This window comes from Orbicella faveolata, unplaced genomic scaffold (assembly GCF_042242905.1).
Source record: "Orbicella faveolata isolate gen_17 unplaced genomic scaffold, um_ofav_v1 contig_2, whole genome shotgun sequence".
NCBI classification, from domain to species: domain Eukaryota; kingdom Metazoa; phylum Cnidaria; class Anthozoa; order Scleractinia; family Merulinidae; genus Orbicella; species Orbicella faveolata.
Genome location: NW_028301547.1, coordinates 20,327,443 through 20,460,903, shown reverse-complemented (window position 1 = coordinate 20,460,903; position 133,461 = coordinate 20,327,443). Strand labels below are relative to the sequence as shown.

The 133,461-nt window shown below is 39.0% G+C and overlaps 9 protein-coding genes and 1 long non-coding RNA gene across 13 annotated transcripts in view; 5 read left to right on the top strand and 5 right to left on the bottom strand.

Annotated features, from left to right (window-relative positions):
- Positions 1–1,225: 1,225 nt before the first annotated feature.
- On the top strand, positions 1,226–17,549 carry LOC110043254 (uncharacterized). Of its 3 annotated transcripts, XR_016207392.1 has the most exons (7): positions 1,226–1,279; positions 3,981–4,056; positions 12,135–12,221; positions 13,779–13,853; positions 14,439–14,525; positions 16,135–16,217; positions 16,605–17,549. It is a non-coding gene; the product is annotated as an uncharacterized LOC110043254 (long non-coding RNA). The 3 variants fall into 3 exon arrangements; XR_016207391.1 differs by lacking the exon at positions 16,135–16,217 and having other exon boundaries at positions 3,981–4,052; XR_016207390.1 differs by lacking the exon at positions 16,135–16,217.
- A 5,280-nt stretch (positions 17,550–22,829) lies between these two features.
- On the bottom strand, positions 22,830–35,251 carry LOC110043432 (ubiquitin carboxyl-terminal hydrolase 22-like). Its single transcript, XM_020748883.2, has 16 exons — positions 35,018–35,251; positions 34,787–34,922; positions 34,579–34,692; positions 32,776–32,880; positions 31,965–32,131; positions 31,235–31,382; positions 29,906–30,020; positions 28,825–28,955; positions 28,334–28,415; positions 27,840–27,906; positions 27,284–27,343; positions 26,581–26,669; positions 25,774–25,824; positions 25,256–25,337; positions 24,742–24,806; positions 22,830–23,969 (listed from the first exon to the last, which is right to left on the bottom strand). Exons 1-16 carry the CDS (start codon positions 35,168–35,170, stop codon positions 23,927–23,929), a joined length of 1,608 nt encoding a protein of 535 aa, XP_020604542.1. The 5' UTR covers positions 35,171–35,251; the 3' UTR covers positions 22,830–23,926.
- A 15,579-nt stretch (positions 35,252–50,830) lies between these two features.
- LOC110043280 (TOM1-like protein 2) lies at positions 50,831–74,516 on the bottom strand. Of its 2 annotated transcripts, XM_089290190.1 has the most exons (19): positions 74,416–74,516; positions 74,145–74,229; positions 73,877–73,955; positions 66,464–66,562; positions 65,906–66,029; positions 65,189–65,247; positions 64,760–64,816; positions 64,131–64,331; positions 62,976–63,054; positions 62,048–62,244; positions 61,462–61,542; positions 60,611–60,687; positions 59,213–59,307; positions 57,922–58,009; positions 56,337–56,421; positions 55,820–55,833; positions 54,862–54,910; positions 53,904–53,964; positions 50,831–53,114 (listed from the first exon to the last, which is right to left on the bottom strand). In XM_089290190.1, the coding sequence occupies exons 1-19, from the start codon at positions 74,468–74,470 to the stop codon at positions 52,978–52,980; spliced, it is 1,722 nt and encodes a 573-aa protein (XP_089146316.1). In that variant the 5' UTR covers positions 74,471–74,516; the 3' UTR covers positions 50,831–52,977. The 2 variants fall into 2 exon arrangements, with proteins under 2 accessions (XP_089146316.1, XP_089146317.1); XM_089290191.1 differs by lacking the exon at positions 61,462–61,542.
- On the top strand, positions 74,489–77,175 carry LOC110043291 (transmembrane protein 11, mitochondrial-like). The gene is made up of 2 exons (XM_020748734.2): positions 74,489–74,634; positions 75,445–77,175. The coding sequence occupies exons 1-2, from the start codon at positions 74,489–74,491 to the stop codon at positions 75,959–75,961; spliced, it is 663 nt and encodes a 220-aa protein (XP_020604393.2). The 3' UTR covers positions 75,962–77,175.
- Positions 77,176–77,626: 451 nt separating this feature from the next.
- On the bottom strand, positions 77,627–84,087 carry LOC110046059 (uncharacterized). Its single transcript, XM_020751728.2, has 3 exons — positions 82,068–84,087; positions 80,262–81,430; positions 77,627–78,986 (listed from the first exon to the last, which is right to left on the bottom strand). Exons 1-3 carry the CDS (start codon positions 83,303–83,305, stop codon positions 78,679–78,681), a joined length of 2,715 nt encoding a protein of 904 aa, XP_020607387.2. The 5' UTR covers positions 83,306–84,087; the 3' UTR covers positions 77,627–78,678.
- Positions 84,088–85,147: 1,060 nt separating this feature from the next.
- On the bottom strand, positions 85,148–100,919 carry LOC110046048 (3-phosphoinositide-dependent protein kinase 1-like). The gene is made up of 17 exons (XM_089290188.1): positions 100,774–100,919; positions 98,713–98,841; positions 97,686–97,728; positions 97,355–97,492; positions 96,461–96,513; positions 95,703–95,794; positions 94,040–94,143; positions 93,784–93,856; positions 92,828–92,896; positions 92,213–92,309; positions 91,961–92,039; positions 89,482–89,582; positions 88,717–88,880; positions 87,988–88,045; positions 87,155–87,252; positions 86,622–86,676; positions 85,148–86,244 (listed from the first exon to the last, which is right to left on the bottom strand). Exons 1-17 carry the CDS (start codon positions 100,798–100,800, stop codon positions 86,137–86,139), a joined length of 1,488 nt encoding a protein of 495 aa, XP_089146314.1. The 5' UTR covers positions 100,801–100,919; the 3' UTR covers positions 85,148–86,136.
- Positions 100,920–100,954: 35 nt separating this feature from the next.
- On the top strand, positions 100,955–108,826 carry LOC110046078 (SUMO-conjugating enzyme UBC9-A). Its single transcript, XM_020751749.2, has 7 exons — positions 100,955–101,159; positions 101,270–101,333; positions 101,498–101,517; positions 101,828–101,900; positions 104,049–104,158; positions 105,098–105,177; positions 107,061–108,826. The coding sequence occupies exons 1-7, from the start codon at positions 101,094–101,096 to the stop codon at positions 107,122–107,124; spliced, it is 477 nt and encodes a 158-aa protein (XP_020607408.1). The 5' UTR covers positions 100,955–101,093; the 3' UTR covers positions 107,125–108,826.
- Positions 108,752–113,761, bottom strand: LOC110046079 (DBH-like monooxygenase protein 2 homolog). Its single transcript, XM_089290189.1, has 3 exons — positions 113,424–113,761; positions 111,143–111,289; positions 108,752–110,359 (listed from the first exon to the last, which is right to left on the bottom strand). Exons 1-3 carry the CDS (start codon positions 113,691–113,693, stop codon positions 110,102–110,104), a joined length of 675 nt encoding a protein of 224 aa, XP_089146315.1. The 5' UTR covers positions 113,694–113,761; the 3' UTR covers positions 108,752–110,101.
- Positions 113,762–116,531: 2,770 nt separating this feature from the next.
- Positions 116,532–125,807, top strand: LOC110046083 (uncharacterized). Its single transcript, XM_089290187.1, has 3 exons — positions 116,532–116,924; positions 121,637–122,568; positions 123,631–125,807. The coding sequence occupies exons 1-3, from the start codon at positions 116,774–116,776 to the stop codon at positions 124,852–124,854; spliced, it is 2,307 nt and encodes a 768-aa protein (XP_089146313.1). The 5' UTR covers positions 116,532–116,773; the 3' UTR covers positions 124,855–125,807.
- Positions 125,808–131,485: 5,678 nt separating this feature from the next.
- LOC110046058 (galanin receptor type 1-like) overlaps positions 131,486–133,461 on the top strand; it is a 2,245-nt gene continuing 269 nt past the window's right edge. The window contains exon 1 of the mRNA XM_020751727.2: positions 131,486–133,461. This exon is cut by the window's right edge and continues 269 nt beyond it. Coding sequence (XP_020607386.1) covers positions 131,699–133,156 — 1,458 coding nt within the window. The 5' untranslated portion in view covers positions 131,486–131,698 and the 3' untranslated portion in view covers positions 133,157–133,461.

The window sequence follows — 133,461 nt, the reverse complement described above, 5'->3', positions numbered from 1 at the left end:
CGGCCGCCATGTTGGTGCCCATACGGGTGGGCACCAACATGGCGTCTCCATACAAATCTCTATAAATTTGGGTAAAAAATTTCTCCGCATATCTCGCATAAGAAAAATTGCTGTGACCAGAATTTTGGCGAGAGTCTTTGCATATTTACCTTCTTTCATTTCCCAGATTCTGGACTTTATCTATTGACCGGTTTTGATTTTTATTTTGATCTATTTTGAATTGCGTGACACTGAAAACCAGCAATAGGGCCTGATTACCAAAATGTGTCCTTGATACGATTATCAAGTTCATCTAGCTAGAATTATAAGAACTACATGGAGACTGGTGAAGGGATTTGAAAGTTTCTGAGCCACCTTAAATTTTAGATAATTTAAATGGATACTAAATATGTCGCGAAGCGCGATTTATGACTGTCAATTCCAAACCTTCGAAGGTAAGTTATTGACACCTTTGTAATAAAAACATCGTATTTTCGTTTAAAGGGTTAAGTCTTCTCTCAATAAGTTTTCTCTGCAAACGTCGTCTTTGCGAGTTTGTCTGTCTTTTCGGAGACCCGTGGAGATTGGTGTGCATTATTTTTGAAAATGTTCAAATAAATTTCAATACGCTTCGTACAATACCATACCATAAAGTTGAATTCACGAATAACAGTCAAAATCAAACTTTAGCAAGCTACTTACCAAATAGAAGACGCTTTTTTCAGGTTATATTAGCGCTCACAACACGACAATATCGCTATAAAATATAATTTTTAAAATATAACGCTATCCCATGGGTGGGTCATTGACACTTTTCTCATGGTCCCACCAGGGGGAATTTTGCGCCAGCTGCCCCACGGTGGGGAATAATGTCAAATGTACCTCCCTTGGGAGGGGGTGGGGGGCGGACATGAGAGGGTTTTGGAATTGCAGAGCCATTATACACGGTCTGGCTCCAAAATTACTTCAACGCCATCAAAGTCAATGAAAGGGAAATGTCATAAGCTGTAATCAACGAATGTTCACATAATATTTTCAGCCTGCAATTGGCAGAAAAATAAGACTATTCAGCCTGGGCCGGAAAAACAATATCCTTATATTAAAAAGAGTGGACCCATTTTTAAAGACCCAATTCAGCCAGCTTTGATTTTATGACTATCATCGCATAAAAAAAATAAGCTGCCAATGTACGGTATGTCACATCCGGTTGAGTATCCCATCATACGCTAAAAGCCCAATCTAAGATCACGTGTCCAGAAACCTGATGTCTTCGAAATATGGCGGGTGTTTCACTGGCAAGGTAAGCAAGATATTCCGCATGGCGTTTTCTGTTTTCATTTGCCCTTCTGTGGCTTGTTCGTATATTATCATTTGTAAGATTTATTCCTTCAAATTGAAAATTAACTTGCAGAAGTTAATGCAAAGGGAAGGAAGCGTTTTTAGAAGGCGAATTTTGAGCACATGGCAATAACAACACTTCATTAGGGCTTCAATACCGCAGGCAGTAAATAAGCTATTTTATCATGATCACAGAGTTGGTCTTCATAACAAGTAGTGTTCAAAAACCAATAGCTCTGCATAATTTTGAACCTAGCTGGAAGCTAAATTGTAGGGCTTTCATTATAACGTTTTTATTAGGGCAACTTGTTTTCAGAGGTAGATGAAAACTTTTTGAACTGAACTTCTTCATAAGAAAAACTTTCCTCTTGATGGTCAAACCAGGTGGGCAAGATCATCCTCACAGCTGGTCAATTTTCCTGGTGCCTGGCCCTTATTGATACTCCCTGTTGATGTTATCCTTCTAATCAAATTAGTACTAAGGCCATCCCCCCCTTTTTTTTTGTTTATTGTCGAATGCGTTTCCTGATTTTGGGTCAGTCGGTCAGAAAAAGAAAAAAAAGCAACAATAAAATTGGAAAAGGAGTCTGTAGGTAGGTGGCCCGGTACCTCAGCATAACATCCGTGGAGCCTGGAAACAACAAGGTGTGGTCACAAAGTCAACCTCGCGGCAATTGAGGAAGGAAAAAGTCGACGTCGTCGTTAATATCAAACGAGAACAGGGAAAAACTAAAAATCTGTGAGGCAAAAAATTGCTTATGTTTCAGATTAAAGTGACAATTGTTTGAAATAATGTGTTATTGCCTTCATTGTCTTCTGTGTGACTTTTTTTTTTGAAAACGCGAAAATCTGGGTCGGTTGGACAACGCTAAACAGAGAGAAAATGGGGGATGGCCTAATCCCTGAATAAAGGTCTAGTTAGCCGTACATTACATTAGTATTATTATTATATGGCTAGCTCTCTGACCAGACAGGATTAGCCAAATCTTGGGCTGTGATTGGCTACCCCAGCAGGCAAGATGGTGCTATCTTGCCATGTAGGGTTTATGTGCTTTGGTATCCCTGGGCATCTACGCCAACTCTCCTGGATTATCTGGGAGTCTGCCAGATACGGACCAAATCTCCCGCTCTCCCATACGGGTCACCACATCTCCCAGATAATATGAATAAAAGCACATAAAATACACTTTTCAGACATATTTTGGCCAAATTTTGGCATTGTAGGGAAAACATTTTGGATATTTGATGCATTTTTTGAGATTTAATTGGCAGATCTCTACTTGGAGCAACTTTTTTAGGGTCAGAAAAAGGTACAATTGGTAATCTTCTGGATTTCAACTTTTTTGGGTTGACATCTCTGCCTGGGGTACTCCCAGAAAAATTTGGTGGGGGTGTGCAGCCTGCTTCCCAAAACCCCTACACTATTAGATTTATAACCAAAATCTGCGATTTCCCCTACCGTATTTATGACCAGACCAAAAATTGATACCCTACTGATGACCGTTATGGCTGGTACAGTTGCCCTAAACATAATTTTTGAAGGGCTTTTCTTTATGGTCTTATCGATAATGATGAAAAACTAGCTTCTTCTAAAAAAACATATCCAATTCAAGAATAGAGTACAAAAGCCATATCCTATTTGAGACCAAATTGGCCAAAATTAATACCCTTTCCGGCTGCACATACCTATATAGCCCATATAAGGGAGTATGTCCCACAAGAAAAATGGGTCTGTCCCACAAGAAAAATGTGTTCTCTATTTATAATGATTTCTTTATCGACTACCGGTAGGCTTGGTCGGTCAAGATGCTGAATATTGGCCTTGTTCGTTTTTGCATGTTTATAGACCTTGACTCTGTTTTGGCCCAAAAGAAAGAACTTGGCCATTACGGGGATTTCAAAAAGGGCCAGGAACCGGGCAAATTGAAAGTTTGTACAGTCAATATTCTCCGCCTGATTTGACCATCTAGAGGAATGGTTTTCTAAAAAGAAGTTCAGTTGAGAAAGGTTTGCCCACCTGTGAAAACCAGTTACCCTCCTGCTGAAGATGTTAATGAAAACACTGCTAATATCCAGCCATCTTGACCTTATGCTTGGTCAATAACTTGTTTGTTATTAGACTGAGTTGAGCACAATTCAGGGTCAGTAACTGGGTGAGTATAAATGTCAAATCTAAAAAGCACTTGGAATGAGGACGATTACTAATAATCCTATCAATAACCAGTTTCAAGATTGAAAAAAGTGTTAAGGGAACTTCTTTTGAGCACAAAACTCTGTAGTGTATCCATAAGATTTTAACACAGTGACTATAGAAAATGTTACTTAAGAGGAAATGCAAATAAGTGGCATGTGAATGGTGTGGGTATCCAATTACACATCCAATTGCAAAAACAAGCATTGCAACGGGATACCTGTTATTGCACTCCCAAGTGACTGATGAGTGATAAATTTGTTATAGCTAGGATTATCAAATAATTTGCGAGTTCTGATTAGTCAATGACACATGCACATTGAGGGTGCAGAGTGCAAAATGGAGTAATTGTAGAGAACAGCTTGAAGTTTGTATAGTCACTCAGACTTCAATTTTAAATAAAGAATGAATGTATGTAATACAGTTACTTTAAGCCGTCACCTCATAAATGTACTTTTGTTTGTTCCTACAGAATGAAACATCAAACTGAAAGGAGCCTAGATTTTCAAGACAAGACATGATATCAACATGGAAACTATGATTGGTAGGTAAGTGATAACAATAGCTATTAATAAAATAAGATAACCAATAATCAGAGTTAACTGGGAGATCTGCTATTGGTCAGCTGATGATTGCCTCTGGCATGTGTAGTTGAGTATTTGCTGTGAAGTTATCTGGCACAGCTATCTAGCACAGCTATCTGGCTTTTCGTTTTGGCGCACAAGCAAGTTTACAAATGAGGCGCGTTTCGAAGGAATGACGTTGGAAGCTTAGAAACTAGAGCCTGCATGAAAGCCATTGAGTTTTGAGGTTCCTCCGTTCGTCCACGAATGGAGCATTCTGATTGGTCAGAAGTGACAGGCACCATTGTTGCTACAAAAATAATAAATACCAAGACAGTTTAAAATTTGTCTACTGGCATTCTAACAACTACACGCCTGCTTGGATAAACAATGACGACCTTCACCCTAGTTGAGCCTAACCAAGTAGATCGTCATTGTTCGTGTTTTGAAGGAGCAAATCTTTGTTTGTTGATTCCGGTTCGATCGCACTCAAAGAGACTGGCAGGTTCTCTCGGTTTTGTTTTGGATACCTTCCTAATCACAGACAGGCCATAGCTGGAAATATGCCTGCATTCGCAGGCTATCAGACTTCAATCTGGTGTGGAAACAGAAGTCAGTAGTTGACGTGTGCTTCGAACAGCACTCTTCACCTTTGCATCATCACAGCTTGTAGCAACTTCAATTTCAGTGAAAAGCTGGTACAAGTTTCTTGTTTTGTGGCCACATGGATTACAATTGTTGTCTGGAAAACTCTCAGACTTCACAAATGTTAGACCAATGTTTTGACTGAACACTGCCAGCACATTGCCGCAGCTACTGTACCATCCCAACTGGAAACTTAAAACAAGTTTTCCGTTGCTTTCCAACCAGATACCCCTGCACTGTACTTGATGTTTAAGTAACACTTACATACACGGCAACAATCATTTGCTCTATTTTTGACAATTTTCTTTGGAGTTCCTGTGCCATCCATGAAAGATTCATGTTTCTAATAAACTCCCAGGTGTAACAAGTTGTCATGTTTGTTTACATTTTCCTTAGTTTCTAGTGGTTGATCATTTGATACTTGGCACATGAGGATTTGGCACCTAATTGTCAGTGCCTAAGGGGCAGAATTGAAAATTCAATTGCTTTTGTGCAGGGTCTCGACTCACAGGCGCACTTTGCACACCGGCTCATCTCACGTGTCTCTCTCATGGGTTCACTGCCAGGGTCCCTGGCCCAAAACGCTAAAGCTTGCTCACAGGCTATGCAGTGGATAAAGCTGGACTGCATGTTTCTTTGGGTATACTGACTTGGTCCATTTGCAATAAAAAATACATTATTATTAAAATAAATTTACTGGCATAAATGTTAAGGGCCCATTAACCGATCTTTGCAAGCCGTTGCTAAGGAAAATTTATTCTCATATAACCTCATCATTTTTGGTTAGTTCAGAGTCATTTCATGTGTTTTAACTTTTTCATGATCAGTAACACTATTGATGATGTCATCAGGCCACGCCTATGGTCATGTGACTAATACAGAAAAAATGCAAAGGCTCCCAGGCAAATTACTTTATCAGGATTTTTTCCATTGATTTAATACTTTAATTTAAATCCTCGTTACGCTATGCATCGATTTTGTTTCATTTTTAAAATGTCAGATTTTGAGAGGATTTCAAAATATTGAAAAGTTCGTAATTTTCTGAAAAAAGTTTGATTTTGAAAAAGGAATGCATAGCTATGTTTCCGACATTGGCTTTAATCGAAATTCGGCGAAAAAGGCTGGATTTAAGGAAAAACCATGTTTCCTGTATAGCATTTAAAGAAACCGGAAGTGCGCCAGATATCTATTGAAAGTTACCCTATCAACGCGTGCGCAGTTTACACTACCAGTGCACTTCGGTAAGATCAAACAAAGCCACACGGAGTTAGTTTTTCTCTTTCTATTGCTCTTGTTTTTCTGTCTTTCTCTTATTTTGTCTTTGTTTGTACTTTTTTTACTTTACATTTTGTGAAACACAAAGAAAAACATCTAAAATATATGCAAATTTGTAAGTTTTTGAGTTATTATTATTTTCCGCGGTCAGGCTGACGTAAGTAACCAGAAGTGAAATTTCACCTCCTTAGCAACACGCGCGAGCGCGCACATGAATTGGTTAATGGGCCCTTAAAGCACACATCACATCACACTGAAAGTTGTGAATATCTGTTTTGTTTGGGCTTCAACCCTTGCCTATGCAAACATTGGGCAAAAACCATGCCTGCCTGTGTTAGTGTCCTGTCAGTGATGCTTTGCACATTTTCTTTGCTAATGAACTTTGCAAAATGGCATTACAGAGGGTCTAATGACTATACTTCAAAAATTTACATCTAGCCAGTGCTGTCATTATAGTCTCTGTGACCTGCTTCCTGTATTTCTACACCTGTAACAAACTCAGGCCTTGTGGGGGAATTTTACAGCCAACAAGCAAGTTCACCTGCAACGTCAAGGTTGTGTCAATCATATTCAGCCACCTCAGCCATAATAGGTGTTATAGGTTATGACAACTCTAAGAACATGGTTTTACATGGACAACTTTTGCAGTAAATGCTTTCTGCCTTGACTAGCCAAGAAGTTATTTGGCATCTCAAAAACAACCAAATCACTGCATTAAAAGCAGTTTCCCACAAACCTTTGGACATCACTGAGTTACTGTGTGACAAAAACAATTTATACGTTAAGTATAAAGAATGAACTTTCCAATCTGATATCTTAATTTCAATATGCTTATATTGGCATCAACACAAATTAACATTAGTATAAGGTTATGCAGAGAAGGTCCTTCAAGAAGCTCTGAAGACAGATTCTGGTAAGGCAGAGAACATCTCCATCATGCCCAGGGTTTACCACCCTAAAACACCAGGAATATCAGTGTTGTTTTCGACTTCAATGCAGCAAGTTTGCTGGGACATCCCTTAACAACCAACTACTCCAACGGACTTGTGAAATACCTAATAACTGTTCACCCTTTTGGAGCTGTCTCTACCCCAAGCTGCTCCAGCTACGCCCTACAAATGACAGAAAGTGATACTGGAGAAAACTTTGGGAGTGCTGTTGCAAGGACGAATCACCTAAACTTCTAAGCAGATGACTGCCTCAGCACAGAAACCAAAGCCAAGGAACAAATCGAAAGTTTGCATCATGCATGCTCTGAAGGTGGATTTTGTCTTACCAAGTTCGTCTGCAACCAACAGAATGTCCTTGAGTCCATTTTTAAGAACAACAGTCCAAAGATGTTAAAATGTTGGATCTAAACTACGATGAGCTGCCTATTGACCAGACTCTTGGTGTGCAGTGGTGTGTCATTAGTCTGACACTTTCAGATTTCACATTACCATTTAGGACAAAACACTCACAAAAAGAAGAATACTTTGAATTGTATCCTCCATCTACGGCCCTTTAGAATTTTCTGCATCATTCACTCTTACTGCTAAGAAGTTGCTTCAACACCTTTGTGCAGAACAGAAGCTAGAATGGCATGATGACTTCCTGACTCCTACCTAAACTGCTTGGAAAAATGGTGAAATTTAAAGTTGCCCCTTGTTGTGTGAAGCCCATAGGCTTTGGAGAGGTGAAGTCCAGACAGGTCCTCATTTATCCAATGAAAGGTCTGTGGGCCATGGTTCAGTGGCATATTTACATCTTTGTGATGAAACCTATTGTGTACACTGCCCTTTCCTGATGGGAAGAGCGGGCCTCACACCATTCAAGAAGTGTCAATCACATGCCAGTGGCACTGTATCTGTCCATTTTGAACAGTACTCAGCAGCCAGGCCACATTTTTGTGACGTCAATTCCGTCCAAGAGATTTTGTCCAAATGGCTTCCAACAAACCTTTTAACTACCTCTCTGGGTTATGGCTGCTCTTGAGCCATATTATTTTGAGCCAAACATGCTCCAAACTCCAAAATGATAGCATTGAAGATAGTGAAGTGTAGTATTGCTTGGAAAAATAGATTTTGCTGACCTTGTTAAGGATGCCAAGTCAGTTTCTTCTTCCCACCAACTTCAAGTGGGACGGAATGACATCACATAAACACAGCCTGGCTGCTTAGACAATTTCAAAATCGCGGCCTCTAAAGTCGCTTCTTTCGAGAATTTCTTCAGGATATTGGGCACTTCAGAGGCTGAAACTTTGGTGAGTGGAAAAGCAGAGTGTTTACTTGCCATAGGTGAAGACAAGAAAAGTAGGCTTTTTGGAGTGACCTTCTCCTTTAAAGGTGATTATGTGGTATTTGGCAGGATGATGCAAACGATGTCAATGACTTGCTCAATATTTTGATTACATGAACCTGCAATGATTGATTAACACCTGTCATTTTGATTGACAGCTGTCAAAAACTGACTCAGAAAAAAAGCGTGCATTTTGACAAGTGCAATGCAATACTTTTATGTTGAGGGAAATGTGTTTTAGTCCTCTGATCATATGGAATTGGCAGCTATTGTTTCAACAACCTTTTAAGAAAGTCAGATTTTTTATAATAGCTTTTTACACGGCTTTTATATTGAAAGTATTCATTTGCTTAAGAAACACTTCAAAATATTATACATGATTCAGTATTCTATTTACCTTTTGGATTGTCAATGTTGTATGGAATATAAATCAGTTCTTTTTTCAATATATGGTATATATAATTATATTACTCTACGTACATACATACATACATACATATATTTTTGATGAGGCAGGTCTGCGTCTGGCAACCCAGAGGGCTGGTGTGGACCTGCCATAAAATATATACCTAAGAACTAAAATCTAAAATTATTAAAAATACATCCTTTGGATTCAAAAGCTACTAAAAGATAATTTAAAATGACTTAAAATTTACATTTCTATTAAAATTAAGTATAAAAAAGAGTGTTTTAAAAAAATAAAAATGCACTATTCTTAGATTTAATAAGGCACGCCTCTTTCTCGAACTGTATTTGGTCTAATGTTTTTGAGGCTAGTTTAAGTTTTTCTTTAAAAAGCTGAAGAGAAGTAACGTTTCTTATGAATGTTGGGATGGAATTCCACACTATAGGGCCTCTATACCTTATGCTATTTCTTCCGAGTTCACTATGATAACGTGCTAGCAAGAAGTCATTCGAGCGCCTTAATTTGTAACTAGTCTCATTTGTGCGAGTTCCAAGTAGGGCCGTAAGCTGCTCCGGTAGAATATCATTATGCACCTGATACATTATCGATGCGAGCCTCCGCTTGTAGATGTAACTCAATGGCTTCCATTTAGCCCTTTTAAGGGCATCACAATCAGGAGTTCCACTAGGGAGTTTATGGATTAGTTTTGCAGCTTTTATGTGTAAATGCTCTAGGTCATTAAATGAAGACAATGAACAGGATCCCCATATGGCAATGCAGTAGGTTATGCTTGGAACAATGCCTTTTTAATAGATTTCTTCAAGAACACAGGTAGGCAGTCCTTTCATAGACTTTAGGAATTTTAGTTTTCCTCCAAATTTGGAGTGGAGCATTTTAATTTGAGGTTTCCAGTTCAAGTTGTGGTCGATTACAACACCCAAGCAGGTAGATTTGGAGGTGAAATATATGTATGAGTTGCCAAATATCAGTGGTCTCATAGGGCCGACAAATGCGTGTTTGCAGATTAGTATTGCTTCCATCTTGCCAGTGTGAACAGTCAAGCGATTTTGGTCGCACCAGCTTTTAAAATCAATTAATATTCGGTTTAACGCATCCACTATTTCTTCAACGTCCTTCCCAATGTAATACACGGTGGTGTCATCGGCAAACATATGAATAAATCCAGTTGCGGACGAGTTGGGTAAATCATTTGCATAAATTGCAAAAAGTCTAGGACCTAGGAGGGAACCTTGAGGGACCCCAATATTGACTGGTCACAGCCCAGATCTTACTCCATTTACTGTGGCAAATTGGCATCTATTTGAGAGGTAACTTACGATCCACTCATGGAAACCACCTGATATTCCTGCAGCTGATAATTTGAGTTGAAGGATGTTGTGGTCAACGGTGTCAAAAGCTTTTTTGAAATCAATAAATAGTACTCCGACTTTGTGGCCAGTATCAATTGCCTTTTTCCATGTTTCAGTGAGATAGACGAGTAATGATTCAGTGGAGATTCCTTTCTTGAACCCCCATTGGTTTGAGTGAACAAGGCTATGCATCTCGAGATGATTGTCTAGAGAGTCGCAAACAATACTCTCTAAGATTTTGCTGTTTAAATTTAGCATCGTCAGAGGTCTATAGTTCGCACAATCTGACTTGGACCCCTTCTTGAAAACTGGGATTACTTCTCCAATTTTCCAGTCACTCGGGTGGAGGCCGCATTGAATACTGTTCTTAAATATACTGAAGAGACCTTCAAAGAGGGTGTCGCCTGCCTCCGCCATTTCACGTGACATTATTTTGTCAGGACCCCCTGTTTTTTGTTTTATCCAAGATAGTTTCAGCTTAATGTAACATCCCATGTTCAAGAAACCCTAGAAAAGTGTTGCATTCGTGACAAAACGTCCATTTTTGCTATAATTGTACAGCAGCCAATATTGCCACACTTTTATTACACATAGAGACATAGTTGAGATAGATAGGAGTCCCGGGGACGGGAAATTGTCTCTTTTTTTGTGGCCAGGAGTGAGGAATAGGCCGCTGAATAAGAAAAAAATGTCAAATCCCCTGGGGTATGCCCAGGGGAGGATAGTAACAGGTGGAATTGAACCATGCATTATCCTTTATTTTGCGAATAATGTGACTCTTAAGCCGGGATAATCCGGCGTTAGGGTTTCTGATGTGTTCCTTGTTTTAGTAGACTTGGCACAAGTCAACCTTTGCTTTTATCTCCCTCGAGCAATGTGAAAGTTCAACACAGGCGAGGAAAAAATTATATGAAAGGACTTTTAGAAAGTCTATGGTTTAAGTAATAATATTTTCTGTTTCCGGTTTTATTAATTCGGCATTTAGGATTTTTTATGCGTTCGGGTTTTATTAATTTTGTGTTCTGGGTTTAAGTATTCTGGCGTTCCTGCATTTTGCCGTTCCAGGTTTCAGTGCTGCCACTAATATATCGTTCATATCTATTCTTTGCTTATAAATAAGCTGAAATAGAAAAAGAACAATTTCAGTATTTGAAAATGGTAAAACTGAAGATCTGTCGTGGAAGAAAAAGCCAGTTCGTTGTTTCATGTCAAGTCGCAACTAATCTATGTTGCGTTTTGGCAGTTACCTTTTGTGGTTTCATCTTGCATCTGATTGGTCGCAAAACAATAAATATTCCAGAAATTTTCTCTGGTGTTCACAGTTTTACAGGAAAGGCTGTAAGACAACAAGGCATTTGGTGTTTTCGTGTCACAGTGTTCGTGGTTCACAGCAGACTAAATTATGTTGTGCAGGAAATGTTAAAATAAACAAAAAAATATGTCTCATAACTGGTGCTGTCCCAAGTTCATTTACATGACTGAACAACAGCATGTGCTGTGAACTGTCGAACAACATGAAATGGGGACCTACACTTCAGGTGCAGGAAAGAAGAGGTGGGGAAAGTTGTGCCCATGGGGTGCAATGGGCACTGGCCAGAACTCACTGTTCCCTGAGTACAACACTAGATTACGTTACATATATATTGCAGCCACTTCAAGAAACAAAACTGTTCATTACTTTCTTTAATTCAGCTTTAAATGTAACAGTAACATCGGATAAATTAATACACAAAGGATGCAAGGAAAGGTGCTTTACAATGTGTTCTTATGTGTTTATAGTTTTAGTAATTTTGTGTTCCCAGTTTTGTTAATGCAGAGTTTAGGATTTTTTATGCATTCAGGGTTTTAGTAATTTTGTGTTGTGGGTTTTAGTAGTTTAAGTACATGTATTCTGGCATTTCCCAGTTCCAGGTTACAGTCGAGCAAATCCTTTGAAGGTGGATTTTGACGTGATGCGAACTTAAATGGTTACTTTCAGCAGCGCAGACATCACGTTTCTTTTTTTTTTAAATAGATGTTTTGGTTTTCGAAAGAAGTGGAGAAATAGACCAAAAAAAATCAACCTGATTGCTTTTGCTGTCTCTTACCAGATAGAAAACAGAGAAGTAAGAAGAAAGTCTATGTACTGAGACTTACGAGGAAAGAAGCTCACTTTCAAACATCAGATCCCATACAACGTGAGTCATGATTTCTTTGTTTCGTCGGAGTAGTTGCTACTATTACTGTACTTCTCCCACCTGTACTAGGGACAGTAACACACAATGCTGGCAAAAATGAATGAATGCTGAAGTGGTTGTTTCAATGTTGTTCAGCTGTTTCAAGAATCTTTTGTTACGTTTATGTGATGAGATATTCTGGCTGTGCTTGGGGTACTGTTGTCGATGAATTTTCATTTATGGGAGGAAGGACCAATTTCTTTACAGTGTATGTATTGTTATTTTGGAAATTGAAGAGACATGGTGGTCTAGTGGTTAGTGCACTGGACTGCACATCGAGCAGTCTGGTTTGTCTTGGGCAAGATTCTTTGCTCTCTCAGTGCCTCTCACCACCCAGGTGATTGGGACCTGAAAACACTGACCCTCAGTCCCCAGACCCCTACTACGGAACCCCTCCACAGACCACCCCCAAAATAGAATAAAAATAATGAGTAAATAAAGATTTCACTAACGGGTTTTTTTATTAGATTACTTGTGTTGGGGAAATTTTGAATGTTGCATTGTGCAAATGTGACAGACTTGGGGTTAGGCTCGGGCGCAAGTTACATCATTGCACATTGCCATTTCCTTTGTTGTGGCTATATATGGAAGACCAGGAAGCCGCTGGGAAAGTTGGATGGTAGCCTTGAAATTTGTGCTCCTTCCCTTGCCATTTTGTTTAGTCCATTCTCCCATGGGTTCATGAACTCATTCCAGGTTTCACAATTTGCTCAGCAGAATTACAGACACAATCAAGCTTAAATGACCTAAAAACATCTTCCATGTCAGATCCATAGCCAGGAATGGAAGGTAAAAACTTTCCCTCTTTTTGCCAGCAGCTCTCCTTATGCCGAAACAGCTTTTAGACCTTATTTTTGGGATTTTAAAAACCGGCAAGTCTGTTAAATGTGCACAATGTAATGCTAGAAATTTCACCTACACAAATAATCTATTAGACAACTCATAAGTGAAACCTTTATTCATTATTTTTATTTTATTTTGGGGTGGTCCCTAGAGGGGGTCCTTAGGGGTAGTCCGTGGACCAGTTCGTAGGGTAGTCCGGTGTCCTGGTCTGTAGTGGGGGTACGGACCAGGACTAGGGGTCAGTGTTTTCGGCAGAGTTCCCACTGGTTTTGATAGTTAAGGGTCCTTGGGACCCCCAGTTCCAAAGAGTTGGGGGTTCTTTTTGCTTTTCAGGGGTCCTTTGCCTATTTATCAAAAATTTTCGGAACTTTTTTCCTGCATCCCAAGGACACACTTTGCCAAAAAAACTGTGCGTCCTCTTTATTTTTTGTGCAAATAAGATGCACACCTGTGGGTTAACGGGAGCTCTGTTTCAAGTTACCCCAGGTGTACAATTGGTACTTAGTGAATTCTGTTTTGGAGACTCACCCAGCAGACTAGTGTCCCATCTAGGGGGTGGGGGAGAGGAGAAATACTTTTTATCACTTTATGCCTTCAAAACCAGTACAAGCTGGTGGTGAGGTGTTTTAAATTACTTGCCGTGACACATTCTGTTTCTGACTTGATACAAAACAGAGAAGCAACCATAAAAGTATGTGTTGAGACTTGAGAGGAGAAAGAATCACAATGGAGCATTGGATTCCATATTAAGTGAGTCACATGTTCTTTGTGTTTAGTTTCATGTACATATACTAGGAATGACAGTGCACACTACTGGTGAGATGTTATAACTGTTTTGCTGTTCATCTTTGTCACCCTTCAGGGGAAGTTAGGGTGTGAAATTAATTGTTTTGTGGGAGCTGGAAGGACACAGTGGTCTCATGTTTAGTGTACTGAACTGCACATCAAGCAGTCTGGGTTTGAGCCAATGGTTAGGGTCTAGTGTGTTGTTTCCTTGGACAAGACACTTAACTCTCACACTACCTCTCTCCACCTAGGTGTACAAATGGGTACTGGGTGAATTTAATACTGGTTGCTAGCCCTGTGGCAGACTAGCATCCCATCCAGGTGGAATAAAAATATGCCTTATCAATAAATGCAACAGAGACCTGGATAAGCTGTGTTGGTTTGGACTACTTGGCCTGATGAAGACTTAACCTTACCTTCATTTTCTGAACTTGCCCTTGTATGGTTGAATGGCAAAAAATCTGATGGTGTATTTTTTAATGGTGTAAGTTTTGAAATTAAAAGATAAAGGATGTCCTAAAGGTAAGAACATTTCCTGTTCCTTACTAGATACAAAACGGAGAAGAAACAGTAAAAGCTATTTGCCGAGACTCGAGAAGAAAAAGAATCAAATTAAGACTTTGGATCCCTTATTAGGTGAGTCACAATATTATTTTTAATCACTTGCTACATGTACTAGGAATAATTGTAGACAATGCAGGCAAGAAAGGTAAACGAATAGAGATTTTATTGTTTCACTGTTCAGATATTTCAAGACACCCTTGAGTTGTTGCATGACTAACCGGACACAACTCTTCAGGGTTCGGTTATACAAACCTTGCTTAAGAATAGAATGCCTGAGGTACTGCTGTCGATGAATATTCAAATCGTGAGACAAGGGGCCTAATTTGATCAACGACCAATTGCTTTCCAGTTCATGTATCCGTGCTTCCTTAGCCATTAGGCCTCATGAGTGATCAGCTTAAAATTTCTCTTGACGGTCTCAAACATGATCATGAAGGAACTTTGAGGAGTATTTAAAGAGTTATCTCAAAAAGGAATTGTCTAAATAACTCAAAACCAGTAAGGAGAATTTGTTTCTTGACTAAGGACTCTGAGTAAGGACTAAGCAGTGAAAAGAAAGGTTATGAACGGTAGGATATTGTCTTGATATATATCACCAAATTCTCAGAACAAAAACTGAGAGAAATTTACAGCAAAGAACACCAGACAACCTAGAAATTTAGACGTGAAGTGCTAGTTGAAAAAGATCATGTACTTTGCCATTTTCAAGAGTGCCAAAGTAAGAAATGTACCTAATTTTACTTTGCTATAGGAAGTACATAAAAATACTGCAAAGGTTCAATTTAAATGTACAAACATAGGGACCCTATCCATAGATTTTAAAGCTACAACCAAATTATAAAGCATCATAACGGTAAGACATGGCAGTACTGCATATGTCCTGAAAGTGCACGTGAAATAACTTTCTTTGTTACAAACGTCAGTCTCATATTTGTATGATAGAACTTTAATAGTGGGAGAGAAATGCTTCATAACTGTGCAGTTCAAATCACGGAGTTATTTGTTTATTTATTTTTTGCCATGAAATTTTTAGTATTTTCACCGTTAATTTTCCTCTGGGATTTCAGACACCACTGGGAAATGTTCCTGAAATAGCTGTCAAAGTGAAAGTCGTTTTCAGTCTTAATTTCTTTAAAGCCGTCTTGTCAAAACTTGTCAGATCAAAGTTGAACAAGAGAAAATCTTAAATAACCTGTAGATTATTGTAAAACCTATTGTGATTCAGTAATCGTCTTCACGTACCTCTTCGAAAATGGTTTTTGCTTGTTTTCACAAGTATTGCATTTGAACAACAGTTTGAATTTTAAAGCAACTTTGTCTTGCTATTCGCTTGTGTAAATATTTCAATTTTTGCTTGTAGTTTTGCATAAGCTCCGACAAATTACATAATACTAACTGTAATAATGTGAAGCTACCCAAGAGCTTTTTATTGTCAAAAATTTCACGAGTTATTTAAAGATTGGTGACTTTTAACCGCGTATGAATTCATCCTGAAGGAGAAAATGCAAATATTGCTATTTTTTGGCGCGAAATTTTGAGGGTGCTATTATATCTTGCCCGTGAGCTTTTCGTCTGCAAACGTTACAAATGAAGGTTAATTTTAGAATCCTACATTTTAGCCGGTGCTATTTGTTTCGTGTTGCTATTTGTCCGCGTTTTACATGTAAGTTGTTCTTAACAGGGACCTTGCGCAAAATACGACGGCAACAGCAACGATAACGTCACCAAACAAAAGGTTTAATGAGCAAACCAGTGGTTGTGCACGTGAGTTATAATTCTTAGCATATTTCTTTACCGTCCTCTGCAAAACAGCAACGTGAAATGGCCAAATTCTGCGCTGTCTGGAGAACGTGAACCACAACGGCTAATTTTGCGTATTTCTATTTGGAACTGAACGTAGCATATTCAGCAGGAGCAAGTTTTTAATACTGACAAACACTGGATAGTTCCAAATAAATGCGTAAGGTCCCTATATCAGTATGTAAACTTCGGGTATTTCTATGATGATATAACTAAACGACAAGCGCATTCCCAATGAGAGAATTAACTTGTAAACTTTAGTCAAGTATGCACTGTATGTATATTTTTGTCTTTTGGTTTCAGTACATGTATACCCGTTGTTGATAGGCGTTATATTCATCTTTCTTTTAGGCTGCCGTCTCAAGTGAACGTTCAGCGACATTGACATGGACAAAGTAAAGGAAAGCAAAAAACTTCGTTTAGATGTTTCTTCAGTGGATCACGTTTTAAATGTAAGGTAGATTTACAAGACAAAGTTTGAGTTTCTTGCGACAAGATTGTTAGGGCGGAGCTCGTATTAGTGATTTCACAGCACAAAATTTAAGAGTCAAAAGAAGACATTGGAATTATTGTCAGATTAGTGTCTTGTATCTTGCCAGTTTTCGAGGAAGCAGTGAATTGTATTTCACGTTTGTAGATTTAAAATTAAGGTAGAATGTTAGCTTTACCTGGATTAGTTTTTCGCAGTCCGAATTTTCAGCCTTGAAGTCTCGTCATTAAACTCGTCGAAATTACTGTCTAATTGTCTGGTATCTATTTCACAAACTTACTCACATCTTTCTATTTTCCGAGGACGCATTAAATTGATGAAAAGGTTGCGCTTTTGAAAGGGCCAAGAAAAAATATCGAAAAAAAAACTAAGTCTTTTAGTGAAAAAAAAATTGTCCTTAGAAAAAAAAGTCTGCAATTTTACATGGCGTCTGGTTTTGAGTCAAAAATGTACCGAGTCTTTTGGCGTAAAAAATCTTGCAGTATGTAGGAGTTTTTTCCATCAAAAGTCAAAGTATACGCTTGATTTCTGGCTAGACTCTGTTCAAAAGCGCAGAATTTTTTTTCTTTTTGGCAATCCTACATAGTCAAAAAATAGTAAAAGAGATAGCCTACATTTTGACTAGTTACCAGGCCCTTTTAAAAGCGCAACTTTTTTTATTTACTTATTCAAATTGTTTGTAATGAATTTAAATTGACTTAAGTGTATAATTATTGACTTCTATTAGTTGTAGTATTTTTATTGTCTTTAATATTTTCTAACAATGCTTAAAATAATGTACACAATAAAAACCACCGCTTGCTGTTTTCATTTGATTTAATTTTATTGGTTTACAATAAGTGACTAATTAATCAATTGAAAATCAGTTACATTATTTTAAAACGTGTGAAGGAGAAAGTTCGCGTTTAAAAACTAAGACTTTTGGCGGGAAAATTTGAAAAAATTTGCACAGCGTTTCCCCTTACAACTTTTTTGAGAAAAATTCAAAGAGGTTACCCTTCAGAAAATTTTGATCGCAAAATTTCTCAAAGGCAACAATTGACTGAAAATCCCGTCGAAAACAAGTGCACCACCTCGCAAAGAAAAAGCAATTTTGATATTTCAAGATAGTTTGTTTCCGTATCAAATAAATTTTTGCCAATCGGTCTTCAAATTTCATTTTTCAACGAACTTCGCGATGGTTTTAGCGCGAGTTGATGCAAGTGTTCCTCGAGACATGAAAAAGATGAAATGGCAAATGGATCAAATAGGCGACAAAATAAAATTTAATCCCGAAATAGATTTTAAAAACTCGCAGAGATATTGTGAAATACCGTTTCACTTGACGGACTTTAATTTTATATCCAATTGAGTTTGATCTGAAACTGTTTGGAGCTTGCCATTTCATATCTTTCCCTGTCAGACGATAATCTAGATGGTACACTTTGGATCAGTTGCACGGGAGCAAGAACACTTATCAATCAAAATCCAGCCCCCTAAAATTGCCCAATTTCGATGGTTTATAACCCAGTTAAATTTCGAAAAAACTTAATTTTCTCTTCCGATGCCACCGTTCTCTTTTCCCGTGCAACAACCAAAGCGTAAACACCACAAAATAATCAATATCTGGTAGTACAAAGATGTTATTCCTAAAATAACGCAAAATTTCTTTGGTCGTCTTAGTATTTTACGAACTCGTTAAGTCAAAACAATGTTGGAATAATCTACCGTGGAAATTGAAATCTCACTGAAACGTTTGTAAAATATTTTTCTCTCTTTTGAACAAAGCTTATCAAAGAAAATGTTTACTTACTTTTTGTGGACGTCCAGAAATTTAAACGTTAGAAATGACAGGAAAACAAACATGTTTTGCAAAGACGCCACGAGAACTTTTTAATTCATATGCATATACTATCATACTTGTTGAAAAATTTGCTGCTGGTCTGTGTAGTTTTGGTTATGTTTGTTTCAAAATTGTTGGCGGCCTTTTAAATCTTGAAAAGAAATCAGTGCAATAGCTAATTCAAAATGTTTATAGTGCAGAAGTTGCATACGAAAGGTCTCTTTTTGGAGGTCATTCTAGACAATATTGTAATACAGAAAATGGTAGACTCCAATTTGATTTGCAAATATTAAAGCATTTACAGAAACGTGATTTATGTTATTTTCAGTTGTTATCCGCGATCCTGAACTCGTTCGTACTTTAAAGCAGAAATATCAATTCTCCTTAATGATCGCCTTACTTGGTCTTAACTGTATTTGTGAGAATTTGCTAGCGCATCAAGACAAGATCTCCTAGTCGATGATTTTGTTTATCGTTCTCGCTATATTTCTCTGATTTTTCCTTTTGACAACACCTTTTATAAACCAGGTATTGATCTATGAAGCCTAAACTTTCAATATCTAGAGGTTAAACAAACGTTGACCCGTCGGTGGCACTTTCTAAAATTGAGAGTTGAGTAGTATGTTCAGTAACCTGAAAGATATTTTCGATTTATTTCAACGTAGCTGTGGGACGGCGAAGGATAACAATCTCGGTGATCACATGATTCTGAATGTAGTTTGTAATCTGAGAAATCACCCTCTAGCCTTCGAATTTCTTGAAGTAGTCCCAAAACTTTCTTTACCGTTGGGAAATTCTCGAAAGTATTCGATTGATTTTCGGAATACCTCGGGCAGGCGGCTTTGATAATCTTTTACTTGAAAAAACACTGAATATAACTTTGAGGTTTTAGTCGATCTGAAGAGAGTAAAACATTACGTGACAATTTACTTCTAGCAAGACAATTTATTTATTGTAGAGTGAATTTCGTTGTCGTCAAATGTATTTTTTTTCCTAGTCGTACAGGCCATTTAAATCCCCTTTTGCCTAAAACAAACCAAATGTTACATTACTTCGTCGATTTCGAGAAAAAACTTACACATTTTGATCACAAAAATTTAGATGGTGTTGCCAAATACAGTGCCACCGTAAAAACTCAACGTTGTTGATCTACTTAAAATATTTCCGTAATCATTTCGACCAAAATGGTGGCTCCAGAATCGAGATCTCAGGTTAATTACGGCCGAACATTAACTATTGAAAAAATATACATCAGTCGTTCGAAACAAATAAATACCACGACTTTTTCTACTCGAAAGAAAACCTCGACAACTAATCCCCACGACGTAAGCTTCAAATATCTTGCCACCATTTTGATCCAAAGTTATGAAATTAAAATTCTTATCTCTTTGTCATCTCCAATGTTGAATAATCATTAACTCCTCGAAAATTTCAATCTCTTCTTTCGTTCGCCGGGTCATACCAATGACTTTCCTCTTCGCCTTCAGGCCATTTCCTCTCCTTGAAAAGAAGAAAATAAAGAAAAACATGAGCTTTCTCTCTAGACAAATGTATTTCCAAGATACACTATTACTACCAGGGCAAGCAGCGACCAAAGCTCGTGCTGACCCGGCTGCACGTGGTAACGGTTTTCAACTTTCCGAGAGCAACAGAAGAACAGGAAATATCAAACAAATTCAGTGCAAGTATCTTACAAACGTGCGCAAAATTATTTCTTAACCCTCACTGAAACGTTTCCTCTCGATGTTTGCACAACTACACATACGACTATCTGGTTTATGACCGAAGCTCTGTGCAGCGCGGCAACGAAAATTGCGATCGAAGGGTGTAACTAAACTTTAGGGAGATAGAAATTGTTCCGTTTCAGTGAAGAGCAAAGATTAATACATAAACTCACCATTAATATTTTAATATTTTGATGTCTTCCTGCTTTATCTTTTTCGAAAGAAGAACATGGCCAGATCCAACGTCTTCACATCATGACCAAGTGTTTTGTTTGACCCAAATTCCACAAGTAGTCATGAATATTGATTACAAACTAGAACCAATCGCTGACAAAAACGTCGCTGCATATTTTCACGACGAGGATTGTAATTCTCATTGAAAACAGATCATGATCTCTGGTGTAAACCTATTGTATCACTTTGAAAATATCAGTTTCACTTCAGATCTTTACATTTTTAGGCTTTATTAAGACGGTAATGCGTGAAAGTAAATACATTTGTGAAGACTGATTCACGCGGCCGTCATATTTCGTGAAATAAACCTTTTCTGATAATCTTATTAGCCTACGAATCAAAGCTTACAATTAATTAGAGATTGATTGCACGATTCGCAAAATGAATGCACGGAGGGAACCCACGCTAAAAGCACAAGGGAACGTAGGAGAGACTCCACCAGGAAACAGAAGGGGAACGCGTTGGTTGTGTATAGAGGAACGCACTGAACAACGTAAAGCGAAAAGCACGAGAAATAGAGTGGGCTTAATGGTGAATGCACGCGAGGCATGCATAGGGGAACCCCTTGCGCCCCCCTCGGTTTCCCGGCGAGATCTCTCTTACGTCCCCTGTGCATTCAGCGTGCAAGAGGAAACCCACAGTGCAACAAATAGGCAAAGGCATTGGGAAACCCACACCAAAAGTATGGGCGACATGGCAAGGAACTCGCCGGGAACTCGTGTCGGGTGACGCATGAGGCTGTGCCGTAGCTCAAAGCACAAGGAAACCCATAGCCGAACGCGGGAAAACCCACGGCAAGGCACGTGAAGCGCATTATTAACCCAGGGAGGTCACAACGAAAAGGACGGGCAAACACATAAGGAAACCCACTACGAGTTCACGGAAGGCGGTGAGGAAGACCCACAGATTAATGAGCCACTTTGCGTGTGGCGGAAAGTGCAGGGATTAGGAGAAACGAAAAGAGAAAGGTCAGAGAAAATGCACAAGGGAGTGCCCGGTAAAAAAGGATGATTAAGAGTCCGCGGGGTTACGGATGCAAAGGGAAATAGGTGGGAGCCCACATGGAGCCCATGATTTCCAACGGAAATATATCGATTTTGTTTTCATGCCCTTCATTAGATGACAACATTTAGAAGTAATAAAGTCATACAAATATCAAACTTTAAAACCGGTTTAATTAAACTAGGTCTTTCCTTTCTTAACTGTCTCTAGCTTGTTCTTCTTTTCCATTTAAACTGTGACCGAACAGTTTTCCTTATTAACCTACGACTTTGCGCAAAGAAGGCATTACGCAAAACAAGAATTGACTACGAACATTTAAAGAGCTTGTAAACTTAATAACTGCTTTTTATGGCTCTTTGGGTGTTATATTCGAGTAGAAATTGGCTATCAAAAACTGCAAGATTGCTGAGTGACAAAAGCGCTAAGGAGGCAATTCTTTGCCGCGTGGCACAAAAAGTATTCAACACATCGAGCTCAAATTCCTTGGGACAGTTTATCGTGCTGCGCCCTTTCACTATTCAGAAGCTCCATCGATTATGCTAATGAGGAAAATATTGTTAACAGAGATTATCCTAAACGTATAATTCTTCGTTCGCGCGTTGACATTCTCATTTTAATTTGTTACAAGCGAAAGCGTGTATCATCTTCGAATTTATACCGAGGAGCTAGGGTTTAAAAGCTAGGGACTTGTTACAGTGAAATGCCACAGTTTAAAGTCAGTATGGTGGGAGTGGCTCTAAAACACATTGTCCCTTCAAAGTAATTATTTCCTGTTGAAATTTCTGGATTGTGGTGTGGTGGCTCTTTGACAAAAAGGAGGATTTCGGAAAAGTTAAAGTTTATAACTTAGCAAAGACTTTTACAGAGAGACGCCAACTTACTAGTTACTTATTAATTATGTTATGATTTAATAGGGAAGTATATCACGAGTGAACACGCATATACATATCTCACTCTGCACGGAGCAGGAAGTCTGGGCGAGGGAGTTGCAATTTAGATCTGGTTCGAGCTCTGTCATAACTTCCCTAGAGACTTTATGAATACACTCAGTCTCCGTTTTGTGCTGTTCAAAGATAACTAAACTGTCCAGCGCTCGACCACCAGTTGAGCTTGCACTTCAAGTTACAAGCTAGTCTATAGATAGTTGATCTGTTTCTATAAAACCTCTCGTCTCCTTTGCTGGCGTAATTCAGGTATCATGTAACGCCGTTACGAGTTACAATCAAGACTGTAACACCCCATGATTTATAAAGTAAAGTTTTACAAACAAACAAACGAAAAGAAACGTCACAGAACAACAGACGTTACCGAGTGAACAGTTTATTTAATAATCGGAGAGTACCGAAAAATTTTGTTTAACAGCGAAAAACATTTCAAATAAATACATTCCCATATATTTATATAGCAAATAGTTTTATAAATCTGGGATTTATTATTAACAACAGCTTTGTATTTGTGTACGAAATTAAGTTACAAAACTAACTTGAAAAAAAATTAGCGCGGGGTTGAGAACTTGAAAACAACCAGAGAGTCCAAAAGGTACCATCTGACGGACCACTGTAAAAGATGCTAGTGAACTAAGCAAACAAAAGAACGTTTCTTTAGTAGTTAAGGTATAAAATTATTTTTCACTTTCAAAAACGAGTGACAAATTAAGCTTCTTCAACTGAAGAACGCATATCCTTCCTGTTAAATTATTATTGACTTGTATTTTGCGAGGTTTGCTTAGTACGTTTATTCAAAATTTATAGAAAAAGGAATTTTGTATGCCTACGGTCTTGACTGCAGCGAGGTAATAGAGAGCTTTATATTCCATCCCGAGGGCGAGATTAACCAATAGTAAAACAGAGCACACGTGAGAGCGTTTGTCATTTTGGCGGAAAAAATCACGTGACTGTCCTTATTTGGACCACGAGTATCTCGAAAATGTTCTTAATGGTAAAAGAAAATTAAAGGAAATTTGCGGTCAAATCTCATACATGTTCTCGTACTTGAAATTAAACGTCTCTATTCCTAAGGCAAGGAGACGGGCATAATTGACTTATTCTTATGGACTAGACAAGTAGAAAATGAGGGCTCACATATTTAACCCCCTCTTCTTATCGAGCAACATTTTACATTGCATACCAAATTGTACATCTCTTAGATCAACTTCATTTCCCTAGCCCTTCGAACGGCGCCTGACTTGCTTTTGACTCGCTTGTAAGATCCGGTAAGTGTACAACTCACCAAATATAGAGAAACGCGAATTCTAGAATTCGCTTGAGGGATGTGGGCTATTTAGACATTTTTTAAACATGAATTAAGTCATATTTATCTAATTATATTTGGTTGATCCCTCTTTAGAACAACTTATTAACCACACTGTTTTACTCGACCATGAAACAGGCTTTGCCCGAAGTTATTCGTATTCAAGGACTTTCTTGTGGTAGAAAAGTAGATATCTGAAATTAAAATAGGCAGAAGAAAATAAATATTTAAAAGTATGCAAATACGAGACAGGATTTCCCGTCTGGGCATCATTCCTAAGGTAATCCCTGAGTTATTTTTAGATCATCACACCGACTTCAGAAATCCCAGGGGTGTGTAGAGACGGCTAATCCTGTGACAAGGATTTCGCTCAAGTGGACAGCCCAAGACGCTTTACGCGCCTTTTCATCCTTCACGAGAACATTCACGCCACACGCGTGGTAACATTATCCGCGGAAGAACTGGGTACCATGTCTAAAAATAACTTGAGGAGGATTACCTTGGTACAGTAAGGTCTATATGGAGGATTAACTCGCTAACCCTTCATATTCTCCCTTACTATCATTTAAATATTTGCTGCGCAGGTATACGGCAATGGGCCATTTCCGAGATACCTTGTGCCTCTGTGCCAAAACGAATCCTCCCGCAAAATCATTCATATGAAAATGTGTTTCCCCTACTGGTTCTTTTTCATGCAAATCAAACTCATTTTCATATGAAAGGTTTTGCACGGAGACTCGTTTTGAAACAGAGGCACAAGGTAACTCGGAAATGGCCTGTTATGTACATGCATTGTAGTTCCCCTTTGCACCATGTATCCCGGCGGTCCCCTCCCTATGTGAACTTAACAACAAATTTATCGTTTTTTCGAAACAACCATGTTTGACGGCATTTCACACAGTATTCAGAGTCCTGTATGGTCCTCAAAACAAAACATAACAACAAAAATAGTAGAATTACAATTACCCTTCACTTTGAAGAACATCGTCCAGTGTTGCTTTAGTAATCCACGCGTCATCGCATTTAAACCACTGACAAACAGAACATGTGAAACAATATTATTAACAAAAAGAATTGGCAGAAATGGCGGGAATAATTCTGTATAATTCGAAACTCGCGTAGCCAGAAAGAATTACGCCACGCTCGCGCTCAGCTAGTGAGTAGCCAATCAGAAAGCCGTACAAAATCTACCCGAAGACTTTCCGATTCTAATAGACCTTTCCCGTATTCCACTTCAGTGCGTACGAACAATAGTACCACAGCGAGGTTGGGGTGGACATTTTCATACATTTGCTGTATTTTTGTCCATCCTGACCTTGACTCGGTGCCATTGTTTGTTGGAATGCGGAAAAGGTCTATTCTCAGTCAAAAACATGTTTTAGCACTATGCAGTACTTATTAGATGATAGTCTCGTCAATATCTCGCACTCAAATGGTAAAACAAAGATGAAATAAAACACTGCCCAGTTCAGTTACGCACCTGCTGCTGTTGACGAATGAAGGACGTGTAATGGCCGACTTCTAAAGTACCACTGTGATTCACAACGGCGAATAACGTATACCTGAACAACATGCACGAAACAAAACATGGTTAACGACGGAAATATTGAAAATTCTTCAACGATGAATTCACAGCCAAGTGCATTTGAACAAGTGTTTTGAAAGAAATTAAAAAGTAATAGACTTGGACACACTGTCACGCAAAACATTTCAGGTATAGCAATAGTTTCGGTATCTTGGGAGAAACGTTCTGGATTGACACGTACCATTAACAGCGTCCGTTTCTTGTCTAGCACTGTTATGTTCTTCGCCACTAGCTAGCGTGGCGTGTTGAACCAAAGAATAGTCACTAGCTTATTTATTTTTAACAAGTTTTGGATATCTTCCTTCAAGCAATCGCGCACGTAACTTATCGGCGAACAGTAATTTAACTTTTAAAAAGCCTTCCAGAGTGACTTGTATTTAACTGTGATAAATGTTAAATACAAAAACGCTTACTTTGAGTCACAAGACAGCGTGGACTGACCGTGATCACTATTACCATTCAATCTAAGAAGAATGAAAAATTATTTAATCAGACGTCCATAAATCCATCAGTCAGACTGTCTGTCTGACTGTCTCCGTGTCTGTCTGCCTGGTTGTCTATTTTTCTGTCTGTCTGCCTGGCTGTCTTTTGTCTCTCTGTCTGTCTGCCTACTTGTCTGTCTTTCTGTCTGTCTGTCTGTCTACCTATCTCTCTGTATGTCTGTCTGTCTGCCTGTCCCTCATAAATTAATATCAACCAATAGCATAACTGGTCTCAGATCTTTCAGTGTGCCTGAGACAAGCCTTCCTTCCCCTGAATGAAAAATTATTTAATCAGACGTTCATAAATCAAGCAATCAGACTGTCCGTCTGACCGTTTTCGTGTCTGTCTGCCTGTCTGCCTGCCTGGCTTTCGTTTTTTCTGTCTGTCTGTCTGTCTGTCTGTCTGTCTGTCTACCTGTCTTTCTGTCTGTCTGTCTGTCTTTCTGTCTGTCTGCCTGTCTGTCTGTCCCTCATAAATTAATATCAATCAACAACATAACTGGTCTGAGATCTTTCAGTGTGCCTGAGACAAACCTTTCCCACGATTTCAATTAGTAAAGTAAAGTTACATGTATCAATGAAAAGAGCTCTACATGTAAGCTCAAATCAGTGTCATAGGAAAAGTCTGCATCAATAACACTGAGAAACCTAATGAAGTTTTCCTCATTCATTTGCTTTCTTGAAAGGCAAAATAAATCTTCTCACAGCAACTTCACGTGAAAAGACCGAATTCAGTACCTTGAAGCCATAAATGGAGCCATGTCTAATTGCTGAGGAAAAGGAATGTACGTTGATATTTTCTTGGATTTCTTTGAATGTTCAAAACGCTGAAATACAACCAAACAAAATAAGAAATAAATTTCAAATTTAACAGCTAAGTAATAAACAAACCAGAACAATCTGGTTACCGCCCCCTATATACAGACATATGTGTATCTGTTGGTCGACACAAGATATTACTTTCATATTGTAGTTCTGGATGATTAGAAGAGCAAGGCAAACTAAAATTTAAAAAGCAGTCTACTTTTCCTCATTTTAAATAAAGATGTTTGCACTTACAAGTAGCCTAGACTGGCCAACACTATAAGAAGCATACCTTAATTGGTTCTCTGAAATGAAGTGGCTCAGAACTTTTCTACAGATCCCCTGAATGGAATGCGAGTCTCATGTCGGTTAACCCCACCCCACCCATCCTGGCATTCAAACGGGTTGCCTTAGCCATTTGGTGGTTCCCTCTTTTACAGCTGGGTAGAGAAAGGCACTGAGCAAGTAAAGAACAACCTTTGCCAACAATCAAGCCCACAACCTCCCAGGAGTCTTAATTCTAATGTGTGTATCAGTATGGTTAAAACAACTAATGACTACTGGTACTTTTCTATTATGGGGTAAAATGACTTTTCACATTGTAGAAGTTATCACATCCCAAATTGTCTACAATTACCTTGAAATGAAAACAAACTACTATAGGTAACTTCTTCATTGTTAACCGCTTGGTAGATTCCTGTGTGGAACAAAAAGTAGAATATAAAAGTATAACAACAAACCACAATCCCAAATTCGCAACACTCATTTGCTATAAAGATGTTGTGTTACTGTGGGAACCACAAAGCAATGAATAACACAGGCAAAGTAGTAGATCATTACAGTACTGCTCTCTCTACAGGTGAACAGTTAAGCATAAGCTACTTCAGTCGGGGGAGTTAGACAAGTGTCATTATATACCACATCCTATAAACACTTAACTGTCTAGCAAGAAGGAAATTCAGTATTAAAATTTTAAAAAATTGCCATGCCAGCTCGTTACCAGAGACATGTCATGGAACATGCTTATCAAATAATTTTCATTTACTCAATACACTTTCAAGTTTGTATTGTTTGTGCCATCTTGAAAAGAATCCACCAAGGATTAATGCACACAAAAAACCTTCCCAATCAGTCAACTGATGCTTCACTGTACACCACAGAGATGAGAACCTCCAGGAAACTCTGACACTAACCTGATATGTTTGACACTGACTACACTTTATCTTGGCTTCACTTCCAAGTCTTTCTGGCCTTGTAAATCTGAAAAGAGAGAAAAAAGCAAATTGCCAACCTTGATTGGAGGAATGGTCAAAGTGGATCATTGGGTTCACATTCTGCATCATGAGTACTCATTGTTAGTCTCTCTCAGCTGGATGTTAATCCATCACAGATTTCTGCAACTCCCCAGCAAATTGGACTGTCATTGTGTCACTTTTCCTAGGAGGACCGTATTTTATAATCCTGGGTGCAGAGAGGCACTGTGAGAGCAAAGCATCTCACTCAAGGGGAAAAGAAACACAATGACCTTAGTCAGGCCAGGATCAAACTTCAACATCCTAGTCCAGAGTCCCGTACAGTAACCATAAGGCCAAAGAGTATCCTAAGAGTTCTTAGCATAACAAAAACTGTAACTGAAATGATACATAACACGTGATCTACATCTTTTGATCTACATCCATAGCATTACCTTCTCAAGCACTCTACAAGTGATTTGGGAACAAAGCTTTCATCGTGATGGCTGCTTTCCGGTACTGGCTGACCATTTTCTTCTGCAAAGAGTTGAGAAACAAATCAGCTAAGTCAAGCCAACAGTCTGGAGTTCATGTGAAATCATCTCCCTGGATGACCTCTTGAAAAACTAAGTCTATTAAACATTTGTCCCTTATTTGTCTCTCTCAATCTTTAAACCTTAATAATCCTCATTTTTTGGTTTATTACTGATCAATGGTTCTTTGATATTTTTTCTCAAGGACCTGAAAATTATATGCAATCTATGTAATTAACATTGCTTCAGTTATCTAAATAGTGTGACCAAACCCATTTCAGACCAGCTTGAATGCAGTCTGACCTAAAATAGCTTGAAGATTAGGTAAGGGACTAAATAATACAAGATCATTAATTTTAAAGAAAAATGTTCCTCCTCCCCAATATTGTAATGACCAATGTTTAATGTGTTACCTGGTGGTGTGGGATCAGGAGTTGATGCAGCTGATGCTCCAGAACTACTTCTACCATTGCCATTGCTATGATCAACATTTCCCAGGTCCAAAGAGATGTCCCAGAAGGGATCAATGGTGGTAGAAACACATCTTTAGGAGGACAATGAACATTTATAAGGAAAATAGTAACTGATTAACACAATGTTACAAGAATATTGATTGTTCTAACTCTAAGATGTATGACAGTGGTATGATGTAAGGGTTATTGACCAAGAATGAAATCAGCCTCGTCGCTGAATGGGCCACCCAAGTTTACCTTTACCTTTACCTTTAAGACAGTCATTCCACAAATGTTAGGGCTGGGCAATTTGGATCTCATATTTGTGTCATACAGTGGTATGACGTAAGAGTTATTGACCAAGAATGAAATTTAGATGACTGGATATTGGCCTAGGTTTTTCTCTGTGTGTCTATGCACTGAGTATGATAATCGTATTTAGACTCTCATACTTGTACTTTAGAACTCCTTCCCACAGAAATAGGAGGAGGTATCAGTAAGTTATGAAGAAAGTATACAGCTAATATGCAGTGCATATTCATTACAGATCAATATCTTATATTGCATGAAATTTAGAGACGCTGTTTACGTGACCCAAGAAGCTTGCCTTTCAAAGAGCTTTCTTTATCAATGACAGTGCACTGGACACTGAATAAAGTGGTCTTGGTTCAAGCTCAGTGTCCTTTGCAGCAGCAATTGTCTGGAGTCAGAATGCAATGCTCCCTTCCCTCAACAACGGTTGCATTAAGTCTAAACCACATTCCTTTTTTTGCTTTTAGTTATTGCTAAAGCATACAAGTGCTGCAGGTGTATACAGCTGATGCTGGGGAGGGAGCGATGCGTGATGACCCCAGATGGCGGCTGCGAAGGAGACTACATATACCTTGGGGTAATGCATTATGTTGTCTTCCTGAGCAAAACACTTAACTTTCACAGTGCCCTTTTCCACCCCGGTGTATCTTAAATGGGTATCAGCAAATTTAATGCTGGGAGTAGCCCTACAATGCAGTTAGCATCCTATCCAGGAAATCACCCAACTTACTTGCATGCTTGGCACGTAACATCTGACTGAAGCCCACCAGTAAATATTCTATCTATTATACAGTTACATCTGTTGGGGTTATTAGGGGCCAACATGTCCTTGTTTGGTGCATCATCTGAAAGAAACCATATTTAGCTATTCATGCAACTTTGGGAAAATTCAAGATTGGAGTCCTAAATCCGAAGACAGATTTTGCGTTTCTTCACTAAACAGATAAATTCCAACCACTTGGATTATGGTGTATCAAAGGACCCAAAGAATCCTCGCCCAGAGTGGATTCTCCAGTTCCTTTGATGCTCCATTGGATTGATCTGTTAAGTAGAGAAATAGGAAATCCATTTTTGAACTTTAGAATCTCATCTTGGATTTTCCAAAAAGGAAATGCACCCTTAATTATCTGTTTAGCAGAAATCTTATTTTTACTAATTTTTCTTCGATTATATTTTTGAGAACATAACAGTGGCACCAGTATACTGAGCATTTGAAGTTAATAGGTTCTGCTTTTGTTTTTAGTTTTCATTTTCAGTTTTCAAACGTTTCAGTCTTGAACATTTCATTCTTCAACTAAAACATGTTAGCCCTAAGCCTTTGTTTTAAAAAATATGCCTTTAAGTTTCAAAAATGCACTAGACATTCTTTTGTCTAACCCCTTTCTTAGGAATTATTTGAAAGTATTATTATAAGGCTCCAGTAGAATATCTAAGCTGTCTTTGAAGGGAGTAGGAATTAAACAGATTAAAAGACAAATTATGGATAGGACTATGGTTTTAGGCTAATGCATTGGTAACTTGACTTTGCAATTAAATTTGAATTAAACCCCTAAAGGACACCAATCTGGACGTGGCTAGGGCTTTATTTGATCCCTAAAAGACACCACTTAAAATGGAATAGGCTTGATGACCAGGTGCTGTTCAGGAAAAGAGCCTGTACTAGTAGACTGGACTCAAGAGAAGAGGCTGGCAGAAATCGAGCTGTTTCGTCATGAACACTCTAAGCGAGACCAGGGGCCCGTTTCTCGAAGGTCCCAAAAAGTTTTTGCACTGGGAAAGCCAAAGCAAAATCTCAAACTTTACGATTTCAGAGCTGTTTTATTCACATATTCTTAATATGAACAGAAGTTCTCTTCATACAAGAAGTTTCAGACGTATATGTACACCTCTCTGTTTTTAGATACAGATTAACTAAAAATGGTTTTGCAGGCCTAAAAAGTTTCCAGGGCTTTCGAGAAATGGGCCCCAGAATCCCTAATTTATACCCCTAAGCGAGAGGACAAGCATCCCCAACTTTTTCATATGGGAGTACCCCCCATGACTGCATGTGATGACATACCTTTGCAATACCGATGAAGTACATCAAGAGCAGCAATAAAAAACTCATGTGCATCCTGTTGCTCATAACCTGCTAAATGGCGTGCGTGCGTCCACACAAGATGCAAGAGTTTGAAAGGAGTGTGTGGCACCTTTTGTCCTGAGTAGAACTGAAAATGTAGCAAAAAAAAAAATCAAAGGTTCATTTCATCATCAAAGTGCTCCTACAGGCTTTCACTTTCTTGTAGCACCTTTAAATGTTCTTCATCATAAGGTGTACATTAATGTTTTAGTCACATCTTTATCTGCACTATACGAATTAAGATAGAAACTACAGTAACTCGAGTTTCATGCTTGAAGCGATTATCAGACTGTGCCCTTAGCACTGGTTCAAACAAAATTTAAACTGACTCATAAAGGGCAGGTGGAGCAATTCTGTTTCTAATTGGCTGCATAGAACTTTTTCTCGTGTCTGCATTTTGTCTTTGTTGTCTTGTGAAACCACAGTATTCAGTTCTTTTATAATCTTAATTAATTTAACTTAATTTAACAAGTCAGGTAGGACAAAAATAAAATGTGCAAATTTATGTAAATTTGCATATAATGGCAATGGGAAATTTCATTTGGGGGCCACAATATCTGGATATTCTCCAGTATTGCTACATCAAGTGACATGCTTAGACCAGTTGCAAGTGAGAAAAAGTGTTTGTTGGATTATGTGCCTGCAGGATCATAATTATTACTTCATGTACCTCTTGGAAGACTGAACCAACTTCACAAACAATACATTGATCTTTGTCTCCAGAACAGACATGTTGATCAGACAAGAAATAGTCTCTAAGTAATGGAGTGTGGGTCAATGCCTGGATTATACAGTTCATAAAACAAGTATTTCCAAGGTTGGTCAGACCTCTAAGACCTGCAATAAAAGGCATATTGCTTGAGGTTACAAATATTGATCACCTGTAATACAAGATCCTGTAGTGAGGTGAACTCTGAAGTCTTAGTGAGGAGCCTGGGTTTGAGCTTGGCCAAGATCCTTTTGCTGAGAGTTAAGGCGAGTCCACAATAATCTTTCAAGTACTCAACAAAGTGATCACCCTTACCAATACTTGAACCCAGATTACCTTATCAAATTGAAGCTCAATGTGCCAACTATTAGCCACCACATATTTCATGATCAGCCTTGGACTCGTTTCTTTTTTCAGCACTGTCAGTCTATGGCTAAGGCTCACTAAAATACAGTTCATTGTGTGTTCCAGAAAATATTCAAACCCCCATCCACGGCTGTCGTTAGGTTTTGAGTCAGCTGTGGCCTCGATCTTCACACCTGTAACTAACTTGTTACCTTTTGAGTGAATTGTATCAACTATAGTCCTATTAATCCGTAACATCAAGGGCCCATCAAATATACTCACCCGTAATTGGTGTTACTGGTTACAGCCCTTAATGGCAGCCCTACCCTTGGAGGAGACTTAAGTTTGAAGTCTCAAAATTAACCTAGCCAGCCTCAAGAACAATATAAACCATATAAATTTCAAGGCTAGCACAATTTTTACAAACCTATAAAGGAATTTGTTTCTAACTTGATCCTTTTCTTATTTTCTCTAAGAAGTTGGAGTTCAGCTTTACTTGGTTCCCAGGGAACATACTTTATGCGGCCATTTCCTGTGTGTAAAATCCAAGCACATCATTGACAATAATTCTTAGGAACTTTCAAAGGGAAAAATACTCTCAAAATAGGTTAACAACAAGCAGCATGGCTTTTACTATATGGATTGTTCAGAGCGGAAAGATGTACTGTGCAGCTTTCCACACATCCCTATAGCTCAGGCAATAATGTGAACCATTATGGTGGAGAGAACGGCAGAATGCAATACAGAATGTTAAGGTGTTGCTTGGTCAATTTTTTTGCACTTAGGTGGGCATGAATTTTTTTTGACATTTCACTGATAAGCAAACAAGGCTCAACCTGTCTGTTGTGAGACTCTCTTGCTAATATATTAAGTGGTGTGTTTATTTGGATGCAATACGTAAAGAGGGTTTGCAGACAAAAATGTGTCTTCACGACAAAATTTCGTGTATAACACAGGGAAATGAAGGGTTCACATACCTTTCTTTATGTTAATTTTGTCCGAAAAAAAAAAAAGATTCCCCCTTGAAAAAACTTTACACCAGCTTCCATTAGTGACGAGAAATTGCTATTACTTACCAGGAAAATTGGGAAGGCATATAAGGTTCATAAATTTTTTTTTGTTTACATGATTGACAAAATTCCTGCCATTTTTTTCAACTTGGAGCGTTGTACGCAGCCAAAACTCACGCTTGCTTGTTACATTTTTCTGCTCCGAAAATGGGGTGACATATCAAGAGAAGGGGTCTGGACCTTGCTAAAAGTCACAAGCTCAGATATTTGATTTATCCAGAGCCTTTCTCGTTAAAAGTAGGAGAGAAGAAAGGTGTAAAAACATCAGTTATTCTTATTTGGAATTAAGGCAGGACAACATGACATTGTCATGGGCCATTGGCAACACCTTTGCATTGACACTGAGAAATAAGTGATGCATGCTAGACCTGTAGAAACAGATCTACGTGAAGTTCTTTTCATAGACAATACCAAGGTCAAGGTTGACTCAGTGTAAACAAAGTGCTCCAGTTTGGTTAAACAGGTTTATTTCTGTGGGACAAGAACAATTTCAAACGTGTTGAAACTTTTCGTGATCGCATAAAATGCATCTGAAGTGTAGCTCAAATGGCATCTAATTCATTAACATTTGTATATGAATAGTTTTCAAAATCAGCTCGGCGAATTCCAAAGGAATTCGCAGGTTCTGCCCAGTCGGTAAGGAAATTTGTTTTTACAGTGCGACTCAAAGTTGCACGTTCTGACCCTGTTTAAGATAATTGCTGTTTGATTATGATGTTTGGTCATAATTAAAACGTATTGAAAATATAGGACCTTGCATATTTCTTTGAATGATGGATAATTCGAGGTGAACAACAAGACAAAGCAACGATTCCATAACAAGTGGACGCATAAACTTTGCGAACTCCAATCATTTTTCTAGCTCGCTTGATTGTGATTGTTAGCAGGATAAATCGAAATGTTGAATCACTACTCAAGATAACCAAAACTAGCGCAAGTTACGACGCAACATGCAAAAAAAAGCAACTAAAAGACGGGATGTGTCGAAATGTACAATTATCTTGTCGTTGCATGTACATTATCCCTGACTCCACTAAATACAATAATCATTTCTTTGCACATCTTGAAGTATTTTAATCACCCGGCTTTTAAACTCTACAAGCCTTGCCACGTATACGATAAAAGGCATTTGTCCTGAGGCGATTGGCGTTTTTACTTACCTAAAGTCTTCCAAGCTCTAACGGCTTGCTCGACACCAACTTTCTCCAAATCGAAATCGTAAACATTGTCTTTGCACACGAAGCAGTAAACTACGCCATGCGTCAGGTCCAGAGCTAAAACAGCAGAGGAAAACAACAGAAATGTGAATGCAACAGCCGATGGCATACAGCACCGAAATATTTAAACAAGACTTTCCAAGTTTCGTACCTAGAGAGTGCCCAGTTGATTGTGCGTGATGGTGAATGTGCCGGTTTCCGGTATAGCAACCAAAATAGACGCACAAAAGGCACGAGTGAAGACGGCTGGAGTACGTTCCACATTCGTGACAATGGCACAAGCTGGCCTGAGTCGGGAAAAATTAAGAACATGAACATAAAATCAGAATGACGAATTTTCGGGCCGGTAAACCTCCATCGCTGAAATTTACAGCGTGTGTACCTTTCGCTTCCTTGCTTCACGCGAACCGCAGCAGACGAAATGTGCGTGAACTTTGCGAAAGACTTTCAAGCCATCGGCCTTTTTAAAGTCTTTCAGGTGCGGGCAGGAGCACATCCTGCGTTTTCGCGTCGAACGAATCCGGAGATCAATCATAGACACGAGGAAAATAGCCAAATTCTCAAATCAAATCCATTTCCCCTACAAAGGAACATGTGCGATATGCGCAGAAAACAAACCAACAGCGCATATGTAAGAAACCGGAATGGAAATCCACGAATGTCATTGGCCAAACGAGACAATTGGAAACCATATTTGGAAGTCATATTGCCCGCGAATTTTGAATTGACAGGCGGGAATTTTTCTGGGTTTGATAAGTTTCTTTTTCTATATAATTGTTGACAATTTTGAGGAATCCTTCAGCAATTTTTTCAGTTTCTGGTTAACAAACTAGAATGAAATTTTATACTTCATAGTGATGTCTTTAACTCAAAAAGGCCTCAGCCATTTTCTTAAATATTTGGGAACGATATGGTATATAAATACAATGAAAGCAATAACAGTTTGACAGTTAGTAGTTGTAGAAGGTACTTCTCAATCTATAGTAGGATATTAAAAGGAAACGAGAGCCCGAATGGCTTTCTGCATTCTTTTGCGAGGATATGAAGATCAAATCAACGAATTCTAAAACTTGTGATCAAGTCTTTCGCAACTGATTTTCCAAATGATTCATGTTTCAAAGTGGAATTTGTAACATTTTCAGCTGATTCCCTAACTGTGAGGACAAGAATATCTTAAGCCCAGGTCAGACGTCGAGCTTCACATGAGACGAGCTAAACTGCAATTTTATTATTATTATTATTATTATTATGATTATGATTATGATTATGATTATGATTATGATTATGATTATGATTATGACTATGACTATGACTATGACTATGACTATGACTATGACTATGAGTATGACTATGACTATGACTATTTCTATTGCTATTGCTATTGCTATTGCTATTGCTATTGCTATTGCTATTGCTATTACTATTACTATTACTATTACTATTACTATTACTATTATTATTATTAATACAACATGAACTACAATAGGACAATAAGAGGAGATACAAAACATAATACAGAAGGTAATGATGTGTGTTACAAAAATACAAACAAAAAAAGAATTGCAAACTATTACAAAGTGCAACATTTTGAGTAGGTACGTTGCAAAAAAGAAAAAAGCAATTACTAAATTAAGAATTAATTAAATTAATCAATAATTTAACTAAGTAAGTAAAATGAAAAAAACTCAAATAAAGTCTTTCCACTTTTTTTTGAAATCGTCAGAGGTTTTATTTTTAACTGTTATTTGTTATGAAATATTTAATTTGTTCTTAACTAAAGAAGGAAAGCCGTCAAAGGGTACATAATCGCATAGCTCCACACGGAAAAGGGAACACCTAGTTGGAAGTATGTTGTGGATAATTTTATATTGAAAAATTTGAAGCTTTGTTTCGAGCGTGGTAACAAAGGGGAAGATATAAACTTTCTTTAAGCATTCTTTCGAGAAACCATATTGTAGTAATTTTGGTTCAGCAGTTGGGGGTTGGAAGTAGTGGTCTATAACTCCAGACCTTTCGTTCGAATATTGACTGTCGCTCGCGTTCGCAAAAAATACGACTGTTCTGCAGTCTATACATGACGGGACGCACGGGGCTTCTACTGTAAGTACCGCAGAGAAATGGCAGGAAATTTTCCTAACATTCCTTACATACTCTCACTAGGGTTCTTCGTCTTGCGGCCAGGGAAGGCGTCATAATCTGTTTCAGTGACATGCCGATGATATTAAATAAAAAACAAATCAGAAAGGGCCGATGGAATATGAGACAAGCTTTAAAATGAAGTCACGATATTAATAGTGCTTTAAAAGTAAATAGTGCGTTCGAGTCATTCCCGATGCTTTCAAATGATGGCAGACTCCACCGACGCCAATAATCTGGAACAAAACAAGGTCATTATATATCGGATCACGTCTAAACACCTGTGAAGAAAGACTTGGGCAGGAAAAAAACGTGAGCGGACAAAACCGGGGAATGCCGATAAATCAAGTAATCCCGCAATGATGAACGAATTACACAACATGAACCTTCCTCTGCTTCTCCCCCTGAACCAAGTTCAGATCTACGAACTGAACTTAAAGATACCAAAGTGCCTACGAATGGATGTTGAGCACGGCGAGCAGACGTAAATGTCTTGTTTGCCCAATGAAAGCCATCACAATAAACTCTGAGCTTGCATCGAGATGCTTGTCCGGGCGTAAAGGAGCGTTTGATTAATCAATCTAAAACAGATCTTAAGGAATAAAAACCCAAATGATCTGGAATACTTGTCTGAGTATGTCGTTGGCAGTGGAAGCCACGTGCAGTATTATCATGCTATTGTGTAGAAAATATCGCACAATTACACAGCCGAGAGCAAAAAAAGACAAAAGCGCGAGGAGAAACTAAGTACATGGAGCTAAGATAGATTGTCAGTGTTTTAGGTGACCATGCACGGCTACCAATGGTTTGGTCAATGGCTTGGCCAATGGCTCGTACACGCAACGAATCGTAAAAGTCCGTAAGTAACGACCTCCGAAATAAGTGAGCCCACCCCCCATCCCCTGAAAATAGGGGAACTAAAGTTCAAAAGTATAATTATTTTTCCAATCAGTAACCTGAATAACGTACGATAAGCTGATGACGATTCAACTAGGGAAGGTATAGCTTATTTCAGGAGGCGTCATGAAGCACCCTGGTAAAACAAACCCCGCAAAATTTTCATCAAGTAACAAGAAGGTACTAACAACAAATTGAAATTACTAAAATTGAAAACTTTGCATCATTTTCAACAGGAACGCATAAAAAGAACGTTTAATCATATTGAAATTAAAAACTCGACCAGAGCAGTTAAATATTTATAAAGCAGATTAACACCGGCGAGAGATACAGTAAAAGTCATTTGCCTCCTCTCATGGGGTGAGAGATTCTCGCCCATATCAACTTTCTTTTGTCTCGTAAGTTCTCGCGCGTTCAGAAATGCGCCAGACTCGCGTTTTAGGTGCCGGGATCCCAAGCAATGCCTACCTAACTTTTTAAAGATGCTACTTTTAGCCCTCCCCCAAATCTACACACGTGTATTTCACTTGTGGAAGTCTTTCGATATGGACAGTGCTTGGGTGAGAGATTCTCGCCCATATCAACTTTCTTTTCTCTTGTAAGTACTCTCGCGTTTACAGATGCGCCACAACCGCGTTTTAGGTGCTGGGATCCCAACCAGTGGCTACCTAACTTTTTAAGGATGCTACTTTTAGCTCTCTTCCAAATCTGCAACGTTTATTTCACTTGTGCGGGTCTTTCGATTTGGACAGTGCTTGGGTGAGAGGTTCTCGCCCCTATCGACTTTCTTTTCTCTCGTAAGTTCTCGCGCGTTTAAAGATGCACCACACCCGCGTTTTAGGTGCGGGGATCTCAACCAATGCATACCTAACTTTTTAAAGATGCTTCTTTTAGCCCTCCCCCAAATCTACACACATGTATTTTACTTGTGGAAGTCTATCGATTTGGACAGTGCTTGGGTTAGAGCCCCTATCAACTTTCGTTTCTCTCGTATGTTCTCGCTCGTTTAGAGATGGGTCACACTCGCGTTTTAGGTGCCGGGATCCCAACCAATGCTTACCTAACTTTTTAAAGATGCTACTTTTAGCCCTCCCTCAAATCTAAATACGTGTATTTCACTCGTAAAAAACTGTCGATTTGCTCAGTGTTTGGGTTGGACATTCTCGCCCATACCCACTTTCTTTTCTCTCGTAAGTTCTCGAGCGTTTAAAGATGCGCCACACTCGCGTTCTAGGTGCAGGGATCCCAACCAATGCTTACCTAACTTTTTAAAGATGCTAGTTTTAGCCCTCCCCCAAATCTACACACGTGTATTTCACTTGTGGAAGTCTATCGATTTGGACAAGGCTTGGGTGAGAGATTCTCGCCCCTATAAACTTCTTTTCTCTTGTAAGTTTTCGCTCGTCTAGAGATGCGCCACACTCGCGTTTCAGGTGCCGGAATCCCAACCAATGGTTACCTAACTTTTAAAAGATGCGACTTTTAGCCCTCTCCCAAATCTACACACGTATATTTCACTTGTAAAAAACTATCGAATTGCAGAGTGCTTGGGTAGAGGTTCTCGCCCATATCAACTTTCTTTTCTCTCGTAAGTTCTTGCCTGTCTAGAGATGCGCCACACCTGCGTTTCAGGTACCGGAAGCCCGGGATCCCAACAAATGCTTACCTAACGTTTTAAAGATGCTACTCTTAGCCCTCCCCCAAATCTACACACGTGTTTTTCACTTGTACAAAACTATCGATTTGCACAGTGTTTGGGTTGGACATTCTCGCCCATATCAACTTTCTTTTCTCTCGTAAGTACTCTCGTGTTTAGAGATGCGCCACACCCGCGTTTTAACTGCCGCGATGCCAACTTTTTAAAGATGCTAGTTTTAGTCCTCTTTCAAATCTCCAAGGTTTATTTCACTTGTGGAAGTCTATAGATTTGGACAGTGCTTGGGTAAGACATTCTCGCCCATATTAACTTTCTTCTCTCTCGTAAGTTCTCGCGCGTTTAGAGATGCGCCACACCTGCGTTTCAGGTGCTGGGATCCCAACAAATGCTTACTTAATTTTTTAAAGATGCTTCTTTTAGTCCTCCCCCAAATCGAAACACGTGTATTTCACTTGTGGAAGTCTATCGATTTGGACAGTGCTTGGGTGAGAGAATCTCGACCATATCAAATTTCTTTACTCTCGTAAGTTCTCGCGCATTTAGAGATGCGCGACAGTCGCGTTTCAGGTGCCGGGATCCCAACCAATGCTTACCTAACTTTTTAAAGTTGCTACTTTTAGCCCTCCCCCAAATCTACACACGTGTATTTCACTTGTGGAAGTCTATCGATTTGGACAAGGCTTGGGTGAGAGATTCTCGCCCCTATAAACTTTCTTTTCTCTCGTAAGTTCTCGCGCGTCTAGAGATGCGCCACACTCGCGTTGCAGGTGCCGGAATCCCAACCAATGGTTACCTAACTTTTAAAAGATGCGACTTTTAGCCCTCTCCCAAATCTACACACGTATATTTCACTTGTAAAAAACTATCGATTTGCACAGTGTTTGGGTTGGACATTCTCGCCCATATAAACTTTTTTTTCTCTCTTGTAAGTTCTCGCGCGTTTAGAGATGCGCCATACTCGCGTTTCAGGTGCCGGGATCCCAACCAATGCGTACCTAACTTTTTAAAGATGTTAGTTTTAGCCCTCTCCTAAAGCTACACAGGTGTATTTTACATGTAAAGAACTATCGATTTGCACAGTGTTTGGGTTGGACATTCTCGTCCATATCAACTTTCTTTTCTCTTGTAAGTTCTTGTGCGTTTTGAGATGCCCCACACTCGCGTTTTAGGTGCAGGGATCTTGACCAATGCTTACCTAACTTTTTAAAGATGCTAGTTTTAGCCCTCTTCCAAATCTCCAACGTTTATTTCACTTGTGGAAGTCTATCGATTTGGACAGTGCTTGGGTGAGAGATTCTCGCCCCTATCATCTTTCTTTTATCTCGTTAGTTCTCCCGCGTCTAGAGATTCGCCACACCCGCGTGTTAGGTGCAGGCATCCCAACCAATGCTTACCTAACTTTTTAAAGATGCTAGTTTTAGCCCTCCTGAAAATCTACACACGTGTATTTCACTTGTGGAAAACTATCGATTTGCAGAGTGCTTGGGTAAGAGATTCTCGCCCGTATCAACTTTCTTTTCTCTCGTAAGTACTCTCGCGTTTAGAGATGCGCCACACGCGCGTTTCAGGAGCCGGGATTCTAACCACTGCTTACCTAACTTTTTAAAGATGCTACTTTTAGCCCTCCCTCAAATCTAGAAACGTGTTTTTCACTTGTAAAAAACTATCGATTTGCACAGTGTTTGGGTTGGACAGTCTCACCCATATCAACTTTCTTTTCTCTCGTAAGTACTCTCGCGTTTAGAGATGCGTCACACTCGCGTTTTGCGTGCCGGGATCTCAACCAATGGCTACCTAACTTTTTAAAGATCCTGGTTTTAGCCCTCTTCCAAATCTCCAAGGTTTATTTCACTTGTGGAAGTCTATCGATTTGGACATTGCTTGGGTGAGAGTTTCTCGCCCCTATCAACTTTCTTTTCTCTCGTAAGTTCTCGCGCGTTTCGAGATGCGCCATACTCGCGTTTTAGGTGCCGGGATCCCAACCAATGCTTACCAAACTTTTCAAAGATGCTTCCTTTAGCCCTCCCCCAAATCTACAAACGTGTATTTTACTTGTGGTAGTCTATCGATTTGGACAGTGCTTGGGTGAGAGATTCTCGTCCAACTTAACTTTCTTTTCTTTCGTAACTTCTCGCGCGTTTAGAGATGCGCCACACTCGCGTCTTAGGTGCGGGGATCCTAATCTTTGCTTAACTGTCTTTTTAAAGATGTTAGTTTTAGCCCTCTTCCAAATTTCCAACGTTTATTTTACTTGTGGAAGTCTATCGATTTAATCAGTGCTTAGGTGGATATTTTTAACCATGCAATTTACTTTTCCCCTGTCTTTTCTCGCGCGTTTAGCTATGCGCACACTCGAACTTTTGCTGTCGGGGTCTTAAACTATGCTTACTGGGCTTTATAAAGATGCTAGTTTTGGCCCTCTCTTAAATTTACACATGTGTAGTTTTTACTTGTGGGAGTCTTTCGATTTGGACAGAGCTTGGGTAAGAGATTCTCGCCCATATCAAATTTCTTTTCTCTCGTAAGTTCTCGGGCGTGTAAAGATGCGCCACAATCCCGTTTTTGGTGTGGGGATCGCAAAGTATGCTTACGAGGCTCCTTAAAAGTGCTAGATTTGGCCCTCCCTTAAATCTACACAGGTGTATTTCACTTGTAGAAGTCTGTCGCTTTGGAGAATGCTTGGGATGGAGATAGTCGCCCATTTATATTTTTTTTCTGTCGCGTGTTTTCGCGCGTTTAGAGATGCGCCACACTCGCGATGTTGGTGTCGTGATCTCAAACTATGCTTACTGGACTTTTTAAAGATGCTAGATTTGGCCCTTTTATCAAATCTACACACGTGTATTTCACTTGTGGAAGTCTGTCGCTTTAGACATGCATGGGTTAAAGATTCTTGCTCATTTATATCTTTTTTTCACTCGCGTGTTTTTTGCGAATTTAGCGATGCGGTACTCTCGCGTGTTTGGTGTGGGGATCCCAAACTATGCTTACCTCGCTTTTCAAAGATGTTAGTTTTAGCCCTCTTCCAAATCTTCAACCTGTCTTTCACTTGTGGAAGTCTATCGATTTGAACAGTGCTTGGGTGAATATTTTTAACCATGTCAATTTTTCCCTTGTCTTTCCTCGCGCGTTTAGCTATGCGGCACTTTCGAACTTTTGATGTTGGGATCTTAGACTATGCTCACTGGGCTAGATGCTAGTTTTGGCCCTCTCTTAAATTTAAACATGTGTATTTTTTTACTTGTGGGAGTTTTTCGATTTAGACAGTGCTTGGGTAAGAGATTCTCGCCCATATCAAATTTCTTTTCTCTCGTAAGTTCTCGCGTGTTTAGAGATGCGTCACATTTGCGTGTCTTGTGTGGGGATCCCAAAGTATGCTTACGGGGCTCTTTAAAAATGCTAGATTTGGCCCTCCCCCAAATCTACACACGTGTATTTCACTTGTGGAAGTCTGTCGATTAGGACAATGCTTAGGTTGGAGATTCTCGTCTATATCAACTTTCTTTTCTCTCGAAAGTTTTCGCGCGTTTAGAGATGCGCCACACTCGCGTTTTAGGTGCGGGGATCCCAACCAGTGCTTACCTAACTTTTTAAAGATACTACTTTTAGCCCTCCCCCAAATCTACACACGTGTATTTCACTTGTGGAAATCTATCGATTTGGACAGTGCTTAAAGTCGCCGAGACCGGGCTACGCGCAGCGTGATTTTGACCAACTTTGGGTCGATTTCCAGGATTTTGGGCGATATTTAAGAGTTCCAGGGACTCTAAACTAATTCGAGAAGACTTTGCTTCTCAGTGAAATTGAGAAAGGAAAAATGTTTGAACGCTTGGTTATGAGCAGTCTTGCCGAAATATAGCCACTTAGTGACTAGAAAGTCGCCGAGACCGAGCTACGCGCAGGGTGATTTTGACCAACTTTAAGTCGATTTCTATTAACTGGGGCGATATTTCCGAGTCCCAGGGACTCTAAACTAATTCGAGAACACTTTGGTTTTCAGTAAAAGGGACAGAGGAAAAATTTTTGAATACTTGGTTATGTACAGTCTGCCCGAAATATAGCCCTTCTTTAACTCACCTAGTGACAACAAGGTCGCCGAGAGGCCCGAGACCGAGCTATGCCCAGAGTGATTTTGAGCAACTTTGGGTCGATTTCCAGGAACTTGGGCGATATTTCCGAGTCCCAGGGACTCTAAACTAATTCGAGAAGACTTTCGGTTTCAGTGAAATGGACAGACGAAAAATTTTTGAACGCTTGGTTATGAGCAGTCTGACCGAAATATAGGCACTTAGTGACTAGAACGTCGCCCAGACCGGGCTACGCGCGCAGCGTAAGTTTGACCAACTTTGGGTCGATTTCCAGGAATTTGGGCGATATTGTCGAGTCCCAAGGACTCTAAACTAATTCGGGAAGACTTTGGTTTTCAGTGAAAGGGACAGAGGAAAACTTTTTGAACGCTTGGTTATCAGCAGTCTTGCCGAAATATAGCAACTTAGTGACTAGAAAGTCGCCGAGAGCGGGCTACGCGCAGCGTAATTTTGATCAACCTTAGGTGGATTTCCAGGAGCTTGGGCAATATTCCCGAGTCCCAGGGACTCTAAACCAAATCGAGAAGACTTTGGTTTTTAGTTAAATGGACAGAGGAAAAATTTTTGAACAGTTGGTTATGTCCAGTCTGGCCGAAATATAGCCCCTCTTTAACTCACTTAGTCACTAAAAAGTCTTCTCGAATTCGTTTAGAGTCCCTGGGACTCGGAAATATCGCCCAAGTTCCTGGAAATCGACCCAAAATTGGTAAAACTCACGCTGCGCGTAGCCCAGTCGCGGCGACTTTCTAGTCACTAAGTGACTATATTTCGGCCAGACTGCTCATAACCAAGCGTTCCAAAATTTTCCCTCTGTCCAATTCACTGAAAACCAAAGTCTTCTCGAATTAGTTTAGAGTCTCTGGGACTCGGAAATATCGGCCAAGTTCCTAAAAATCGACTTAAAGTTGGTCAAAATCACGCTGCGCGTAGCCCGCTCTCGGCGACTTTCTAGTCACTAAGTGGCTATATTTCGGCCAGACTGCTCATAACCAAGCGTTCAAAAACTTTTTCCTCTGTGCATTTCACTGAAAAATTTTTGAACAGTTGGTTATGTCCAGTCTGGCCGAAATATAGCCCCTCTTTAACTCACTTAGTCACTAAAAAGTCTTCTCGAATTCGTTTAGAGTCCCTGGGACTCGGAAATATCGCCCAAGTTCCTGGAAATCGACCCAAAATTGGTAAAACTCACGCTGCGCGTAGCCCAGTCGCGGCGACTTTCTAGTCACTAAGTGGCTATATTTCGGCCAGACTGCTCATAACCAAGCGTTCCAAAATTTTCCCTCTGTCCAATTCACTGAAAACCAAAGTCTTCTCGAATTAGTTTAGAGTCTCTGGGACTCGGAAATATCGGCCAAGTTCCTAAAAATCGACTTAAAGTTGGTCAAAATCACGCTGCGCGTAGCCCGCTCTCGGCGACTTTCTAGTCACTAAGTGGCTATATTTCGGCCAGACTGCTCATAACCAAGCGTTCAAAAACTTTTTCCTCTGTGCATTTCACTGAAAACCAAAGTCCTCTTGAATTAGTTTAGAGTGCCTGGGACTCGAGAATATCGGTCAAAATCCTGGAAATCGACTCAAGGTCAGTTAAAATCACGCTGCGCGTAGCCCAGTCTCGGCGACTTTCTAAACACTAAGTAGCTATATTTTGGTCAGACTGCTCATAACCAAGCGTTCCAAAATTTTTCCTCTGTCCATTTCACTGAAAACCAAAGTCTTCTCGAATTAGTTTAGAGTCTCTAGGACTCGGAAATATCGCCCAAGTTCCTGGAAATCGACTTAAAGTTGGTCAAAATAGCGCTGCGCGTAGCCCGGTCTCGGCGACTTTCTAGTCACTAAGTGGCGATATTTCGGCCAGACTGTTGATAACCAAGCGTTCAAAAATTTTTCCTCTGTTCATTTCACTGAAAAGCAAAGTCTTCTCGAATTAGTTTAGAGTCCCTGGGACTCGGAAATATCGCCCAAGTTCCAGGAAATCGACCCAAAGTTGGTCAAAATCACGCTGCGCGTAGCCCGGTCTCGGCGATTTTGAGCATTGTCCAAATCGATATACCTCCACAGGTGAAATACACGGGTGTAGATTTGGGAGAGGGCTAGAAGTAGCATCTTTAAAAAGTTAGGTAGGCATTGGTTGGGATCCCTACACCTAAAACGCGAATGTGGCGCATCTCTTAACGCGCGAGAACTTACGAGAGGAAAGGAAGTTGATATGGGCGAGAATCTCTCACCCCATGAGGCGACGCAAATGACTTCTACTGTAAGTATCTCCTCCCGGTGTTTTTCTTTTTTTAAAAAAAGAAAAAAAAAATCTGATAGAACAGGGCTGTATTCCTCTAAGGCTGTGGGTGTAATTCGTAAAAACACTGAGTTCTTATAAATCGTTTTGAAATTCTTCGTTCTAGTTCAAATTTATGTTGCTGGCACATGGGTGGGCCGTGATGTAAGATACCTTAAACTATTTTTACTGTTCATGATGCACTGCTACGTTAGTGTGCTTTATAAATATTTAACTGCTCTGGCCGAGTTTTTAATTTCAATATGGCGGGTTAAACGTTCTTTTTATGCGTTCCTGTTAAAAATGATGCAAAGTTGTCAATTTTAGTAATTTCAATTTAAAAAAACCCTGTTAGTACCTTCTTGTTACTCGATGAAAATTTTGCGGGGTTTGTTTTACCAGAGCGCTTCATGACGCCTCCTGAAATAAGCTATACCTTCCCTACTGTGAATCGTCATCAGTTTATCGCACGTTATTCAGGTTATTGATTGGAAAAATAATTATACTTTTGAACTTTAGTTCCCCTATTTTCAGGGAATGGGGGGTGGGTGGGCTCACTTATTTCGGAGGTCGTTACTTAGGGACTTTTACGATTCGTTGCGTGTACGAGCCATTGGCCAAGCCATTGACCAAACCATTGGTAGCCGTGCATGGTCACCTAAAACACTGACAATCTATCTTAGCTCCATGTACTTAGTTTCTCCTCGCGCTTTTTTTTTTTTTTTTTGCCCTCGGCTGTGTAATTGTGCGATATTTTCTACACAATAGCATGATAATACTGCACGTGGCTCCCACTGCCAACGACATACTCAGACAAGTATTCCAGATAATCTGGGTTTTTATTCCTTAAGATCTGTTTTAGATTCAAGCGCTCCATTACGCCCGGACAAGCATCTCGATGCAAGCTCAGAGTTTATTGTGATGGCTTTCACTGGGCAAACAAGACATTTACGTCTGCTCGCCGTGCTCAACATCCATTCGTAGGCACTTTGGTATCTTTAAGTTCAGTTCGTAGATCTGAACTTGGTTCAGGGGGAGAAGCAGAGGAAGGTTCATGTTGTGTAATTCGTTCATCATTGCGGGATTACTTGATTTATCGGCATTCCCCGGTTTTGTCCGCTCACGTTTTTTTCTGCCCAAGTCTTTCTTCACAGGTGTTTAGACGTGATCCGATATATAATGACCTTGTTTTGTTCCAGATTATTGGCGTCGGTGGAGTCTGCCATCATTTGAAAGCATCGGGAATGACTCGAACGCACTATTTACTTTTAAAGCACTATTAATATCGTGACTTCATTTTAAAGTTTGTGTCATATTCCATCGGCGCTTTCTGGTTTATTTTTTATTTAATATCATCGGCATGTCACTGAAACAGATTATGACGCCTTCCCTGGCCGCAAGACGAAGAACCCTAGTGAGAGTATGTAAGGAATGTTAGGAAAATTTCCTGCCATTTCTCTGCGGTACTTACAATAGAAGTCCCGTGCGTCCCGTCATGACAGCACGGGTGGCGAAATTCTTAGACAGAGGAGGTTCTTGTGACGCGTTGTCATTTTCAATTGCGATTTCTGTGTGTTTGATTGTGCGTCTCCAGCTTGGTGGAATGGCGCTTATTAAACCATAGTAGGCTGTAAACGGGACATGAAGCTGAAAGATTCGTTGAAATTTGTCATGTGATAAGAAGTTAAAATTTTCGTCAAGCAGGTCATTTATGTACATGATTCCAGTTCGGTGCCATTGTTTTAAATAGATCATCTGTTTATCTATTAAAATGTTTTTATTGTTCCAGATAATTTCGTTTTGCTTGTGTGTATTGTCTTCTAAGATAATGAGCTTGTTTTCTTCCCAGTACTTTAATATTGCGTGATAGAAGGGTGGTACATTGTTCAAATTCAGTAACTTAACATCATATCTACAGTTTAGTAAGAAAGAAAGACCGCCGTGTTCCCTGAAGAAGTGTTCGATAAGAGTTTTCCAGGAGGAGTCGGAGTTTTGGCAACTGCAATTTGAATCGATCCAAATGGGTAAAGCTTGACCGTTGGGTCAAAGGTAAACTGTCTCTAAAAAGTGATTTCAGTGAGTTAACTTACGTAGTTGTCGTAATAAGGTTTGGAATCATACTCTTTACTGAAAACTCTACTGTTTGAACCATTACCGATACTGAAGTGTTTCCTTCTAACCTCGATGATTTTGCTGTCTAATTATAAACTTACAAGAGAATATGATATTCTCATGCCTTATAAACGTTCTTCAACTAATGCTTTAACCCTTTTCATCCTAGTTACGCATATACGCGTACTAATAATGGTCGTGCTCTTTGTACGACTTGTGACCTCATCAATTTAATTGTCATCAGATATTCTTGATAGGCAGATAGTAGAGCTAGGATAGATTTATCCGCACAACAGTCGGTTTTGGATATCGACGGCATTCTGACGCAGCAAATTGAAAAACAACGTTATCAGTTTGGGTGCAAGAATGGTGGTAAAATGGCCCATTATACCTATAATTGATCAAGGTCCCATTTCCAGGCTTTGCCCATAATTAACAACAAAGTTTTTAAGAGCGAGATTAAAAAGGGCCGAGAAAAAGGAAAGGAGAGGGGCAAGAAAAACATTCGGCACGGGCAATCGCAAAAAAAAAAAAAAAAAAAAAAAAATTGGCTTATGCGCATGCACCAAATTAAAATATTGTACATTTTTGTAGCTTATCATCCGGAAATCTTTCTTTTTGGTTAAAAAATACGTTTTTCAGCAAAACTAAGGCCCATTTAGCGTCATGGTAGCCAAAAAAAAACTGATTTAAGGGTCTGAAAAACGGCCTTTGTTCGGTGAAATTTTAGGTTTTGAAGGGTTAATACATGTAACCTCCGACAAGTGTTGGTTTGAAGGGATGCGTATGCGAGAACACGCTGGGAACCGCGTGGGGCATACGGGAAACTCAAACAAAATAGACAAGGAATCGGAACGGAAAATGTTTTGAGGAACGCCAGAGAAAATACACGAGGGAAAGCATATGGATGTAAACGTGTAAGGTGCGAGAAAATGCGTGGGGAAAGGCTGGCGCATGGGGCTGGGTATAGAAGAGCGCACCGCGGGCTCGGAAAGAACGGCGGAACGTTAACTGAACGCAACGAAACACCCTGGGGATACACAGACAACGTGAAGGGCAACGCGCGAGGAATTAGTACGAAGGAACGAATATTGTGCTGACGGGGAAAGCACAGGGAAATTCAAAGCGAATGGACTTTATGATTAAGAATACACCAGGAGCACTAAAGCATTTAAATATCCGTAAGTTACGTTTGCTGGCGACACTAATATATTCAACCCACACCGACCAGGAACCTTGTAGGGGAGGCGATGTTTGAAAAGCGGATGGTAGAACGCATGTACGATTATGTGTGAAAGAAAGCACGCATTAATCGACCAGAAAATACACAGGGAAGATCAGAGCGTGTGCACGGGGAATGTGCGATGATACCCACAGGTTTCTACTGAGAAAAGCAGGAGGTTGTGATTAGTAGAGCGAAGGGGAAAATTTATGGTGGAACACACCACAAACTGTGAGGGAACGCACGGAATTACGTGGGAGATGCTCATAGGCAGACCTGTTCGGGAGGGAATTGAACGGATTGAGAATATGTACTTATTGACTGAGTGGGAGGGCCGGACGAGAAAATATTTGGCTCGAAGTCAGGACTTACTGACCGAGCAAAGGGAAATCCTTGGGTGCTGAGCTCAGAGCCAAACATTTTTCCGTCCTGCCCGAATTCACTCAGTCAATACGCATTTTATCGTATGACCATTTTGTTTTTTAATTATTTTTTTTGGTTGAACGAGGACGCACAAATGATATTTCTAGTAGGGCCGTGCGCATTTTTCTGGTCCTATCACTTCGACTCGTACGGCTCTTATACGGGATCTCTCTTCTTATCGTTTTCCAAGGAAATCGCACACGAGGCGGTACGGGTCACATGATAATGCAAGGTATGACAAAGCGTGAAACACATAAGGCAAAACACAGCGTAAGTAACGGGAACGCAGGAGGCAACCCACCAAGAACTCGTGATCGGAAGGTAAGGAGTAGAGTGTAGTGGAGGGAATGCATAGCGAATGCTCAGGGGTCATAGAAGAGAAGCAACCGTGGGAAAAGTTGCCTACAGAAGACTACTCGTAAAACGCACTGGAGCGATAAGGAAATGTATTAGGGAATACACGAGGAAGGGCAAGCAAGAGGGAATGTTCAGAGTAACGTTCGGAAAGATGCATGAGGAAGTTCACAGAGAAAGCATAGGGAATGCAAGGAAAGAGTGCAAGGAAATTCCATGTATTTTGTGATAATCGGTAGTAGAGAACTGGGTTCAAGCGTACTACGCGAAGGCCCTTGGTTACTACGTTTGTAAAAAGAGACAGTTGCGAAACTTGTGACATTTTACGGTCAGCCTTGCTACTAGCAACTTCGGATAAGGTTATTTTTGTTGTTGCTGTTCTAGTATTGTGTAAATAGTGTTATCCTATTTCTCTTCAGTAAACTCTTTCATTCTGAGCCTGACGGACCAGCGCGCCCATGCCTCATTGGCCTCTTCCAGGCGTTCAGTTAGTTGGAGTACAGCGGGAAAAGCGGCGAGCGAAAAAATGGGGGAGAAGCGCTGCGAGGGAAAGCGACAGGACGTTTTTTCACTTTCTGTCGCCGCGTTTCTCCCCTATTTTTTCGCTCGCCGTTTTTCGCACTGCGATCCAACTAACTGAACGACTGGAAGAGGATGATGCCTCATAACCTTTGAGTGTGTTCGGTTGCATGTGTAATGAAGGTAAAATAGGGAGAATTCTTGGTTGAGGACTCACCGGGAATAAACGCAAAACGAATGCTTGAAAGTGACGAAATTCATTAGGGAATACACAGAGAACCCAGCGCATAACAGAAAGCTCGCGCGTGAGGAAACCTACATAAAGTGTATGGGCGTTTCCAGGCTTCAACGCTAGCAAGCGAAATTACATACCTATGAGGTCATTCTTAGCAAATGGATGATTGGCAGTATTTCGACACCGTATCCAGGCACAGCAAAGACTACAGAGAAATATGCTGTAATGCCCTCTCCCCTCCCCCCGTCCAACAAATGCATAATCAAGCAAAGCCCACCAATGTGATTGTTGGAAATTTAATATTTCATTGAAAAAGAAAATTACACTGCTTTTCAAGCCTTGCTAGAGTTCTTAAATAATCTTTCAGTAAACAGATTTTGAATATAGAGCAACTCAAATTCATGCATTACAAAACTTGGTCAGATTTTACGTACTGAAGTATGTTCTACAGCCACGGAAGGAAGTGAGCACTGTCAAGCAAACGAGAACTGGGTCGTAACGGAATTCAACTTATGGTCAAAAAAATTCGCTTCAACTTGAAAGAATGCGCCTTAATTTTTGTCAAGTGTTTTCGTATTGTTACCTGTTTCTATCCTCACCACCAGTAATCATCTTCACTTCAAAACTTTGGCTCCTGTCAAGCTGATTTTCTGTTTAAAAAATAGATGACAGTGCCCCTTTCAAAATAATATGGCTGAAACTAGCGTACACCACACACGTAAACAACACGCACGCGCTGCACGCACGCAGCACCCAACGCCTCTTCAAACGGATAGAATAACCCTCTTCACTGTAACCTTCACAGAACTGTTATCTGTCTACATAGCAGACACCACAACACCATGAAAGAACAATCGTACCCGGTTTCCTTTGGCAAAAATGTGCAATGCGACCATTCACAAAAATTTACCGAAACTGCAAATTTAATTAGAACTATACTTATTTTACAATCGTCAGGTGAAATTAAACCGGGGTAGTTACAGGCGAAAAACACACCAGAAGAAAATATTGTCTCATTGCCGCCGCTTACCCAACTGTCACGTGATCGTCCATGAAAGATACTGCTCAAAGTTTGCCTTTTCTTTCATTAAATCCCTTTTTTGCTTTTCTATATATGATTCCTTTAGCAAAGAGCAGAAAATTTTTCAAATATCACATTTCGACTATCCCTGGTTTGTCCTCATTTAACGTTTGTTAAATTGAATAACATGCCAAATTTACATTTAGTCTTGCTATTTCAATGATTCTGGAAGAGGTAAAAATTAACTTTTTTAGTTTGCAACTGTCTGTTTGCACATTCGACCTCTAAAATCACCGATTTATAAACAATGAGTGTTAATAAATTCTCTTTCAACATTGATTCTAACTCATGCGTTGTCCAAAGAGAAAACGGAAACACTTTGTGGTTTTCAAACTATTCGATAAATTCTTCCCATATACGTTTCCTTTTCCAAGCTGTCAAACGTATTCTTGTTCGTTATTTGTCATTTCCACCAAAGATATTTTCAACCTAAAAAAAATACCATCGTTTCAGCCCGAAAAAAAAAAAAAAGAAAGAATTTTTCTTTGCCTTTTCGTGGACAATTACAGCTGTCCGGCTCTGTTCTAAAGAACTCTTAGGCTAACAAGAATTCAAAAGATAATTCTTACAAGAAATATATAGTTTCCTACCCTGTATGACTCTGGCTAATAGTTTTCATGCGATCTAGATTTTGATTGGCTGTTAGCCTACCAATAATATATTAAAATTCTAACATGGCGCGGAGGCTTATGAAAATACATAGAGTTTGAGGGATGAATCATGAATTCTCTTGTTCAAACTCCCTCAAACCTCGGCGTCATATTAGAAATTTAACATGCGCTATTCAAGATTGCCATGAGCAGTTTGCCTGAATAAACATTGCCACATCCCTATCGATACTTTTTTACATGTGTATGATAACTGAATTCGGTTTTTGCCTTATAATGTGGTTCAATACTCATCCAATAATTGATTACTTTCTATTGACAGCTAGAGTGATTTTGATCAAAATTTCAATAATGAATAACGTTATTACTTTAGAATACAATCGCAACTGATTCATGCACAAGCTACATTAAATGACTGGTGCGCCTCCGCCGTTCACTGGCCCTACATTTTAACAATTCTTGCAGTTCTCTTTCGCAGTCGTATCTGATGTCGTAACGAAACGAAACGCTGTGTGACGCAATGTTGAACCGTTGCGTGACGTCACTAAATGAAGTGCTGCATGACGTTCCTTAGACGGCTGCGAAAGAGCTGTTGCTGTAGAAACTCCATTACTGTCAATAACTAAAAAAACGTCACGCAACAGGCATCCACAATCTGATTGCGGGACCCGTTAAAAGGAGACATTTCCAAAACCAAGGTTTCAAAGTTTGAAAGAAAAAAGTGTTTGTACAGGTGAATCATAAACCAAACATTTCGTCATCAGCTTGGTTTTCCATCTGCATCTGTCTCTGTCTTGGCCGGCTGGCTCCTGACTTTACACTACCGGTCCGCTGACCGCCTGCTGCTGCACGATCCGCAAGGAACTGGTCGAACTCTGAAATGAAAGTAAAGGAAAGTTTCAAACTACAAATGTTCCTTTTAATGACAGCATGTACAGGCATGTGCAGAACGGGTTCGTGGCCCCAAGGTAAAGTAAACAGTACCTGGATAACTGTGTATATGATGTACTCAATAACACGGCGATGTGTGGCGAAAGATAAAAAGTGACAAGTCATGTTCTCGTGGTAAGCCCAAAAAACGTGGACTCGGCGAATTTAATAGCTAATTCCCACGGTAGTTGTACTCATCATCTTGGACTGGATACTTGTTTTGACCAATACAACAACTAGAATTTCTTGCAGGGGGGTCTAATAGAGGGAGTTGGCCACCGCTGCTATAGTCGGTAGACCGCCGCTTTATATTCGAAAGAAAGAAATCCTGGGAGCGAGAAGCGCTTCTCGCTTTCGCGCGGCCATTTTCATTCTCGCGGATTTCTTTCACGTCACTCACGACGGACTAAGTGAAAGAGGGACTACTCGTAGTCTACATTACCCTGTGAGAGCTCAAGAATTTCTGTCCACTTGTCTGCCGCAATCATCAACACTGAAATTAGTCTATGTATCATATCAACACAATAATTTTTTCATCGTTCTCGATAAGATTTGTAGTAATCAGGACAACAAAGAAAGTAATCAACCAGTGTCGTAACCCAACCAGAAGGCCGTATTTTCACACGCCATTCTAGCGCCATCTTACCGGTCCTTTTTGGTCACCAGTGCTCAAAGGTGCCTCTTTTGTCGGGTACTTTCTTTATAGTTCCTCTTTACTACTACGATTCACAAACCTGAAGAAGTTAGTGTGTCTCCATTTGCGGCCTGCTGGGCAGCAGCGGCTTCTGCATTGGCCTGTTAAATAAAAAGTGATATCAGCTCGTTGTTAACTCAGTGGGAGAGCTAGAAGGTTAATATCCTTGGTTTCTGTTTATCACATACCGATGGAGAGTGGCCAGGTAAACATAGCAACAGTATCAGCCAATATTCACCCCCTTTAGCCCTGCTTTACAGCCGATATCAACGCTCACTTTGCACAGGAGATTTTTCTTTCACGTCTTGAAATGTCAAGGCAATTAGGGAAAGAGCCAAGAGGTTATGTTTTGGGATTCCGAGCTTCTAGTTGTTTTAAACCCTGACTAAACGGACTCCAAGTAGACGCAAGTTGAGAACTTGGGTCTACTTGTGTTGAATTCCGATAACGTACGCTCACTTTGGTCGAGATCAAATTTACACGCAAGTCGACGCACGTTTTTCACAGTTTGGCCACCCAATCCAAGTCAACGCAAGTCGAGTGACGTCCATTCGTTGTTATAGCAACTTATTAGCCAATGAAGTACTAAGCCCGTAGCCTTGAAATGTTGCTTTTCGCGACTTCCGTGTACTTGCGAGGACTGAACTTGCGAATCCGTTTAGTCAGCCAATGCAAGTCTCCACCCAAGTTCAACTTGCGACTACTTGCGAGTCTGTTTGGCCAGGAAATTACACAATACAGTGGGACCCCCGTTAATCCGGTCACCAACGAGCCACAAAAATCTGGCCGTATTCAGAACGGGGTGGTCGTATTGAAGGGGTTCTTTAAATAAGAAAATGACTGACTGAGCTTTTTTTCAGGCAAGAATAAAGTAGTCGTAATAACAAGGTGACCGCATTAACGGTGTGGTCGCAAGGCGGGGTTCCACTGTAACGCGTCTAATCTTGTAAGACAACAGTAATCTACAAAATAACAGTTTGGCTATCAAGATGACTTACCACATCAGTTTCTGTGACGTTAAGCCATGACTCAATATCATCCATTGGGCTAACAGAGAAAAAGAGTCTTCAGTTAGACACAAGTTGACGTGATCATGTTGTTGCCATTTAAAGTCCACTGAATTTTGGAGTTGGTATGCATGACCAGCACGTATGACGTAACATGGTCAACTTTACAGCTTTGAGAGTGTTCGTAGCAGTTTGTCCAAGTGCCTCATTCTAAAGAAATTTGCCACATATGATCTTTCAACAGCCTTGCAAGGTTATTACTTAGTGGGATGTTCAAAATGTAGTTACGGTATAAACTTCTTATTACTGGTTGTATTGACCATAGTGTACCTCTGCTGTAAACATTTAATTTAATTTATTTAATCTAGCTTTAACTACGAGTAATCCCTCTTTCGCTTTGTCCGTCGTGCATGACGCGAAAGAAAACTGCAAGAAAAAAATGTCCGCGTGAAATCCTGGGGGCGAGACACGCCCCCAGGAGTTCGCGCGGCCATTTTTTTCTCGCAGTTTTCTTTCGCGTCACGCACGACAGACCAAGCGAAAGAGGGACTACTCGTAGTCTATAATCCGGCTCCCTGACGTATTTCACTTTTTAGTTATTTCAGGGTGCTGATATAGTTGATATCTGTATTATATTTGTAACTTATTTTTCTGATGGGTGCAATAATTTGTTGTTGCTGCTGTTGGTTTTTACACTTTCTTTCAGTCTGAAGGATGAATTGCTGTTAATTACTTAAAACCGCCAGTGTTTTTCAACTGAGTGTCGTAAAACCAAAACCAAAGAAGAAGAAGAAAAAAACAAAAAACAAAACCAAAATGATCACTCCGGCCAATAACAAAGAACACAGATCATTCAGTCAACCAATCAAAACTCCAAGTGCTAAAACACCAAAAAGCCAAGCTGGAAAAAGGTGTGCAAGCAAGTCACAAGACAACAATTTACTCTTACCTTCGTTCTTCTGTCTGTTTAAATAAAAAAACAAAAATCCGGAGTTAGAAGAAAATCTAGAGAAGCATTAAGAAGGCTGCAAACGGGATTTTGCGATTAACGAACTCGAAAATCAATATATATTCTTGAGCAACGACTGAACTAGCTTGGAATTCATGTCTACAAATGCATATTAAATGCGCTTATTTCAATTGAACGTGGCCAAAAAAGAAGATGCTTATCTTCTCTTGCCCAACTCTACAAAGATTAATTTACTGTCTCTGATACGTTATACGCTGCGTACCAGTTATATTTGTTACACATTTTGCATGATCCAGTTACATTGTCGGTGTAGGACACTGCCTCTCTGACACCCCTCATTTCATTTGCCCCTTGTAAACCCTACCTATATTGTTTTTAAGGGCTAGGAGCCCTGCAGTGATATGTCAACTATTGCCATATAAGCCAATGAATTAACGCGTTCCGGAGGTAGTGGGTGACCCTGTAATGCAGGGGAGTTTGCTGAGTTCATACACACCTTATTTGGCTCTGTCTTTTCAATGGACATAGTACTAGCGATTGTGCGATCAAATGGCTGAAGATTATCAGTGTACGAAGATCCACTGGAAAACACATGAAACGAAAATAAAATATCACGCAACAGTTCTAGATAACAAGTACCTTCTCACACATGAAAGTTTGCCTGTACAGTGAGATGGTTCGTAGTTTCTCCATTTTCTCTTAAAGTGGTACTACGATCAAATTGTTCCCCCTTGATTTTAGGTGTATCATATAGAATTCCATGAAAGAATAAAAACGCCGTTTACCGTTTGCAAATATCTGCATTAGTTCCAGAGATATTTAAGTTTGAAAAATGTGTAAAATATGCAAATGAGATGACTGATGACGTTATACAATCAACCCAATTTTGTATCAAGTATATAAATAGAGCTATCTTGGTCAATTTGCAGCGCAGACCATTGAAACTTGGTGGGCTAATAGATCTACAGGAAACACACCTACGGCTATAAAAAATTCTGTTCCCATAGCAACTCACTCTTTTCCAGTCCCCACCCACTTGATTTCAATATGTTAGTGATTTTCAGCTCGCAAAACATTAAACGAGGCCACAAACTTGAGCTAACATATTTATATGCTTGCTGGATCAAGTATATGAGGCACCATTTGCAAATGTCAAAATGGAACGCCAAAGGTGGCCAGAAATGCCTTTAATATTGGGGAGGTCTGGAACCCAGTATGTTGCCATGGTAACCAAACTGTTAAGCTCATATCGTGGAGCACATTTAGTATAATCTCACTGCAAAGAATCAAACATCTGACACAAATTGGCTGAGATATCTTTTTTCATCACGTTTGATCAAAATTTGGTTGAGTGTATGATGTCATCACTGGGCTAATTTGCATATTTAAAAACTTGAATATCTCTGGAACGAAAAGAGATGTTTGAATATAGTAAACAGCATTTTTCTTCTCACACAGGCTACTTGTTTATGTTTTAAAATGGATGCGATACAAAAGATGCAATTTTCGTCATAGTACCACTTTAAGATTATGGAGAATGCTACCAATGGAATTAAAAATTATTTTTAGAATTCCAAACTCCTTTTAATTTTTCAGATGATACATAGATGCTAAATTGCCCGGGAAAAGAAGGCAGGGGTAGGGGTAGGATAGATGCTAAATTGCCCGGGAAAGGAAGGTAGGGGTAGGGGTAGGGGTAGGATAGATGCTAAATTGCCCGGGAAAAGAAGGTAGGGGTAAGTTGGAGCCCTGAAGCTTAATTTGCAGGTTTGTCTTCTCTTTTTGCAGTCCAGACAAAAATGTGCATGGTCACTTAGTGGAGTCCATTGGTATTCCCTCTACCTTCGAGCCCTAATGCGAGTTCAAGATGGTAACATGATCTGTTTGACATAAAACACCTTTAAGACTTGACACTGTCAACAGTCTAAATTCAACAGTTTTGTCTACTAATGCTATTCTTTCTGTCTTGGAACACTAGGCACATACATTTTTTAGCCCAAAGTAGTCCTAGCTGGCTAAAGTACGTGTCAAAATAACTCCTTTGTCAAACAGAATAAGACTCTCTCATGTATTGAACTCACCCTTTTCTACTCTCATCAAATGTGCTTTTTCTTGACTGGGCAAACATGTCAAATTCATCATCTTGGTCAGTAGGGCTAGGTCCAACGTCTGGTTGTAAGGAATAAAACAATACATTGTGATTAATATCAATGAAAATGCTAACTTTTTGTCTCCCCGTGCACTAACAATATCCCGTTCAGCAGAGGTTGTTCTAATGTGACTACAGAATGGTAACTAATGCAAACAAACTGAAAGCCCCTAAAGGTCCATCAATAAACCTGCCACATTTGCATTTGTGGAACTTAACTTACATGTAGGATATTTCTATGCTCTAAACACTTTTTCAACTTTGTTGCTGGCATTGAAGAGACTTCCAATAAACCCCTTGAGCCCCTATGTCTAAATACACATTCCTTTTCTTGTCTCCATTCATTTTTTGTCCCATCAGTGGTTCTCAGTTGGGACCTTCAGTTGACTGTCCACAGTGGCTAATTCCCGCTACGAGACGCACCTGCGGGGAATCATGGTAGTTGTGTTCATCAAAACAAATATCCAGTCTCAGATGACGAATACAACTACCATGATTCCCTGTTGGTGCACATCTCATGGAGGGAACTGGCCATTATTTACAGTCTATCTGTCTTGGTTTTTGAACCAATCTGGAGCAAGATCTATCAGCTTCTGTGTACTTGACATGTGACATGATTTTACCATGTCTGTTCATTGCCACATTGATTATTTTGGTTCTGGTTTATTAAACCGTTAGAAACGGTTCAGTTATGCACACCAGAGCATTAAACGTACATTGATGAATACAGATAATTTATGCAACAGTTTCAAGTGGAATATTCCATGAGTCACTTGTATTTTTTCTGTATACAGACGAACCTTTACCGGTAAGTGAGTGTGTATAGCAAGAAAATACAAGTGGCAAGTGGGATATTCCATGCTAGTATATACCACACAAGTGAATAGTACTTTTCACGCACGCTGATTGGCTAGCTTGGAGGTGATTAGCCAAGTGCTATTCACCTTCAAGCATCGCACGGCATGCAAATTTTTTTGTCTGACCATTTTTTGGTATATTGTCACAAATAAAGTTACTCTTTGGTTTGGTAGTTATTCAGTTTGTGTGGTACAAACTAAAACAATTATTCCCCTCAGTGTTGGTGAAAGTGGTGGATATTTACCTCCACTTCAGTGAATAATTGTTAACTATACCTCTCAAAAGCATTGCATAACTATTTCATGACATGCCATTGAAAATACAGTGACCAACACAATCAGTGGGACATCTAGGGTATTACTTACTCATAGCTTGCATCTGAGAGGTCATGGCATTGACTGAGGGAGCCTGGGAAGGAGTAACCTGGTCATCGTCAAAACTGATTAATGAATCTCCAGTACTGAGGAACAAAACAAGGCAAGCATGAAGTGCATTGTCAATTATGTGTCAGTGGGTAGTCACATCACGGTCCCAACCATATACAAACACTAACTGAAATTTGTAACTTAAGTCAAATAAAATTACAAACTAACAAGAGCTGTTACCTGTCCACTCATAACAACACCCTTCTACTTAGTGGGTACTGATTCACGGTCCTTGCCTCAGTCAAACAATGCATTTGTAAGCTCCCATATCTGGCATCTTAACCTCACTGAACATTGCTGTTGCGACACACACACTGCACTAGCACACAGTTCTCCTAAGTGGAAACCCAAACACACAGCTATCTACTCTCTATATCTCTCATTGCCACAGACCTCTGGGTTGCCAGACGCAGACCTGTCTCATCAAAAATATATGTATGTATGTATGTATGTATGTATGTATGTATGTATGTATGTATGTATGTATGTATGTATGTATGTATGTATGTATGTATGTATGTATGTATGTATGTATGTATGTATGTATGTATGTATGTATGTATGTATGTATGTATGTATGTATGTATGTATGTATGTATGTATGTATGTATGTATGTATGTATGTATGTATGTATGTATGTATGTATGTATGTATGTATGTATGTATGTATGTATGTATGTATGTATGTATGTATGTATGTATGTATGTATGTATGTATGTATGTATGTATGTATGTATGTATGTATGTATGTATGTATGTATGTATGTATGTATGTATGTATGTATGTATGTATGTATGTATGTATGTATGTATGTATGTATGTATGTATGTATGTATGTATGTATGTATGTATGTATGTATGTATGTATGTATGTATGTATGTATGTATGTATGTATGTATGTATGTATGTATGTATGTATGTATGTATGTATGTATGTATGTATGTATGTATGTATGTATGTATGTATGTATGTATGTATGTATGTATGTATGTATGTATGTATGTATGTATGTATGTATGTATGTATGTATGTATGTATGTATGTATGTATGTATGTATGTATGTATGTATGTATGTATGTATGTATGTATGTATGTATGTATGTATGTATGTATGTATGGCGCATAAGGCTTTGATCATTCTCCTTCTATACACTTTGATTTGTTGCTATGTACAGCTCTGACAGTCACTCATGACTGCCACCCAGCTGCTTGCCTTCTGTCCTCAAACATTCACCTCAACACTTCATAGCTGATAAATTAACAGTGCCAAGGCTTTAAGGGAGTCTGATTCTAATGGGTTTGACTTTATAAAATGTTGTAACAAGGACGTACCCGGCGGGTGGTGCTGGAGCTGGAGCTGGTGCTGGTGCTGGTGGCACTGGCTGAGCTATGTCCACTGTACCTGGAGTCTAAATAAACAGATACACTGAAATTGTTACAAATGTGTCTCAGCTGTAATACCTCTTTGCAACATAACGATACCTGTGAGATCGGCCACTGTACTCAATTCTGCCGATCAACTGCACCCTTAACTTCATATTAATATCTTAGCCGACATTGAGCAAAGACTCAGAAGAGAGTCATGACTGAAAGCCTGGAACTAGTGGATTTTGGGAATGGGTTAGTGGAATCTGTCCTAATTGCTTGCCTGATGGCCAATTAACTTTTTGTGGGAAACTGAAATTACCTTTGGACCAAATTCAAAATACAGAGATGCTGTTTAGTAGGACATTAAATTAAATTATTATTACAAACATTAATTTGCTTTTAAATCAATTAATCACACATTCAACTATGTAACTTTTGAAGGGTTGATGAGAATTACGTTTGTGCTAGTACGTCCAAATTACAGTTTGCTGTGATGGCAAGATTCACTCACTATCTGATCGGCACATTGAAATTGTGATCCATTATCAAGTACTGCGTGGGAGATTGCATCACGAAAGACACTTTACTCTCAGAGTGCCTCTCTTCAAAAATGAGTTCTGATGGATGTTAGGACAACCCACCAAAATGCTGGGGATAGCCTTCCCCCCCCAGGAGGAGAAAATATACTCAAGATAAGATCGTATGAAGACTTTAATCATTTGGGCTAAATTAAGGGTGCTGGCAGTTCAGCCACAACTGAAATTCCAGTTCACTTCTGTACATGTAACTGTTGCACTACAAAACAATTCTGTCACCTGAGAGGTAACCTGATCTGCTGCTGCATGAGGGGATGGCAGATCACTGTCACTCAGCAGATGATACTGTTTTGGTGTTACCTAGTGACACAATAAAGTGTCACACAACAACTGGATGCAATGATGTTGCATAAAACTAAGATTTACGTATCAACATGTCACAGAACTTAATGAAGGTGTGGTGATCAAATAGAGTTAACAAATTTGGATTTATGAGACTTCAAGCCCAAAAATTACATTATCATTTGTATCTTGTGTCCATAATTCATTATTATTTTCTTTGTTTTACAGTTGAACCCTCGCTTTTTTGAACTCTCAGGGGAAACAAAAAGAAGTTTGAAATAGCTGATACTGTAGTAAATTACTATGGCTGAAGAGCAAATCCAAGGGAAATGGTTTTGAGTACAAAATAACAGGGAATTTGAAATAACTGATTTTGAACTAGCCAGGTCAAACTATGTTTTGAATAAATAAATGAACTCCAACTTATTAAATCACTCGAATAGCCTAGGTGGAGTGAATAATGAACTGAAATACAGAGAGCTCTTTATTACTGGGAGTCATAATCTTAACATGAATTTCTCACCCTTGCTGCATTTTCTGGCCAGGCTGTTGTCATCCTTCCAGTTTCTGTTGGTAATGGCTCCACAGCAGCAGGTCGTGGGGGTTCTGGTGGAGCTTCTGATGGTTCACTTTGCTGAGTTGTCACTTGCCTGAATCTCTCATAGCGGTCATAACGAATGAACACATTATTAAGATCATCATTAACACTTAAAAGCAAACCTGAAGAAAAAAGAAGAGAAATGTTACATGTTTGAATGAGCTGTTTTCCATTAAAAGTGCTGTTAATGTCAAGATTCTGTTGAATGCCACATACACCTGTACTTGTGTTTGAAGTATACTCATGTTGTCTGGCACATCAATTGACAAAGTGCACAATAATTGTTTTCTGTAGTTTGTATGTCTGCTCATGGAATACAAAGTTGGACAAAGGCTGAAGGTTAATTTTTTCATAATAAGCCAGACTGTTGGTCTTAGACCATAGTTCTGTTACTGGTTTCTTCTCTCCTCAATCATTCAATCCTATCAAGTTTAAAACAAAGGGAATAATACCTACAGGTGACAGTGTTTGGATATCTAATCTTAATTAGCATATCAGATCAGTACCATTTTATTTCTCTGTTTTCTCCTTTAGCTCTTATTATTAAACACTTGAGACAGTGTTTTATCATGTTTCTTTACAATTCAAAATTAGTTTAAAATACAGCACTATGCATGATAATTCCAACTTTCTCGTTCTTGGCATTTGGAAATGTGGTAAGACACAGTCCAAAGTGTTTGACAAACTATACTGATTTACTAAACAACATTTTCATTATGAACTGAATCACTTTTCTCAATCATTTAGTGAAAACCAAACCTGGTAGGGTATTAGAAGGTTTCAAACTTTTGACTCTGGTGGCTATGGATTGCTATCAGTGTCCTGAAGATTAAATCACACACATGTAACTAACCTACAACTTCTTCGTTTGCTACCCTTTCAATCAGCTCTAAAACCCGCTGCTGCATGGCACGACATGTTCTGTTCAATTCCTACAAAAAGAAGTGGTTATATGTAGTGGTTAGTTTGTAGGCAATCTTTGAATAAGACATGATCAGACAACTGTCATTAAAAGTTTTGAGTTACCTGTTGCCTTGATCTCCACACCCTTAACAAACTTGTTACTTTGTGGGTGAATTGTATCAACGAAAGACAATTTCACCTGTAACATTAAAGGCCCATCAAGCATGCTCAGCCATTTACAGGTGTTACAGATTATGGCCCTTAAAGAAAGGCCTGGATCATATGTGTAAATAAGAGGTGATTCCCTTAGAGAAGCTCAAACAAGCTTGTAGAGATCTCAGGTGACTAAGATACTGAGAGCAAGTGACTGACCGACTGACTGCCTGGCTGACTGACTGGCTGACTGACTGGCTGACTGGCTGACTGACTGGCTGACTGACTGACTGACTGACTGACTGGCTGGCTGACTGACTTACTGGCTGGATGAATGAGTGATTGATTGGCTGTCTGTTTGACTGACTGACTGCCTGTTTTACTGAATGACTACCTGTCTACCTGCCTACCTACCTGCCTGTCTGTCCGACTAACTGCCAAACGGACTGACTACCTGATTGAAAACCTGACTGACTGACTTTCTGCCTATCTGTTGGACTAGCTGATTGACTGAGTGAGTGATTGCTTGCTTGATTGAAATGATTCTGAATGAATTCAACACAACTAATCACTCCTCGCTTTATTCTACAATGTTCTAAATATGTGACGTTGCTCTGTTCTACAATAAAGTGACCTAAAGCCTCTCACTGTGTATAATCTGAGAAAATGGCAAGCTGAGCAGGCTCAAAGTAATTCTGTTTCACTCCTTAGAGACAACAAAACAATCAGAATGTGTGTGTACATAAATCTTCCATAGGGAGGTTTTTTAATTTGAGCCTACCCCCTACCCCTCCAAATCCACGAAATTTCAGTTATGAGCATCACACTTCCCTTACAAAACTCTACCTTCTGCAACCCCCTGACCCACTGGAATTTCCATTGACAATCTTGACGTTGGTGCTAAATGTTCATTGGAACGGTACATTAAAGAAAAAGGACACTCCAATTTTACCTGTAATAGCTGCAAATCTCCTGCTTCCTCTTGACCAGGTGTCATTTCTGTCAACATTTCAGACATGACAGTGATGTTTCCATGTACAATGTCAAGCTCAGATCGTATTTTTCCAAGCTGTTCAGGTGTAGGTACCACAGGGCCACTGGGTGCCTGCACTGCAGGGACAGGTTGGACGCCCTGTGGATGAACCACTGGAGTCTGCAAAGAAAGAACTGATTGTTATCATACAGGCAGATTTCTGGCAATGGTTTAAGTAGAGGGTGTTCTGAGAGCATGCCTGTGCTTTTCACAAAGGTAAAGGTACATGTGAAGTCTACATACAAGCCAAGTGTTCCATCAGGCTGGGACTTATCACGGTTTCTGTAGCATAAAGAGACTGGGAATATTTCCACTCCTCACTGGATGAGATGTTAGTCCATAACAGGGTTACCCCCAGCATTAAATTTCACGGTACCTTTTTATACACCTGGGTGAAGAGAGGCACTGTGAGAGTAAAGTGTCTTGCCTAAGAATACGACACAATGTCACTGGCCAGGGCTCGAACCTGGGCCACTCAATCCAGAGTCGAGTGCACTAATCATGAGGACATCATTCCTTCTATTAAAGGAACATTAAATTCACCTCACCTGAGATGGAGGTGGCCTGGATGGTGTTGTGGCTGTTGGTGGTCTCTCTGGTTGTGTCTGATGCAAGATAAAAACAATTCTTAGAATTAAAAGTAAGTTAAGAAAGACAACCAACCACACCTGTCTTGAAATGAAATGATCTCCAAAATATTCATAATAATTATTATAAAATAAGTGACTTGTGATACGTTTTACATGTAAGTTATAGACTACGGATTGCAAAATGGTTTAAAACAGATCAATCCCTATTATTTTAATTAGTTCTAATGCAAAATAAACATGTGACAATTGACCAATTGTTTACAGCTGACCTAACCATGTGAAAAGACATTTGAAAAGGACTTGACACTCGAGCTAATAAAGTTGCCTCAGGATAAAATTAAAAAAGCTAAAATTTTCTATCTTTATTTGTGAAATTACCCTTCTTACCCTTTGTGGTGTGTAGATTGGAGACAGTGTATCTAAGTTTTTGGCAGGAAATTCCACACCTAGAGTCCAACAAAAAGTATTGCAATAATTAATATTTTAATATATGATAAACAATTAATAAGTACCTCAGAAAACTACCTAAGTTCTTGCTTTATGATTTATTTCATCTCTTCCTTATGGTGTGCTCAAGACATTATTATAATTAAGCAATAGACCACAAGTTTTTATGGTTTATAAGCTGATAAACCACTGGGGATGCTGGAAGACCACGAGAAGAATTCATACATCACAAGCTGCAGGTGAGTGATTTATGAATTCTTCGCGTGTTCTTCCAACATCCCAAGTGGTTTATCATGCCACTAAAACATAGAAACTTGTGGTCTATTGCTTTTATATAATAATTCAGAAGACACGCAAAATTTCCATGAGTTTACTGGCACAATAAACCATAACTGATTGACCAATCAGAGCGTGCGCTTTCATTTGATTATTATATAATTACCTTCTCAATAATCTATAAATAATTGCATCGTTACCGAGGAGTAACATTGGTTCAAAATCTTGCCTTAGCTAGTGTGCTCATCAAATTCAAAGCAGTATACCAAAGGGATACTATTGGTAGTAGCTTGGCCTTGGAATGGCCATGGTCTTCATGCTACAGCTGTAAGACATAAGTCTTTCTAAGAACTACACCGAATAGAGCAAAAACTTTCAAACCTTGTGCTCTGAGAGATTCATAAGTCTCCAGCACATAAGATAGTTCAGGTGACCCACGGAACGCATCAGCCCAGTCTTGAATCAGAGATAGAATTTTATCCTGAACAACTTGTGGAGGGTTACTCTGAAGACAAATGAAAAGACATAAAACACACAGCACGTAACTGACCACAAAGAAAGTAAAACTACAATATCAAACCACCATAAGCAGACACCCTTGTGGTCATGACCAACTGCCAAGGGAACAAGTTCAGCAACATGAAATGCCCTTTTAAGATGTACAATTACCTGTAACATCATATAAATAAAACAAAAGTATTTCCTTGCAACAATGAAATACTGTACATGTACCACAAAGGGGTCCCTAAAAGGTTCCATGAAATTCTAAAAATCTAGATAACCTCAAAAATTTTTATACATCTGTTATGGCAACAATTCAGCACTAGAACAATAACTGTTCAAGTGTTGCATAGTTAGATGAATGAAGACATGTGTTCACTGCCCCCAAGTGTTTATTGCTACCGATGACATTAAACATTTTGTCACAAAACAACCTACCTTTGGATTTAACACTTTCACAAGTTCATCTAGCAATTCCTTCTTGGCAAGAAGTAAGTGGAATCTATGGCCACAATTTTTCACACAAGTCTCAAGCACCTACCAAAATAGGATTAAAATATGGTTACAGTTTTGGGCACTTTCTCTGCAAATGCTTAATCTCCTTCTTGTACCTTGACATTAAATAATCTCCCAGCAGTTTCCAGGAGACAAGGAACATTGCCTTGTCTATGCAACACCATGTAGACTCTACTTAACAAATTGAGGTCAGTTTTTTATGCGTGTCCTCTTATTGATGATAAATTCCATCATAACATTGTCAAAGTGGCTGTGGAACCACGAGCTGCAGGCAAGTGGTTCCACAGTAAACTTTGACAATGTTATAAAGAAATTTATCATCAATAAGAGGACAGACGCATCAACAACTGACCTCAATTTGTTTTTTACAATAACAAGACCCCAAAATGGTCAAATGCTGGGTATAAATGAGGGGAAAAGACGCCGTAAACTTGCCATAAACAAAGATAAGGGAATTTTATTCAAAATGACGCGAACATTGTCAATAGCTTTTCTCGCTTTTTGATTGGCTGCTTAAAAAAAGTCCATAAAATCTCATTGGTTAAAACTTGACAGTTTGACAGCTGAAAGTTGAACTTGAAAGCTTGCATAAATTAAAATTTTATCCGTCTGTTCTCTTATTGATGATAAAAATAAGCCAATCAGCGTGCGAGAAATTAGATAGTTATTGTACAAATGTAAATGACATTCCTAACAACATACTTAGAGAGGGAGCCAAATCAACCCTAGCTGGTTTTGAACTGGAACTTTGAAATTTTGAAATTATATTGTTTTTCCAGAGGGGAGGATGATATAAACCTTTGCAACAAAGCCATTTGCCATCAGCAAACCCAACCCCCCTCATGGTACCAGGCCCGTATTGAACATGGATCATGTTGGTGGAAGGCGTGTTCTCAATACTGCACCCGTCAAGCTCCCCAGGATACCAGCCCAATGAAATCTGTAGAACAATGTAGAACACAGTTCCATAACCTTCGGTAAAAGGGCAATTGCATAATTGTCAATGTAGAGGACAAAAAGATGGATCAGGTTCCAGGCTCAAGCCTAAACAGCATTGAAGGTTGGGTTCACTTCTCTATATATGGTACATTGTCACCCCTTTCCACCCAGGTCCTGGCTGTTCAATGGTTATATAAATACTAAAACATGGAAATATTGAAATTTTACACTGACTGTGGGAAGATTGAATCACTTTTCTCTGTATGCTACAGAAATGCTTTTCTTTTCAAATGAAGGACAAGTAAATCAAGTGACAGTCTCAATAATGAGCCATGACGATTTGTGCCAGGTTTAGATTTTCATTCTCCGTCAGGGAAGTAATAATTTAAGAGACTTACGTGATTCCACTTAAAAAGAAAGAGTATTAAAAAATTTCTCAAACGTTATCCAGTTGGTAATCATTTTATGTATATTAGAAAAATGCAAATAAAAAATAGGGGTCACCATGCTCATTTTTGACAACATGGATAGCCTTTTTAGCAACTTTGTAACTGACGAGGTCGTCATTTCTTGACCTTACCAGTAGTTAGCAGAAAGGGGCAATAGAAATTCTAAAAAAAAAAACACTTATTGGATCGATTTATTAGAGAATTTAAACAAAATGGACCCTAAACTTACATTTTAACCCATGTTAGTTAACCAGGAGTTAATATTATATTACAAACTTAAGAATTATCTGCATGCGCACATACCCAGCACTACGTGAAGATGTGTTCTTTACAGCATTAAAATCCAAATATTTTTAAGCAGAATTTTAAACTTTTCTTCAAATCGAGATATATTGTAGATAACCTTGTGCAATTTAAATCCGTGCATTAAAAAATAGGGGTCACCAAGCTCATTCAAGGGAAAACGAGCATTTATTTTACTGTCGAGCTTACATTCTGAGAAATCTCTTATGTTGTGTATGCACACGTACTCATGTGAGCGGGCTAATGATGCGAAGATCACGCACAGTAGGGATGCACAATGCAATACTGAGGAATCACCTTAAGGATACACTTCAAGTACAATCAGAGATAAGTCTTGGTGTTTTACCCTTCTCTCCCCTACACTCTGCCATCTTTTCCAAAGGGATTGCAAGTTTAGTATTCCATATGGGCTAACTTGTTGTTACTGTCAGAATTTTTTTAAAAAACATTATGAAAGTGAAAGATTCTTTAATATAGTAAATGAATTCAATTACAGTGACTTTGTCCATTCTGAAGCTTCTTTGTCATTTACAAATCCGTCTAAAATGTGAAAATCACTTAATTAACTTTTGCCATGAAAATCAAGTTATTTCCATTAGCCTTCATACATCTTCAATGGAAACATCAACTCCCAGACATTCCATCAGCGATTTAGTGGATGGTAACATGGAGATATTGTTTTAATAATAATAATAATAATAATAATAATAATAATAATAATAATAATAATAATAGACTTGTATAGCGCTAGAACTATACAAATATACTCAAAAGCGCTTTACATTAAGTTAAAATAAATGAATAAATGGAAATCACTAAACTTTAAAACTATTACAACAACTATGCTAAACTTTAAAACTATTTCCACAAATCAAAAGCTTTCTTAAAAAGAAATGTTTTCAGTTGCTTTTTGAAAATGGCGAGGCTGCTACTTGTTCTTATAGTTAATGGCAGCGAGTTCCATAAAACAGGTGCAGCATGAGCAAAGGCCTGATCCCCAAGTGTAGAGCAGTTGACTTTTGGAACAACCAGAAGAGATTTTGCAGACGAACGAAGAGCGTAATTAGTAGCTGGTTTCAGGGATTAGAGATCATTTATGTAGGAAGGACTTTGGTTGTGTAGTGCCTTGTAAACAAGAAGAAGCAATTTAAACTGAACTCTAAACGATACTGGGAGCCAATGTAAGTCGATAAGAGCGGGTGTGATATGATCAAATTTCGCAATCCCAAAAAACACTCTAGCCGCGGCATTCTGAACTTTCTGTAAACAATCAATCTGGTATTTAGGTAGACCAAATAGAAGTGCATTGCAGTAATCAAGGTGCGAAGATACAAAGGCGTGGATCAGTGTCTTTGTGGATTGCGCGGTAAGGAATTTTCTGATCTGTCTTATGTTGTATAGTCCGCGAAAAGCCTTGCTACAAATCTTGCCAATGTGAACATTCATTCGCATATGAGCATCGAACCAGGCCCCAAGGTTCCGGACGCTTTCTAACGGTTTAATGACAGTGTCGCCAATGATAATAGAATCAATAGATGTTTTTTCAAGTTGTTGACGGGAGCCAATAATTAGAAATTCAGTTTTCGCGTCATTGATCATTAGACGATTACCAATAAACCAAGAGCGGACATCAGCAATGCACTTTTCAATGACAGAGACAGCGTTAAATTCCGAATGGATAGAACAAGGTTGGAAGGAAAGGTAAATCTGGGTGTCGTCAGCATAACCATGGACGGAAGGGAGGTGCTGTGAAATAATGTTAAAGAGACAGGAGACGTAGAGAGTAAATAAAATAGGGCCCATACAACTGCCCTGGGGGACTCCACAGTTCAGATTGAAGTCGTCAGAAGTCTTATCACCGACAAGTATATGTTGTTTGCGACCAGACAGAAATGAGTCAAACCAATTTAAAGCAGTTCCGACGACTCCAAAATCCTGTTGCAAAATATTAAGAAGAATGCAATGTTCAATGGTATCAAAAGCAGCACTTAGGTCCAGAAGTACGAAAAGTGTCACTTGCTTATTATCCATACTCATTAAGATGTCGTTTTGAACCTTCAATAGAGCAGTCTCTGTCGAGTGACACTTACGGAAGCCGGACTGGAATTTAGGAAGAGGGGCATTTTTCTCACAGTGGGCTAGAAGTTGTTGAAGTGCAGCCTTTTCCACTACCTTGGAAATGAATGGTAGATTACTGACTGGACGGAAATTCTTGTAGACCAAATCAAGTCCAGGTTTTTTCAATAGAGGGATGACAACAGCGGTTCTCCAATTTTCTGGAACGGAACCACTGAGAAGAGAGAGATTAACCATCTCAGTGATAGAGGGTGCTAATACATCAAGACAGGACTTCACAAGCCATGTAGGAAGAGGATCCAATCGACAAGAGGCATTAGAGGATTCTCGAACAATCTTACACACTTCTCCTATGGATAACGAAGAAAAATTCTCCAGATTCTCCTTCGGAGTGACAGGAACAAGTCGAGGCACTTGAACTTGAAACTTGTCAAGATTTTCCTTTATGGTTTCAATTTTTTTGAGGAAAAAGGTGCCAAATTCGTTTGCAAGCTTAGTGGGATCATCGTGCTCTGGAAGAGCCATCTCAAGTGGCTCCCTGGACAAAGAATTAACCACACAAAATAGCTTGCGAGAGTCACCCGCACACTGATCAATTAGGTTTGAGTAATAATTCACACGTGCAGATTTAAGAGATGCAGAGTACTGATTACGAACTCTATGGTAATTATTCCAGTCTCCAGCGAGGTCAGTTTTCAAGGCTTTCTTTTCAAGGCGACGACGTTTACGCTTGAGTTGTTTAATGTCATCATTAAACCATGGGATCTTTGGACGATTTTTTATAATCCTTGTCTTAAGTGGGGCATGCTTGTCCAAAATGTCATTAAGGGTCGTGTTAAAGCAGTCAGAGAGGGCATCAATGTTGTCCCAGTGTACGCTTGCACAAAGCATAGAAGAGGCAATATCAGCTGAGAATTCAGCAATATCAATATTTTTGAGTTTACGAAAAGTCAGTTCTTTGCAAGATAAAGCTGGTCATGGGAAACCAATAGGGCACTGAATAATAAAATGATCAGAGATGGGAAAAGTGGCTTTAGGAGAAGCAAGAACAACATCATCCGACGAACGAGTAATAATTAGATCCAAGGTATGACCCGATAGATGGGTTGGGCCGGATACGTGTTGCAAAAGACTGAACGTTTCCAGTAAATCCATAAAGTTCTTGGTATCATTGTCACGGAGGTCATCTAAATGAAGGTTGAAGTCTCCAGAGATAACAAGAACCTCGGGGCACATAACAACACTCTCTAAAAACTGAGAGAATTCATCAAAGAAAACAGAGGCAGAAACCGGATGTAACGAAGAATATGGAGGTCGATACACTATTATATGTCTCATTGAGTGATTATGCACTTTAACAATCCACTCAGAATATTCGAAAGACTTGTTTTCCTTCCCATCGACTAATGCAACGTTGACAGAGTCTCGGAACAGAATCCCAGTTCCACCACCACGGTTTTGCGATTGTCGAGAAAAATTCTTGAAGAAATAACCAGCCACAGATAACAGAGCAATGCTGACAGAATCAGCGTCATTTAACCAGGTCTCGGTAACGGTGCAAAGGCCAATGTCATTTTCTACGACGTAGTCAATAATGCTCTCGATCTTGTTTCTAACGGATCTAGAATTGAAGACCGCAAAGTTTAGGAAAGTTGAACGTGGATTGACGAACAAATTTGTATGAAGAGAGGAGTTAGTCGAAGTAACGTTAGAATATAAGTCATTGTTTATATTCGCAGGTGTAACGACGCAGAGGTTATTTGAAATAGATCCTTTATGCAAATTATTGCTTCCTCGGCTAACGCGTGGACAAGAAAGCAGGGATTCAATTCTGTGAATGTTTCTAGCTCTCCTTTCTTTAACTCGACGGCCAGCGCGGCATCTCCTGTAGGTCGATGATAACGGCAATGAACAAGGCCGATAAGAAAGTCGATGGTAGACATCCGAGTAGTAACAAAATCCAACATGGCGGGTGTCAGCATAATTCGTGGACAACAGTTTATCACTTGTATGCGAGACCATGCCAGATATCACAGAAATCATAGGTAGACAGGTCAACAAATAAGTTGGTTTCTTCCGTAAGGGACCAGGATTAAGCTCAACATCCATGTGGACAGTTAAATCTGTTGGTAAAACCAAACAGGTCGGACCATGCTTGTACCAGATCGAAATTGGCCGCCTCGGAAACTTTAGTTCGTGGTTGTTTTTGATAAAAGATACCTTTGCGTTAAACTTAGTCATAATCGGATAGCAGAGGCCTTCAGGTTGCCATACCGTATAAAATTGTAGGATATAAAGCAAGTTCAACAACGAAATGAGAAGATAAATACGGACACAAATGGCTGCCATCTTGATCGGCGCTTACATGCAAATGACCCCAGGATAAGTGATAAGTGCAGGATAAGTGTCTTTTTGTAATGTTGAAATTGATTTAATTAAGGTGTTAATTTATTTGGGAAAACATGATGAATACTTTAAACCAAATGACAGAAAAAATGCATAAATTGAAAGAAGTTAAATTTGAATGACTAGAATATTAAAAATAAAACTATGTAATTTAATTAACTCATACTCCATATAAAGTACAAAAATTATGCATCAGTCAATTCCAGCAGTGCCCATCCGCACCTCCCCCCCCCCCCCCCCCCCCCAGGCAACCACAGGGCATTTGCTCACGTTGTCAGTCCCGGGGGTGGAGCATTCACAATTTTATCGCAGCGCGGGGACTGGGCATTTGCGCAACCCCAAGGCGACCCCCGGGCACTTGACACATGTTTTTGAAAGTGCTATGGATGAGTTCATCGGGAAAGACGAGGTGTTTGACAAACAATGGCTTGTCCGTCAGGGACTAGAGAAACTTGTACATGCTTTTAAAGGTATGTTTTCTCAATTTTAGGTATTTCTTCAACAAACTGTTTATAATCAAGAACTGAAATAAAATATCAAAGTTGTGAGATTTCTAAAACAATGATAATTGTTTCATTGTAAACATTGTTAACGGGATTGTCGTTATTCTAGTTGAAATATTCAAAACAAATGGTTTTTATACAACAAAATATTTAATGTCACGCTAATCCTCTAGCAAACTGTTAAAACCAAAATATAAAGAAATAAATATAATCAGAATCAACTAGCACGTACTGTTGTCCTAGAAGTCTTCCCGTTGCATTAAAATACTGAAATGCTGAACACTTTATTCACTGATTAATAAAAAAACTGCAGAGGTGTTGGAAGGCGACAATCTCAGGGGCGGGGCATTTACCCTCTTTCTTCGTCCCCACCCCAGGGTATTTAGACAGCTTGTGTGTCCCCACCCCGGGGAATTTGCCCATTGTTTTTAAAAAAATGCTAATGCATGGGGGTTAGCCCGGGAGGGGGGGAATGGGCACTGCTGGAATTGACTGATGCATTATGTCACTAAATTCGTATGAAAAAGATACATGTGGTATGAAAAAAGACTAAGAACTCTCAAGGGCAAAGACAAAACTAATAAATTAAGTTATTTCTAGGACAGTAAATTTTAAAGCCCGTATGAACAACTGTGCAGTATATTTCGGGAAGGACCTACCGTCAAAGTCAACAGAACACTCTTGAAGTTCTTATTTCCTGATAATCTCTTCCTTATAGCTTTGGCAGCATCTTTTGGCCTGTAGAAGAATTAAACTGTTACATACCAAGATGCAAAAAAGTGATACTTGTCATACATTATTAATGATTTCGCGTGTCTGCATGGAGCCAACTTCTGGAACATTGCAGTAAGCTTATGAAAATATGTAGCAAATTTAAGCAGGGAAATCGTAGACGGCAGAAATGAGTTTTCTTTACAATGAACTCACCCTTCTTCCGTTTCATTGATAACGTCGCAAATTTCAATATTCGCCGCCCAATCTTCAGATGGAAGGTTCCCATCGGTGGCTTTCTCTGAAATTACGACAGATAGAGATTTACCTATCTATCGCACACTGAATTGAAATAAAGCATGATCCAAGCGTTCTCTACAACTTCACTATATTCAGTTTGTAAGGATGCAAATTTCCCCTACTAATACAGAAAGGGTAGGAACTTTCAAAAGTACACAGAAATAGCAAATTCTAGCCTTAAAAATACCTATTCTCTGCCCTACTGGTGTTGAGAAAGCGTTCGCTCCGAACAGGGAAGCCATCTTGGAATCTCTTTGACAATGACGTCATTTCCTTTAAATAGAAAGCCTCGTTTGGCTTTAAGACGAGTAGCACTGGGGACGAGAATGTACGTTCCCAGGATCTCGCGTCGAAATTTGGCGCCTCTCGCTTGTCCCAGTAGCACCAAAATGGCGGATGAAATGAGGTAATATTTAGCCTTAGCTGTAATTTCTCTTACGCAAGTACTGTGGATTTCCTTTAATACTGCGCCCTTTGTTATTTGGATCTGAGGTTTCTCCTTGTGTTGTTGGTGTACGTTTAAATCATCATGTTTGACATTTTATTAGTGGTAGAACTCTATTAACGCCGATAACAACTGGACTGGCCGGGCCCGCAGCTGTCATGTCAACTTCAAAAATTCAATCTTGGTGTTAGTCAAGATATTATGATTATGCGATAATTACATCAAACGTTCAGTATTATCTGCATCCTACATACAGCTTTCGTCCTTTTTCCTAAATAATCGTAACTGTACAATTCGATCTGTACTTTGAACTGTACGTGGCAATTTGATATTTTAAGAATCGCTAAACAATATCAATCATAACGTAACGAAGATTAGTTATGTAAACATGCAAACAAATAACAAACACAGACCTAATCGCGAACAAAGTTGATTACCAGCCGAAAATTTATGTCGCTGTTGATTTCACCGTTTAAACGGATCAAAGCAAGGCGTAAGATTTTGATTATAGCTGGGGTAATATTAATTGTATTTCTTTACTTCAAAATATATTGTTATGTTGCATTGCTGTCATAAAAGTGATAACGTTAAACAGCTAGTTTCTCTGTACAGAATCAATTATTTTCCTAGTGAACACTAAAAGAAAATGCATCTTTGGGGAGATAACTGTCTTGATTTTAGTGCAAGGTCATGTAGTAATTGGTTGGTTAAGTAGCTTAAGAACCTGTTTTACCAGTAAAGTGTAAATCTAAATTCTTATATCTTTTCTAGTGAGGACGTCCCAGAAGGAGATTGCGTCATCATCCATGAAATTTATGATTCTGAAGATGCACGTGAACAGTTTGAAGCAGATTTGGAACGAGCACTGGAATCTCAGTGCAGCATGATCGTTATTGAACCAACTATGATTGGAGAGGAGACTGCACGCTGGATTCAAGTAGGAAATTGTTTGCACAAGACTGCTGTTATTGCTGGACTTAGTTGTTTTGGGAGTTCTTGGATGCTGCCCAAATCCTTCCACGGGCCTGTCAGCTTGGTGTGTGGTGGAGTAAGCATTTTCTGTGCAGCACTGTATGGCGTATCATGGCAGTTTGATCCTTGCTGCCAGTATCAAGTTGAATATGACACTAGAAAGTTAGCAAAGTTACCTCTCGGTAGCCTGACATCGTCATCTCCAATTGTCCTTGTGAGGAAAGATGACAAATACCGCAAGAGACTTCATAACTTAGTGGCTGGTTCTGCTTTGATTTACTGCAGCTGGAAGGCTTATAACTGGTATTTTGGTTGATATTGTGTGGCATTTTGGTTGATATGGTGTTCATTTGGTATGTTCTTTTCATGACCTGGTACATGATGTTACAGGGATCAAGTCAATTTAAGTCATCAAATATTGGTGGCATTATCAATTTAGGACAATCTACAGCTTATTTATCATTTAATCTGGTGCAGAAATTGGAAATATTTTTTGGCATTTCAACCCTGATTAATGAGTGTTGAATCATTTAATTCCCTAGAGTGATGATTATGTTATGCATCCTGAGAATACTGTATACATTTGGTTTTACAAGCAGACAAGAATTGTTGCATTCTGGATATAGTCACGTTATTCACCACAAAAATAACAGAACTATCATTCACAGAAATGTATCACACTGGTAAAGACAGTAGACTACTTTCAAGTTGCGGCCTTGTATGTGTAGCTCTGTATCAAGAAAACTCTCAGTGCAAAACAATGCATATGAAAATGTGTTCCACATGCAAATTCAGGGGTTTTATTAAGTTAAACATTTTTGGCAGGAGGGCAACTGGATTTCACAGGTGGGCAAAATGTTTTGAACTGAAGGACTATATAAGAACAACTTTCTTGTAGATGGTCAAACCAGGCAGATAAAATCATCCTCACAGCCGGTCGATTTGCCTGGTGCCCAGCCCTTAATGAAACCCTTATGCAAATCAAACTCATTTTCACATGATAAGTTTTGCATGGGGGATCCTTTGAACACACAGGTAAAAGGTAACTCGGAAATGGGCTATCACTAGTTTGAATTTGATTCTGACAAGGTCTATTGACAAGGCCAAAACCACCGAACATCTGTATATTGAGGTCTACAGTGGAGCTTTGATGTCAGCAGAGCTATTTTCCATGCACAAACAGTTGAAGTATGGGTTCCTGTCAAAATTACAGTAAGTTACAGTCACTCGGATTTCTTCAGAGGTTTACAGTCTGTATGATAAGCTATCGAGTATATGGGCCTCAGTAGTGCCAATTGGTTAATACAATAATAAGTATTAAAATAGAGTCACCCTGAATGAAGTTTCCTTTCTTACAACATTCTTCTTTCAGTGCTACTTGAGAATAACTTGATTGTACCATATTTCACAGCTGTGCTGTATGTGGTGTTGAAATCTATTTTCATTGATTGTGTCTTACCATGTGTGAATGGGTTTTGCAATGATTATTTTTAATGGACAGGTGTAAATAAAAGTGAATTTGTGCTTTTCCTTCTAGTATATGCACTTGCTCTTAACAATTCTAAGCATTACTAGACGAAACTTAAACACATAAGCAGACTCAAATTGGGAAAAATTTGAACTGAACCTTTCGTTATCTGCACTTGATAATGACAACAAGATGACACCGAGACATCATGTTTCTGCGTTTATTTTTCCTATATCTTCTTTAATTAGATTACTAGACCGTCACATAAGTAAATATTTTCAGAGAAACATGCCTCCCTTTTGATTTTTATCTGAATTTTTGGTGTGTGTGTTGTTTGTTTGTTTGTTTGTTTGTTTGTTTTTTTGTGCCACTGACAGTCTTGAAATGGATCATGCCCATGATATTCCCCAATATTTCTGTGCCAAATATTCATATAACTCAAAGTAACTTAAGATAGTTCTGAGGTTGTTCGGTCAGATTAGCAACTGAATGACAATGCCTTTTAACACCAAGTTTCTTACATGAAACTCTAATTTTATTGATTGAAATTAATTCACGTAAATACTTCTGCAGACTTCCACAATGTTATTGAAATCCAATGTACAATGCATCATTGTGAGTTGCAACTAATAGCCCTTTTCACAGTTACCTTTGCTCATTTGCATTACAATAAAATCTAGCATGTATGTGACGCAATTACGGGCTATTTTGTAGTTTTAGCCCGAAATTGCCTCGCATCCATGTTAGATTACATTGCAATGCAAATGAGAAAAATTTACCGTGAAAAGGGCTATTCATAACAAAATATAAATAATAAAAGTAAATTTATAAGGTCAATTTTCTATGGAACATTCAAATGTGCCTGAGATTTTGAATGACTTAAAACTTGATTAATAATTTATTGTAGTAATTATCATCATTGAAGTACTTATTAATTCTTTTGTGTATCAGTATCACATTGATCTCATAATTTGAATTCAAAAAAAACAATACAGACTATTAGCACAAAAAGTAAAAAAATAAAAAAGTATTATAGTTAGTTCTTATTAACTGAGCAGGAGGTCTGTATGGGAGAATCTTGACTGAGGTTGTGAGCACAGACTGCACTCAGTTGTGTGTACAGACCTCACTGCATTTGGTCTGTACACGACTGAGGTCAAGATTCTCCCATACAGATCGACTAAGCTTGGTTAATAAGATGTTACTTTATTATATGGCAAACAATAACAATTTAATTGATTAATGTAACTGACATTTTGCTTGCGAACGGTGATTTGCTGAACTTAATTCGGCCAGAGTTTGCTTGTCCTCTTTACTGTTTTTTCTCATCAGGCTTTTTGGCAATCCAATAAATAAATATTGTTAGAAGAAAATAGTCATTATTTTTGCATCTTGGTTTGCAACTTTTTCACCACACAACGTTAACGGTCTAGATGGGAAAATCTAGTCTGATTTCAGCCAATCAAATTTGTGAATTCGGTAGTTCCTAGTCCTTGTGAGACAGCCATATAACAATAACAATTATTACCTAAAGCTTAATTTCAAAGTAAAGCTTAATTCAGTGGTTATTTTAAAACTCTTGGAAAACTGAATGAATGATCATTTTCCCTTTTAGATTTATGGCTTCTGGTATTCAGTGTAACAATTTTGCCCTCTAGACCTCCAAAGACATCAGTCATGGACATTTTTCTAATTTTCCCAACATGCACTGACTGATCTTCAGAAACAAAGCTGACAGTATACACTAGATCCAGGTCTTCATCTGAATCTCTAAGCACAGGCTCTGATATGAGACTGGGCACCAATCGTAAACATGATTTGGGTTTGGTATCACCTTCCTTGACGTTGAACAAATTTTCATATTCCTCAGGACCTGTAATAAAATAATTAAATTTAATTATCTATGAAATGATTGAGATTCATCAAAAGCTCACCATGTGACTTGCCATCACATCAAACTGTCTAATATATAGATTTAGGCCAGCTTAAAAGCGTAGCTCCTGGGCCGGGTTGTTCAGAGCCCGACTAAGCTAACCCAGGAAAAGGTAGAATTAATTTTGATTTGAGTTTATTAACTTTGCGGTGAGGTTTTCTGTATATTGTTTGGCCTTCTGTTTTGAGTTTTAATAATCACCATATACACGAAACAAAGCAGCAAAAAATATTTGTACAGAAGAAAAAGTTATAATTCGGTTAATCCTGGGTTAACGTTAACTGGCTTCCGAACAATCCTGGCCTGTTTTCAACAAGTTAACCTGACATGAGCCCGCAATCCAAACCAAAACCAGCACTTGGTCAGCGGTCAGCTTAAAAAAAAGACACGCGACCTCTATGAGCTATAAACTTGAGCCCGCAATATGGTCACGTGATACTGGTCAGCGGATACCTTGTTTTGACAGGTGTCAGTTGATCATAACATAGATGTCCACTATCAAAGAAGTGCACGGTAAACCAAGGCTGCATGTCTCAGTCAACCTATTATTTGGAGTATGGCCGCCACGTTGCACGACTCCGTCGTCATCGTCGTCGCCGTCGTGCGTACGCACCCACAAGCCATTCCGCTAGCCATGATAACCATGAGAAAATCAACTCATGGGTTTCCTTTTCTTTCCTATATGAGTATGGGGCTCTGCTTGGCGGCCCTTTGGGCCGCCGGAGCTCCGCTATAAGGAATGGGAACACATTGGTGTTGAAGTTACTAAATAAACCTAAATTGTTTACTTGAGAAACATTAATTTCTGTTTGCCATGTAATGTTCAACGCTCTCTCCCTTCCATAATTTGAAATCTAAGAATACAGACTGGGATACCTGTCTCCTCCTTCATCCCCCTTCTCCCCATCTTCACCTTTTGGACAATCTCTGTCTAAAACATTGCTATTAGTGAATAGTAGCCCCAAGGTGACCTACATGTACACTGTTGTCTGTCCATGGACCTTAACTTTGCTGAGGTCTCCAAAGTAAGAGGGTGTGGGTGGGTGAAGAAAACCTTTTGTGGGCTGCCCTGTGGATGCTCTTGCACTCCACACTTGCGCTTTGTGCCTCTGCTTCACCTATTCACTTATTCAGGCTGTGGACAGACCAAGAGGTGACCTGTCCAACAGAACATTTACCTGACTGTGCAGAATCAGTCTTCATGTAAGCACTTACCTAGGTAAAGGGGACCTTCTTCTGTTATTTCAGTAATCAGCTGCCTCCCATTAGCATCTTTTATCAACAGAACAGCCATGAAGGAATCTGTGTTGTCACTTGAACTCTGGACACACTGTGATCTTGACTGTGAGGACTGCACTGATCTCTTGTGGTAAGATGGCTCTTTAGCTGCCACTAACTTTGACACATCTTTGAGATTAGCTTGAAGGGCATCTTCTGTTGGAAATTGCTGGTTGTGAATGTTGCTCTTTGATGTCATTTGAAGGTCATTTTCCTCATCTACTCTTCTAGTTGGCTCAGGAGGGAATTCTTTGAGTACTTTTGGATTGGACGGATGGACAGAATGGTCTCTTGACATGGGGGCCTGTGATTCTTCTGCATTGTGATTGGTCTCGTCTTTCTTGTGGTTGGGCAGATCACTGAGTTCCTCTTCCAAATTGGTGGTGTGCATGTCTAGATCAGCTGTAACATCAGAATTCTCATCACTGATTGGAATCAGTTCCTCATTGTAACCTCTCCTATGCAATGGGAGACCAACTAGCCACTTGTTGTCAGCTTTATGATGTTCTTCATAAGTGTTGAAAAGCTTTTGAGAGGCAAAAGAAGGATCATCAGAATACTTCTTCAAAATTTCTGATAAAAAGGCAACTTGAAATTCCTTTGAGGCTACATCGCCATTGCCGTCATCATCATCATCATCCTCATCCTCATCCTCATCTTCACTGCTGTCAGAATTAAAGCGGTCAAAAAAATTGTCATCATAGTTGACATTGTCAAACTCCTGATTATAAAGCCGATGTAAAGAAGAAATATCCGATACAGAAGATATCTTGTGCTCTTCTTGATGGCGTCTTTGCCTTGATATCGGTTTTTCAGCAGAGTTACCATCACTGCCTTGTTGCTGAATTTGTCTGGACTTTCTGGGTTTAACAATCAAAGTCAGGGCCTCCAACTTTGGAAGCCACATCACAAATGCCTGTTGTGTACTTAAGTCTCCTGGTACAGGGATTGGTGCCACAGGCAGGCCAGCCATACTGTGAAACAACCAGCTCAACTCCCCTGTGCGCCCATCAATGACCAAGATTCCAGAGGAATGATTAGCATAAGAAACAAAGACACCAACATCTGTGGAGTTTTCTTTAACAGTGTGCTGAGTCGGGAACAACCTAGCAAGCAAGAAAAGAAAAAAGTTAGCAGATGGATTGTAAGAATGCAGCTTTAAATAGACTACTATCCTGGTCAAAAGTCTACAAACGATCTGTCAACCTCCCCCTCCCCACCCTTAACAAAATAACGATGTTGATCCATCCAAGCTAAGCTCAATGTTCCAGCATGCATTGGAGGACAGTGAAGCAGGGGGGAGGGAGGTGGTCACTTTATGAAATTGAATAATGAATTCACTCTTCAAAAGGAATTCCAAGGACTTTTGACCAAAATAATGTGGAAAATATTTCTTCAGAATTGTTAAGCCTGTATGTCAAAAGCAAAAGCATTTGGCTTAAAAATGACTTTCAAAACTGACAATCCACAAGTGTTCAATCTGAAAACCATAACCTCCAATGGATAGCAAATCCTCTTATTCATACACGTAATGGGACTGTCACATAATTTACATACTACACGTACTAACATAACATAGCCAATAATATCATGCAAAGTCAATACGTTGACAATGGTCATTACAAGAAAGTGAAATTTGTACCTCAACCTAGATTACATACCAACTTCTATGCACAAATTGAAAAAAATCAGGCTACATAATTTGTCTGATGGTATAAGGTGTTAAAACTGTTTAAAGCTTACTTGTGGATGGAAGCATCTGATGGTACAACCTTCCTCCACATAACCACCAGATCCTTTCCATTCATGGCCAAAAGAGAAAGGCTATTTTCTTTGATTACAAAAACAACATCTTTCACCCCGTCACCATCAAGGTCTGTCAGGAGGGGTTCAAGCAGGATGACAGTATCTTTAAAAACGCTGATGAAACCAGTGAGCGAGTCTGGTGTATGGTCTCCCCATGGTTGACCTGGAATCTTCTTTGTCGGCTTTCTAACTTTCTCTAGTAAATCAGAAACTGATATAGCCCATAGTGACGAACTGTTCCCCTTGTATGATGTTGATCCGACAATCACAAATTGTTGTTTGCTTGATGGAGCATGGACGGCAAGGACATTGCTGCCACCATGACTGCCTGGTAATGGTAGGGAGTTGCCAAGAATTTTTCCTGTTGCTCCAGATACCAGACTGATGCTGCCTTCTGAGTACACCTTTTCGTAAACCTTGAGATGTTCCTGGACAAATACAATGTCTCTTTCCCCATCACCATCAATATCATTGACAAATTTAAATGAATCAACTTTACTGTTAGAATGTGTCTGCCATTTTGTGGTGCCATTTTCCGAGTTGAAAAGCACAAGATTTGTTTTCTCTTCAACAAGCAAGCAGTGACCATTGCTCTTCACGCCTGACATGTCTGTAACTCTTTCACAAGCAAGAAAACCAAGGGAAGAATTCCAACTAACATCCCACAGACTATAACCACATGAACCGTGTATAGCCATAAGACCAGCACCAAGGCAATTTGTGCTCTTACAAAGCTGTCTCAAGAAGGATGAATTCCCAGACTCCTTCTCCTCAATTTTAAATTCAACTAAAATATCTCCTCTACCATCTCCTGTCACATCAACCAGTGATATCATCACCGGAGTGATACCGCCCAACTTGTCAGTCCAGTTAACAAATGCCTGGTCTCCCTTTCCAGGACAGCCTGGATCTTTCTGACACTTTGGTTTATGACAGGGCAGCAAAAAGGCAAACGCAAATATTGTAAACACACAGAGCAGCAGAGCGCCTACCAAAGCAATCCGTCGTTTCATCGACAGCGGTTGTTTATCGGCAGATGTCGGCTGCTCGCCTTCAAGGAGAGAGTTTTCGTTATCTGACGATCCGCTTCCCTCTGTATCTGCATCTGCCTCTGGATCGTCGGCCGTCGCTGCGTTCATTTCCATTAGAGGCCTTGAACCGGTCGATGTAGCCATTTGACTGAATTCTTTAATTTGAAAACTCTCTCTCTGAAATCAAGTGTACTTTCAATTTAAGCTATCTACAACAAATCGCTTGGCTCAGATCCTCAGCTGGGTAATTATCCTTTGAATAGTCCAAGATCGCTAATTTTCACTCAAAGTTTCATCATCTCGATGACGAAACGAGATACATGTGTCCCAGTTTATCAGAAATCTTGACTCAGCATAAATCTCAAACCACCCTTGTGAGCCAGACGCGAACGACGCTTCACACATTAACTTTGCGATTACATAAAACAAACTCCTTTTAACAGCTGTTTCGTTCCCTCAACACTGAGTTAATTGCCTTGGTAAACAGCGCGCAAAGTAATTGTACTCGTTCAGAGTCAATTTGAATATGCCTTTCGAAAGGGCAGTTCTCTCCTCTCCCCAGTTGCAGTGTGTTTGTTTCTTAGCTTCAAAGAAAACCGCCTCCATTTGACGTCACTTGAAGAAAATTGGCCTTTAGAACCACCGCGTTTTCAGAATTTGTGGGTTTTTGAATTGTTATCTCCTTTATCAGGCTTTTGTGGGCCCGTTACGATCAGCTGTTTCACCAGCTGCTGCTCCACTTCAGCTCCGCCATGTTCATTTCCAGCCAAATGAACACGAAGTGGGGTATAGTGAGTAGAACAATGGATTTATTTACCGGGGAAGAGTGCAAGGCATACCGGCCAAAGGTTCTTTTCTTCTGTCACTATGAAGAGTACCTACGGACATTGATAGAATTTGAAACATTTCACAAACGAGACCACGAGTGGAGTAAGGGAAAAAATTACATTAAATTTGTTCCAAACGTTTTCATCTGGGGGTAAAATCGTAACGTACGACCCTTAACTTCAAACGAAAGCCATCACCTATTTCACGTGGTACTGTCAGGATCATCTCACATGGTACTGTTTATTGTGTCTCGTGCTCCACAGCTTTTGCGATATTAGAGGAAACACTTTTATGCCTGCTTTTCCAAATGAAAGCTTCTGAGCGGTAGAAGTAATGTGATCCTTCTAATTTCATGAAATGAAATTAAGGATTTGTTTGCCTTCGCCGGAATGCGCTGTAACCGTTACGTTGCGTGACGTTACTGTTGTGAAAAATTCATGGCATAAGGTCAAATTGGCCTTTCTACGGGACGGACAATTATTGCTATTCCCCTCTAAAAAAAAGTGGTTGCAAAGAGTTGTAGATCTAAATCTAATTTATCTCAAGGCCAATTTGACCTTATGCCATGAATTTTTCGCAAAAGTAACGTGTGACTATATTGCCATGACGCCATACAAAAAAGTGTAACGAAAATAAAGAGAATGAACCCGAGGTTACTCCCTTATATGGGCTATACAGGCATGTACGGCCCAAAAGGAGATGGTTTTTCAGCCGTTTTGGTCATAAATAGGGTATCGATTTTGGACATTTTGGTCATAAATAGGGTGTCGATTTTGGCCATTTTGATCATAACTGGGGTAAGGTTTTTGCACCATAGCCTTCAGTTGGGTGTGCGTTAGTTACGTTGTCATCATTATCGATAAGACCATCAACAAAAACCCTTCACAAATTATGTTTACGGCAATTTAACATTGTTCTCAACTAGGTCATTGATTGTAAGGCAGGTCTGTAACAGAGTATAGATTTAACGGGGCACGTCATAAATAGGGTCTCGAATTTCTGGTCAGGTCAAAACTAGGGAAGGGAAAATCGCAGATTTTGGTCATCAAAGGGTAGGGGTTTTGGGAAGCGGGTCGCACACCCCTACTCAATCTTTCATTCTGGGAGTACCCCTCCTCGGGAGAATGAACCACTCTCGCTTTAGCGAAAATAATAGTCTCATGGTTTCAGAGGCTTTATTTCTTCTCCATTATCAATTATATTATAAGCGTTGTTCTATATCTGAAGGCATTTACATGTACAGCCCCTATTAAGGCCGTCACGTAGTTAACGTAACGTGTCGCTTCTTTTGTTTGGGTTGTCACGCAAGAAGCTGTTTACCGTGGTATGCATAGTCACGCAGGACTTCTCCGGTAAGGAAACCATTGCGTGTTTATCCAAATGACAACTGCAAAGGAGACTAGGCGAACGATGTGGAACTCAATGAAATGATTGCGTCGTCCATTCGGTTTTGGATTCAAGTCTGATATAAACGTTCACAATGTCAAGGATGGTAAGAAAGAATTAACGAAAATGGTTGTCGACGATTGAAAAGGACCATAAGACTCACCCGAAGAAAATAACTTTAAAACATTGTGTTCTTACGTGTAACATTCGCACGGAGTTAAAGGAGCTCGGTCACAGCATTGTTAGTTACTTTGGCCATGTACAAAATTACCTTTAACTTGAAGGAAACCTGAAAATAACAGTTTACTAAGATAGAAAAACATCAAAGAGATAATAATAAACCATAAAGGAACAAGGATGGTTAAGAATGGAGAAGATTAACACGGATTACAAACGATGACCTTGAAAAATTTAAGCTAAACTTCTCAAGATGCACAAACCATGACGTAGCTCCTTTAATGCCGGTTTGATAAAACAGTTTTCCAATTACTGTCGACACCTTAGTCTGTGTAGCGCCGTGAACCAATCAGGACTGGGAGCAGACACCAGTGAACAACAGAAGGAAAGCGCGGGAAAACATGTTTGGTCAAAATGACAACATCTTCGCACGCTCTGATTGGTTACGGCGCGTTACTTACGTCAGACTTTTTAACCAGTCACAGTTCTCAAAAAAGTGGAAGACAAGAACCGGAAATTCATCTTGACAGTCATTGGAAAAGCGTATTTTAAAATGAAGGCGCAGGTTGCTGATCAGCACTTGTTTAGAGTTGCGTTGTATCTCCGAAGTAAGCGCGGTGGACTTCTTCGATCTTTTTGACCCACTCCATGGCATATCCCGTGTGATCTTCCAAGTAATAAATACGTTTCGGCTGAAAAAGAAAAGAAAATACCAAGTGTTTATCGATTGGAGATCGCGACTAGTCCAGTCAAACCCCCGTATAACGACCTTCCTGCTTATAATGTCATTTTTAATGGCTGATCATCGGCTTATACCAGCATTCCTTTTGATTCGCTGGTCAGTTTTTCTGCTGAAATAAAGCTTTCATTATTTATTACTTATCATTACCACAAACCTCACAAGACAACGACCTCCCTGATATAATGAGCCTCCCTATACAACAAGCAACCCCTGACAGACCATCTTTCAAATAAAGAGAAAATACCTGTTCAGTGTTAACACCGAGCAAATAAATTTTATTACCTCAAGGTTACAATGTTACACCAGTCACAACTCTCCCTTACTTACCGTGTGAATGAAGAAAACTTCAAAGTTCTTGGCTTCGGGTCTGAGGTCCTTTGTCCTGAAACAAAAGAAAACTTCATTCAATTTCAAAACAGATTTCCGAGACCAAAGAAACGACGCGCTACCGGTACCCAGCCACTCCGTCCTCGCGAACCGAACGCTGTTAGTCAGTTAGAGTTGATCTCAAGCCCTGTCCAGAATAGGACGGAGAAATTTGAAAACGCCTGTTTTGCGTTTTCAAATTCCCCTAGTTTGAAGAGTGTTTTCGTAAAGCTTCGTTTTTGTTACGGATTAGTGTGGACGGTAGGCTTAACCATAAAATAAAGCTGAGTTTTCAATTTTCTCAGGCGTAGTCCGGACGGAGCCTCAGCTATCGCCTCGATTAATTCTCACGCTTCTTTCGTGTTCTCCAAACTTACCGCATGCATTTTATCTCGATAGTGCACGTAAAAGCATGAATCAATTGTTTAATAAATCACGGACTGTAGAGTTTGAGCTACTATTTCTAATCTTCCGAAATCAGACAAAAACTTTACCAAGGAATCTGTCCTTTGAGTTCCATTGCCGCTGCATCAACGTAATACAGGCGCGGACCTTCTGTAAGAATCAGAGTTCTTTTGCGGGGAAATAGTCCCTGTTAGAAGAAAAGTTCCAATTAGAGGATAACCCAGGCTTGAAGATAACCTATAAGAAAACACCCAATTTTAAGAGAACGGGAGATCATTCCAAACTGCAAATAACAGTCCCTAATTTTTTTGAAAGCTTTCGCAGCAACTCCGCCCGGTTCATCGTTCATCGTTAACGGTCAATAGGGCCCTACAGATCGAAATACGAGTTCAAGAGCGCGAACCAGTACGACTTTACAAACTTTGTACCAATGCTTTTGATTATCACGTTTGATTATCACCAATCTGATAGTACTGGTAGTCTCATATTTAACTGGTCAACAACAGGTAGGAGCGAGGAATCTCGGAACATAATTAAAACTAAGTAAATTAAATTAAACTAAACTAAATTAACTTTGTTTTTTTTTTTCTAGACTATCGCCTCATGTACCTTTTTTTTTTGTTCTTACCACAATTTGACGTCTTCTAACCATTAACTGATCAGACGCATGGCAGCATGGAATTTATTTGCTACATAGAGCAGAGAACGCCATCTTCTATTTGGTAAAAATGGTACTCAAGAACCTACGAGAGGAGACTGAACGGCGATCCAGGCTCAACGTTTACGTTAGAGGGAGCATTTTTTTGTTCTTGTTTTTTGGATTGAATCTTACTAGTTTGACGATCAGCAAAATAGAAACAAACTTTTCACTAGACCGTAGTTCAATAAAGTTTCTTTGAAAACAAGATATCGCCGAACTCACCTTTCTCTTGTCGACTACACCAGTCTTAATGATAAGATTATTATCAACAAATTGATGCCTGTGTGAAGAAACAATAGCAACGATTAATATTTCAGTAGGGGGTTATAGCCTGGGAGCACGCTCTCGCGTTTGGGTACGAAAAGACGGAAAGCAGCCCTTGAGGGCGAAACCAGCGCCTGGTCGCAGGCTATAGGGATTACCATCAGGATGCAGGCAAAACTGGTTCTCCTCCAGCGGTAGGTTATGAACTTGTCCTCTGGACTATTGTACTTAACTTCAGACTTCCTAAATGTCACTACGCCAAAATTTCTTTTTATGTTTACCTTCCTTCAAGGTTACGTTGGTTTACGGTCAGGTCTTGACCTCATATATTCGCCAGCAGCATTTCATACATCCAAAAAGAAGACTCAAAGGAGCAAGCAGGACATAGTTACATCTGCTCAGCAAAAGCCATATGCATGTGCGAACTAATAATTACATTTTACCACAGGTCCGCATTGCGTACAAAAGACTACATCCGCATAGATCTCTGCTCACGTTACCTGCAACGCTTAGCTAGGCAATAATTTTGATAGATAAAAGGAACTTTGTACATAAAAATGGTGTAACACTGCTATGAAAAGATTGGTATTAGACGGGCTGTTTAGACCTGATTTGAATAATGGAGTAAAGGGGGGAGGGTGTTACAGCGACTCGTCTGAACACATTAGTGAAAAGTAAAATTCTTACCACGGTGATTCTTTCTGCTGCTTCGCTAATTCCTCCTCTCTCTCGCTTTGCGTGAGATTAAGAACGTTCCTAGGTTCATTTGAATCCGGGACTTCATCGGACAGGCCAAATCTTGCTAACAGTTGATCATCAAACTCATCACTGTCGCTGTCGTGAAGACTGACCTAAAATTGAAAGAAAACAGAAAATCATCACCAGGCTAAAGACGACTATAAACTACTCAAGCCAACAAGCGCGTCAATAGTTATGCGAGATGAAGGCGTCACGTGAGTCACGCAAAAGACCGGACACAGACACCAGGGTTTAACATCTTCACTTGTCCACGTTGGGCTTAGTAGTAAGTCATGTCGTGTGACTTGTACATACTAACATTGCGTGACTCGTTATGAGAAATAGAGGCGTGCGTCACAAGCGTCTAGCGTGTCACGCAGCCGAGTAAATTGATCATAAATTTCAAATGGCTTTCTTTGACTTTCTTTTACTTTTTACTGTGCGGTAAGTGAGACAGACACTGTCTAGAAGATGAAAAAAAAAAAAAAAAAAAAAAAAAAAAAAAAAGCCTATTGCTTCAGGTTAATAGACACTAATGCTCGTGCTATTCCTTGATTGTGATAAAAAAGTAAATCTTCAACGAAAATTCACCTAAGATGAACCTTGTTCCTCCTACTGGACTGGCAAATGACAATATAAACCTCTATGGCCAAGTCATTGCTGTTACGTGACATAATTCTCCTAAATTACAAATACAATGTACAGCCTGTTGACCTTGTATTTGCTGCGCAGTCCTTCCTGATCGGTGCACGTTGACGGTAGATATGGCAACAAATCAGGAGGTTTCTGATTTGGTAAATCTTCCCAGTTAACTCCTGGAAGAAGAAAAAGAAGCTCATCGAGATAATTTTATCACTTATTAATTCGCTTAACGCTTCAACGAAATTAAAATAATCTGAGAGCTAATCTCCATCGCTGAGAAAGTGTGAACCCAACCTCGTCCCCAGGGCGCTAGCTTTTCCCCTCAACTGTGGGAAGGGCGGGAAAAGAGACTTGGTGTTTTGTGGTCACGTGTCCGGCCGACGCCAGAGTCTTTTTCCGCTCAACCCCCATGTGAAGAGAAGTGTGTGGATATCGAGTTTTACGTGCACGTGTAGATGTCAAGTTTCGTGTGGACATCGACGTCGCCAAGTTTCGTTTAAGGTTACCGGATACCTTTACAAGCATCTTAAAAGGCGTCTCGCGTCCAAGCGATGTAGCACGTCCGGTTTAAACTGTAGATACCTAAACCACATATCAAATTAAAGCTTATAGAGCTGGCTATCACACTATGACAAGAATTGTCAAATTTTCACGACCTCTATAAACTTGCGCATCCGAATCATGTTTTGGGTCCCTTTTGAAAGCTACAAGTCAAGGGGAATTTGTTCGTTTGCCCTCAAATTTGGACAGAAGCTAGTTTGGCATATAAACAACAAAAACCTGTCTGCGAATTTTTTAAATCCAAATATTTTTACTCCGAGAGTGAAAGATGTTCTGCAACTTTTCACTGAAATTAAATATGGCAAATCGCAGACACGTTTTTTAGCGCTTTTGCTCCGGAAAGTGAGGGACAAATTAAAAAAGCGAAAAAAAAAAAATTCGCATTGACTTCTAACTTTCAAAAGGTGATTCGGACGCTCACATTTAGAAGTCGTAAAAAAATTCGACAGTTCATTTTATTTCAATATTCTTGGTATAGTTTGATAGCCAGATCTATCAGCTTTAATTTGATATGAGGTTTAGGTATCTGTAGTTTAAACCGGATGCGCTACATCGCTTGGATGTGAGACACTTCTTAAAGTATACGGTAACCTTAACCGATGACTTGAGCACTGAGTTTTTGAGAAGACGTCGAGTTTTCTGTGTCCTGCGGAACTTTTGCGTGGAGTTTTGAGAAGGCTAGAAAACAGGGCCTGTTGCTCTCAATTTAATTCGGCCTTTGGCCTCATCAACTAACACCTAGTAGTAGTTAAATCTTCTAGTGCTCTATAACGAATGCCGTTCTCTGATTGTCTACGTTATTCACTTTCTATTCTGTTGTAGATAGTGAGTAGCACGGCGGCCCAAAGGGGACATGCTGCAATTTTAAAATTTGCTGCAATTTTAAAATTTGCTGCAATTTTTTAATAATTTCTGCTGCAAATCTAAAAGTTGCTGCAATTTTAAATAATTTCCTACAAACAAATAAAACTTGCTGCATAATAAAGATACTTGCTGCAATTACTTTTAACGTGCTGCAAATTGAAGAAAATGTTGCAGCACATATAAGAAGTTTGTGCTTCAAAATTAAAAGTTGCTGCAGAAATAAAGGTTGCTGTAAAAATAAAAGCTGCTGCAAAAATAAAATGTTGCTGCAAATAAAAAGAAGTTGCTGCAAAAATAAAGTAAAAATATAATGCGCACGCATCATGGCTGGGGAGGTCTGGACCGATCCACGTTTTCGCGGAAGCCATGTTGTTTCCCTTCGATTTTGAAAATGTTCTGCTCTTCTTGTGGGGAAAACTGTCCACTTGAGGCCATAGGAAACATAGGCCCTCCTCCTAAGCCGCCGTGACCTTCTTTCTTGTACCGTCTTTCTTACACTTGCTGCAAAATGTTTTTCAATTTGCAGCACATTAAAGGCAATTGCAGCAAGTATCTTTATTATGCAGCAAGTTTTATCTGTTTGTAGAAAATTGCAGCAACTTTTAAATTTGCAGCAGAAATTATTAAAAATTGCAGCAACTTTTAAAATTGCAGCATGTCCCCTGTGGGCCGCAGTAGGGATTTAGATAAAGTTTTGAACAACTAACTAGATTTATACTAAAACAATAAGACTATTCGCTTTAGCTTTCTTTGCGTGATAGAAATCTCAAGCTCACAATCTAATTGTTATTTAGATAGAGTGGTTTTCATTTGAGTGGTCTATGGAAAAGTAATTAGTTTTGCATGAACTACGCTACATGGTTGGCTTAAAAAACTGGCGTCATTTTTTCATCCAATCAGATATAAAACTACAACCAATCCTGAATCGCGACTCACTCGCACGCGTTTTCCCGCGCTTTGCGTCAGCTACATCTAATTACTTCGAGTTTTGATTGGTTCTCTGTATTGTCTGTGTTTTTGTGATTGGCTAGAGTGATTAATTTGGTTTTGGTTTTACGACAATCGATTGGAAACCGCTCTATCTCAGCTAAATAACTGTTAAATAGTACATCCATTCAGCCTATACCTTCATAAAACTCGTGACTTTTCAGAGATGGAAACCCTCCGCACTCATCACAGCCAAGTCTCTTTGTTGGATCCAGCACCTGTGTTCAATCGAGACTGTGGATTATTTTTAGTAAAACACAATAAAACCGTTAACTTACTTCTCTGGCAGAGGTTTTGGAATAAGTCTATCTTCGCAACGTTATAATTCCGATAAAAGATCCTATTAGATTTTGAAACAGCGGCAAAGTAGCCATAAAAGATCTTCACTTACCAGTAAACTTTGGACAAGATCCTTTGGAACTTCTGGAAAACCATTAGGAAATTCGTACTCTAGGGCGATTATCTTTTTAAATATCTGATATTCGTTACTGTTGAATTGAGAAAGAACGACATCAAAACAACAGAGCTGCAGTTACGTGAATGCTACTTGCTCTAATCCTATGTACGCCGGCACACAAGTTTTATATGCGAGCGCGAGACATCCAGATTCTAAGAGGTTCAGTCGACATTACTTGTAAAAAAAAAAACAAACAAACAAACAATAAGGACATTGAGACTTTCTCAGCCTCACAAAAAATCTGTTGAGACTCTGAGACAGCTTTGTGAAAAAATTGAGAATGCGAGGCGCACATAACCGCTACAAAACGAGACTGCGAGACCCGTAAAATTCGACGAAAAATTAGCGAGACCCAGAATTTTTGAAGGACCATTAACCTTAACAAGCCTTACACACCATAAGTCAATGTAAGTGCAGACAAGTCCTGACTAAGCAAGTCAGAAAAGAACTCTGTTAGGCCTGCACATTATACAAATCACTTGCAACCTGTTGCTTATTCGTCTTGTATCAATTATGTTAAGCAAAATTTAAAAAAAAAAAAAAAAGTACCTGGCTCTAAATGGTGGCAATCCAGAAAGAAGCTGATAAATAATACAACCTAAAGCCCAGAGGTCAGAGCTACAAAGAAAAGGAGAGATGAAGTATAAACATTAGTTTTTTTCAAATGTACGTCGTTTACGTCCCAAAGTCGATTAGCCCCTAGCTGGCTAGCCTCCAACCAGGAATGGAGGAACCCCCATTCAAGGTCAAAAAGCAAGAACTAGCCTGACAGTGTTTTTGACTTCTGATTGAGGACTAAATGGTTAAGCCACTGTAATCAACTTTGGGGCTAAATGACCGAACACTGTTTTCTACTACAGCAGTGGCAAACTGTCTCAACCGGGAGCTACTATGCTTGAGTTTAGTGACATTCAAAGCAGTGTTTTGCATTTACTGAAACTGTAAGAAGCTATATGAAATGCCCTTCTTATAAGCCTAGCCTGCAGACCAGACGTTTTCTTTCCATTTTCTAGGCAGGAAGATTTAGCAAGCGAGTGACCCAACAAGCTCACCTGGGGTGAGCAAAACATGGGGTGAAGTGGGGAGGGGGTGAGCACAATAAGAAAGAAAAGCAAAGGGGGAAGGGGGTGAGGAGGAAAGGAATCTTTGCCCCACCCCCTGCTCGTTATTTTTCACACTCAGTTTCATTTTCCTCACAGACTTTTGGGAAAAAAAACGCCTGCTACACAGGCTATGATAAGCTCAAATAAGAAGGATATTAAGTCCATCAACTACCAATTAGATCCGAAAAAAAAAAGTCACAAAATTGTGATTCAGGTCAAATGATCTTTGCCTTTCCTGGCACCAGTTGTACGTTTTGCTAAACAGTATTGACACTTAATTACTCATCACATTTTGTTAGCAACTTATTACTTAAAAAACTTACTTTTTCACCACCAAAGGAATTTTCTTCCCTTTCTTTTGTTTTGCATCATTACGTTTGCATCACATATAACTGGACTTACCTTTTATTAGCTCTCTTGTCTGTTAATAGTTCTGGTGAAACATATTGAGCTGTTCCTACAAATGAATTTCTCCCTAAAAGGACAATGTTTACAAAAATCAATTGACCTTAAAGTTCGACCAATAAATTTAAACACTGTTAGTAGCATTACATGTATCTCACCAAAGTTTATTAAGTTATCCTACTATTTAATCTGGGATATAACTGTACGCTGTAGAAGACTCCTCTGGCCCAAAATGAGCAAACCTATTTCTCACCTTTGTCATGAACTTCATTGCCACTGAAGATCTTTGCTGTACCAAAGTCAGTAATCTTAATGTGCATATCTGCATCCAGAAGAATATTTTCGGGTTTCAGGTCCCTACAAACAACATACAGCCTTAGAGCTTTTCACAATAGTCACTTCAACAAACTCACACACTACAGAGTGCAAAAAAAAAAAAAAACCTAATAGCTTTTGCCCAAACATGACACTGTTGCCAGTACTTTCCCTTGAAAATCAGAGAATTGGGGAAAGTGTATTATAATCATTTCTTTTCTTTCATTGGTTCCAGTTTATATATTTTTTTGAAACTGTGTCAGCTACATGTATTAATAGTACCTCAAGCTTCTCGTCTAGGCATGAGAAATGATTCATAATAAAAGATAGCAACTGGCACATTTATCTTACATGAGGGGAACTCCCATATGAAAAGGTCGGGGATGCTTGTTGTCTCGCTTAGGGGTATAAATTAAGGATTCTGGTCTCAGTTACAGTGTTCATGACGAAATGCCACTATTTTTAGCTGCCAAAGTATCTTTTGGGGGCGAACTCAAAGAATTAATAATTAACAATACTTTAAAAAACACTCTTATGACCATTTTTGGCTCAATTTACTAGCGCAGGATCCCATCCTGAACAGCAGCTGGTTATAAGCCTATTCCGTTAAGTGGTATCTTTTAGGTAAGGTAAGGTAAAGTCTGCATGCGAGCCAAGTGGCCCATCAGGCCGGAGCTTATCCCAGTTTCTGTAGCATGAAGCGACTAGGAGTATTTCTACTCCCCCCTGGATGGGATGCTAGTCCATCGCAGGGTTACCCCCAGCATTAAGTTCGCCGGTACCCATTTATACACCTGGGTGGAGAGAGGCACTGTGAGAGTAAAGTGTCTTGCCCAAGAACACAACACAATGTCCCTGGCCAGGGCTCGAACCTGGACCGCTCGATCCGGAGACGAGCGCACTAACCATGAGGCCACCGCGCCTCCCAAGTGGTATCTTTTAGGGGTCTAATAAAGCTCAACACATGCCAAGATTGGTCTCCTTTAGGGTTTTAATTCAAATTTTCGAATGAGCATACCCGACCTTTTCCCCTGAGGTTTATCCACCATTCTCAGCACACAAAAACCTTAGCAACACTCATAAAAATGTCCAGAAAGGTTCTAAAATCTTCAAACCTAGCATACATAATGTTGCTAACTAGTACATGGGAAAATGTTGCAAAAATATGGCTGTCTTTGTGAGTTATAAGTGGTACAATGTACAGCTGCCATCTTTTTCCTACACAGCAGATGAATTATCGGATGAACTATTGTTCTTTGCCCAAGTTCATCCCAGATGGATGATCCATCTCTAGTATAAATCCGGCCAATAATGAGTCATGCTGAAAGTTCTCAACTGGGTTTCTGGTACTCTTTCCACCTGGGAGACTTCAAATTGTAACCTCATTTGGCAGATCAGGGGATTAAGGCCGTATCTGAGGAAACTCCTCGATAATCCAGGAGAGATGACATACTTAAATATGGCTTAGGTGTAAATAATGGCAATGCTTATTGACTGAGCTATTATGGCTGGAATGACCTCAACATATATTATTATCTACTTTCTAGTCCTATAAGGCTCAACCACTAAACATTGTCTTTATTTAAGCCAGTAAATGGTACCTGTGAATTATTCCTAATCCATGAAGATGTTCTAAGGCTGACACAACCTCAGCAGAATAAAATCTTGTACAACTGAGATCAAAAGAGCCAAGCTGGAGAGAAAACAAAATGATATTCTTTAATTACAGGAATCCTCTTATATATAGATGCAAGACTGATTCATATTAGCTAAAGGTTATGAAAGTAGAATTACATTGTTGTCAAGGGCTGGGAACTTTTAAAACATCTTGAGTTGATTTTAAGGTACAATGTTTGGTCTATCTGTTGTTGGATGTTATAATTACTTTCTCCAGGATATTTAAGATCAAATGGAAATAAATGTCAAGGACCAATAGACTGAGGAGCTATAGATCCATAACAAGTTATAATGATACAAATTTATGGTCTTTTCCTACAGTTGAAACACCCTATTTTGAATTCTCAAGACATGTAAGATTGCAAGGGCCTTGAAATAGCCAATAGAAATTACCAAAAAACATATCCAATAGAAAATAACCTCAGTTCAAAATAGCCATAAAATTGCAATAGTGAGAAGTGTTCTGTGACATGATAACTATGCATAGTTTAAAGAGCACATCTAGAATAAGTAAATATCATTATATTTCTGTAATATTTGTAGCAGTTTAGGGTTTATGTTTTTGAGGTTTAATGAAAGACTATCAACTGCAAAGGACTGCAGTATCAATAAAGACATGGGGAATTAGGTATAAGGTAATAAAAACAAAACAAAACAAATTGTAGTTAAAAATTAAACGTACCTTAATTATATATGGTAATAACTCTCCTTTCTTGGCATAGCTTAACCCAAAATCTGTTGAACACAAAAGCTAAGGACAATAATCTTTAAAAGTGTTATACACAAACTAGTTAACAATATCTAAGTCTTTTAAAATATGCATGTACTTGTACTGAACTGAACAACAGATTTTTTGGCTTAAACGTTTTGGCCTCTGTGTCACAACTATTTGTGTGCAGGCGTGTACCATGAATATGAAAATGTCCTTTGCACAGTTGTTTCCATGCAATTAAAACCTATTTTCATATGAAAAATCACACAAAAGGACTCATTTCCATACGTGTACATGCAAAAAAGCAAATTTGAAATGGCCTATTATAACAATCTCTGGCAGAGATAGAAATAGACTTTTACAAAGATATGTGTCATATAGAAGAATAATTTTATTAACAATTAGTAATTTAAGATAAGGTAATTTAAGACAAGAAAAAGAATGATCTATTTTACGAGGGTTAAAACTGACTACCTTTGGCCTGGTAGTTAACATAATGGCTCTTCAAATTTACCAAAAAAAATTTAGAAGAGTGGAAACAGAATTATTAAAAAAGTATATTGAATGATAAAATAGTCCCTTGATTTATTCTCCAACAACATCTTTCGAACTTTAGCTTGATGGGATACTTGAAAGAGATAAATATTTGTTATCCAAAAGGATCAGTTGCTGCAAGGTACAGTAAACAGTTCAAAAGTTGTAAACAGTAATAATGTGAGTCCCAAATAAAAAAAATGTTTCAATAGCAGACGTTTCAGACCCAGCCCTTCCTCAGTGCTAAGTTGTCTCTTGAGTTTTGATTGGGACACGTCATTGAATAAAAAAAGGAGATACCAGCATATAATGTCTTTGTGGTAAGGATACATAGCTTTTCTTTATCTTGGAACGTAAAATACAGTCTAACAAAGAATGGATGATTGAGTCTGCTTAGTACTTCCTTTTCTCTTGAAACATACTGAGCCTTTTTTTCTCGTATTATGTGCCTCTTCTCCAAAACTTTCACTGTGAAAGAGAAGGATAAATAATATCATACCTCAAAATAACAGTTTGAACAGAAATTGCAAAAAAATAATATATAAATAATATATCAGGGGAATTAAACACATTACTTTATAACATGTTACAGTACCTCTAACAAGGTTATCGAGGAAAGGTGAATTTAATAACAAAGCTAACAACAACAGCAACAACTTACTGGCATATTCTTTCCCAGTACTTATTTCACGGACAACATAAACCTAAAAAGTTACAAAAAGACTCAGTCAGTTGTAACAGCAGTTGGGTGAGGGAATGAAAACTCAGCCACTAAAAGCAGTTCAATGCGACACAGCAAAACAGGAAATCAATTTAAATGTACTGCATGTGACCACATCAACAGTTAAATTCATATAACACACTGAACTGGCCAGAACTCAAAGTAAATAAATGTAGATCCAGCAATTTAATAGGATGTATGCAGTGGTGGTCCTAGAAGTTCTCAAAAAAGGCGTGGCAAAAAAAAGCTCTTATAATAATAACCTTGCTCCTATATTTTTAACTTAGTAATAAAGGGAAGTCCACTCTGAATATTATTTGACCCTGCAGCTATAAAGAAGAGAAACAGTGAAAATGTGAACACTGACCATCATCATAATATTTATCCAAGTATTAGCCAAGGAGCACCTGTTAAATTCTAATGTGGTAAATACAAGTAAAATTTCAGTTTAAAATCAGGTCTCACATGGTAAACTTGAACATTGAACACTTCATCTGAAGAGTGGACATTTGAAAAATTCCCAGAATAGCTTTGATCTTGATAGTAATGCACTTGTAACCAGGTTTAACACTTTATTGAAATTGTCAATGTGAAATTGATGCAAGTAAATAGTATATATCTGTTGTTAATATTTACTGATCATTGCAGTTAATTTTTTATTTTAAATTAACTATAATTATGCGGTTTATTTTCTTTGAGTAACTTTTTTTTTTTCAATCATTGATCGTTTTCTAACCTGAAGAAAACAAATCACTTATAGTTGAAATCAAAAATTAACTACAACACATCTATCCTGGCAAGTCTGAAAAAGCTGTTTATAGTATTAATTTAGTCCTTTTTATGCCAACCAAAGGCTAATGCTCAAAACATCAGCTTTTTCAAAAAGTGACCACTCAATATCATGTCATTTAAATCTCAGTGAAATAGGAAAGGTTCCACAATGTAACTAATAAATAGAAGAACTTACAGTTGAAAATGCACCCTCTCCTAGCACCTTCCCAAACTTGAAATCTTCAGGTCTTTTTTTCTTTACCGGTTGTGGAGTTGGCGACGTGGGTGAAGGAGCAGGAGAAGACGTGGAACTTGAATTTTGCTCCTAGAATTTTAAAGCAAGGAAAATGTATATAAACCTTCCTTGCTTGCCTCTTAATGACAATGGGTCCACAAGTCTTTTGCCATATATATGTGTTTTTCAGTGCATGTTATGTACTCAGTCCTAGGTATGCAAGCCCTCCAAGTCCCTTGGTTCCACCAAGAGACTTTCGTGATTTCGAGCCAAATTTCTTTAATAAACTGTGAAATTCTGATAAGAAGCCCTGACCACACATAATTTTATTCAAAGGCCTTTTTTTGGTAAGCTTTCTTGGTGGGTAAGGGGGGGTAGTTGGCTTATAACTAGAAAGCCTAAAGTCTGCATTTCAAAATTCCTTGGGTCTCTATTTGGAACAGATATCATATCTGACAAATTTTAGATGTGAATATCAATAATGGTAAAACTCTCTAAATGAAGTAAGTTCTGAAATCATTATATAAATATCCAAAAACTCTGAGCCATAATAATACTAATTACTGCCAAGGTTACAAGGCAGCCATTATAAACGTAATAGGCCACGTTCGATACATCAATATTCTAACACGGCTCCGAGACTTTCAGGACAAACTTCTATATTTGGTGTTGTTTTCTTTGTGTCCAAGTCTCTTTTGGGAAGTGAGAGACAAAAGAAACTTAAACAATTTACAATTTTGAGACAAAGGCCTCGGAGCCATGTTACATTATTGATACATCAAACATGGCCCATTGTCGTTAAGGTACACAAATGTCTGGATTTCTGGGTGTCTACATTGTGTCCACAGTGTCATGATCAAGGGCAATGTTATTGTACATTGTTTATTGTTCATTTCTTACTGCCATCCATGTGCTCAAACTCTTGGCAGGGTGTTGGTGGGTCGTGGCAAACAAACAATCGATAAATTATATCTATTTTTCTACTTCATTTGCCATGTCGAAAATAAGTTCATTCCCTTACGGAAGTAATTCATCAGGGTCACAAAATAATGTTTTAGTGACATGTCAAGAGGAAGACAATGTGCTTTTATGCACTTATCGGTACTGTTATCCAACCAAGTGTTCTCTTGGCAGCATTCCACTTACTCTCAGTTATTATTCGTGTACAAAAAAAAACTGGTTTAAATTTACAACAAATATAAAACCAGATCTCTGATTGGAGGCTTGTAATGGGAAGAAGTGCTAAGAAGAAGTCAAGGAATATTGAGGATTATATTTGCAGAGAGGGCATATAATTATATCCATTTTTTTTTTTGATGGGGGGAAGTTATCAGAATTTTTATGGTGAAAATAGTTGTCCAGAACATTCTCACAGCAAGATAGCACAATATATGGCATCAAATTTCTCTGACATGTCATATTTTTACAATTTTTCGCCAGTTTCTATATGACAATAGTTCTAACTAAAACTTTTTTTTTTAAATTGGCCATCATTTGAATGAATCCCGGGTGCCTAAAAAAATAAACGATCATATTATTTTATTTGACCATTTTTCTGGATTAAGAGAGGAATTCAAAAATGGACCAGAACATGCTACGAGAAGATGACAAGAAGGCAAGATAAAAAGCAGAAGTACGTGACCACCGGAAGAATCTCTTTGTTCAAAAGGATGCCAAATATTCACATGTGTCTGCTTTGCTCACAAAATAATCCCTCAATTAATTTTTAACCTGTCATCATTGTCTAGTACAAATATTACTTATTAGCTGAAAAATGAACATACCAAAGATTAGCTCACGATAGAAAACAGATTCTAAATTGAAAATGAAACTGGTTGGTTCGACCGAATCAACTGTACCCAAACGGATGTAAGAATATTTCTCACCTTTTCAGCAAATTTAAGTTATAATATAAGGTTAAAAAGGTAGACACGGATCGCTTGTCAAATAAAGAAAAATATTCTATGAATCAGAGGAATAACTTTACAATGTCTATCATTTTCAAGAAAAGGATGAACTTACCTCTTTTTTCTCCCCATTTTCCGCCATCTTCGTGTTTTTAAAAAAGGTTAAAAGTGGAGATGAAACATTCTGAAAATACCGAAAACTATTTTACGGGAGGTCTTCTACAAACAGAAACCGCTGACCTGAGATGTGACCTGGGTTCGAATATTCGATGCGCGTGCGCTCTGTAACGCGGGAAGTGTGTCACGTGGTACCCCGAAAGAGAAAAAGTCGTCGTTGACAGGATTGCATGACTTTTGTGGAATCGTTCGTAAAGTTCCAGGATTACCTTCCTTTGTGCTGAAAACTTGATTCTGAGGAGTTGAATTTATTAAGTTATGTCTGGTATTGCTTTGGGCCGACTAGCAGAAGAAAGAAAAGCTTGGCGCAAAGAACATCCGTTTGTAAGTTGTTCTACCCCATTTCCCCTCAGTTAAAATGTTTGAATTGATCGATTTTAACTACAAATGAGTTTGAATGGCTGTTCTTAAATGAAAACAATTTACATTTGCAGGGATTTGTGGCCAAACCATTGAAAAATCCTGATGGTACTCTAAACCTTATGATTTGGGAATGCGGTAAGAGAAACGAGAATCTTCTTGTTCAAACCATTAGAGTTAGTTAAGGTATCTCAAGATATCTTAACATACCAAGCTTAGCTTTCGATTGATAATCACACGACGTATTTAAACTTTTTGCCATCTCGAAATAATGATTGTTATTTTTTTTTTTTTGCCTGTAGCGATCCCTGGAAAGAAAGCGGTACGTAGATGTAAATAATAACAATGATAAATTTTGGATAGTTTCCTTTCATACCGGCCCTTTATCATCTGTTGTCATTGTCACTTTCTCTCAAGAACTCGTGAAAAATCAGTGGGAATATTTTCAAACATTTTATAATATGAGCATGCTTTTACTTTGATCTCACAATTCTGACGTTAGATATTATATCAATGATCACATGGTGTTTTCAAGTTAAGGCAAGAACTCTGAAACTTTTATTCAACATAGATTGCGGAAAAAGTCGGTCTACAGATCGATAAATCATTTTTTTTTTAATTCATTGCTTTAGACTCCTTGGGAAGGAGGCTCTTTTAAGCTGAAGATGAATTTCAAGGAGGACTACCCATCATCTCCACCAAAATGTAAGAAATTTGATCTTCGTAAATAATGCTTAACGTTTTATTTTATCACACTGTTATTTGATATTTTATTTCAATTATTGTTATCACTTGGAACGTTGGGGAGAGTTTTTATCATTGTGTCCCTCAAGATGTACACATTATTAAGTGATTAGTGGTTCCATGAAGTGCTTGCTTGTTAATTTCTGTGCCTTGTCAATTCTGTGACTACTTAAACTGATTTTCACTGACTTTGTGTATTTATGTAAAACACATCACATTTACATATTTCCTTTTATTATTTATTTTTAGCAAGTCTTTTTGGCAACTTTGCATGAAGACTTCCTTGTTATTCTTCGACTTCCTGTTTCTACCCAAACAAATATATTGCTCATCAACATATAATTTTTAATAGCTGCATGTAATACCAATGATAAGTTTGTTCAACATCTTTTTAGACTAAAATACATCTTAAAATGAATCTGTTCCTGACAAGAATTTTATTTCTGACTTTTTCATAGCTCCACTGCTATTGGATAAGCTAGGCTTGTCGAAAGCAAATCAATAAGATAACAAGCATTTTAAAACTTGACAATGAAATCTTGGCGAGGTGAAACCATTTCATGCGTCAGCTTTTTTCACATTGAAGTGCTTTATACTGAAATTATTTTGTTATGTAACCAGAACTGCCAGTTATTAGGCTAGTAAACCATAATAATTATGTTTAATATGGTTGACTCAATAATTTTTCAAATATACAGATTTGAGAATCAAAGTTTGAAGCTTAGTGTGTAAGATCCTTTTGCGGACAGAAAGAGAAAAGGCAGGCATGATACTTTGACTAGGAACTGAATTAAGTTTGTTCAGGGTGTGAACCTCAGTAGGTTAAGTCTGCATTTGAGCCTAGTGGACTATTTGGCATCAGGCCATCACCTGTCTCCAGTTTCTGTAGAATGAACAGAAGCAACTAAGAGTATTTCTACTCTCCCTCAGATGGGATGATAGTCCATTGCAGGGTTACCCCCAAGACCTCCGTAGGACAAAAATGGTGGCTGTACATTTTACCATGTTTTATGCCTTGTGAACCTAACACAGCCTATAAGGCACAAAGAAAGTCAAATTTTTACAATATTTTTCCCTGTACTAAGGACACTGTGTAGCCTAGGTTTGAAGATTTTATAACTCTTCTGTACGTTTTTATGAACGTTGTTAAGGTTTTCGTGTGCTAAGGACTATGGTTAAATGTACCAGTTGCCATCTTTTTTCTTATGGAGGACTATATTCATTGGTATCCATTTATACATCAAGGTGGAGAGAGACACTGTGAGAGTATAGCGTCTTGCTCAAGAGCACAACACAGTGGCCCCAGTAAGATGTAGGGTTTGAAACTGCACTTGTTGATCTAAAGTCTAGCGCACTAAACATTAGGCCAGTATGCCTTCCACAAAAGTGAACTTCAATGGTTATTCCATAACCAACGAACTAGATGGATCAAGCTGTCAGTTTTCTTGCCGTGACTAGAGTGTTTTTCAGAGAGAGGGTACATGACAATTTTTCTAATAGTCCTGTTCACTGCGTACTTTTCTTATTCACATTACAATGTGATCTAATGTGGATGCAAGGCAATTTCGGGCAGAAACTACGAAATTACCCAAAATTGCCTTACATACATAAATTATTGGAATATGCTGTGATGTGATGAAGTTAAGCGTGAAAAGGGCTTTTGCTTTGTGGTACTCCTTAGTGTATTTACTTGTGACTGGTTTTGCTTGGGTGGTATGGACAACTTCACAGGTCCTCTAATATTATGTAATTGAGCGATTTCACATAATCGACCTCAAATCCCATCCGATCACACAATTCATGAAAAATCGCATAATTCACAAAAAATCATACAATTTTAACAAAATAAACCATTAGTTAACGCTTTATCTGGAAAAATCATTTATCTACATGTCATTTCAAGAAGATTTGCCTTTGCCTCAGGAAAAAATTGTGTAATTTGCTTTATTTATCGCATAATAGCCTGTTCTTGTAGCATAAACTGCTACAAAAATTTCACATAATTTCGGGGGTTTTTATCGCTCCCTATCAGAAGGTCTGACTTTGGACCTCATGCAGACTAATAATATTTGTACTGTCTTTTTTTGTAATTATATTCTGTATCTACAGGTAAATTTGAACCTCCAATCTTTCACCCTAATGTATATCCATCTGGCACAGTTTGTTTGTCGCTCCTGGATGAAGAAAAAGACTGGAGACCTGCCGTCACTATAAAACAGGTAAAAATAGTTTCTACATTAACTCTAGACTGACAATTTGAACGTTATATTGTGAAATACAGTACAATTGCATGAATAAATGAAGGCAGGCAAAGCGTTCATTGCTATTCCATATTCAAAGAATAAATTTTTTCCTCTCAATTGCTATTCAAGAATCTCAAAACTAGATACTTGAAACTTGAGCGCCAAAAACTTGATTCTGGAATCTGGATTCTGGATATAACAAAGAAGACTACGTTTCAAATTGAGACTTGCAACTTACATGTTAACAGTACTTTAGATGAAACCATGACCATAATTAATGAGGTGGTTGACATCCACACATGCACTTTTCAATTTATAGAGATGTGTGTGACATACATTACGACTTTTTACTACAATAGCAAATGTCACATTGATAGGAAATGTTTCCAGTTTTAATGTTGGTCCCTCAAAGCAATCATTTGTCTGCAATATTTGTTTCAAGTCCCATTTTGAAAGGGAGAAGGTGAGCATAGGTAGGAAACAAACACCAAAAATGAATAGTGGGCCTGATACACTGCAGTTTAGTTTCTCATCATGTACTAATAGACCAGTTGGGTGGAATTCTTGTCACAACTGTTGCCTGAAACAACAGTTCATCCCTTCTTCTCAAACTCAATAATTCATCAAGTTAAACAAAGGAAATCATGACCATGACAGTGTTTGGATATCTCATCTTAATTGGCATAGATTTTTACGATTTTGTTTCTCCACTTTCTCCTTAGTTTTAGTTTTGATTGAGAAGATATATCAAACACTTAAAACAGTTTTTGACCACATTTCCAAACACCTCAAAGTTCATCAAAAATACTTCACCTCACGTCGTATTTTGAGCTCTCTTCTTGGTGTTCGGAAATGTGGTCGAACACGGTCTTTTGTGGTTGATATATTACTTAAAACACACCATCAACTTTTCAGATACTATTGGGAATTCAAGACTTACTGAATGATCCAAACATAAAAGATCCTGCTCAAGCAGAAGCATACACTATCTACTGGTAAGTGCTGCAACACAAGCCCTAGGATTTCAAATTTCATTGGTAGCACTTCGATCATGGGATGCGATTGGTATTGGAAAATTTTCTTGACAAAATTTCACACCCAATTTGGAAACATAAAAGAAAACGAAAATAGTGTGAAAATGAAACAAAACTATTTAGATAAGCTTACACATTCTCAGTGGCATAGATCTTGGCCAGTAAGCTTAAGTTTATACACTGTAAACAATGTGATATTCTCCGAAACAGGGAAATGGTTTTGAAATCAGTACAACATTACCTCTTCCCAAATGTTTTTTTTTAATTATACAAAGTCAACTTTTGTACTTCTTCTTCTTCTTCTTCGCAGTAGATTCCATGTAAGCAGATTGCTGGGATGAAAATCAACAAATGTAGCTGGTTTACCCTTTATCAACCATTCTTCCACCACCTTAAATCTGTCTCAGACTGCATTGCACATACCATGCAATGCACTTTGGGATGGATACCACATGGTGGACGGCTGATGCAAAACAACGTTTTAAGTGTCATATATAATTGAAGTGCTTATCAAAGAAATTACTCTACTTTTTGAGAATTAGAACAGGAAAAAAACTTTAATCAATTGAATTGAATTTTTTCGGCAAGGCTGAAGATATCCGTGGCAAACAGTTTTTCAGTTCCATTATTCTGAATCACAGTCACGACACGGTACCAGAAATAATCGTTACCGTGAAATTCTTGGTCATTTCCTTGTACATGTATCTTTTATTTTACACTCTAAAGCATTCCAAAGTGAAAACTCATTTTATTCAGGGCTCTCATTAAGTTTTGATTCACCTGTAGCCTTGATCTTCACACCTGTAACAAACGTGTTACCTGTTGAGTGAATTTTATCAACTACAGGCAACTTCACCCATAACATCCAGGAGTTTCATTAACGTTTGCAGCTGGAGTACAACTGGTTTTCACAGGCGGGCAAAACTATTTGAACTGAACGTCTTTACAAGAAAAACTTTCTGCTAGATGGTCAGACTAGGCGGACAAAATCATCCTCACACCCAGTCAATTTGCCAGGTGCCTGGCTCTTAATGAAACCCCAAACATCAACGGTCCACTCAACATACCCAGCCGTGGCAGGTGTTATGGGTTGCTGCCCTTTTTGACAGCCCTGGTATTGCAGTGTGCAGAGAATGTCATATCCAATAGCCTGAGGCTAGCAGATTTTCCAGTCAGGCTTGTTGATTTTGTCCGTCTCTTACCAGCTGGGCAAGAAAAGTTTCTTAGGGAATCTACAAAACTACTGTATGAGGAGGTCTTTTGGGGCGCTAGTGAGGCTAATTTTCAGGCTAGTACATCATTGTTAAAACCCAAAAGTTTGTTTTCTTTGCATCCTGGTATTGGTAGTAACATCTGTTTTTCTACTCATGAAGCCTTTGCCTCTCATATTTAAAGTACCTTTTGACAGTGGGACACTAACATAAAGTTCTAATACAAATAACCTTTTTGGTGGTGGTAATGTGCAGTTCCAGAAAATATCCATTCTCCCCCCACAGAAGGGATTTGAATTTCCAGGGGGGGCGGGGGGGGGGGGGTGGAGGTTCTCTAAGACCAAAAACTTTAAAGAATGTATCAAGTTTAATTGGAATTTCCATAGGGGTGGGGGGTCTTGGAAAAAATCCCTTCTGTGGGGGAGGTATGGATATTTTCTGGAACTACACAATGTTGCTAAATTGTTAATTGAATTTTATTACATTGAATTGGGTATAAATACCGAGCACTGCAAAGTGAAAATTTACCTTTTCGCTTATGAGTTCTGTTTTTGGATGCAATATTGAATCTGTTTTGTTGTTTATTTTGTGCATGAGAAATAATGTTGGGTTTTTGTGATTTTATTTTTTCAGCCAAAATAGATCAGAGTATGAAAAAAGAGTGAGAAGTCAAGCTGCGAAATTTACAGCTACATGATGAAAGGGTAGCGGTTCATACATTCGCTTACAGACATGTGGGTTTACAATAACAAGCGGAAGGATTTATCTTATTCTCTTATTCATAAGACAGTTTCAGTGAAATAGGAGCTGCAACAAGAATTTGTCCTTACTGCGATACGGCTGTTGTTGTGACAATGATAAACATTTGTTAGAAATCATGTCTGTGTTTTTAGGGAGGCTACAAGTTTTTTTGTGCTGTACAGTGTAATGAACTTAATACATGTTGATGCATTGCCAGACAGTTGAGAGGTGAACAAAGACTAGTGTAGACCTTGCTTGTCTTTGGTTTTGTTAGGTGGGATGTATGCTGCAATATTCAAAAAGATGTTTAAGTCTGGTCTTAGAAGTTTTGTGTTGAGTTTTCTGTTTCTTCTGAACTAAACTCAAAAATCTTGAAGTAGTTAAAATGCCATGCGGAGTGGTGAAGAAACATGCAGTTCTCCTGTAAGTGCTTAATTAGGAACTCTTGAGTTTGGTATAGAAGACCGAAGATCCTAAGTACATGTAACTAATCAGGTGATATGTCACTGACTTGATACATGTTACTCATAATAATATAGATAGTACATATTATATACTCCAAAGCCCTGTGGAAACTGTTTGGAATAAAAAATGCTTGAAATAGGCTATTTCATTTTGCCCTTGACCTCTGCATTAGAGCAAGTCTTTTTGCAAAACCATTCATGAGAAAATATCCTCTACCTGCATGTTCCTTATTTTCTCGTGATTTGTTTTGCAAGAAGACTGTGTTGAAAGAAGTAAAAAGCAACTTGTAAATGGCCTATTGACAGTCACTCTATTTTTATAACGTTATTTTGCTTTGTTTTATCTCGCAAAGCTGGTAGTTTCTCGTAACTGTAGTTTTGAAAACAAAGACAGGTTATGTTAAGGGAGAAGCCCCCGGATGAAGTGGTGCAGTGGGAAGTGTTAATCCCTTCCTTCCCATTTTGCTCACATCTTTGGTTCGTGTCTTTGGGGCATTTTATTTTATGACTTATGTCTTTAGTTTATATAACACATGCTCTGATTGGCTAATTCTAGGGCATTATTCTCCTTTGATGTCCACGGGCCAATAATGGGACTGCAGAAACAAAGCAAAAAGCCATATAAAAAACAACTTACTAACCTCAAACGTTTGGTCTTTGTGGGAAAATCTCATACCTCCACTTTGCCATATTGGCCTCGCTATCGCTCAGTCGATACTGCAAGGTGTAAGTTTGAGATTTTCGTGTAAAGACCTCACCCTCGGTTATTAAGTAGTTACATGTGGTAAGAGAAAACTAGCAGCTTCTTGCAATCTCTTGGAGGCAACTGCCCTTCTACTTTTTTCGCCGTTGTTTTTGTTCATGAGTTTTGAGCTTTAGTTCTTACAAGTCTCCTTAAAAGTTTGGACATAATGAGAAGGTAAATTACAGTACTTGATTGAACTTTTCTAGCTGTATTTAAATGTGGGAGACAATTTTCAGCAGATATAGCTTCCTCTGGTTTTTATGACTTACACGCTGTGCTTTCCCCTGTCTGTACGACACTTGATAATTACTATTGTAGAGAAATGAATTCTTCACTGGGACAGTGAAAGTGCATAGCATAAGAACTAAGTGATGTATGTATCAAAGTACAGCTTTATAGCTTTAATCAAACGTCCAATTATTATTAATAAATAATAATGATTATTACTATATGCCATTTCCTTTTAGTTTTGTTGTCAAGAAAATTGGAAGCTCTATTTTAAGCTTACAAACCAGTCTTACGAATAAAACAAAACCTTTTAAACTGCATGTAAAACAGCTATGGTTTAAGGTGGGTCTTGATAATTTAGACCTCCTATTTGTTTGGTAACTCCTGGCAAAGGAACTCTAAACTTGTAGTTAAAGAACGTTTGGTTTACACTGGGTGCACGTGACATAAAAATGTGTTGCCTTGGCAACATTAAAATAGTTTGAATGGAACTTTGTAGCTACTTGAAAAAAATGTGTATAATAATTTGGACTTTTTTTTTCTTGGGGCTATGTATAGAAAGCAATCCATCTAAGCTCTGAGCCCCTCTTGCGGAATATTCTAAGTGGGAAGACTGTGCCACGCCCGTATTTTATCAAAATAAATCAAAAACGTTTTTGCCGGGTAGCGGTTAAGGTTAAAATGGAGGCAATATTCAAAACGGTGTGCTTGATGTGATACGCCCACGTTGCGAAACGTAGTCATGAAACCTTGAAGCATGAAGAAGCGCACTTCACTCCTTCATCCTCAGTTCGTCTCATTTTAGAATGGAATAGGCGTAATCAAAGTAACGAAGATGCCACTTTTGTGAGATTTAAAGGAGCTCGGTCACGTTATTTTGAGTTATTTTGGCCTCGCACAAAATTACCTTTAAGTTGAGCGAAACCTGAAAATAAAAGTTTACTAAGATAAAGAATCACTAAAGAAATAAGATTAACATGGGTTACAAACGACGAACTTGAATAATTTACGGTAAATCTTTCAAGGTCACGTGACAGGTTCTGCCAAGCTATCAAATGCACAACTAACACAAACAGAATAATCACTGCAGGGATATTAAAATGACAACGGCTCAAATGAACGACAAATGTTCCTCTAGAGTGGTTTTAATTAAGGTAAAAGCCAAAACCAAATTAATCAAATCCAACAGAAGCATATATCATAAGCTGCTGCTTCAGAACAATCACAATCCAGGTGACAATCATGCCAATAAAGCAGCGAACCAAATATTAGCTAAGTGGAACTCGATCTAAGCAAAACCATGCATGCAGCCGGTTACTAGGGTAAAGCGCGGCAAACAGCACGAGAAAAGCGCGTTAACCCATGGTTTTGGTTGATCGGTTAGAGTAAGTTGCACGCCGGGTTTTTTCAACCAATCAGATAGCTCAGCAAAAGCAAACCGGTTAGCAACTGAAAAAAAAGTCCGCTATAAGTGGTGCTACGAAACCCAAGTTCCTTCAACGCTCCAAGATGCTCAGAACTGACGCCATGGAGATCGACAGGAAGCTGACACCCAGTGGAAGAGCTGAGGATGTCGGTCTTGTGGTCATTGCTGGTGTTGTCTGCGGAGGAGTGGACGGTATGTCCAGTCCTTCAAAGACGATTTGGTAGGTTTCCATGGTGTAATTTCTGTAAGTGTGCTTGCCAAACATATTCGGGTCGCTTGCATCTTGAGTTTCGTGGTAGGCCCACACTAGATACACTCGGGTGGTGACCTGGGGTGGAGAATTAATAATTCAGTCATTTTGAAAACAGGAAAATACTGTTCCTTTTCTCCCGTTCCCCAACCCAATTTTCGCGCGGCCAGAAAGTTGGAACTACTTCATCCAAACGGTAACGTTTGCTACGAAAGCTTCTTCTTCCTTGGCTTACATAAACAATAGCCTCCATTTTGCGCAAAAATACGCACGGATATTTGTCGGCGGACATTATCTGTTCCGAGAAGCGAGCAGCTTTCCGAGAGCGTAGCTCGAAGAAAACTGTGAGCTTCAAGGAACAGATAATGTCCAAGAACAAATATCCGTGCATATTTTTGCGCCAAATGGAGGCTATTGCGTTTATTATCCTTCAAATATTTTTCGCAACACACGCAGTTTTGAAAATTGGTGAATATTCTCGGATATTCCCCAGTTTTAGCTGGAGAATATTCGGTCACATGACACGTTTAGACCAATCGCACGCGAGCGAAAATATTTGATGGATTATAATAGTTGTTACTTGAAAACTTGACGTCTAAGTTTTTGATAACGTATTTCCCGAATAAACCTTTAGCGTTGGGAAACTCGCACTCTGCCTCAGACTTTTCTATCATCACAGAACTCTACTTCTCGCTTCCCAGCAGCCTCGTTCCCAGAGCCTTTCCCTTTTCCCTGACAAATTTTACTTGAGAAGTCCTGGGAAGGAGGTTGGCTTCGTTCACGCAGCCCTTCAGAAAACAACATTCTCTTCAGTTTTTCGTTAACACCTGACAAAACCCACTACCGTGAAAAGCTACCTACGTTAAACTGAATATCCCGCATGTCATTTGTGTCTCTGGCACGGCGGAAACGGAGTGATGTTATGCCATTCTGCTCTGCTGCACTGTCCAATGTGTAACTTTGGCTTGCATCCAAGTTAGGTCTACCTAGCCCCATTGTGTAGAAGTCCTATTCAAGGAAAGATAATGATTTTCCACAAGATTGATGTACAATGCAAGCGAAAACGATTCGCAAATTATATAAATACAAATGTTTTTTAAACTCTCAGTTTGAAAAGGGCTTTAATTATTAGAACTGTCTTGGAGAACCTTTTGTTGACAGGCGCGAGCACATGTTTTTGGAACAGATATCGCAGACTTTTTTAATTTTTTTTTTCTCTTACTTGAAAGTGGTCAAAAACTCATCTCCAAAAAAGTGAAAGAGTAAATGTGCTGAGTGGTTTACAGTAAAATCAGTATAGGAAAACAAAGTTAAATGTTCTTATGATCAATATCAATTGTTTGATTTTTCATCCTAGGAAGAAATCAGGGATCGAGGATTTGTTAAAATATTTAGTTATAGAAGAGTTTGTATAAGGCAGTAGGATTCAGTGGAAGATGCTAGATCTTAAGTATTTTTCGGTATCATTTTAAAACTAAAATTAGTCTTGCATTGATATATCTCCTTTCCGTGACCTTTCAGCAACTCTTTGATAACTCTACGTCAACCAGTATTTGTGGCCGCCTTGATCAAATATAGGCTGCATGACAAAACGACAAAGTAGGAATCGTTCAAAGGAAGCTTTAGGGCGCTCTCCGATCCGAACGAAAATCAAATAATCCAGCGGTAGTTTTGTCAATCTTCGCTCCCTCTTGGTTTGAACTAATAATCACTGATTTATAAAGAGATGCGTGGATCTCCTCGATGAAGGAGGAGCATGAAATAGTTACGAATATTAGAGAGGTTAAGCATGACGTTAACGGCAGACGGCAAACGGCAAAGACAACTTCTGATTTTCAGTTCTTTTCTTCTAATCCGTAAATAAAGCCCACAAAAATGTACTAACGTCTCCTACTATTCATTGCAAATACAAATAATTTCACTCTACTGTACACACAGCTGAAGAGAGACGACAAAAGTTTCATTTTTGCCGTTTGCCGTTTGCCGTAAACGTCATGTTTAACCTGTCTAATGCGCAAATCGTCCCGATAGTTAATCGAGAGAACATTAGTCAGGAATTTTGGAGACTAGAACGATTACAGAAATGAGAGAATCATTAAAGGTCCATTAAACGAGCAGTGCAATGGCTCTGCATGCGCGCGTTATGTATGTTGCATGATACGGATTTTTATAAACCGTTCAGTCTACAAGCTGGACAACCACGAGAAATAAGCACTGTCTCTGAGGTTTGCAGCGAACCTGAACCAGAATGGTGAGTTTGTTAAACGTCGATCGTTTCGGCTTTGCATATCGTAAGTTAACATTTCTTGAGCTGAGTGCAAACTGAATGAATATCGAACTCGATCCTTAATGAGTTGGGCGTCAACCTTCTCGTCTCAATGCAATCCTTACGCGCTATAATACCGCGAGCAGTAAATACACACTGGCTTTCACAAGCTCTGAAATATATACGTGAACAAAGGTGTCTTCTAAATCGTCAAATAAACATCCGTAAAAAGGACGGACAGAGGCTCTTGCTGAAACTGATTTTAAGAAGGTCCATCTCCCCCCACCTTCTCAATTCATTTATGCTGTGGGCCACAGCATAAATGAATTGCGAAGAATACCTTTTCGTGCACAGGAAAGCTGCTTATGGATTTATCGGACACGGATTTCCATTGTTACCATGTTTTGTGGAGATAAGGTTATCTTTGTATTCGCTAGTTTTCGATTCCAAAAAAAAATTCATAATATGTCTAGTTAGCCGTCCGTGATCCGCCTCGATCTTCCTTAACCCTGTTTCACTCCCAGGAGTAATGGATAAATGCTCCTTACAACACCAATACATTTTCAAGCAGGTAGGCGATAAGAATATAGAAAGACATCAACTCTGAGATGCTGTTTCGAGTCACCAGTAAATTTCCAGAACTATAATCTTAAATGACATCGCATAGTAGTCAAGAAGGAGAATTTGCTTTCAGATCTTGCGAGTGAATCGAAAGGGTCATCCTTGTTTACTTTGGGTTCAGTTTTATTTCTTTAGTGTTTTTTTTTTTAATCATGTCATTCTGTTATTCTGAGGGTTCCAGGGGAAGGATACAAATTACATATTGCAGAAGTTAATTTTAAAGCACAAATTGAAAGATATCAACGAATAACTCACGTTCAAGTAATTCCGTCCAGCGCTCGTGCGGCCGCCGACTATAACATCGTAGTTGACCATTTTCTTCGGCGTGAAAGTAAAACCAAACCCCACCCAGCCTGTCGTGTTCACGTCAACAGCAAAATGTAGCTGATCGGTTGTCCTGTTGTGCATCCACGACACGTTGAAATTACCATTGTCAAACTCAACAGTCGATACATTAGTGCCATTTGGAAACTGGCCGTAGCTAAGGTGAACACAGGTCACAAGTGTTGCCAATAGGAAAAACATGGTTTGGACTTGGTTGGGCGACGGAGTAACTTGAAATGACGTTATGTATGTTACTGTTGATCATTTTATGAATGATTTGCTAATGCATCAATATCTCTACGGAGAAAAATTTGCATCTGTTATTGAATTTAAAATATTGTCATATTGGACGAAGAGAAACGATTTCTAAAGGGTTGTTTTACAATATTTCAGTTAACTAGAGGATTGGGAGTCTTAAAGTCTACAAAAAGACTCAACATTTCAAAGGTATTGAATAGCCACAGAGCTATAAAACAATTAACCCGATATGCAACCACTCAAAATTTTTTAATGTTTTTTTACGAACCTTAATATCTTGTGTTAAGTAATTTATTATGGTAGAGCCTTCATTCTTCTCTAATATCTTCATGAACACGAAATAGTCAAAGGTAAAATTCAAAATATGCTTTCGTCCCTGAAACACGTTTTGAGTGGGGCGCGAATTGAGCAAAGCTGATGTCCGCGAGCGTGTCTCGCACGCTCCTCGCTATCCCACGCTCTTATTGAAGGTAGTGTTCAAGCACTTAAAATTCACTCAAAAATACGCTATATGTACAGAACTACTCGCGAACATTTTTGCAGTTTGCATGCATGAAGTCTCTATAGCATAATTCGAGTTCTAGTTTTCGCCGTACCTGATTCGTATTGCGCATAACCCAGTAATTTAGAGTCAGGTTTTCAATTTTGAATGGCTGGTATATATAAATCAGTGATCTACAAATAGAATAAATGAATAAAGATATCGTACCTAAGGGTACTTTAAACAACGGAAAGGACGTAACATCGGTATGGAATGTACGGCTTTAGCTAGTAACAGGTACACCAAGGGACTTGCAATGCCTCAGTCATTTTTTTTTTTTTCTTTTTTCGTTTCTTTTTTGTTTATGGTCATCATGAACACCCTAAATACTTACGGACATAATTTAACCACTGGCATTGCCTCAGTCATTATTTTTTTTTGCTGCTACGGCCCTGGAATGCATGTAATGCTAAGAGTCATATTGACCTTAAATAATCTCGTCATCTCAGCTAATAATTTTAGCCCTGTCCCACCTTGACGATTTCAAATCTTGGTGGTCACGGAAAAAACTAAAGCTAGTGATTTAAACAGACTGTCAATGGCATACTAAAGTACCGTGACTTAAAAAAATTGCAAAATTAGATATATTCTCCCTGTTGATCTTCAAACAACAGGTTGCTTGATGAGCCTAGAGCAAATCTTAAAACGTATGGTGAAAGGGCTTTTTCCGTGGCGGCACCAAGGCTCTGGAATAAACTACCCCTCCAGATCAGACTTTCATCATCAGAGGCAGTTTTTAAGGCTAATCTTAAGACTTATCTTTTTAAGCGTGCATTTGATTTGTAGTTTTTACTTTTTATTTGTAGCCTAATTGTATTATATAGCGTATTTAATTCTTAGGATTTTAACTTTTAGCCGGATTTAGGATTTTCGGTTTTTAAAGAATTAGGATTTTAATTTTAAAGTATTGGAAAGCGCCATGGACAATTAGTGGAAAATGGCGCTATATAAATGTATATTTATTTATTTTAATCCTAGGTGTTATTAAACTGTTACACAGTGTTCAAGTTAAGAAAGCCATTTATTTGCGAGTGCAAGTACGAACTGATAAATCAAACTTTTGAAAACATCGTTTGAAGCAGGTTTTCAACGTAAACTTCCTTTCAAAATTGGCACTATAAATGAATTTTCTATGTTCTTTCTAGTCCTGATATCTGTTTTCGAATTGGGTGAATTTTTAAATTGGAGATGTAAACAAATAGAATGACGTCACTATTCCAGCTGCCGCCAAAAATAGTAACCTAAAGTGCAAGACTAGAGAGTTGAAAAAGGTCACGACTCCTTGTTATATTGCAAAGGAGCGACACGCAACACGAGAATAAAGTATTTTTTCTAATGTCCGTCGTAAAACAAGAGTAAGCCTTCAAATCCGACAAATCACAGCCCGGCGGCCAATAGTCATAACTTAAATATACTAATCCTTGCTGGCATCACTCAGCGTAATCTTAAATTAAGAAAATTTACCCGATTTAGCATTCAGAAGTCGTAATGTTTACTTACACATTGCATATAAATTAAATTCTTGGGCTCTTAGCTTTATCAGTAAATAAAACTTGCTTCAGCTGGCAATATATCTCGTGCAATATTTAATGCATTTCTTTTTCATATTTACTTCACTTGATTAGCACAGATTCTATCAATATATCTTATCTACAAGTTTGCCAGACTAATAAATTTAACTTTCGATAAATTTACGCTAATAAAGAGATCAGACAAAACCGATGTAAACAAAGTTCCGTTCGTAGGGTCGACACGTGAAAAGAACTAATTACACGCTCAATAAGTACATTAAAAATCCGCATATAAGAACCTGGTGATTTAAGAACCTACAGGCTGAAATTTGGCATTCAAATACCCAAAAATAGAAGAACCTGTTCAGCCTGGCAAAGAAAAATATGTTCTTATACAAAAAAAATCACTCCAATTTTGATGGTCAAATTCTGGATTTTGATTGTGTGAGAAACTTCTGACAAAAAGTTATTGTTTCTATTATGTTTTCTTTTCTTTTTTTTTTTTATTTTCACCAGTAATATGTTTTTAATAAAGCTACATGCGGTCTGAAAAATAAGAATCTATTAGTATGGATAATTTTTGGTTTTTCTCGTTCAATTTGGAATTAATTTGCACGAGTGAGTTTTCCAAAAGGCTGAAATTGCACGAGCCGCTTCTGCTTGTTATATGCGGGCTTTCACTGTATTCTATCAATTTAAAAATCGCTTTAAATTATAAGATTACTTCAAATTTGAACCAAAATCGCAAACTTAGAAACAGCAGCTCTAACTTGCCGGTGGGGACCTGGAAATGACAAAATCCATAATTTTTTTCGGACCCAACTTTCGCGCGGCTATCACAAGTTACACCATCGACTGCAACTTGTCCATATCAAACTATTAATTTCACGTTCTTTTGATATATATTTACCAAACTGTGATCCCTTTCAGTATTATTCTGGTGGTGTAAGACAACAGTTGCCACTGGAAGCATGGAGTACTCTTCAGAAGAACGAGAAATGGAAGTTGAAGCGCTGCAATCGATCTACGGAGAACAATTTACTGTGATGGTCGATATACCACCTGTGACATACGAAGTGAAACTTCAACAAACTACAACAAAGATAATTTTCACAATACCAGGTAAGATCGTATGCCTTCATATAATGAGAAAAACGTCCCCCGATCTTAGTTATATTACAGCTAAAATTTAACACAAGTGAACACCTCAGCCTATTGACAAAGTTCAGTGCCTGTCTGAAAGGACTTTTCAATCAGTTTCTGAAAGGTTCATACTGTCGAAAACATCTCTCTGCAAAACTCTTTGAAATGAGCTCCTGTTTAAGATTAAAAACTTAGTTCTGTTCAATTGCAAAATAATCAGCAAAGACTAATGATAATTTGTACTTTAGCAACATTACTTCCTTTCAATTCAGGGACTGGAGCAGGTGTCAATTTACCATACTGCTCCATCCAGGTGTTACCAGATTTTTCCCAAACGTTTCTTATTGTACTCATATCACAGGCTTCCCCCCAGAATTATGTCTTAGATCTGTGAGCTGACTTGGAATCCTAGGTCACCTGCTTGAAAAAAATGACCTGAATACCATCCTGTCCCATACTTCTGAAGCTTATCATTTTAACACAGCATCCTCCTTGGATGGGATGCTAGTCCCTCTCAGGGATCAAATTCACCAGTACCCACTTATACACCTGCATAGAGCAAAGCCCACTTCAAAAATTAAGTTTCTTATTCAAGGACACGATGTAATGACCTTGGCTGGGGTCATTTAACCTACACAACTGCACGATCCAGAGTCCAGCATGGTAGTTAAGCCACTCTGCCTCTAACTAAGGTGATGGAGACTAAGAAAAATAGGAAAGATGTCTGCCATACTGCGTGATATTTGATTGATTGTTGATTGATTGTCTGACTGATTGACAGTCTGATTGATTGATTGATTGATTGACTGACTAACTGACTGACTGATTGATTGATTGATTGTTGTCTGATTGACTGATCGTTGATTGGTTGATTGTTGATTGATTGATTGATTGATTGATTGATTGATGGACTGACTGACTGGTTGATTGACTGATTGACTGACTGATTGATTGATTGATTGATTGATTGATTGATTGATTGATTGATTGTTGTCTGATTGATTGATTGTTAATTATGCTCCCTCATCATAGGCCTGCAATGCATGCAGAGAGCTTTATATTATGCTCCCTCATCATAGGCCTGCAATGCGTGCAGAGAGCTTTATTATGCTCCCTCATCATAGGCCTGCAATGCGTGCAGAGAGCTTTATTGAAGGGGTGAGTGCAAAACCATGCTAAGTGACAATTTGGGTGAAAAAAAAAATTTTCGCAAAAGGGCTTGAATTTTTGCATGTGGTCTTCAATGTAATAGAAAAACGCGGTCCTGTATTTTTGTCGCTGGTTTTTGCTTCGTTTTTGAGTTATAACGTATGCAAAAATACTTAGCTTTTCCTAGCCATGTCTTTAGGAGTTTATTTGTTGAACAGCAAACAGGCAGACTGTTTATAGTGTATGAAGTCAAAATCAAATCTCACAGCATATATAGAGCGGAAATCTGGGAACAGATTGTTTACATCGGCTATTGTGACGTGAGCACAACACGTTAATCGATCGAGCGGCAAAGGAAATACCATCGAGCAAAAAAGAGATGTGCCGCATTAGAGCTCTGTCAACTAATATCTTAAGCATTGTGTTAAAGTACCTTGTATGCCTGCCTGGTGGTTGAGAGGCATCATAAAACCTCGATAAACCCGTAAGTCATCAGCACGTTTTAAAGAATCAAAATGTGTTCTGAAACTTCGAAGGTAGCTGATATACCGTAATCGTGTTATCGGCGTTTGAAGTCAGATCGAGCCAGGCGGTAAAGTCCAAGAGCAGTTCTTGCCCAAGAAAAATACCCTCTCGTGAGTTGTGGCCCATTTGCCAAGTGTTGCTAGTGTCAAAGTTTGGAAAGCGAGAACTGGTTTTTGACTTATAAAATTTGTCTTGTATCGACCGCCATGTTTTCCCGTGCACGAGGTGTAAAGACCCTTCCCGGCATGCATTGCAATCATGTTCTGCTCGCGTTTCTCGAACTGGTAACTAGATTGTTTCGGCTTTTTTCATTTAAAGATAATAATGGCCAACAAGTAGCGATCGATTGTAACATAGATCTGTGATCCAGGTTGCATTGATTTTATTTCATATCGGCATGATTTGTAGTGTATTGAACTTCTGGGATCAGCGGACATGCAGATGTATGGAGACCTGTACGTTGCGCAGAAGGGTTAATTTGTTAATCTGTTAGGCGGTGCGTGACATAAAGCTACGATCGCGTTTGTCGAAAAATATCTATTTATCTCGTGATTTTTAGCCATTTAAGGCGTTGCTGTATTTGGAAAAGTGCTTATTTGATGTTTATTTGTTCAGTGCAGATAGTCATTGTCCCAGATAACCAAAGTAAGTTCCAGATGTTAACACTATTTTCCAGCCACCATATTTTACCTATTTAAACCTGAAATCAACATTTTCGAGCTTATACGTTGCGTGAAATTAACATTTTGCTGTTTACTAAGTGAAATCAACATCCTTGCCGTCACGCGTTATGTGAAATCAACATTTTTACCTATTTAGACCTGAAATCAACATTTTTGAGCTTATACGCTGCGTGAAATTAACATTTTGCTGTTTTCTAAGTCAAATCAACATCCTTGCCGTCACGCGTTAACGTGAAATCAGCATTTTTACCTATTTGGACCTGAAATCAACATTTTTGAGCTTATACGCTGCGTGAAATTAACATTTTGCTGTTTTCTAAGTGAAATCAACATCCTTGCCGTCACGCGTTAATGTGAAATCAGCATTTTTACCTATTTGGACCTGAAATTAACAATTTTTAGCTTATACGTTGTGTGAAATTAACATTGTGCTGTTTTCTAAGAGAAATCAACATCCTTGCCTTCACACGTTAACGTGAAATCAGTATTTTTACCTATTTAGACCTGAAATCAACATTTTTGAGCTTATACGTTGCGTGAAATCAACATTTTGCTGTTTTCTAAGTGAAATCAACATCCTTGCCGTCACGCGTTACGTGAAATCAACATTTTTACCTATTTAGACCTGAAATCAACATTTTTGAGCTTATACGCTGCGTTAAATCAACTTTTTGCTGTTTTCTAAGTGAAATCAACATCCTTGCCGTCACGCGTTCACGTGAAATCAGCATTTTTACCTATTTGGACCTGAAATCAACATTTTTGAGCTTATACGCTGCGTGAAATTAACATTTTGCTGTTTTCTAAGTCAAATCAACATCCTTGCCGTCACGTGTTAACGTGAAATCAGCATTTTTACCTATTTGGACCTGAAATCAACATTTTTGAGCTTATACGCTGCGTGAAATTAACATTTTGCTGTTTTCTAAGTCAAATCAACATCCTTGCTGTCACGCGTTAACGTGAAATCAGCATTTTTACCTATTTAGACCTGAAATTAACAATTTTTAGCTTATACGTTGTGTGAAATTAACATTGTGCTGTTTTCTAAGAGAAATCAACATCCTTGCCTTCACGCGTTAACGTGAAATCAGTATTTTTACCTATTTAGACCTGAAAACATTTTTGAGCTTATACGTTGCGTGAAATCAACATTTTGCTGTTTTCTAACTGAAATCAACAGCCTTCCCGTCACGGGTTAACATGAAATCAACATTTAACCTTTTTTTGACCTGAAATCGACATTTTTGAGCTTTTACGTTGCGTGAAATTGACATTTTGCTGCTTTCTAAGTGAAATCAACATCCTTGCCATCGCACGTTAACATGAGTCAACGTTTTAACCACTTTTGACCTGAAATCAACAAATTTGAGCTTATATAAGTTGCGTGAAATTGACATTTTGCTGGTTTCTAAGTAAAATCAAAGTCCTTGCGGTCGCAGCGGGCTGATCCTTTGTTATAATAAACCGAGGCGAGACTTCGACTTATAACAAAGGGTCGGCTCTGTTTATCATAACAAAGGCCCGGCTTCATTTATTTGAAGACCTCGGCAGGAAAAGGGCGCAAGGTATTTTAATCAAAAGTGAACTTTGTCGAAAACACTCCAAATTTCGCATGCAGTTTTGTTTAGGTATGTTTAACAATGTCCCGTAGTTTTTCCGCTAAGCTTTGCTTCGTTTTCGAGATATCGCGTATGCAGAAAAACCACTCGGTTTTCCTAGCGGCATCTTTATAAATGAAGCAAAAACCAGCGACAAAAATACAGGACCACGTTTTTCTATTACATTGAAGACCACATGCAAAAATTCAAGCCCTTTCGCGAAAATTTTTTTTTTCACCCAAATCGTCACTTAGCATGGTTTTGCACTCACCCCTTCAATTGATTGTTGATTGATTGATTGACTGACCGACCGACTGACCAACCAACCGACTGACCGACCGACCGACCGACCGACCGACCGACTGATTGCTTGATTGATTGTCTGATTTATTAATGATGGATTGTTGATTGATCGGATGTGGCAAGTTTAAACCCCTCTCTCTTCCTGTATTCCCCTCCCCTGTTCCACCTTCTGGTTCAGAGATAAACAAAAATTATTCTTGACTAGTTTCTCAGTGATTGTGATAAATTTCACCAATCTTGTGACTTACCTTTAAGTTCTAAGACTTTCATTTGGTGGTGAGACTGTTAAGGCATACATGTGTCTCCCTATTTGATGAAGTTCTTAATTCTCATCACCTGTTTGCTTGATAATGTATCTGTATTATTGGCAATTAAGGAGAAATCAGGTATTGGTCATGAATAACCTGGAGGCTCAATTTTTTTCCTTTAGAAAAATATCCAGGTGACCCTCCTTCCATCAGTTGTGTTACGGAAGACAATCAACCTGTTCATACAGAACTGGAATCACTGCTGTACAACAGTGCACAACAAAGCTGTGGGGAAGTCATGATTTACAATCTTGTAGAAGAAGCTAATGACTGGATAAAGAAACATGAATTTGCTGAGCAAACGACATCTCAAGGAGAGGAGAAGTCATGTGAAGATGTTGCCACCATATGTAAATTCTTCTTGGAAGGGAAATGTAGATTTGGAAACAAGTGCTTTAATAAGCATGAAGAACCAACAAGTGTTAACAGTGACACAAGAGATGGCTCATTGCACTCACAAATATCTGGTGAAGAGACTGAAAAATTGTCAACTCAAGCTAATGAAAAGCCAAACGGAGCTTCAAATGCTGCTAAGAGCTTGGGAAACAGAAATGCTGAAACAAAGGGGGCTGAAGGCTCTAAAAAGAAACCTCCAATGAAAACGGCAAGCGACGTCATATCCAGAATTCAATGGGATGAAGAGCTGTCACCAAAGGACTTTGTTGTTGGTTATTTGGATCGCTTTATTGGAATCATGGAAAAATCTTTCACAGACTTTTCATGGGAGGACCTTGCTTCTGTCGACCATTTTGTGGACCTTGCAATCCCCAGACACAGAATTCAGTACTTCAAGTATCGAGGTGAAATAGTGTGGGACAAAAGGGAACGCATCGATAGAGTCTTTGGTTCTACAGGTAGCAAGGAGACCATTTTAGATGTGAAAAAGAGAACTGGTAACAAACAGGACTCTGACGAAGGGCAGTCTACAACTGAGACTGATGGTGCAAGTTGTGTTGCTTCTGAACTTCCCAAGCCTGTGAAGGAAAAGAATGGCCCAAACTATTTTATTGCTGTGCAGATTTCAGATGAAGGCATAATTGACAGCATCATTAAGGTAGGTGCATTTGTAGCATAAATTGAAAAAATTGGATTGTTACAGCTGTAAGAACTTTCATTTTGTATTGAACTTACATGTTTCAGATAAAGCTAACATTAATTCGTGTTTGAAAATCATGTTACCCATTAATGAACCTACAGTCCTGGACATAAGTACTTGACACAAACAAACAAATAAACAAAAAACACTGAACAATTAAGAACATGTATGCAGCGCTTCACCAAAGATTGACAGTAACTATACCACAGAGTTCTGAACTCTTCCTATTGATTTTTTTGAAACTTTACAAGACACTGTACATGTACATGTACATAGTGTTGAACTCATCAGAGAGATCTCAAATTGTACATTGGCAAAACCTATCCAATAATAGTCTAACTTGTCCCCAGTCTTTCCCATCTTGCCATGCGTCTCCAATCTTAAGAGATGACTGGGGTTGAGTGAGGTTAAGTTATTTGTTAACATAATTATTAGCCTTACCTTAATTGTCTTTGTCTCCTGTGGGACATAAGGCAACAACAATCTCTGCCCATCTAGTCCATGTGAGTTTGCCTCACTAAGCTCAGCCATGACATTTCAGTGCCAAGCAATTTTTGGCCAACCAGGGTTTCTTTTGCCAGGCGATGTTCAATGCAAGGCAACCTTAGTTTACAAGCCTGAGTCATTTTCAGTACATGGTTCAGTGATGGGATTCATGAACATTCTTAGGGTTGTTGTAAATTATAGAAAGCTGAGGATGACAAGGGCTGAATATTACCGAACAATGATAAACTAATACCATAGGAAATGCAATACATTCAGCACTCAAAACAAGTGCCATCCAGTTGTCCAGGACAAACAGGTTTTCGCACCGGGCAAGTAACTTTTCATTCTCACTTGCCAAATGGGCAAGGGATTACGCAAGTCATCTGCCAACTAAATAAGAGAAAGGTAAACTACGAACTGCTGAGGGCAAGCTAGATTTGAGAGCTACTTGTCCGGAAGGTGAGCTGTAATTAAAGTCTGATACATGACTGCTGTGATAGCCACGCCCTAATGTTCATGACTTTGTCTTGGCAGATTCAAAATACCATCCAAGTTGAGCTTGGTCAAGAAGCAAAGTATGAGCTGATTCCAAAAGAACGTCTACACATAACCCTGCTGATGTTAACTTTACACACTGAAGATCATGTAGCCACTGCCAAGAGTATTCTCAAGTCAGTCCAACCCTTGTTGGTGTCCATTCTTCCACCCAGCCACAAACTGCATTTTAATGGCCTTGGGCAGTTCTACAACAGAATCTTGTATGCCAAAGTTGAAACTGATGCAGCTCTGTCAAAACTTGTCCAGGCTCTAAAATATAAGTTCAACAAAGCTGGGATAAGTTTAGAAGGAAACAGAGATGTGTTTGTGCCTCACCTGACCATCATGAGATGTGCGTCGAGGGATTTGTTAAGTATTGGACACGTGCAAGAAAGGTTGTCTGATTTGATGAAAGCTAACCATGACGTTGGAGAAGAATGTGTAGAATCCCTAATTCTGGTCTCTAGGTTTCTCCCAAAAGACATTGATGGAACTCACCACAAGGTGTCGACAGTGGAAAACTCCTTGAAAGCGCTGTCTTCTACCCTGCCAAGAAAACTGTGCCAATATGTAGATCATTTGTTTGAAAGTGAGAAACTTTGCGAACAAGAAAGGAACGACATTCAAGCACTGTTTCAGTCTGGAGATGCTGCTGAGCTGGACAAAGGGCTATCAAGATTGGTGCAACTAAACAATCCATCTCAAGATAGAACGGTTCTGATAATGAGAGGCATTCCAGGAAGTGGAAAAACACATCTTGTCGAGAACTCAGTGGAAGCCACAGGCCGGAGTGGATACACATACTGCAGTGCCAGGCAGCTGTTTCACAAGACGGGTAATTTAGCCCCAGATCCCTCTGAACTGAATATTGCCGAGGCATACTGCCGCTCGTGTTTCCTGGACGCCATGACAAACTTATGCCCCTTTGTTGTTGTCGATGGCATTCACTCCAAGTGTTGGGAGTACGCTATCTACAAGTTTCTCGCTCGAGCATTTGGTTATGCCTGCCACGTGCTAGAGATTCGAGTGACACAGCCAGAAGACATCAAGTTATGTCAACAAAACGGCAGCTCTGGAACACAGCTGGAGCAGCTGCTTGAAGATGTTCAGGATTGGGAGGAAGATCCTGAAGCCACTGTGATAGAGCCCTGGTTCAGGAAACCAGACACATTGAAATACACTGAGTCAGTGTCCCTTGAACTACTTTTGGACGCTTCATGAATAGTTTCGAATTGGAAACTTTATATCTCATACGTGTTTTAAAATTCGTTGTGCATCACTCACACGTTTGACAATTTACAAATACGGCCACTTACACTCTTACAGTACAATAGAGCTACTTACACTACTTACAATGCTAGTACAGCTACTTACACCACTTACAATGCTCGTACAGCTACTTACACCACTAACAATGCTAGTACAGCTACTTACACCACTTACAACGCTAGTACAGCTACTTACACCACTTGAAAAATAGTACAGTAACCTGCTTAAATAAACTATGTATGCATGTATGTGTATGTACACTACTTCCTATTTTAAAACAGTTACCACTCCATTTACAATTCACAATACCACTACTTACAATACTGATACATTTACTTACACATTTATATCCCACACTTGATGTAAGAAAAACGAGTACAGTCGAACCTCTTCATACAGACACCTCTCTAATACAGACACCTCTCTAATACGGACACCTCTCTAATACGGACACCTCTCTAATACGGACACCTCTCTAATACGGACACCTCTCTAATACGGACACCTCTCTAATACGGACACCTCTCTAATACGGACACCTCTCTAATACGGACACCTCTCTAATACGGACTCCTCTCTAATACGGACTCCTCTCTAATACGGACACCTCTCTAATACGGACACCTCTCTAATACGGACAGTTTCCTATGTACCGAAAAAGTCTGATACATTTCTTCTACAAAAAACCTCTATAATACGGACCCTCTCTAAAATGGACAACGAACACTAAATCTCGGCCCTAGGGAGCAAATTCATACAAATGTAACCTCGTTATTACGGACACTCCGTGACCCAGGTGTCGATAATTTGCGGTATGTACCATTTCCTGTCCAAAATTCGTAAGTACAGCATGTAACTGAGAAGAACAATAAAGTTAATCAATTTTGATTCAGTCATTCACAAGACACCCACTTTTAGGCCTGATTGTGGTCACTAAACACTCCAAACCATCATAGTGACCTCTCGATACAGACACCGCTCTAATACGGACAGTTCACTCTGTCCCTTCCGTGTCCGTATTAGAGAGGTTCGACTGTATCCTAAAGCCACGATTAGACAGAAGCAGAAGTAAATCACCTCTTCGAGGTGATATGCTTCTGACAGAAGGCAACAATATCCATATGAAAATTCTATCCACCCTACAGCCCCACAACTTTTTCAAACATATCAAACATAAACATGTGAATGTCATCTGAGCTACACCTTCCTTGTTTCCTTGGAAGAAACTCGCCCAAATGCGACCTGTAAAAAGTTATTTATCTGAAACAGTTACAAAACGACCAATGTCATACCGTGACATCCCAAAGAATTACCTCTTATCCTTCAGTGAACTCCCCCCGCCCCCCTCCCCCACTCCTGCCTAGATGTAAGTCATCTTAGCCCCAGTACGTTTTGTTCACGTTGTAATTACAAGGACGCCTTTCTGTTAAGGCATCAAGAAAGAAAGAAAAGTAAATAAAAGAAAAGAAAGAAAAGAAAAGAATAAAATGTTCATTGAATAATGTGGTCATTGTATTTTTAAACATCGAAAGTCTTATCTTAAATAATTTTGAGACGAGTGCACATCTTCAATTACTGCCTTGATGACAGAAATCTTTTTCCCAGGGATATCCGCCGATTGAGATCAAGAATTATTTGACAAAAGTTTTCCTCACGGAAAAGGAAAACTTAAACATTTTCCTTGACAATTGTTTTGGCAGCTCAAGGATAGAAAACAAATTTGAGATGTAGTGGCCATGCTGTACATTGAGCAAACAAAACGCCATCACTATGGCAGGAAATGTCCTTAATTAGCCTCTAACAGGCGTTAAGTTAGTTGGGACGCAGCACAATAAACGGCGAGCGAAAAGAGGAGAGAGAGACTTGGTGCGCATGCGAGAATCGAAGTCCCAAGTAACTGAACGCCTGGAAGAGACCAGTTCTAAATCACAAACACAACCTGTTTACATCTTCGCATGCAGAATACTACTGTAGTGTTCTCGTCCCGAGAACCATTCGTTTTAAAAGAACCGAGCTCTGGAAGAAGAATGGCTCATTTGCAATGCCATACACTTCTTGCAGGGGTACGCTAAGAACGTGTTCCTTCTGCGTTTTCATCACCTGCATATCGAAAATATGCATTTGATGTAAAACAAGGAGCTTGGTTTCAAGCGCATGCGCTGATTATCTATAGCACAACTTTTAGCACAACATCAAGTCTCTTACCCAGAGCCCGCGTCCTCTTTGACCAGCGGTCGGGAAATTATCGATGGTCTGCGGGGACGCGGGCTTAGGGTAAAAGAGTTGTTTTGCACTCAATATATGCAGCTTTCCTCCCCAAAAATATGAAGTATGAGTTACATTATCTGATAACATAGAACCGATTTGGATCGTGATTGATTTCAGGAAAGATCATATTGATCCCCAAAGTATGGATAACCATATGCGTGGGGAAAAGTCACCTTTTTCCGTTCCATTAGTTACAAATTTTAAAAGGATTTTGCGGGATAATTCCAACGTTTTCCGTCTGGTGAAGTTTTGAGAGAATTATTGATAATCATAAATAATGAATGACATCCCTTCCTTAAAGTGCACCTAACCCCAAAATTTTTTTTTCGCTAAAACAAATCTAGACTTTATTTGAAGCATTTGGGCGAAGAAATTTTTGAATTTGGTTGAATCCTCGATTTTCTATGCCCTTTCAAAGTCGCGATTAAGTGTTTCACGACCGCGTTTTAGGGAGTCTGGGGCGGCGGTACCTGATGACGTCTACCCAGGAACCAAACACAATAGCGCCTCAGTCAACTCACTGTATTTGCTCGAGAAAATAGAATGCAAAACTAATCGTTCCGATGTATTTTGGGACTAAAACGTCCAAGTTTTGTCTCAGAATCATTTCTTTTTCGTCACTGGAGTCAGAGTTAAGTTTCGATTCGGAAGGCTCCGAAATAAACTTCGATCGAGCACGTTCGACAACTGTGAACTCACTGCTTAGAGCTTTGAGAACAATTTGCAATATTTCAAGCGACGACGGGGAAGACGTCTTTGCGGACGAGCTGCTTGTATATTAGGAATGGAAAGCTAGATACGAAGTGGAGGAGCAGGCAAACGAACAGCAGGAAAGAAAACTCAAGGACTGCTTTGGATGGTAATTTCGTCAACTAAATATAAGATTCCCACGCGTGTTTATAGCCCGTTTACATTTGTCCTTACCGAGAATGTATTTTGTCAAGGTTCTGTTAAATCCAGTTTGTGTTTTACTTTCAGTTGAATGCTTCATGTTTATAAGAGCGACGTACGTGTTGCAGTTTTCGAGACTTGATGACCTCCAAAACATTGGCTTCGATCGATTGAAAATCGTATTGTTTGGACCTGTATTTTTGAAGCTGCGGGAAGCAAGGCGGAAGGAAACATTTCATACAATTACCGATTTCACATTGTCACGCGTTTTAAGTCGTAACTCCAAATAACCAATGTAAATTGTTCTCAAAGTTTGCAGTGAAATTCGTCGGATAAGCGAAAAGGATGTCTTCCCTAAGCGGTCCGCAGATAATGTTACGCGGTCATATTTTCGACGCTATTGCACAGAATCTTTGTCACACTGCTGATTTCCAAACCTTCGAAAAACTCTGTGAGTCTAACAATTTTGTTACCATGTAATTCTAGAGGATTAATCTTCGACTTTCATCTAAATCGAAAGAGAAATAAGTGTTGGTTGGCGGCGTACAGTTGCGATCTATTTACGTATCAGTATAACGCTTCTTGATCATGACCGGATCACACAACTTTGCCGGTTATGTTGTAAATACTGCGGGATTGGAAGATATAGGTTGTCGGTGGTATTTCTACAAATTGCTGGTTAGCTTTAAGCAGAAAATTTATGAAAACAGCGTTCGAAAGTCTGCGGAACAAATTCCAGTGAGAGTTCTTCAATGGTTCTCACAGATTCAGTTCGCTTGTTTCGGTTCGACAAAATCAACCATCGTTTACGTCTTTATTGCACCATTAGCCGATCATCGCCAGTAAATTGTACAGTATACCTTTCTTTAAATCTGGAATATTGCTGCAACAGCCGATAGCACCTCTGGAAGGCGTTTCTGCGCACTTTTCGAATGTGTATTGCACCATCCTGGAGGAGATGAGAGGAAATGAGATATCCAACCTTCCTGGGTAGACGTCACAATAGCCGCTGGACCCATTCTCCTCAAACTCGGTCGGGAAACAAAATGGCGGTGTTTTGGAGCTATTTTCGAGATTTCGTCGTGGCACAGAAAATCGAGGATTTAACGGAATCCAAAAATTTTTTCGCAGAACTATTTCAAATAATAAGTAGATTCGTTCTAGCGAAAAAAATTTTTTGGGGTTAGGTGCACTTTAAGGCGTAACTTTGTTGCTGTCTAGTTACACAGTAAATTGCTTCAAAAAAAAATTGTAGTCGTTCAGGGACGAACGTTTCGAAAATATTGGTTTAAAGTTGCAAGTACAATACGAACAATGCAAACTTCGCCGAGTCATTTAGAGCTTTCTTGTCTCTAAATTTTCTTTTTTCTGAGCGCATTTACGATGCTCGGTGGCATTAACTTATGAATTACTTATCCCTCTAAATACAATAGTAGATCTATCTTACGCCGCCTTATTTTTTGAATAGAAATGCCGAACTCTGATCGCTTTGTATAGAATGTTTTTACGACAATTCATAAATATGCTTTCGGGAATTCTGTAAAGTAAGTTACATAGCAGCTGTTTTTTTTTTACAAACATGGTTTGTTTGGTAAAGTTTTGAATAAAGAGCAGATCGGCTAGAACCTTATCGTGTGTTTCCGGCAGCTTTATTATCTCTCACATTTTCATGGATGTGTAAAAATAAAGACCAACTCGTCATGTTTATCCGAAATTTGCTCGAATTGGTCAAATGGTATCATATTATTTGAGTCTTCGTGGCGCCAGGTTAAAGCTGCAAACATGTGAATGCAACATATCAAGCAATTGGTGAGGTTTGCAACCTTATAATTTGCTCATTTCAAACCTTGGGCTTGTATTTGCTTTGTAAGAAAAATGCTTGGGTTTTAGATTTGTGAAGGATGCTGCGCCTAAAGAACTCGGAAAGAATTTGGGTGTCCACGGGAACAGCACATGACAAAGCTCTCTAAACGATATGAAAGACACAACAAATTCTGTAGTCTTTAATGAACATTGCAAGTTTCGTAGTAAACTGCAACGATATACAACAGAAAGGCAAGTTCTCAAGTTATATGTCTTATATCTTGTTTTAGGTAAATCTCAGTGAATATGTACATGGAAAAGGGGTTATAATCACAATTTTTTCGCGTCTGAGATATGGGGGAGTTATTTTCCGATTAGGGGAAAGATTATTTCTCCGCTACAAACAATTCTTCTTTTCTCATAAATTATGCTTGGAAACTTGCTTTATCCCTTTGTTTGTTGGTTACGTAATATACCCTGAGGTACGTAATTTAAAACAAAGGGAAATGTTCCCTTCTTTCCACAGAGATATAATAACAAATGTTCGTGTCCAGTAACACGAGACAAAAAAGCTATGGAGACACTCATCTAAACAGTTGCTTGAGTTTGGTCAAGTGTTTCCTAACCACAAGGAAAAAAAAGAAAGTTTCCTATTTCATGCGTGAAATTTATGCCCTAAAAGAATTTAGTGCAATTTTATGCTTCCAAACGTTTTCGTCCAATGACAGAACGTGTTATTTCTTCTTTATTTCACATATTAAAATATATGAAGTTATTGAAATATTTGCACGCGTAGCTTCGCAAAAAGCCAGACTATACGCAAATTAACATCACGACAAAAAAGTTTATTTTCGCTACTATATTGCGCTCTCGGTGATGGCACAGTGATCTGTTAGAAATTATCATATAATAAGAGACCTTGAGGTAGGTAAATAAACGAGACAATAACTGTCAGAAGAAAAAATGATTTACTACCACACTACAGAGAACATCCAAATTATGATTGTGGAAATGACAAACAAATGCGAGGATGAATAAAAGAAGCTGCACCGTATCTTTATTTTATTACAATATATTCAAGCAAGAAGTGTCAAGAAAAGATGCTATCATAGTGGAGAACTGAATATTGCTTAATTTTTCCAAAGACTAAACTAAAGCCAAAATACTGATGTGACGAATAGATTTCGAAGTGTACTTTGCAGTTTTTACCTTTCCTTAAAAAAACCCGAACACAGTCTCGTGTATATAGCTTGAGTATAAAAGGCTAAATAAATAAGACTCTATTTAAACCACCTCCGTTGTATTTAAACTGCGGTTTTGCGTTTGGAATTGGCTGTTTTCTCTGAGGCGTTGTGTAGTTAAATTTAATGACGTTCTCAAATTCATCGCCAATGACAATAAAACCGCTTATTTCCAAATTATTAGGATGTTTTTTTTTTCCTTTTCTTGGAAGTTGGGGTGCTTCTGTTATCATTAATTCGGGTTTGGAGGCGTTGGCAATCCTTACATGTTTACCAAAAAAAGAGCTGCGGTGTTCGTCTATTCGTGGAGATGCGCTGTTTTCATGCATATGATAAACACTGTTTCCAAAACACATTAGCTGTTGTCTTTCTAATTCTCCCGGTTGTCCACTCAGCCTTCGTTATTAAGTGAGGATTCTAGGCCATTCAATCCGGGGACAGATGGTCGAGGGCATTTATTTTCACGTCAAAGATAATGACAATTTAAATACGAGGAGCTGCCATTCACTCAGAAAACTCGCGCGCGGGCAAACCGCTTATTAACTCGACACAAGAAGAAGGAAAACATTCTTCTGACGGGTCGCAACAAATACATGATGAATTCTTCAAGCGTTCTTGCTCGAAGCGTCAACGTTTCGAACGTTATCGCGCTAAATGCGTCTTTAAGCACTTCGAAGGGTTTAACTTTAAACTTAACGGCGCAATCTACGACAAACAAAAGCATTTCCGCAGAAGGATTCGACCGACTTGCTATCGTCCAAATGATGTGTTTCCCTATCATCACTGCTGCAGGATTGATAGGCAATACTCTGATTTGCTTGGCTGTTTTCAAAAGACGCCGTCTCCGTATAACCGACGTCTTCATCCTCAACTTAGCTGCAACTGACTTGGCGACCTGTGTGATTAGTATTCCATTTGACTTTGTGGAGATTTTAATGAAACAGTGGCCTTTTGGCAACGTGCTTTGTAAAACTGTCTACCCGCTGCAGACCATCCTGATGGCGGTCTCGGTGTACACCCTGCTTTTCATGAGCTGGGAGAGGCACCGCTCCGTTATGCCACCGTTAAAGCCAAAACTGAAAGCAAAGCGGGCGGTTGCAGTCGTGTTTTTCTTGTGGATCGCGAGTATTAGCTTAGTCGGTCCGTATATCGCAATTCTCCGGGTTGAAAAGGCCGATGGAAGGACGGAATGCAGTGAGAGCTGGCCACAGGCATATCACCCTAAAGTGTTCACCTTGGCTGTTTTCATAGCGTTATACGTGCTGCCGCTATTTGTCATCACCGCCAACTACATCAGAATCAGTCAGAAGCTTTGGAGGGACATACAGAGGATGCAGAAGGCGATTGGCGAGAAAAATGGCAACAGTAAAAAGCCACTAACACAAGCAAGAGCGCAGCGAAACATGCGAATTGTTAGGATATTTATCCTTGTGGTGATTGCCTTTTCGTTGTGCATGCTACCAAACCATATCATGTGGATATGGTATGATTTTGGCGCGGGAAGGGAGTACGAGAACTTTAATACCATCATCGTCTTCTGTTTTATCCTGGTGTACTCCAACTCTGCCATCAATCCCTTCATATTTGTGTTCCTTCACAGGCGTTACTGCAAAGGCATGTTCAATTCTTGTAGCGCGCTTAAGGCGTTTGCATCTTCGTGTTTAAAATCGGAGGTGATTCGCGACAATAACTGCAACAGAAAGGGTCACGGCACTACGCGGAGAAAAAAGAAAATACAGAAGAAAAACCGCAAGCCGTACACGATGCAAGTCGAATCGCCTCACAAACTTTACACGGCGAGAAAGGAGTTCTGGAATAATTATTGGCGCCACGAACTCATTCCAAAATACGAAGCGAGGCGTGATTGCGTGGCGTACAGAAACGTGCGAAACAGTTTTCGGCAATTTAAGGATGCGGAAGATGTTAACGAGGGCGATGACGGTTATGTCGCGCCTCTAGCAACACGAAAAGTCAAGGTAAACTTCGGTGAAGTTGTTCATATTGATGAGCAAAGGCTTCTGCGGCAACCAGCGGGCGAAACGATAATATAGATGACGTTTCAAAATGGATGGAAAAATCAATGATTTTAACTGATCGTTCGCTCTTTAAAGCAAATAAGACGAAAAAAGATAAGAGAGAATGAAAAAAAAAAAAAGAAAAAAAAAAAGAGCGTATTGTGTAAAGTTACTTAGTAAACCGAAGACAAATTTAGTGCAATTTTGTTTCGATTTCTGAATAAACTGAAATTCTATTGACGCGGAGAAGTATTAAGTTTATTTGTTAGGCAGCGCACAAAGACACACACGGAATATAAAAAAAACATCTGTACCATTGCTGAGACTGATCAATAATCCGC

Excerpts from the sequence above, each read along its gene's own strand:
- LOC110046083 (XM_089290187.1), top strand. The coding sequence starts at position 116,774 with ATGGAGTACTCTTCAGAAGAACGAGAAATGGAAGTTGAAGCGCTGCAA. Across the intron at positions 116,925-121,636 it reads GATAATTTTCACAATACCAG|AAAAATATCCAGGTGACCCT; the intron begins GTAAGATCGTAT and ends TTTTTCCTTTAG. Across the intron at positions 122,569-123,630 it reads TAATTGACAGCATCATTAAG|ATTCAAAATACCATCCAAGT; the intron begins GTAGGTGCATTT and ends TTGTCTTGGCAG.
- LOC110046048 (XM_089290188.1), bottom strand. The coding sequence starts at position 100,800 with ATGGCGGAAAATGGGGAGAAAAAAGAG. Across the intron at positions 94,144-95,702 it reads GGATTAGGAATAATTCACAG|GGACCTGAAACCCGAAAATA; the intron begins GTACCATTTACT and ends TGTTGTTTGTAG. Across the intron at positions 88,881-89,481 it reads GACTGCGCAGCAAATACAAG|GTCAGTCTTCACGACAGCGA; the intron begins GTCAACAGGCTG and ends TTTCAATTTTAG.
- LOC110043280 (XM_089290190.1), bottom strand. The coding sequence starts at position 74,470 with ATGGCTTCCCTGTTCGGAGCGAACGCTTTCTCAACACCAGTAGGGCAG. Across the intron at positions 73,956-74,144 it reads ATCAATGAAACGGAAGAAGG|GCCAAAAGATGCTGCCAAAG; the intron begins GTGAGTTCATTG and ends ATTCTTCTACAG. Across the intron at positions 64,817-65,188 it reads CAATCTACACACCACAAAGG|ACACAACCAGAGAGACCACC; the intron begins GTAAGAAGGGTA and ends ATCTTGCATCAG.
- LOC110046078 (XM_020751749.2), top strand. The coding sequence starts at position 101,094 with ATGTCTGGTATTGCTTTGGGCCGACTAGCAGAAGAAAGAAAAGCTTGG. Across the intron at positions 101,160-101,269 it reads GGCGCAAAGAACATCCGTTT|GGATTTGTGGCCAAACCATT; the intron begins GTAAGTTGTTCT and ends TTACATTTGCAG. Across the intron at positions 105,178-107,060 it reads GAAGCATACACTATCTACTG|CCAAAATAGATCAGAGTATG; the intron begins GTAAGTGCTGCA and ends TTATTTTTTCAG.
- LOC110046079 (XM_089290189.1), bottom strand. The coding sequence starts at position 113,693 with ATGTTTTTCCTATTGGCAACACTTGTGACCTGTGTTCACCTTAGCTAC. Across the intron at positions 111,290-113,423 it reads CTGGACGGAATTACTTGAAC|GACTTCTACACAATGGGGCT; the intron begins GTGAGTTATTCG and ends TTCCTTGAATAG. Across the intron at positions 110,360-111,142 it reads TGCGGGATATTCAGTTTAAC|GTCACCACCCGAGTGTATCT; the intron begins GTAGGTAGCTTT and ends TCTCCACCCCAG.
- LOC110043291 (XM_020748734.2), top strand. The coding sequence starts at position 74,489 with ATGACGTCATTTCCTTTAAATAGAAAGCCTCGTTTGGCTTTAAGACGA. Across the intron at positions 74,635-75,444 it reads AAAATGGCGGATGAAATGAG|TGAGGACGTCCCAGAAGGAG; the intron begins GTAATATTTAGC and ends TATCTTTTCTAG.
- LOC110046059 (XM_020751728.2), bottom strand. The coding sequence starts at position 83,305 with ATGGCTACATCGACCGGTTCAAGGCCTCTAATGGAAATGAACGCAGCG. Across the intron at positions 81,431-82,067 it reads TCAGATGCTTCCATCCACAA|GTTGTTCCCGACTCAGCACA; the intron begins GTAAGCTTTAAA and ends CTTGCTTGCTAG. Across the intron at positions 78,987-80,261 it reads AGAAGGTCCCCTTTACCTAG|GTCCTGAGGAATATGAAAAT; the intron begins GTAAGTGCTTAC and ends ATTTTATTACAG.
- LOC110043432 (XM_020748883.2), bottom strand. The coding sequence starts at position 35,170 with ATGATTGATCTCCGGATTCGTTCGACGCGAAAACGCAGGATGTGCTCC. Across the intron at positions 34,693-34,786 it reads ATCAACTGGGCACTCTCTAG|CTCTGGACCTGACGCATGGC; the intron begins GTACGAAACTTG and ends CTGCTGTTTTAG. Across the intron at positions 27,907-28,333 it reads CTTGTAGAGTGCTTGAGAAG|ATTTACAAGGCCAGAAAGAC; the intron begins GTAATGCTATGG and ends CTCTCTTTTCAG.